The 144179-nt window shown below is 30.8% G+C and overlaps 12 protein-coding genes across 35 annotated transcripts in view; 5 read left to right on the top strand and 7 right to left on the bottom strand.

The window, feature by feature from the left end:
• The window catches only part of LOC410166 (myelin regulatory factor-like protein), a 48226-nt gene extending 15218 nt beyond the window's left edge, over positions 1-33008 (bottom strand). The window contains exon 1 of one of the 6 annotated variants that reach the window (XM_026444390.1): positions 32391-33008. In XM_026444390.1, the coding sequence (XP_026300175.1) occupies positions 32391-32439 (49 nt within the window). In that variant the 5' untranslated portion in view covers positions 32440-33008. Of the gene's footprint in view, positions 1-2046; positions 2318-32390 lie in introns of those variants that run through there. The other 5 variants (XM_026444389.1, XM_026444388.1, XM_026444387.1 and 2 more) reach the window with 5 other exon arrangements.
• A 2620-nt stretch (positions 33009-35628) lies between these two features.
• On the bottom strand, positions 35629-44928 carry LOC552694 (tyrosine-protein phosphatase non-receptor type 5). 5 transcript variants are annotated; one of them, XM_026444396.1, is made up of 9 exons: positions 44190-44928; positions 43049-43214; positions 37997-38189; positions 37705-37903; positions 37410-37622; positions 36913-37323; positions 36535-36830; positions 36246-36455; positions 35629-36172 (listed from the first exon to the last, which is right to left on the bottom strand). In XM_026444396.1, exons 3-9 carry the CDS (start codon positions 38017-38019, stop codon positions 36058-36060), a joined length of 1467 nt encoding a protein of 488 aa, XP_026300181.1. In that variant the 5' UTR covers positions 38020-38189; positions 43049-43214; positions 44190-44928; the 3' UTR covers positions 35629-36057. The 5 variants fall into 5 exon arrangements, with proteins under 5 accessions (XP_026300181.1, XP_006565277.1, XP_016770995.1 ...); XM_006565214.3 differs by lacking the exons at positions 43049-43214; positions 44190-44928 and adding exons at positions 39943-40623; positions 40706-40985; XM_016915506.2 differs by lacking the exons at positions 43049-43214; positions 44190-44928 and adding an exon at positions 39076-39252.
• An 18900-nt stretch (positions 44929-63828) lies between these two features.
• Positions 63829-70857, top strand: LOC410167 (sorbitol dehydrogenase). Its single transcript, XM_393651.6, has 6 exons — positions 63829-63877; positions 66846-67137; positions 69374-69631; positions 69713-69950; positions 70267-70445; positions 70595-70857. The coding sequence occupies exons 2-6, from the start codon at positions 67000-67002 to the stop codon at positions 70796-70798; spliced, it is 1017 nt and encodes a 338-aa protein (XP_393651.3). The 5' UTR covers positions 63829-63877; positions 66846-66999; the 3' UTR covers positions 70799-70857.
• Positions 70858-70916: 59 nt separating this feature from the next.
• On the bottom strand, positions 70917-74720 carry LOC414035 (lachesin). Of its 2 annotated transcripts, XM_397471.7 has the most exons (6): positions 74424-74720; positions 73871-74112; positions 73530-73786; positions 73042-73445; positions 72612-72732; positions 70917-72506 (listed from the first exon to the last, which is right to left on the bottom strand). In XM_397471.7, exons 1-6 carry the CDS (start codon positions 74467-74469, stop codon positions 72485-72487), a joined length of 1092 nt encoding a protein of 363 aa, XP_397471.3. In that variant the 5' UTR covers positions 74470-74720; the 3' UTR covers positions 70917-72484. The 2 variants fall into 2 exon arrangements, with proteins under 2 accessions (XP_397471.3, XP_006565274.1); XM_006565211.3 differs by lacking the exon at positions 72612-72732.
• A 2114-nt stretch (positions 74721-76834) lies between these two features.
• LOC552711 (anoctamin-4) lies at positions 76835-85428 on the top strand. Of its 4 annotated transcripts, none has more exons than XM_026444394.1 (11): positions 76835-77523; positions 77714-77884; positions 78398-78734; positions 79574-79706; positions 80709-80991; positions 81127-81272; positions 81330-81575; positions 81709-81908; positions 81982-82119; positions 82209-82426; positions 82502-83929. In XM_026444394.1, exons 2-11 carry the CDS (start codon positions 77846-77848, stop codon positions 83927-83929), a joined length of 3168 nt encoding a protein of 1055 aa, XP_026300179.1. In that variant the 5' UTR covers positions 76835-77523; positions 77714-77845. The 4 variants fall into 4 exon arrangements, with proteins under 4 accessions (XP_026300179.1, XP_026300177.1, XP_026300178.1 ...); XM_026444392.1 differs by having other exon boundaries at positions 79559-79706; XM_026444393.1 differs by lacking the exon at positions 76835-77523 and having other exon boundaries at positions 77846-77884; positions 79559-79706; positions 82502-85428.
• LOC552718 (protein son of sevenless) lies at positions 84690-93520 on the bottom strand. Of its 3 annotated transcripts, XM_026444384.1 has the most exons (21): positions 92914-93520; positions 92603-92821; positions 91533-91796; positions 91361-91444; positions 91147-91227; positions 90897-91046; positions 90620-90828; positions 90375-90558; positions 90044-90290; positions 89714-89938; positions 89261-89624; positions 88926-89118; positions 88599-88835; positions 88353-88508; positions 88091-88273; positions 87900-88017; positions 87533-87822; positions 87229-87454; positions 86777-87099; positions 86427-86682; positions 84690-86265 (listed from the first exon to the last, which is right to left on the bottom strand). In XM_026444384.1, exons 2-21 carry the CDS (start codon positions 92708-92710, stop codon positions 86174-86176), a joined length of 3990 nt encoding a protein of 1329 aa, XP_026300169.1. In that variant the 5' UTR covers positions 92711-92821; positions 92914-93520; the 3' UTR covers positions 84690-86173. The 3 variants fall into 3 exon arrangements, with proteins under 3 accessions (XP_026300169.1, XP_026300170.1, XP_026300171.1); XM_026444385.1 differs by lacking the exon at positions 92914-93520 and having other exon boundaries at positions 86777-87081; positions 92603-92900; XM_026444386.1 differs by lacking the exons at positions 91533-91796; positions 92603-92821; positions 92914-93520 and having other exon boundaries at positions 91147-91223; positions 91361-91429.
• A 2277-nt stretch (positions 93521-95797) lies between these two features.
• Positions 95798-132231, top strand: LOC100578814 (putative fatty acyl-CoA reductase CG5065). 6 transcript variants are annotated; one of them, XM_016915449.2, is made up of 10 exons: positions 127897-128063; positions 128149-128219; positions 128668-128920; positions 129382-129650; positions 129887-130203; positions 130300-130550; positions 130679-130862; positions 131045-131230; positions 131311-131568; positions 132127-132231. In XM_016915449.2, exons 4-10 carry the CDS (start codon positions 129411-129413, stop codon positions 132200-132202), a joined length of 1512 nt encoding a protein of 503 aa, XP_016770938.2. In that variant the 5' UTR covers positions 127897-128063; positions 128149-128219; positions 128668-128920; positions 129382-129410; the 3' UTR covers positions 132203-132231. The 6 variants fall into 6 exon arrangements, with proteins under 6 accessions (XP_026300077.1, XP_016770938.2, XP_026300076.1 ...); XM_026444292.1 differs by lacking the exons at positions 127897-128063; positions 128149-128219; positions 128668-128920 and adding exons at positions 95798-95814; positions 96458-96500; XM_026444291.1 differs by lacking the exon at positions 128668-128920.
• LOC102654936 lies at positions 98743-102056 on the bottom strand. The gene is made up of 5 exons (XM_006565205.3): positions 101815-102056; positions 101549-101668; positions 101171-101293; positions 100941-101069; positions 98743-98811 (listed from the first exon to the last, which is right to left on the bottom strand). Exons 1-5 carry the CDS (start codon positions 101928-101930, stop codon positions 98808-98810), a joined length of 492 nt encoding a protein of 163 aa, XP_006565268.1. The 5' UTR covers positions 101931-102056; the 3' UTR covers positions 98743-98807.
• On the bottom strand, positions 108162-117288 carry LOC102654968. Of its 2 annotated transcripts, none has more exons than XM_026444293.1 (4): positions 116922-117288; positions 114138-114257; positions 110363-110480; positions 108162-109682 (listed from the first exon to the last, which is right to left on the bottom strand). In XM_026444293.1, the coding sequence occupies exons 1-4, from the start codon at positions 117014-117016 to the stop codon at positions 109641-109643; spliced, it is 375 nt and encodes a 124-aa protein (XP_026300078.1). In that variant the 5' UTR covers positions 117017-117288; the 3' UTR covers positions 108162-109640. The 2 variants fall into 2 exon arrangements, with proteins under 2 accessions (XP_026300078.1, XP_006565269.1); XM_006565206.3 differs by having other exon boundaries at positions 114138-114260; positions 116922-117286.
• Positions 132232-132947: 716 nt separating the features above from the next.
• Positions 132948-136231, top strand: LOC552725 (N-acetylglucosamine-1-phosphotransferase subunits alpha/beta). 2 transcript variants are annotated; one of them, XM_006565204.3, is made up of 7 exons: positions 132948-133183; positions 133475-133896; positions 133988-134199; positions 134373-135165; positions 135280-135451; positions 135549-135740; positions 135802-135996. In XM_006565204.3, the coding sequence occupies exons 1-6, from the start codon at positions 133031-133033 to the stop codon at positions 135738-135740; spliced, it is 1944 nt and encodes a 647-aa protein (XP_006565267.1). In that variant the 5' UTR covers positions 132948-133030; the 3' UTR covers positions 135802-135996. The 2 variants fall into 2 exon arrangements, with proteins under 2 accessions (XP_006565267.1, XP_625103.3); XM_625100.6 differs by having other exon boundaries at positions 132949-133183; positions 135549-135736; positions 135802-136231.
• A 1106-nt stretch (positions 136232-137337) lies between these two features.
• On the bottom strand, positions 137338-139600 carry LOC725157. Of its 2 annotated transcripts, none has more exons than XM_016915452.2 (5): positions 139183-139600; positions 138689-138947; positions 138348-138568; positions 137940-138299; positions 137338-137767 (listed from the first exon to the last, which is right to left on the bottom strand). In XM_016915452.2, the coding sequence occupies exons 1-5, from the start codon at positions 139436-139438 to the stop codon at positions 137616-137618; spliced, it is 1248 nt and encodes a 415-aa protein (XP_016770941.1). In that variant the 5' UTR covers positions 139439-139600; the 3' UTR covers positions 137338-137615. The 2 variants fall into 2 exon arrangements, with proteins under 2 accessions (XP_016770941.1, XP_001121035.2); XM_001121035.5 differs by having other exon boundaries at positions 137940-138281; positions 139183-139597.
• A 509-nt stretch (positions 139601-140109) lies between these two features.
• Positions 140110-143958, top strand: LOC412742 (chromatin-remodeling complex ATPase chain Iswi). The gene has a single exon (XM_006565203.3). The coding sequence runs from the start codon at positions 140288-140290 to the stop codon at positions 143315-143317; it is 3030 nt and encodes a 1009-aa protein (XP_006565266.1). The 5' UTR covers positions 140110-140287; the 3' UTR covers positions 143318-143958.
• The last annotated feature ends 221 nt before the right edge of the window (positions 143959-144179 follow it).

Genomic DNA, 144179 nt, shown 5'->3' with positions numbered 1-144179 from the left:
CAGCTGACCAACCCGTATAAGACAACGATAGAACCGGAAGAACGTTTAAACGGAGGAAGTTAATCGAGGCGAATCGACGATTTCACCCCCCGTTTAATCGGCAGGGTGGGCGAGCACAGCTGGTGAACTGCCTAAATGATCGGGGAACGCCAAGTTTTTTTTTTTTCACGGGCAATTACAGGGGTCACGGAGGGATGGATCTGGCCACAGACAGGTGTCGAACCCCTCGAGGGCACGCAATCCGAGCGATTTTCACCGATAAACGCTCGATGCTCGAGGATTGGTGTCGAGAGGGGTTCACACAGGGTAATCCACGGAGACGTGGATGAATCTGGGCAAAAATATGGAACGAAAACTGTGTTGCGTAATTGTTAGAATTCGTGGAAACGATGTATAATTTTGTACGATTATTATATCCATTATTATTGGATGGATAATTGTTTGTAAATCGAGCTCGTCTATTTTTTTTTTCCAAAGGGGTTCACAGGGGATAATTCACGGAAATTTCGATAAATCTGAGCGTGATCGTGCAATAAACGATGCACAATTAAAAACTCGTGGAAATTTGTAAATAATTTGCAAATACAATAAAAGATTTTATTGTGAGAATTCTTTAGTTAGATAACTGTTTAATTAAACTCGTTAAGCTGATTTCCTATTGATATGTAAATAATGATAAATCTAAAAGAGTGGATGCGCAAAATAATATTTTATTTTCCTTTCTTCCTTATATACGCGCTTCTTCTTTTTCTATATAAGTGAAAAGGTTGTTAAATCTTATAAATTGAAGTGTTAATTTAGATTCTTATAACTGCGAAAGAACTTTAGAAGAAATTATCGCGATACGTTAGGAAGATAACATTAACCTTTCATCCCATGATGAAATGGCAGTTTCAATGTACACACGCTTTCTCTCTTACTATTTTTTTTTTTCTTTTTTCCTCTTTATATTTCGAATCTTAATGGAGTTTAAGTTAAAACGAAAAAAAAAAAAAATATATATATATACGTTTATATATATATATATATATTTATCATCCTTTTTGGTAAATAACTTAGAAAATCATACGAGTCGAAATATAATTTAACGATATCGTAAAAATTACTAGGTTCCGTATAGAGAGGAAAAAAAAAAAATTATTCTTCCGTCATTACCATTATTATTGCTTAGAAAATGACTATAGCATGTTACAATTCATTTTCAGATATTACTTCCCGGAAGTTTCGGCAAACGAAGATAGCCACGGATCACTATTACGATCAAAATAAAAAACATTTCATTAATAATCGGAGAAAGTCTTGGTCGCACGTTTCTCCATTGTTCAGCCATGGAATAATTGAATTCTATAGAAACGTCTTTAAATTACAGAAAACACAATTACATCTTTAAATAATAGAAAACACAATTATAGAAAACACAATACAATTATCATTATGCCATGATTCACCGTATTATACATTAAACACAACAAAATAATTTCTTTTTTTTTTCTTTTTCTTTTTCTTTCTTTTCTTTTCTTTCCTTTTTTTTTCTTTCCTCTTTTCAATTTACCTCCCATTTTAACCCGAATATCAATTATTTAAATTATTTCAACGTCTCTCTTGCTCGCAATATCCTCTCTATTTATTATTATTATTATTATTATTATTACACCACTTTCTCGCGACGAAAAAAAAAAAAAAAAAAAGAAAATGACGAACGACACGCAACGTGATGATTCAAGTTTTTACCATTCGATTTAGTGCAAAACTCGATGAGCCATTCGGCTCGCGGGTTACATAACGCGACACATATGCGAACAATACAACGATCTCGCGAAAGAATAATTTAACAGGAAGTTACAACGACGAACATTTTTTTATATATTATTACGAATCCAACTGGCTTGAAAGAAAAAAAAAAAAAAAAAAAAAAAGGAAAAACCAAATTATAATATTAACATATCAATGCGATGGAATTTCTCGCTTCTAAATATATCTCGACGTTCAATTTTTTTTTTCTTCTTTCTTTCTTTCAATTTAAATTAATTTCACGGGTTAATTTACCTGAAACGGGCAACAAACGACGAGTACCGGCCTGATTAATCCCAGAATCCTCGTGATGATCAGCCTGATGATGATGATGATGATGTTGTTGTTGATTCCGCGAGTTTTGAACAGGATCGGTTGGCTGGTGCTGCAGGGTCCACGGGAACTCCATGACGGAAGGAATATTTCGAGGGTGTTCCCGGGTGGAAAATGGGGGAGGGGAGGTCTCTCAGGAACACACGAAAACACACGGTCACTACATAATTACTTATCCAAAAAATCGCAATCCTTGGTTGGAAATCCGTGAAATCCACTCTGCCATTTCCATAACTAGCGAAACTAGTGTCCTCCTGACGGGAAAAAAACGGAAGGAGAGGGGAGGAAAGGGAAAATCTCTCTTCTACCTTCAGAAGAATCTAATCTCTCCCCGAATACGTGGACGTACGCATCGCGAGTTCAAATTTTCGTCGACTTATATTAATTCGAGAGAATTTTTTAACGAAATCTTCTTCTCACCGACATCTCGAAACATCTCGAGATTTGTTCGATCGCGAAGGATCCAGCGGAGATCGATAACGATAGATAAGAAGGACAAGCTCGTGAAGAAGAAGGAGGAGGAAGAGGAGGAGGAGGAGGAGGACGATGGCGGCCCTTGCTCTCTCGTGGCGATACGAAACGGCATTATCGCGGCCCTCCTAGTATCGACGAGGGTCGCTCGTGCCACCACCATGTTTCTGGCATTATAGTGGGGGGGTTTCGACTGGAGGGCGGCGCTTAAGCGGAAAGCGAGAAGGGTTGCTCTCGTGCTACCCCCTCGTTCGCATGGCCTACAATCTTTCTTTTCTCTTTCTTTTAATCTTGCCATTCTTTTCTACTTTTTTTTTTTTTCCAATACAAACAACGGAGTAGATTTCAATTCTTAGATTTTCGAAAATAATCGAATCGAAGAGTAATTCTTCGAGAAGAAGAGAGAAAGAGTTATTTCTCGTGTGTTGTAATTGACGCTCGAAGAGGGGAATTTTCCAGGGAAGAAATATTGTTTTAAGAGTCTTTTAGAACCTTCTTCTTTTTTTTTTTTCTGTACAAACTTTGAGCGTTATAAATTTACGATTGTTTACCTTATTATAATGACAATGATAAAGTAGGAGGGAGAGGAATAGTGAATATTTAATCATCTCTGGTGAAGAAAATCTTTTCAATTTATATTATAGAAATATGTAATAATAATAATAATAATAATAATAATAACAATAATGGGTGGGGAAGAAACGAACAATCGCGGTGACAAATAAAATAATGGAGGAAGAAGGGTTCCCGGTTGTGATTATATCGGGAAATCGTCGTATATCCTGTGGAATGAGATGCGGTTTGAAAGATGGCCGCGCGTTAAAAATCGATAAATCCTCGTAAACTCGATGACTTCGAAGAAATCAACGACATCTTCGACGGCCAATTTGCATTGCATTATATTCGCGACGGTTGGAAACCGTCGGTATTTACGATCTTCTTATTTCAATTAAAAAGGATGAATTTTTTTCGCGAAGGTAACGGATGGAAAAAAAAAAAAAATTTGTTTTTACGCGTTTTAATTTAACACACGATTCGTCTCTCGCTTCTTATTTTCTTATCGTATCGCACAATTTTTCGCAAAGTTTAATTTCACGTAATAAAATCTGCACGCGACCGCACACGCCTTCGTGTGCGTCCCATCGATTATTATCGTCCACTGCGATAATTACAAACCGACAATCTTTCGTATTAAAAATAACCGCAGCCTTGACGATTTTCCGCCTTAAGCCGCGAATAACGCGACGACGACGAAGAAGAAGAAGAAGAAGAAGGAGGAGAAGGAGGAGGAGGAGGAGAAGGGCTATCAATGCGTCGAGAGAAATATTTTAATTCAAGCGTAGCCAATATCCGTAAATCGACTGGGTGAATTCGAGGAAGATGGAGTAAGTAATAAGAAAGAGAAACTGGGAGAAGCGAGAAAGAGTAATGGAGCAGCACGAATAACCGTTGTAAAACCTTTGAACATTGTTTCCAGGATCGTTTAAAAAATTGTTCCGTAGCAATTACGTCTTACAATAGTGATAATTGTCACTATTCCATCGGTAAAATATGCGAGGTATGGGATGCGAGAAGAAGTTGTCAGTTTTATTATACCAATGATGCATTCATTTTAATTGCAAAGTTTCGCGGAATCGGATTAATTGGAATACCGTACATTTTCAATATTCAAAGCGGTATGAAGATCCTTTTACGTTTCTTACTTGAATTATTTTATTTAAAATAGTTTCAAAAATCTGAGATTTTATCTTTTCTTTTTTTAAAGATTTCCTTCGTATATAAACTTTCGAGTTTCGATTAAAAGATTGGATTACAATGGATTGGGATGCAAATTAAATTTTAAAAACGAGCAGATTTCGATTTTGATGAATAATTAATAATAAATTTTATTATTATTATTATTATTTGTGTCATGGAGACACAAATTGTTCGGAATTCTTAATTTCATTTTAAAAAAATGTATTTAGAAATGAAGATATTTCTAAAACGGGGGGGAAATAAATTGGAATAGAAATTGTTCTAATTATAGAGTTTTTATTCGCGTTTTCGAGGGAACATGTTGTTCCTTGACAGAAGTGAATTTCGAAACGGGACGAGCGACATCGATTACCAATTACGGTCGCTAATGGCCCAGCATTTAGAGGTATCCGCAGTGCACGAACAACTCGATGACACGAAATCCACAAATAAATTCGAAGCATCGTTCGTTCGTTCGTTAATTCGTAGACTCACGAATTCGATCGCGCAAGCGTAATTCTGAATCGTGAATAAATTGCGAGGACGCGCGTCATTATATGTTTACTGTAAATTACAGGATTTATATCCTATTATAAAACATATCCTATTATATCGAGTATAAAAATATGGCTGGTTCGTTTCGTAGAATCAATATCTATCTCGATCAGATGGAATTTCTCTTTCGGGAGAAATGATCATTTCGTGTGGATAACAAGTGGAACGAGAAAACTTTTTGCGACAGATCGTTAAAAATTTCGTCGAATCTCATCGAAGATTTTTGAAATCGTTTCGAAGTAAAAAGAATCTGTTACCTTATTGATGCAACCTTAAAAAGAAATCGTCAACGATTTTCTCTTACAGCTTCATTTCCAAATAATAATAATAATAAAATATTGAAACTGTCGACAATGTTTATTCAAATAAAAAAAACAAAACACGATCCATTACGTAAATCAAATAGATTAAATCGCAAACGTGTGAGAATTACAAATTATATAATAATCTGCAAAAGAAAAATTCGCTGTTTAATTGTTTAAAACGACAAAATGATGATAAGTAAAATAAATAATAATAATAATAATAATAACAACAAAAAAGGTGACGTGTCAGAAAGGATAAATTATCCACCCGCGAAATTCTTTTGGTAACCACCTGCTGTTGATGGAGTCGCGTGCGTGCAGCCACGGGTGCGTGTAATCGCACGCATTAAGTGGCCGCGTGTTGTTCCATCAACCCCTCCGCGTCTATTATCGCATACAGGCAAATATCACCGTATTCCGTTCCCAGGCCTGCCTCGAAATTCTTTCCACCCAGAAACGTGGACAACCCGATAATATGTAAATGTTTGCTCCTGGTTAAATGGCCCACCCACCCGTAGCGACTCCCCGATTACATTACACCATTCGTTTCCTTTCTGTCGTCGTAGACGTTTATTTAAAATTTCTCCTCCCTTGCAATTAAAAATGAAAAATGTATATAATAATGAAAATATATAATAAATATAATGAAAAAATTTTTCGTTCGTTCATTCGTGAAAAGAAGAAATATCATCGACGATATTTTATTTATTTTTTCCTGCAATTGTTTATAATTATTAAGACGTTTATTTAAAATTTCTCCTCCCTTGCAATTAAAAATGAAAAATGTATATAATGAAAATATATAATAAATATAATGAAAAAAATTTCTCGTTCGTTCATTCGTGAAAAGAAGAAATATCGTCGACGATATTTTATTTATTTTTTCCTGCAATTGTTTATAATTATTAAGACGTTTATTTAAAATTTCTCCTCCCTTGCAATTAAAAATGAAAAATGTATATGATGAAAATATATAATAAATATAATGAAAAAATTTTTCGTTCGTTCATTCGTGAAAAGAAGAAATATCATCGACGATATTTTATTTATTTTTTCCTGCAATTGTTTATAATTATTAAGACGTTTATTTAAAATTTCTCCTCCCTTGCAATTAAAAATGAAAAATGTATATAATGAAAATATATAATAAATATAATGAAAAAAATTTCTCGTTCGTTCATTCGTGAAAAGAAGAAATATCGTCGACGATATTTTATTTATTTTTTCCTGCAATTGTTTATAATTATTAAGACGTTTATTTAAAATTTCTCCTCCCTTGCAATTAAAAATGAAAAATGTATATAATGAAAATATATAATAAATATAATGAAAAAAATTTCTCGTTCGTTCATTCGTGAAAAGAAGAAATATCGTCGACGATATTTTATTTATTTTTTCCTGCAATTGTTTATAATTATTAAGACGTTTATTTAAAATTTCTCCTCCCTTGCAATTAAAAATGAAAAATGTATATAATGAAAATATATAATAAATATAATGAAAAAATTTCTCGTTCGTTCATTCGTGAAAAGAAGAAATATCATCGACGATATTATTTATTTATTTTTCCTGCAATTGTTTAATTATTATAATTGTTTAATTATTATATAATTAATAAATTACAAACGAATGGAAAATAGTAAATTTGTTGGAAAATATTTGTTAGAAATAATTTTCGAGAAATGTTGTTCGAAAGAAAAAAAAGAAATTATCTTTCGTTACCAACCGTCGGTCAAAAAAGATCGTTTGTTTTAAACGTTGCTCGAAGTATCATACGACTTCGCGAAGTCTCGACAAGGCATAAATCAACGGGCAAGATCAACGTCCACGTTAATTATAGATCGAAAGAAAGAAAAAAGAAAGGAGGAAAGAAAGAAAGAAAGAAAGAAAAGAAGAAGAAGAGAAGACAGACACAGAACACAGTTTTAATCATTGAAACAATCCCATTACCGCGGAATATATTTTTTTCTTTTCTCCTTTTCCCTCCAACGCAATTCGCTCGCAAATCGATACGCGGAGTCGCGGCTTACTAATCCGTGTTCACGTGCTTGAGTATTATGATAATAAACAGTGAGTAACCGTTGATCAGCCTTCCATTACGCATGCACACTGCGAAGCTACAACCGCTATGCAAGAAAGCAGAGGAGGAGAAAAAAAAAAAAGAAAAAAAAATGACAAGTTGTGTAAGAGGCGGCCATCTCTTTCGGTGATGGATAGATAATCGAATTGCTTTCGATGTTTTGGAGAAAATAATTAAATGTCCATTAAATCGGAAGTCGCGAAAAGAATATTGCAATTTTTTTAATTGTCCAATTATAATTTTTAAACGAAAATCTTTCTTTTTTTTTTTTTTACTTGATAAAAATCCATGTATCTTTGAATCAAATTTGTGGGATCGATGAGACAACAAAATTCGTATTTATTTATTTTGGAAGGTATAAAATGAAACTCTAATCTCAATTTGAAAAAAAAAAGAAACTTCGAAAAAAGGGAAGGGAAAAAAAGTGAAATATATATATATATAAAATTTCATTAATTTCATCGAGCCACCGCGTAATTGCAATTCACAGTTCAATTTGTTTTTCCCAAGTTTCCTCTCGGTGATCTCATTGTTTGAGCTTTTATTGACTCCTTATCAGGATTAGAAACAATCCCGCTGGCTCTGGTTTTGCTCGATTCGTTCTTGCACGGGGTAAAAATCTACGGCCACGGCTCTTTTATCGCCGATTGTAACGTAACACTTCGTCTTATCATTCGCGAATCGAGCGTTTCGACTTTTGTTTTTCGAACATACACACGGCAAGGTACGAAATTCTTATTTTTTCCCCTTTTTTTTTCTATTCAATTCAATCTTTTAACACCTACTATTTATCTTATAGATTATACGTTAATCGTAAATAATATCGATATTTATATACTTGATAAAAAGAACAATTTGTTCAAAACATTTATATAAAATGTTTCTTCTATAATAATTCTAAGATTGAATTATCTACGATAATTTCAAGAGTGAATTATTATACGAATTTGATTCTGAAAAGTAAGAAATTGGTTTTCGAAAATCAAATCGATATCGATAATTAAAAGCAACGATCCTATTACGACCGTTAGATCGAAGAAAAATGAGGTGCACGGGGCCTGGAGAGCATCCAAGCCGTGACCTTAACTAACTGGAATTAGTGTGGCAACGAGAAAATTATCACGGTCGTTTAGCAATCAACCTACACGATCGTTCGGGTTAATGCGAAAGCCGCGTACGCGAAAATTAAATTCTCAAATGAAATGCAGTTATCCCGGCCGATACGTCGCCTCATCTTTGTTTCTTCTTCCTTAGATTGAATGCAATTTCAAAAAAAAATTCTCTCTCTTTCTCTCTCTCTCTCTGTTTGATGAATCGCCAAGGACAACGAGAGAGAACGTCGTCCGTTTAATTCCGTGACAAAAATTTAGGAGCAATTAAGCGGCATTGTTGAAAATATTGTCGAAGATAAATGGCGAATAACGGTGGAAAATATTTGCTCGACAATTTTGCTCGAAAAAAATTGTTGTTACGCGTAAATACGCGTGGACGAATAAATTGAAGATAGTAGATATTACTTATTTATTCGTTGTTTGTATCATTATCCCATAGAAAGAAAAAATAATATCGAATTTGAAAATTTAGTTTATCCGATTTTTAATACTTTCGTAAATATCGTGATAAATATTTTCGTCGTAACAGAGGCTGCGGATGAATCGGACGGTATCCTTGCCTCAAACACGTCATATTGTGTAAGTACGTGTATAAAACAATAAAATGTTGTGCAAAACAATTTCAATGTTGTACTTGAAAAACTCAAGAAGATATTTAGTAACGTGATACCGGCCATCGAAGGTACACACTCGTGTCCACAAGTCACCGGACACTTGCTAATCTTAAATAAAATATTTGTTAAGATGGACGTATAACAAGAGTTTAGAAACATAGCGTAATCATCTATATTATTGCACAATATGATTCACGAAAAATAAATATATATAAATATATATATATATATATATATATTTATTTATTTATTTATTTATTTTTAGAAACAATCGCGATGTATTTGCATAAATAAATAAATAAAAAAAAAAAGAATCGAAAATGTGAGGGTACAAACACAAACTTGTATCAATCTGTGGATCGATTATACTATCTTAAGTACTTATGAACGAGGGTGTAAATTTTATCCTCGTCCCTGAGAATGCTAAACGGTCGTTTCTCGTTAAGATATACCTAAACTCGTTTGTGTCACAGAAATCATCTGTGATTGACAGTAGGCGTAGACTTATGGCATATTTCCATTCTCTCTCGAGTTTTCTCGGAATTTCTTTATCTTTTCTGTTATTATTATTGTTATTATTATTTTCCTTTTTTTTTGGTTACAAAAAAAAAAATCTATATTTACCGTTTCTCTTCACCGTCCATCACTTGGATCGCGGTAAACGGTATTTTAAATAAGATATTTAATTTATCGTTTCCCAGAGCGTCAGACAACGACGATGGCGTGTGGCGCCGTGGAACATGCGATTTTTCTTCTTTTTTGTTACAGAGAGAAAGAGACAAGCATTGAATTCCCCGTGGAGTAGAGCGATAACCAACCAATATTATCGTGTTCGAACGTTTGACGTCCACGTGCACGTGTCTATCATCGTTTCGTGTCTGAAACAAACTCTGTGATCGACGCTTGCAACGAAAAATATTCGGGAAAAAACGTATGCCTTTGCTTTCTTACGCGTGGAAAAAACGATACGTGAAACAGATATATATAAAGAATATCACGTTTCGCGAATAAACTCTACCGATCGAATGGATACCATCTTTATCAGTGGAACCTCGCGAAAAATAATTTTTCTCCATTGATAATTCTTTTTTACGAAAATGCGTAATAAATCGGGATAAAATCGAAAGAAATTGTACGTTTCGTATATTTTGATAAATAATCTCGTTGTAATGATTTCCATTCAATTGCATCGTCGAATAAATAATATTGATTTCGAGATCTCGTCATAACCTATAAAACGTAACGAAACATTAGAAATACGATAGGTACACAGAGGGTAAGGTCGATTCCATTCTTGAACAAGTGTGAATTTCCTAGAAGGATGCCGCGAACGAGAAAGAGAAAAACATCTCGTCTCGAGGATAATGATAATCGCAAATGATAAAGGTACACCGATTTTCTAGAATACTCGTCGTCACGAAACGTCGAAAACGTGAAAATCCCTGAATCAACATGTCCGTCGCAAGAATCGTAAAAAATCCCTAAAACAAATCCGATGAATTATCGGTATACTTAGAAAAACTATGTAACAACTCTTGTGATTAATTACATATGTTACGCGTATTATTATTATTATTATTATTTCTTTTTTCTTAAATACAATCAAGTTTACCAGGTTTATTTCGATAAAAAGAAAAATTTGCGCTGAAAGAAACGAGTTTCTCGGATAATGTATACGAATCAATTAAGAATCCATCGCTCGGTATAACCACGCAATAATCTCATTCTCACGGTGTAATAATTAGTCTCGTCGTATTTACCATTCAATATTCCCCAAGGTGTATCAGAGATCCTTGTTCTAGCCACGACTGCGATCCGGGCTCGTCGAGGTGAATTTCAAATGCGCAAGACTCACCACTCTTAAACATTGTATGCTCGTTAAGTATGCTCGTTAGCGTTGGGAAGAACAATGAGCTTGTTTCGTTCGTTCGAAATCACCGTTACCTTTGTTTAATTTTTCGTTATCGGTAACGAGGCGACGCTATACTATACGAGTATATTTTTTTTCTTTTTTCTTTTCTCTTTTTTCTTCTCGGTGTTTTGAAAATAGGCGATCGAACATCTCGTTTTACTTTAAGGATAAGTAGATTTCGAAGAAATTTGGGGACTTGAATATTTTCAATATTCTCTCTGGATTTTGAGTGTCAGCGCAAGTAATAAAATTTTGTAAAGTCTTGGAAATTTCGAAATTTTTTTTTTTGTATTTTCTTTTGAAAGTTTGGAATTTTTAAAACTTGGCAAAAGTTTGGAGTTTTTGGGAAATTTCGCCGTCTCGAGGTTTGGATAAAATTTTAAGGATTCTGGATTTTCCAACGTCTCATTTTCTTTGTACGTGAGAGTTCAAAACAGGATGCCAAGGATTTTCAATTTCCGGGAAAGAATTTTTCGAAAATCTTCTCGATAATTAAATTTTAATGAAATAAGGATCGCGTAGAGAAGAAAATTTGTGGAGAAGAAAGAGAGGTTTTCGGACAGATTTTCTTCCTCTCCCCCATCCTTTTACTTTCGAAGCAGTATAAAATATATTCAATTCCAATCGCGACTCACGTTTTAAAAACATCGTTAATATCGGCAACAGGAACGTGAAATGTGGGAGAGAAACGTCGTAGCAATGCGTTTTATCGCCGATAGAGGCGAAATTATGGTGAAAATATGCAGTCGACACGAGCACGATGAATTATCGTCGTCATTATCATTGTTGTTAATGCGATTGTCGAACGTATCTGCATCGGCAACACGAATCTATGGCTAATAATTCCCGAAGAATTACTCCATTCGCATTCTTCCTCGATTAATACCCGGAAGATGTTTGAAAAGTGAATTGCGAGGATTAATACCCGGTGTCCAGAAAATATGCGCCGAAAAAAAATTGTTTCTCGATCGAACATTTTCGAAATCTTTTCTTTCTCGAAAGATCTCGAAAATTGAAAACATTCTTTCTCGACGAAAAGATTCGTTCTCGAAGAATTGAAATGAAGAAAACTTCGAAGGAAAAAGAAATTTGAACTCTCCTCGATATTTCTTCAAATTTTCTCCTCTCTTCCAATTTTTTTTTTTTTTAAGACTTTTCCTAAAGCTTTCCAACACACTCGAAGATATAAATTTAAAGGAAACAAGTCGTCCACGAGTCGTTCACAAAACTGCCAACAATGCGTCATAAAAGTTAATCCGCTTCGTTCCATTTCTACGCTATTCATTTATTCGTTGATTATCACCGAGAACATCGGTTCGATCCGGCTAGAAAAATCGGTGAGCTAACTTTTAAACAGTTTCAAACTAGCGTGGTAAATAAACGGGCTGAATGGGAGCAACCACGAAGGAAATACTGTCAACAAAATTCTTTGATATCTTTATACATACATTCATTATTATTATTATTATTATCTTTTACACCATACATTCTGCAAACTTAATTTTCGAATAAAGGATAAAAACATTCAAGTTATAATAAGTGAAATTCTACATGTCCCTAATCCCACCTCGATAATTCTTTTTTTCTTCCTCACTTTACATATATATAAATATTCTTACTAATTCGCCCTAATTGAAACAAGCAACTGGGATGATACTCAATTTGAGGGAATAGAATTGAAATTAAAAATGAAACGAGCATCAAGAATGTCTCTGATTCTGTTCCATTTCCCATATATTCGCGTATAAATACAAAGAATATATAGACGAAAAATAAGAAGAGTTCTCGTTCTCGAAAAGGAGAAATATAAATCGTCCAATCTCAATCCAATATTCATTTACGATTCTCTCGACCTCATTTCTAATCGTCCACGGTGCACACGCGACCCGAAACACAGCGCACCGTGTCGAACGCCTCCATAAAATATCGAAACCACGAAATAAATCCCGCAGCAACAATCGACGATGAAAGAATGGTATATTTCGTTTTTCTTTTTTTTTTCTTTTTTCCTTTTTATCGGCCGAAGAAAGAAATCGAAATCGAACTCGCTCGCTCGCTCGCTCGCGCGGGGATTCTTTCTGGATTCTCTCGATCCATTCCATCCAAAACCCGATCTGGTTGAAAAAAAAATGAAATCTCCATCGCGCCGTTCATCCGTGACGTGTTTATCGTTATTCGTTAACGTGAAACGATAAATACGACGATAACGTGGGTGTGCTGCGTGCACGTAATAAACACGTGCGATAATTTGTTGCGTTTACTTGCTCGATTTATTTACTTGAAATGTTTTTATTATTATTAAAATATTATAGATGTTAAAATTTATGTTTGAAAATTTTTGTCCCTCGCGATTTGTCCTCCTTTGTGTTAATATTATTCCCTTGAAAATTTGAATTGAAAAATAAAATTTCGAAAGATTAAATAACAATTTCGCTTTTAATTTGTATTCATTTCAATTTTACATCGAGTATATATATATGTTTTCAGTGTGATATAGTTACTGCTTACGGGACTTAAACGCGTTACGTAAAAAAAAAAAAAGAAAAAAAAATGATCCCGTAACGAATGCTCGTGAAAATTATCAATACAACAGATGTAAAAATCTATATTGATTGTAATATGTTTTATTTTCTCCCCTCCAACGTTTCTTTTATCGAAAGAAATCGTTAAATTAATCAATTTTCGTTTGAAATCTAAGCTAAAGTTTTTTTTTTTTAATATTATAACTTCTTCTATTTTCTAATGTAGACAAAAATATACGATATATCTTGTATGACTGTGGAAAATTCTTTTTAGAAGAAATTCTAAGAGGAAATGATATTATATCGTTCGAAAGGCGATGATTGAAAATTGAATGGAATAGTAATTTACCAGAAATGCCGAAAAGAAACAAAGAAACAAGAATCCTTTCTTAACAAATATATATATATATAAAATACACTCGAAAATCTGTGTATTTGGAATGAATAATTGAAATGATTGAAAACGAGAAAAGTTGGATCGTGGACAGTTATCGTAATATATATAAAAGTATACTGGAGAATCTGGAAATGAATTTGGAAAAATCGAAAACGAGAAAGGTAGACAGTTATAATATATATAAAATACTCTCGAGAATCTGGAATGAATAATTGAAAACGATCGAAAACGAGAAAGATTAGATCATGTTATCGTAATATATATAAAAATGCACTGGAGAATCTGGAAATGAACGATACGTTGAAAACGATCGAAAACGAGAGAGGTTGGATCGTGGACAGTTATAATATATATAAAATACACTCGAGAATCTGGAGATAAATGATACGTTAAAAACGATCGAAAATGAGAAAGGTTGGATCATGAATAGTTATAATATATATATATAAATACAGTGGAAAATCTAGAAATGAACGATACGTTGAAAACGATAGAAAACGAAAAAGGTTCGATCATAAACAATTATCGTAATATATATAAAAATACATTGGAGAATCTGGAATAAATAATTGAAAATGATCGAAAACGAGAAAGATTGAATCATGTATAGTTATAATATATATAAAATATACTCGAAAATCTGGTATGAATAATTGAAAACGATCGAAAACGAGAGAGATTGGATCATGTTATCGTAATATATATAAAAGTACAGTGGAGAATCTAGAAATGAACGATATGTTGAAAACGAGAAAGGTTGTATCATATTATTGTAATATATATAAAAGTACACTTAGAATCTGGAAATGACCGTGAACAATTATAATATATATAAAATATACTGGAGAATCTAGAATAAATAAAATAATTGAAAACGATCGAAAACGAGAAAGATTGTATCATATTATCGTAATATAAAAGTACAATTTTAGTACAAAGAATCTGGAAATGAACGATACGTTGAGAACGATCGAAAACGAAGAAGATTGGATCGTGGACAGTTATCGTAATATATATAAAAATGCACTGGAGAATCTGGAATAAATAATTAAAAACGAGAGAAGTTGGATCATGTTATTATAAAATATATATAAAAAAATATACTCGAAAATCTGGAATGAATAATTGAAAACGATCGAAAACAAGAAAGGTTAGATCGTGGACAATTACCATAATATATATAAAAATACATTGAAGAATCTGAAAATGAACAACAATTGAAAACAATCTAAAACAAGAGAGATTAAATCGTGGATAGTTATCGTAATATATATAAAAATACATTCGAAAATCTGGAATGAAAACGATCGAAAACGAGAAAGATCGTGAACAGTTATAATATATATAAAAGTACATTCGAGAATCTGGAATGAATAATTGAAAACGATCGAAAACGAGAAAGATTGGATCACGTTATCGTAATATATATAAAAGTACACTGAAAAACCTGGAAATGAACGACAATTGAAAACGATAGAAAACGAGAGAGGTTGGACAGGAAGACAAACGGTCCCGACCGATTGTTTGCCTAGCCACGATTTAACGCGTATATTGAATAGGCCCGAGATGGAAAAGCGTGGAACATTACGGAAGAAACACGGCCTCGGTTGTTCCTCTTCGCGTTGCCGTGCCTTCTTCTGCCTGGGTCACGCTAAATCTCTCTCTCTCTCTCTCTCTCTCTCCCCCTCCGTTTTCCATACCTTCTTATTTCGCTCGTTCGATATACTCGATTTATAATACATTTACGCGTTACGTAATATTATATTACGCGCAGAAGAGAATTTGTATCGATATTTTTACATGGAATAAAAGAAGATCCTTGTGCGATATCTTTAATTCCTCGTTTACTCTCGTTTGTCACCTGCGGACAGTTTTATTAAATCTAATCAAATCACAGAGTTGTGGTCGAGTTGAAATCAAACCTATCTCCAACTCTTCAACTAAGACTGAAACCTATTCTCTTGAAATATATAAATGAATTTCTTTCCCTGATTTCTATATATAGCTCGTTGTGAATTACTGCGAATATTTTTTTTATTTCCTGATCAAACTACGCGATTTCTTTTTCGAAATGTCGTTTCTTAAAGGGGAAAATGTTGGAACTAAACTTGTTGACCTTCCTAAAAAAAAAGAAAAAAAAATTATCCCTCTGTTAAAGAATCAGAATCCTTTCGAGTTTAAAGGGAAAAATGTTGGAACTAAACTTGTTGACCTTCCTAAAAAAAAAGAAAAAAAAATTATCCCTCTGTTAAAGAATCAGAATCCTTTCGAGTTTAAACGTTAATTTCCGCGCGAAAATTTATTTTCCAATCGTGCCGTTCCTAGGACGGTTGGAACAATCGAGTGGAAACGTCGCATTCGATAGTCACCTTGCAACAAAGCGTAATGGAGACGAAGCGAATGATCGATGCGTTCCTCTCATAGCTGAAGCGTAGAAAAGTCGCTTGATTCCCACACTGATACCGCTCGGTGAACTTTACCTCGTGGAATCTGCCGGGTGCCTCGGCTTTCACCGAGTTGCGTCACTTTTACGATGATACGAATCCATTCGAACCGAAGCCGATACCCGGTGTGTATTATTTAACCACGAAACTGCAACGAATTTATCCGCTCGAGGAGGAGGAGGAGGAGGAGGAGAAGGAGGAGGAGGGCAAAGATCTTTGTGTTCGAGAAACGTACGCCTCCGCGTGCATGCAAACCTCTTTTCCTTCTCTCAAGGCTTTGCCCGGCTTCGCGAGAGCGCTTAAGGCCGATCCGTATACGCTTCGAGTATCCTTTTATCGCGGTTTGTAATTGGACCAGTTTGATTGGAAATTTTCATAAATAGAAGTGGAATAAAGATCGTTTTCTCCTTAGAGAATTTTTCTAATTTGAATCTTCCCTTATACAAGTATTTGAGAATAAGATTATGATGGAAAACTTGTCTTTCTTTCTTTTTTTCATTAAATGTTAAGGAAAAATCAATTTTTGGAAATTTTTATAAATAGAAGGATGGAATAAAGATCATTTTCTACTTAGAGAATTTTTCTAATTTTTTCCTTATACAAGTATTTGAGAATAAGATTATGATGGAAAACTTGTCTTTCTTTCTTTTTTTCATTAAATGTTAAGGAAAAATCAATTTTTGGAAATTTTCATAAATAGAAGTGGAATAAAGATCATTTTCTCCTTAGAGAATTTTTCTAATTTTTTCCCTTGTATAAATATTTGAAAATAAGATTATGATGGAAAACTTGTCTTTTTTTTTTTTTTCATTAAATGTTAAGGAAAAATCAATTTTTGGAAATTTTCAAATAAATAGAAGTAGAATAAAAATCGTTTTCTCCTTAGAGAATTTTTCTAATTTGAATTTTCCTTTATACAAATATTTGAGAATAAGATTATGATGGAAAACTTTTTTTTTTCATTAAATGTTAAGAAAAAAATCAATTTTTGGAATAACAAATAATCTGGCAACTTTGAATAGCATCCAATTTATTACAAATCTGTTTGTATTGCACGTAATTGTAGAAAAGAATGCAATGGTTAAAAATAAAAAAAAAAAAAATGACGAATCTTGTATTATCTGATATTTCTCTCGAGACAGAGAGGATTGTTTGAAATTAATTGTAAATCGGGCTTAAGCCGGTGGAACGATCTCGAGGAGAACGCGTCGTCACAACAAGAGAACGTTGCGCCCACGTGAAATACCAACGTGACACGTGAGCTAACGCGACAAACAATTGTAAGATCGATCCCGTGGAATCGATCGTCGAGAAATATACCGCGGCGATAATTGCTCGGAACCTAAACGCTTCCACTCTTTTCCCTTTCTAAATTTTTCCAACAAGCTACAATATATATAACATAACATTTCCCTTTTTTCAAAATTAAACGAGCTTTGAAAATTACGAGATGCTTCGATCTTTCGATCGAAATAAATACGAAGCAAGAATTATCGATCAAATTAAGTTAAATTGTAAGTTAATTTTTATTTTAAATTGGAAACAGATGTAACGGATGTTTGATATTGTACGTGTCCAGGGATCGATGACAAAAATAAGGGGACAATTAAATTGGCAGGTGTATCCATTATACCGTTCGTTAACGAACGCGTGAATTCTCCTCTCCGACGAATAATTAGCCGCAATTCGAACAATTAGAGATTATCTTTTTCTCAACCACGAATATTCTGCATTACCGTGGAAACGAAATAAAGATATAGGGAATGATTATTCGCAAGGTCTGATTCATCGTCGTAAAACGCACAAGCTTTTTATTATTATTGGTCCAACTTGGAACATCCATTTGCTCGACAATTCTCCTAGCCTCATCGCGTATAATAATTAGATTCGAGATAAATAATTCGTTTCGGAGAACAGAGAATGGTTTATGGCGTGCAGTGTATGCGTGTGTGTGTGTACATTTATATACACGTTGAAGAATTTGATCGAGATAACGAGGGATGCAAAGAGGTGTTGGTGCATCCTCTTTGAAGATAACGATCGACCAAAGGTGTTGGCTAACACCACCAGCTAGATAGAATGATTAACTTCGACACAATTTCTACCGTTATTCCTCGTGTTTTTTTCCTCTAACATTTTTTATTAATTTTTATCTCCCATTCGTAACGAGATAATAGAAAGCAAATCGGCTCTCTACGAACGAGAATATAATATGAAATCGTATGCTCGATGGATTTGAATCTTTATATTATTAGACATTTCTTCCACGATCTCCTCCTTTTTATTTTTATTTTTTACAATTCTCTACTTCAAATTACGAGAGGCCAGCGATCGAAATCATGGACGAAGGTTTTGCGCTCCTTCGAGTTTGTGAATTTATATAATAATAATAATATCATTATTTTGAATATTTCTTTCTCTCGAGAAGACACGCAGGAATATTCGGTTACCACGTGAACTCTACGAGAACCGACGGAAACTCGAGTTCCCAAGCCATCGCGCGTTTCCGATTCTTCAGCCGAGATATCCGAGTAATTACGCTATTAATATTTGTCTTCTTCGCGTTTACTCTTGCAAACTTTTATCGTAGCAAAATGGATTCGGATAAGAGACGTTTCGTGAGACGATAAAACGGGGATTCGACAACAATTTTTCCCAATTCTAATTCGTTACTCGCAAACGTTTTTTTTTTTATAATTATTTTCCTCGTGAAAAAAAAAAATGACGAATCGAAGAATTTATAATTTTTCTTCTTCTACGCGATTCTACGCGTTTCAAAAGAAGACAAATAAATTAATTTTCATACATCCTTGACTTTAATAAATTAATAAATTAATTTATTATTTATTTACTTATCGCTGCGAAGGATCTTTTAAATTCTTTTAAATCATCGGAATAATTAGGATTGATGCAGATGCAATTCTCATTATTAGCTTTATGAATTTAACATTTAGCGTTAAGGATTAAATTGTGAAGAATTGCGAAAAGTGAAATTAAATTTAGAATCGGAAAATAATAATAATAATAATAATAAAAGAAAAAGAAAAAGAAAAGAAAAAGAGGCGAGATTGTTCCGCTTTTTTAAATAACTTCGAAAACTATATACGATGATATATACAAATCACGTCTGACGCAGTCGTTACGCTAGAGTCGGTCCTTTTACGGTCGTCTTAACCTACTTAGTAACGTTATACACATAAGTATCGCGAACATCCAAATAATTTGTTCAAAGCAAATTTCGTAGTTACGATGTTTACACTACTATTATATTAACTGTATATACCATAGATTTAAAAGTATTCGTATATACATCTGCATACGATCCAACTTGCAATTTATAAAATTACGTATTGATAAAAAGATTCACGATTTTAAATCCTTTCTTATTATTATGCAAAGAATGAACATGTCATTTTTCTTCGCGCAATTATTAATTGATTTTTAATCAAATAAAAAAGTATATATTTAATAATTACTCGATACGTGTTAGTTTTTTCGTTCCGTTGGAGAAGAGCTCAAAACTGATTTATCGACCGACGATAATATTCTCCCGTGAAGAATATTCGAAGATTATTATCGTTTTTTAAAGTTAAAAAATTTATGGTGAGATTAATTCGAGATACGGAATTGATTATTGATAAATGTTGTCAAACATGGTTGTTGGATCGCATTCGACATTATTTCTCCACCGCATGTGGAACGTCCAAACGTTCCGCGATCGCGGCACAGACTTGCGGCTCGCAAAGTAGTCCACACATCCTCTCTCTTGCATTATAAACAATCTCCCATGAAAATCTAGAACGGCCGCAGTCGTAGTGGTATATACTCGCTATGGCACGTTTGCTCGCCGCCATATCGTGGATTGAATGTTGTTATGTAAAGAGCAATGCGTGCCTGTTGATGAACGAATCTGGCCGAAGTCGTCTCGAAAGGTACGGCAGGATAGAGAGAGAGAGAGAGAGAGAGAGAGTACCGAAACGAAGCTCTTATGATAAATTGACATTAAAAAAGAAAAAAAGAACCATATTATTTTCGATAGATATTTCAGGGGAATACAGTTATAGGGAAAAATTTAATGGGATAATTGCGCGTATTGTTTAAATTTTAATTCTTGCGTCGGTTTTTTCTATTATATTTTTCTTGGTTAAAATGCAGAAATTAGAGGTGATGCATATTAAGGATAATTGATACAACTGTTTAAGAAAACGATACGATAATTAACGATAATTATGGTAACAGACACTGGTTAAGATATCCGTAAATTATGGAAAATTCGTAATTTAGTTAAATAATCGCGGTGAAAAAAAAAGTACTACTAACTCGTAGATAAACAAATCAAAGCAATTAAGTGTATCTATTGAAAAACATTGAATAAACATATTTCCGTGTATTTTATTATTTTTTATTATCTTTTCCTTAAAATTCTTATTCCGTCTTAAAAATTACCGATGCTCGAGACTATCGTAAAATGTAATAAAATTCGCGAAAAACCACGCAAGAAAGACAATAATTGCTGTCACGACGACGAATGACTTTGACTTCTAACCCGGAAGTCGCGCGTACCGCCTCGCTTGACGTAATACAAAATTAGATATTCGTGCGTGGGTGTAATAAAGCCTCGAGGAGGCAGAAAACCTGGTGAGAAAACGCGAGGAGGAAAATCGTGCTCGTATCCCAGTTCTATTGGAATAAAAAGATCCCATTAAGAACCCCAATAATATCCTCCCCCGTATATACGAATATCGAGTGGAAAGTTTTCCTCCGCGAATAACCGATTAATTCGAGAGGGTTCGTCGACGATGTCCAACGTTACGTTCGTGGAATTTATCGCTCCAGCGTTTTTTATTATCTCCTCGCTCGCTATTCGATTTCATGGCCGATAAAAAAGTGGCTGAAAACTTTTTTAGTTAAACTCGAGATTTAACCAAACGACGAGTGCGAATGACCTTTATCCCTCTCCATATTATCGGGATTGATTGTCAGATAATTACGACTAATATATATCTGTAGATTGGGAAACTTTGAAATCTTTCGAATTTCGAAAGATTTTTTTTCTTTTTGTTCGAAACGTCGTAGTAATGATAATTCGTAGGTGATAAGTAAAAGGATTAGTAGAAGCAATTACGTTATAATTTCGATACGGATAGCCCGAACTTCCGCGTTTCAAGAATATTCATTGATGGCCTGCGTCTGATCGTCTTGATCTACTTTATACGGATTGATTTCTCCGGCTTCGAGTGAATAAGCGTATTAATGAGTTTGCTCGTACGGTCCTATCATTAAGATAAGGATTCTTGTTAAAATAAATAAAGGAATGTGAGATTGCTTTGACGAATACAATGATGGACCGTTTAACGTGAACATATATCCACTATTCTTCCGACTATTAGAAACCGAGAGAAGGAAAGATATATGGTTTTAAGCTGTAGCGAAAATATAATTTTCCGTACCTGTTCTTTGCCATTCTTTTTTTTTTTTTTTTTTTTTTCTCTCGACATCCGCGACGATTAACGAAAATTCTATAGTTTCCGTAAAATACCGTACCGTAATCGCACCGATTATCCTTCCGAATTATATCGATTACATACAATCTCATTCTTCAATGTGTAATCAACAATTCGTAATGTGCGAAATTAATCCTGCAAGAGATGCATGATTTTTCCATTCGGTCAAATTGTAGGTTAAGTTGATTCGTATTCGTAGTTTCAAACGTTCTGGACAGAATATCAAGTCATATACAATACGAAATATACGAAAATTCGTAGAAGATTTCCTCTAGGGATCCCTAGATATCTTTGGATATTTATTCAAAGTAGCAATCTTGCTTTAATTATTAAAAAGAATTATTGACACTCTAATGTCTTAAAATCTCGGGCAATTTTCAGTGATTGAATGTATCGATTTTTTTTTGTAAAAATTCGTAGAGAACTCTAGGGATCCCTAGATCCTTAGAAGTCCATTCGAATCGAATCTTCTACGGATTCGTTTTCACGAAACGCATGATACGCATATAATGGCATATGCTTGCTCCAGATTTTCAACGCTGAAAAATCTTTTGTAAATCGATCCGTCGGATGGCATTTCTAGCGTTATTACATCAATTGACGTATGAGGCAACGAGAACATTATCCGTCATAATGGTTAGTGACTTTCGTGTCTCGTTATACCGGCTCGTACTGCCTGAAAGTTGTGCAACGACAATTTGTTTGATACGAGTGCCGGGCAATAGAATCCTTTTGCGGAACGTTTATACAAAGACGAGGCAATACCCACCTACTCCGAAGACTACGTGACTTTGTCGAGGAATGTATAATTTAAAGTAGAAAATCGTAAAATTGTGAATACGCGAGGTAACCATGCGAGGAAATAAAAAAAAAAAGAAAAAAAAAAAAAGAAAAAAAGAAGAAAAAAAAAGGAAAAAAAAAAAGAAAAAAAAAAAGAAAAAGAAAAAAGAAAAAAAAGGAAAAAAAGAGAGAGAGAGAGAGAGAAAGAATTAGCAATGCAAAGATTGAAAATTGAAAAATTTTAAATTACGTCAGAATCCTGCAGAGACATGATTGTTCAAACAACATGTTGTAAGGCCGAGCATGCAATCGTATCGAGCGTACAGAGAGATTCAAAAATTGAGTGATAATAAAACTGTGTTAATCGTTTTACGTCACGTAATAGATGTAATGAAATTTTTACGAGGAGGAGATTCGAAAATTTAAAGAAAAGGATAGAAAGAAGATGAAAGAGTCGGCGTAGATAATTCATTCGTCCGTTGATAATTGTTAATAATAAAATTCAAAATCGAAATTTTGAAATTAGATTACTCGTTCGATTACTCGCCCCATTGCATTCGAGAGGCCATCAAGAGAGAGAGAGAGGACTTTCAATCGGCGAGAGCGTGTCCTTGAAAAATTTCTCGCTTCTCCATTTCAGAATTCCCGTCGATCTATGATCGAGACGATTTTTCTAATTCATGCATCGCGACTCTACACGTAGGTAGACGGTGATCTTGAGAATGAAACGAGAATTCCTCCTTCCGAAATCCGTCAGGGAGCGTGAAAGAAAGAATATGAAGAAAAAAAGAAAAAAAGGAAAACTATCTTTCAAATTAACTCTAAAGATCAATTAAGCAAAGAAACTTAAGATCGAAGATACAGGGATCCGAAGATAAAATTCCAACGTTGAAATTTAGATATTTTTACATTTCCGAATAATAATCAATAATGAAATGTTAATTAAAAAAAAAATTCACTCACGAATCGTGATAACTTTTAAATAATCCTAAAGAAGAGGATTCTTAAATATTGATTCAATTCAATTAAATAATGAGATATTCTTTTGTACCTCATTAAAAAAAGAAAGAAAAGACAATATAAGAAATTCAACTCCATCCGAGATTATTAAATAACCACGGAAGCGAATTTTTCGACGACCGAACGCAAGAATAGAATACGCTGTTTACTTTCACGAATCGGTGGCATGCAAAGGAAACAAAGGACGCGTTGTGGCCGATCCGCATGATTGTGCAAGCGTACACAACGGTTGTGGACACAACGGGATCAAAGAGTCGTGGCATCGATTAAACAAACCACCCCTTTGGTTCGTCCCCTTTTCTTCCGTCCAGAAAAGGAGTCTCACCGACACACTTCTTCACGAGTCGATACAACACATTGACGGAGTAGAACGTACAAATACGTGTTTAAGAGCGAGGGGGAAGGCAGCTTAGGGGGAAGGGTTCACGTAGGTGTGAACGGGGGGCTTTGTGGAGCCCGAACAGGTTCACCCACCCAGCCGCGTGAAAACTATTCGACAAATGAATGGGCATTTGTGTATTTTTTTTTTTTTTTGAAAGAGTTTTCCTTTTGACATTGCTGGCGATATGATTTATTTACGATTTAATACTTATGTGAAAATTTGAAGAAAAATAATGCGATGTTTTCAATAAATAGTCGGTTTGAATAAATGAATTGTGTGAAACGAGTATTTCTTATAAATAAGATTAAGTAAGTAGTACCCGCTAATTAGGTGGATTAATTATTTTTGATAAAAATCTGAGGAATTTACATTTAATAGGCTTGAAGAAGAGAAGAGAAAAATAGAAAGAAAAATTGATTTAAAAAGAAATAAATAGAGGAGGATAAAGGAGGGGAAAAAAAAAAAAAAAGAAAAGAAACTAGTACAAAGTGTATATAAATTAATCTAATAATAAAGAATAAAATTTGCATAAGTATTGCATTATTATCCTTCATTATCCTTCCACCAAATGCGCTTCCATCAAATCTGACGGAAAGTCTATTTTCAGAAGTGATAAAAATAGTTATTATATTTAATATCCTATTGACTCAACATAATCTACATGTACATCAAGTAATACATCAAGTATATAATAATGAGGATCGTTAATTTCAAATTCAATTCATATAAATTTAAATTCAATCGTTTGTTTATAAATTATGAATGAAATTAATGAATTTTTAACGAATTTAAACTTTTTTTTTTCTTCTTCTTCTTCTTTTCTGTCTAATTTAATTTCAAAAGAGAAGAAAAAAAGAAACGGAAAAAAGAAAAAATGTAAAAAAGATTGACACAAAAGGATATTATACGATTAATAAAATAATTATAAATAAGACAACATCAACAATAGAATTTTAACTTTATTATTTCACGCGAATCAAAAGTTTGTTTAACTTGTAAACCGCGTGCAAACATGATCAATGACCCTACGTACGTAAACAAAGATCAGGTGTCAAAATCTCCGTAATTACACTCCTGTCATCGAGGTGTATGTCACGCTACCCGTTCCCCTATTTGCATACGTATGCGAATAAAGTGCACGCGTCACGTGTATTGCAAAAAAAAATCTCGAGGATGTCATCAACAACGCCGTTCCACATTAATTCCGGCTAAATAACCGGAGAATTTTTCGCGGAGAATTGGATATTAAATCGGTTGAACGAGTAATAAATTTTCGTTCCTACTTTTTATCTCGAAAAATCTAATAAAAAAAAATATATATATATATACATCTAATTTCATTTAATCGAATTAATTTTTCTTCGAGGAAAAATAATCATCAAATAATTTCTCATTATTATACAAATTGTTATGGATGATAATTTAAATTTTCAAATCGTAAAATCCGTGGATCGAGAGATGGGAGATAAAATATTTATTAATTTCGTCGAATTAAAATAAAAATAGAAAAAGGTAGGAGCAATCGAGACCAGCTTCGAGTATTTATTAAATGAAAAAACAAACAATGAAATACTTGAAGATATCATTATTCTTCTTCACTACTGTTATCATACTGAATCATATATGAGTCATCGTCAAGAAAGCAATTATTGCATATATACCCTGATAAAATCACAATCTCACTAGCATAAAAGTAGCCGTAACCACTTGATAAAAAAAAGATACTTCAATGAACAGCTCTTCGTCATTATCTTTTTTTAATAATTCTACATTCTTCTTTTTTCTTAAATAATTCTTAACGAACGAAAAATCTACTTGTAACTTAATCATTACAAACGGGGTTTTCCTTTTCCAAGACAAAATACCATTCGTGTCTCATCGTGTTATTTATATCCATCGCGATTGTTCATGCACGACAAACAGAAAAGTTATATCATAGTTCGAGAAATAAAAAGAGAGAAAGAGAGAAGGGACAAACGTTGAAACGCAAAAGGCGATTGGACGGAGAGGTGGTGGGCGAAAAGGGTGAAACGGTCGGCGCATGCGCGAGCTTTTCGTCCCGAAAGGCGGAACCAATGAGCTTTTCACCGACCAATGTGCTGGCTTGTGGGTGGCTCGGCACGAACTCCAACTTGCGCCCTGCTTTCATCAAAGCGACGGCCATGTCGCTTTCAACCAGGCCCTCGTAAATCATCCTTCAAGTCCGCCGATCACCGATAAGCGGCCACGATCGAACGGTTTTATTGTCGTTGGCGTGCGTCCCTTGTCGAAAATAAACGTCCGCCACGGGCGATCGATATGGGGATTCGGGATGGGGCGGGTGGAGGAAATAAAATGGACGGAGGTAACGGTGGATCGGCATGAAATCGCGAGGAGAAGCTTACGGTTGAATCGTGTAGATATGTGGAGAGAAGTGTGTTGCGGTGGGGATAATGCGAGGGAGATAGAAGAAATAGCGGATGATTAATTCGGTTGGCAGAACCCTGTTCGTTTCGATCGAAAATTCGTCGAGTTATTACCGAGAGAAACTTTGATGACGAGAAATGGTATTTAATTTATTAGATATGATACTTTCGATATACGCTTTTGATTAATTTTTTTTTGTTCAATTTTGTCGGAAGAATCGGTTTGGAAATTTGGAGTCGCGACATTGAGACTTTAGAATGTAAATGTTTAATTAAAAATTTGATTTCTCGTTAGACAGAGTTATAAGAATGGTTGAAGAATGATACGACGGAAATAAAAGAAATACAACAGGCGATTAATTTTGTTGGGAGGAAATGAGGCTTCGTGAGTGTAATAAGTTGGGTCTTTTTAGAAGAAAAAAATTTTATCTCCGCGAACAATTCTCGGAAGGTTTGCTTATATTTGGGATTATATTGATTTTGGGAAGAGGAGATTTTTTTCAGGAAGAGGAAAGTCGCCGCGTTCGGAGAGAGAGAGAGACGCAACAAGGGCGCAAGTAGCAAGTAGTAAATTGGCTCTCGTGACGACACCGTTTGTTGCAATTTATGCCCGCCATTACTATATAGAGTATAATAAACTAGTGCTACCGGTACGGCTTACCTACCATTCGTCCCTATTTATAGACAAATTCGACGAAGGTGAAACTAGAGCGACAGATGCGCTCGTCCGCGGAAGAACGGAAGTGTATTCAACAGTCATAATCCTCTCGATATGCGCTTAATGCCATTTAAGCTCTGGTTTAGATTTACCTGATCCAATTTACCGAATACAATTATTGCTAAAATTAATATTACGATATATATTTATTAAATTCCAATCGAATGAATACTCGAATATTTAAAGTATTCTATTAATACTATTTCTGATATTAAAAGAAAAGAAAAAAAATAGAAAAAAGAGAAACGACATATTCTTTAAATAAGAAGAGAAAATTTTCAAAGAGTTGACGTCCACAATAGAATTTCTTCGTAAGGTTGGAATAGCCGTGAATCGAGTGAATCGAAGAGTGTTTGAAGAAAAGAGTTTTCCTATTTCTTCCTTCCTTTAAGGATTTTCGTTTAGAGGCAAACATCTTCGATGACTTAGCATCGGAGAGAAGCGTTACACAAAATCGGAAGAGACCGGTATTTATTCTCGCGTTTAGCAGCCAGTTTACAGTTATTGCTTGTGGTAAAGCGTTCTCGTGTAAGTAAGTGCGACGTGCGTCTCGAGATATTTTCTTGTAGAAAAACAAAAAAGAAAGAAAAAGAAATAAAAAAATCAATGCCTTGGAAGTTAAACTTTTTATTAGATCGATCTCATTGTAATTATGATTAATCAAACTAATATATAAAATTATAATACTTTGTATTATAATTTTTGTTCTCTCTCTATTCTTCGAACTATTCAAGAATATGTTATTCTCTATAACGTTCATATTTGTCTTTCAAGATAATTTTATTGTAAAACGTTGCAAGGTATAATATTACGTTGAACGGAAGATAAATTCCTGTTTTGAAGACATTGCAAGATATTTAACTTACATGTTCTAAAAATATCCCAAAGAAATTCTATTAGGCGTAGAAGAATCTCTTTGATGATGAAGATGAATTTTCATTATTTTGCAAAATGTAAACGACGAAATGTAAATTTGAATCTTTACACTTTAATTATTACACTTAGATTATTTTTTGAAATAATAAAATAATAAAAAATAATAAAATAGAATAATTATCAAAAATAATTTTGATTGCACACAAGTATTGCACAAATTCTATATCGCACAAACGTTTATAAAAAATAAAAAAAAAAAAATCGAAGCAAATACTACACTATAAAATAAGAAGTGATATAGAAAAGAACGAAATGATTTCAGATACTTCAGAGATGAATTAGAATTGACTTTGGCTTATCCACGATAAGCGTAAGTGTAGCACATACATATTGCAATAATCTTTCTAAACGAAAAGAAAGAAAAATAATGATAAAGAAAAATCATTTTAATAACCTATACTTCAAAACAAGATATGATTAGAAGTGGCTACACTTGAGAACCAGGATGTGTATAAATACTTAACTATCCAGCCAACTCGTTTCTACCTGAAGTCGAACGAACCCGATTATCTATTCAGCGCAGCAGAGTGAGAGACAATGTTTCATAACGGCACGTACCGCGTGTAACTTGAAAAATCGACCGTTTTGAAACGGCGGGAAACGGGATCGAGAGTCACACACCGACCGGTCGTATCTTTCTTTTCTATTCAATGACGCTAGGTGCATGCGTCCAACCGTGTGCACCCAGCTTGCTGCATCCACTTCACGACTGTGTGTATACGTGTGTGTGTGTGTGCATGGCTGCTTGTGCACACGTGAACGAGCACATTGCCATTAACGCTCATTTTGCGTCGTTGCGCCGTTCTGCACGGACTGGTGATAAGCACCGTACAAATCAGGAAAACTGCTTTTGATTTTATAATATATCGTCCGGGGGAAGGTTTCGTTGCCTTTTGCGAATAATGTTAGACGAGTATCGTGAAACACGTCACTTTTTACGAATATTAAAGATGAATTTTTAAATGCTTTATAAGTTATCAAGAAGTTATCCATGATAATTGCTAAATCATCAGTTTTAATTTTCTAGAAAAACGAAGAAACTATGACGTGATTTAAATTCATTGTCTTCAATTTTCCAAAAAAAAAAAATTAAAATCTATAATTGAATCACGAGCTAAGATTTAATAGATAAAATATACAATATTTTAAAAATTGAAAAAATTTGTAGATCGCAATTAATTCGTTATTTGCATGGATTAATTATACAAATTAATTCTACTAGACATCTCGTCTACGACCTTAAAGTGTCAAAGTAAATATACATATCATCAAGTTTTTATTTGATTATCAATACTAAGTGATAAAAAGTTAGAATAACAAAAGAAGGAATCATGGGATTTTATAAACGCGAAATCAATTCACTCGAGTCCCTAATTCGATCAATTATCTGTTCCAATACAAGAATCGAGCAAGAAGCTTGCATAATTTCACGCGGAAAGAATTAATTAGCGACGAGGAAAGTTTCATGCCGTTATGTTTAACGCAACTGTACTAATTTCGTTAGACGCTCCTGCTTCTCTTTCTCGGTAAGCTCTCGAAAGCTTTCGCGATTATCGTCGCAAAAAAGATCTTCTTGGTTCGAAATCTACACGTCGTTGAACCGTTAAATCGTGAAAATTCTTCAACTTATGTTGACAAAGTTCACAATCGAAAATCACATCGTCTTTGAATATGAAATTATTGAAGAAAAGATCACTTGATAATTGGAATAATATGTTGACTTTTCGAATATAATATTTGAGTCCAAACTTACGTAATTTTTAATTAGCAACTCGATTCAGTCGAAAATAACTTGGATATTGAACCGCAAGGATTAAATAATGATAACGATTGTTGAATTTTGAAAGAAAATTTTTTAGACTATTCTAGATTATTCATTTGAAAAATCTTCAATTTAGAAAAAAGATTAATAAATTAATAAATGTAAACTTGTTTCTTAACAAAAGTCTAATCGAGCAAAAAAAAAAAATACTAAATATTATTATTTGAAAAGAAACGTAGTTATAACTAACCTAACTTTTTCGAAGAATTCTTACCATGCGCAGAGTATGGAAAATGGTCTCGAGCGATTGAGGTTAGATTATTCGTCTTTGAAGATGAAGCGTTAACAATGATCGAAAAGTGAATGTAAAAGCTTGTTTCATAGCACAGAGCGCGTTGGTTATTGGCACAGGTTACGGCCAAGTATCGAGCCGTTAATTTCAAATAAACGGAAAAGCACGTTCACCGCGCGACTTTCACTGTCTACCTAGCCATGGTTAGAGAATACTGGAATTATTGGCAAAGACCAATGGAATTGCGGTAGTATTTGAGAGAGTACGATTCATCCAATGGATCACCGCGATCAAACATCAATTCTTTTTCTCTTTCTTCTTTTCTCACGATTTTTCGAGTCGAGTAGATCGTATGGATATTGTTAGGTTAGAGGAAATGTGAATCATTAAAATATGATGTGAATGAACTATGATTATACATAAATGTACTTTTTTCTTCTAGGAATAAATCTTTTGCATAAGCGATTGATATTCCGAACAATAAAATATATAATTCGTACAACATAAAACTTTCAAGTTATTTATATCTTATTATAAAAAATTGACATGCAAAATTATTTTAATCCGTCACTATTTTGAAATGAATTTAAATTAAGAAAATTGAGAATTATCTTCGTGAAAAAAAAAAGAAAACATCAGCGTAAAAAAAATAGTTTGTATTTTGAAACTAAACAATTTTAATACCATTCGGCTTAAGCTCAAGACACGAGATACTCTAATTACTCGATACATAATACATAATACAGTTTACGAATAGAGTGAAACCTACCAGTTATAACTATTAACTGTACTCCATGCGTCTAATCATATTTATCCACGAACGAATAATTCAATGTAATCGGATAAACGAGTTCTCCGCTTGTGCACTGAGAGCAAGCTTGAGAAAAGATCAAGTTAAACGGAGAGAAACGGGCATTACATTGCAACCTCCGACCCAGATAAAGAATGCTATGGTGCACTCGTTGCAGGTGAATGCACTCGGCATCCAGAAGACCAATATTGGTCGCGATTATTTGGAAAAAGTGAATACTCGCGGAAAAATATTTGAAACATATTCTATGATGATTATTATTAATGACACATTAGAATCTTTCATTATTCGATATTATTTAATTTTAATATCCAATTATCCGTACGTATAACCTAAAATTGTAAATTTCATTTTACATGACAGAATTTTGCATTACGTATAATGCATTTTATCAGAATTTTAATGAAACGATTAGTATGTGAGTATTAATATAGTCAATCCCGTTATTTTATAGGTATACAAATACGATTGCGTGAAATCTAATTGATCTCGTTTAAAATACCTGTTATTCAAGTAACTTGTATGCAATGTCTATTAATATGTTTATTTTATTTTCTAGCAATAATTGCCTAAACAAATGGATTAAACGAAATTAAAAGAATATTTATTTATATTGGTATATAATATTGATATTCATAATGGAAATGATCAAGAAATGATGCAGCAAGATACATTGAACTAAACGTGTAACAGGTATGCGAAGGCGGTTTTTCCGCGAGTATGGAGGGGAGAAGCACAGTCAAGGCAAAAGTAGGGTAAATGTATCCACGTAGGCAAACGACTCTCCTTTGAAGATCAATCAGAGCGGACTAAAAATTTTACAAATAGAATTCTTCAGATTCATGCAATTTAGAAAGGATTTGTGAATGATACTACACGTCAATAATGCATGAATAATTCAACTGTTTCATTTTGCGCGCACAAATATTATGCAGATAAATATAAATCGAATTCTAGTATAACAGTCTTTAAAAATATCTATATTTTTATAATTTTACAAAAAAATATCGTTAAATAATTAATTTTTCAATTGTTTGAAATAATTTTAAAAATAAAATCTTTATAAAAATTACTATTATTATTTTCATCCAATCAAAAGTGTCTACACTATAAAATATAGTATAATAAAAATCCCTAAAAGAGAAGAATTTAAAAATTCCCGCAATCGTTTAAATATGTCGGATCATAATTCAATTTGCTTATTAAACTCGAGAATATTCGAAATGGAAGAACGAATAAGATGAAAATATAGCAGAATAACGTTGTTTATCTCTCTGTTAAAAACTGAAACACGAAAATATACGATCAAACGTGTCCGGTCGTTTAAGGTCAACGCACGATGAACGCGATGCAACCGAACGTATTTGTACGACAAGGTATATGGCGAACGTTAGGGATTCGCGACATTCCCGTGGCTGTCACGCTTGTCAATCGTCGCGAACCGTTCTGCTAGCGGTTTCGATTATATTATAGCACAAAACGAATGTAATGAAACGCTTGTACTCACCGAGAATCGCCTGGAGGGTTTGCTCGTCCCCGTCCCCGATGACATCCATACCTCCGTTGATAATCGGACCCCTGAGATCTTCCGGGCCCGATCAACGGGCCCCATTTTGTCTCCAGGCTAGAATGTCACTCGACGCGACGTCCCACATAGTACGCGACGTTTAATGTAACTCTCTTCCGTTTCCCTCTCTCTCTCTTTCTCTTTCTGTCTCTTCACGATTTCACGGTGCACTTTCTGTCTTTTTTAACCGTGCTTTTCTTTTGAAATTCCACCGAATGAGATAAGTTCACAAACAATACTTTTTCCGTGTCGTCACTATATGTTTTCTTATACCTTCGAGTGCAGCGACACGATCTACGAACGATCACCGTCGAGAATCGGCACGATGAACGGCAACAATGAGAGCATCGCAAAGAAAAAAAGATTATCCGTTCCGTATCCAAAAGAAACAAACGCACCACTTAAACGAACTTGTATACCGTCTTTGTATGTTTTTCTTCTACTTGTTAAAACGATTTCTCCGTACGTTATTTCACTGTTGGCTCGTACACCCAGGAGCCGTGTCGAATCCCGAGGCGCGGACTAAACTTGAGTTCCGTCCGCCGACACTACACGCGCACGAATCGTAATACATGCAAACACGCCCCGTGTATGTCGCGCCGAGAACAAGTTGATCACGTGACGTACCTCAGTCTCCTTTGGGCGAAGTTTGAAAGAAGCGCGCATTGACAATCTCTCGTGAAAATATATTGTGATTTTATAAAGACACATTTGTGCAATTTTCCATTGTGATAATTGATGACTGTTTATAATATCATTACAGTTTGTGTTTATCAGAACGTTATGACGATTATGAAACTTTTAAAGCGTAAGTGAAATCTTGAATATCATCGTCGAAGAGATTTCAAGATGGCGACACCGAACTGCATTTTGCGCGGTAAAACGAAATACTGGATTGAAATTCTTATTTCGAAAATGATACGAACATTCTACATGAAATGGAAGCATTTTTCGTCTTCAGTTGTACGAATTTCAATGTAAGTTATTAATATTTCTTGATATTTTTCATATTTAGATATATTTAGATAAATAATTGATGTTTAAAATACATCATTTCTTCTTTAATACACACAATTATACTGGGATTACTAGAATGAAAAAAAAAAATTTCATTAATTATAAAAATAGAATTTTATTCTTAATAAATAATAACTAATACTATTTCTTAAATTGTAACATAGATCGTAACATATTCGTATATACATTTCGTATCTTATAATCTATGAAATATTAAGCAGATAATATGTAAGGAAGATTAATACAATTTTTTATGATACACATACACTATATAAATTTTTTTTATAGTACATAATGCATACGTTTGATAATATTTTCTATACGAATTTATGTTTGAAAGAATTGAATATTTTAATCAAAATGGCGGATTAAATCTATAATTCAAATTTAACGGTTAGTTTTTATTTCTAAAAATAAAAAAACAAATTTATAAAATATTTATAAAATTTTAATACAAATTTTAATAAATAAAAAACAAAATCATGTTTTACAAAATCATTATAAATAATAATTTTTCACAAAGAAAATTTAATAAACATAATCGCGATAGTACTCCACTTCCTAAAAAATTACACGTAAACATTGCATGGGTACTATAAACATTTATTACGTCACATAAGTACAATTGAACACCAAAGGGTTTCTAAATAATTATTATTGTTATTGTTACGTTATTAATACGTTTACAATTAAAGTTGCTTAAGGCTTTTATATACTCATAAATAATATACTCTCAATTTGCACTTACACAAATACATAATCTCTTAAATATATTTTGCTCTCTGTACAACATATATACAAGTATATATATTATATATTATATATGTATACATATCACAATCTTTCGCTCAAAAATACACGTTCACACTGTTCACTTACAAGAAGAATTGAAGAATTCTAAAACATTATATTAATAATTTGAATGGTGATGTTATAATACGTTCGATGAACAAATTGATTTGTTTTTAAAATAACATGATGCTAAATTTTCAATTACAATATATTCACAAATTATAAAAATTATTTAAAACAATTTAAAATTGAAATACATAACCTAATATATAATAATAATTCAAATTTGAATTCAGTGAGAATTATAAAAAAAAATAAATCAAACTTTTATAATTCCAACAATGATTAATCATAAATCTTATAAAGTCTGCAATATATCTCATTATAGTATATAATATTAATGAATATTAATAACTTTGGTATTATTATGTCAAAATTGAATTATAATAGTTCTATGCAGAGAATTGAACATTGCTGTTCAAACTATTGCCATTTTTGTTAATAAATTCATATCAAATTCTAAAAGCTCATAAATCACACTTATTGTCAACTATAGACTAATATTTAACCAAATAAATTGATCATTATCAAAAAAAAAAAACAATCAAAAATTTTTTTCATCATTAATTCAAAGCATTATATTGGAATTTTATTAAATATTAATTCGTACTCAAAATACAGTAAAAAAAATAAATAATCATAGCTTTGTATATACATAATACTTGAAAAGAATGCTATAACAACTTTACTTTTTCTATATAACGAATAGTTTGCTTTAAAGCTTAACAAACTCATTCTACAATTTATCTTTTTTCTTCTTTTTTTTCAAGTAAGACTATATTCTTTACAATCTTATAACATTATAAATTTTGCTTTGTATCAGAGAAGCATAATATTTCTAGTTAAATTTATAACTTATAATATATAATAAATGTATTGTACTACCTGCATTCAGTCTTTATTGATAAATTAATTAAAAATCATGGAAAAAATCATTGTGTGTACATTTTACTGTAAAATTAACTAGGAACTACAAATAGGATAAAAATTTTTTAATTAAACTGGGTCCCAATTTTATAATTATTTGCCCTTCTGTATATTTAAGATTTCATTTTGAAATAATTATAACTATTAATGTTATTATTTTTGTAATTGTATAGTAGACAGCAACATTAGTTTTGTAATAGTTTACTGTATTGGAAAGCTAAGTAAGAACTGCTCATAATGTAGAAAGAATAGGACTCTGAGAATATTATAGATGCAAATGTTTAATAACTAACAAATCTAATTTATAACACACAGAGAATGCATAAAAATCTGAATCAATACTTTGACAAACCCTGATATCTCGCGAGTCAAATTGAATTTATTTTTTTTTTCTTTTTTTTCTTTTTCTTTTTTTTTTTTTTTCCATTTGTCAAACAGTTTTAATTCCGTTTAAGAATAATGTAGAACTCTTTAGAACATGAGTCAATAACCATTTACCTTTATCTTGAGCTTTGTGTGACTGATATTAATTGTCAACGATTTGTCATGGCAGTATAGAAATGGCAGCTTATTTAGTGAGATAAAACTCATCTTGAATAGCTGAAGATCGAATAAGACATCCGTTGGTCTAGAATTGAAATCAAGATTCTTTTCATAGGATTTCCTCCATAGTACAAATATTCACGCCCGAACGTTACTAATATGTTGCAGACCATATTCATTTCGTAAATCTTTTCATAATAATTCTAAGACCAATTCTTTTTCTTCTACTGAACTTTTATCAATTCCCATAATCACTTTGTTTATAATTTCAATCACCTGAACTTGATGATTTACCACCTTCAAGTGTCTGTTCATACAGACAAAGTGCACGATGAACGAATTCGTATTGTTCTGCTGTCTGAACCATACCACCTCTGTCATATCTGGAAAAAAATTTCAAGACATTAAAATTTAAATAAGTTATAAATTCTATTTCATCAAATAAATATTTTATACCTCATTTGGCATAAAATACCCAATACATCTACATTCCCATCTCGTAATAACTGCGTCATTCCCGTAGCTAAAGCTATGAAACAACCAGTTCGTCCAATTCCAGCACTACAATGAACAACGACCGGACCTGGTAAAGAATTTACTTCTGCAGCTAAACTAACAAGGGTATCCGCCGTTTGAGGTACGGCATGGTCTGGCCATGAATCATACCTATATAATTGTTTATTAACCATATATTAAGTAATCCAATAATATGACTCAAACAGAATAAAGATTTTAATGTAACTACCAGTAATGCTGCACATGCTTTCTTTCGCCTTCATATCGAAGTTCCAAATCTCTGATCGTATATCCTTCTCTTGTATCAATAGAACTAACAATAATAGTAAACAGTCCAGCCTGTATGCGATTATTTTTATCCAATGGAAAATATGCTTCGCATTTTGTTTTGGCGGCTTCGTGTAATTTCGTCATCATAACTATCGCGGGTACTTTTTCTGCCCAGACCATTTTCCAAAAATCATCCACAGTGTGAGCTAATGGTCCCTGTGTTGCAATATAGCGTGCATCTTCTCCATCATATCCCTGTTAGATTAAAATATTTAGATAGGATAAAGATAATAAGGCGAAATTTTTAATTTCTTAATTCCTTTCCTCTTAAACGTACCCGAATATAATTGGCATTAATATAACTTGAAAGAGGATCGTCAGAAGGACCCGGTAAAATCACTCTTGATTGTGGATTTGGTAATACGGAACAATATCTATTCTTCACCCCAGATCCACATATATCTAATTTCTCTGGTAAATTAAGAGGAACTTCCCAAAATTCTTTATGTAACGACGCCGTGTCACTGATTGCCTTTCTAAGTTGTGCTCTTGATAAAACGTTTCCAGCGCTTAATAGAAATTCCTCTGCAGTACATTCACGAGTAGGTGTAACAATATGAGGTGGACTTTCTGGAGGTGGTGCCAATTCTATAGTCAAACTTGCACTTGATCCACGTCGTTCTAACAATCCTTTAGTCCTTATCCGTATCGGTTCCGGTCTGCGTTCTGGAGTCGCTACTGACATTACCTAATAAAAATAAATAAAAATTAATTAATTTTATAATCATTATTTCAATATTTAATTATATCGTTTTGATCAGTTAATAATCATACTTCTGGTAAACCAATGGCTTGCGTGAGAGATCGAGTAGGAACAGATTGAACTGATGATTTCGTTGCGGGTTGATGAACCCATTCAATCGATCCTTTTGAAGATTTTATAGATTTTTCCGGATGACCCACAGCACCTTCCTCTACCAAACCTCTCCTATCACCATCTTCGGTATCTTTTTCACGCGACATTTGTTTCCGCAGCCATAACAAAATCTATAAATAGAATTTGAAGTAAATATCTCATTCAGATATACATTGGATAGCGTAGAAATGAAATTTAAGAAAAAAATCTTACCAGAAATGTAAAGAGAATGACGCCACCGATGGCGCAAACTGCTACGAACAGGGACAATTGCCAATCTAGCCATGATAAGGTTGCAGTGGAACGTACCTCCTGTCCTGTGCGGGTACTGAGTTGAGCTGCTTGCAAATCCATTCCAGCATCATCCAGTCCCGTTATGGACTGTGGGATCCTATGTATAAAAAGTTGATATCTTAAATTGATATCAAATTCATTCCCATATAAATTAATGATATCTCTATAAATTGATAAATATATACATCAAATAAGAAGTGTAAACATTTACCTGTGATGAGATCGAGCAGACATTCCCTCTGTAGATGGCAATAAAGGAATAGGTAGCACAGTATCCGTATGCCACCTTTGTCCAGTAATTAAGTAAAATTTCTCCAAGGGATTTGAATTGTCATCATTGCTTGAGATTTCATAATAATTTGCATCATTTACATAATGATTAGTTAAAGGAGTACTTGTTCCTCCTGCAAAAAAAGGATCAAATTTTTTTTTTTAATCATTCAATATCACAACAATTATATTATCTTGAGTGTACTAAGATTTAATATCAATATAGTACTTTATATTATCTTAAATATATTTAAGATTTAACGTCAATAGATTAAAAATAATTTAACCAACTTATAAGAAATATTTTATATCTCACTTTCTATGTTAATGTTATCAAATCAGATATCCATCAATAAAATACTATATTCTATATATATTCACATAGTAATTTTCAGTTATCTTGACAATAACAAGCAATATCTTTAAAATGTCATAACATATATAATATTTATGCAATGTTATGCGTGGAAGCACACGCGATAAGTCAAACTTTTATCAAAAGAACAAACGTTCTATGTTTTTCTTTTATTAACGTAATATCGAACACTTTTCCATAATTTCGTACCACCTGTCAATTAGTAATGACACATTCCACTTAACGTTAATCTGAATTTTTTTAATCTTTATAAAGGAATGTTCGAAAATCATTCCTTCCGACTTTTGTGCCGTTATACAGGAAGTAAACATCGTGTTAATTTTATGAACGGAGCACCAAGTAGATTCTGAAGTAGGGAAGGGTGACAAGGCAACGAGGAGATAGACTATACACCAATGAGAGAACTGCATGTGACAAGTGGATGAATAGACATCGTTCCAGTCACTGACACAATCGTGCAACAGTCACCGTCCGTATGTACATGTACTTCCATTTATACACAAACACGAAACGTGGAGGAACACGAATAAACTACATCCTGTTTTCCAACTGTGTATACAGAACTAATACATACATATCGAGGAAGTCGCGATATTCGTATAAATTAAAAAAGAAATTTCCAAAAAAAAAAATTTGATCGATACCTGTTGTTAGAAACAAATACAGTAGGAACACGAGGGTGATACGATTTAAAGTAACGTATGAATCGCGATTTGAAAATAGCGGCTGCACGAACGTATAAACAGCCATGTTGATATCGTTAACAGAGACCAATGCGATCTCCACTGCGCAAGTTTCTCGTTCGAACTGTCGAAGACGTTGCTCGTGTACCCTGACCTGGGCTTCGGTTCCCTTCGGCCTTGCACTCGGTTACGTACGGGAGGAAATATCGGCCAATCGGTGGCGAGCCGCACGCAAACACCAGCCAATCACATGGACGGTTTAGTAGCGGTGCTGGGAATTTGGCGGGAGAAACTCAAGGTGAATGAAAGCGAAGCACGTGCATCTAATGATAGTAAAGTGCATTCGGAATCAAGTTTTACGTTTGCCTATCGAGATCGAACGAGAAGCATTGCGTTCCGTCTTGAACACGAATACGCGTCGTTTTGATCCGTTTTTTTTTCACGCGGTCGGTATCGATGTTCACTTTATATAGTATTTTTTTTTCCACGTATTAATAATAGAAAGACTTATAAACGAATTATCTTTTCGCAAAATTCATTTCTACAATTTATCTCGAAGAAAAAAATATGACTTATTTTTACTCGTTATATCATTAGATCAATAGAATCTCAATTTATGAGTAAATAACGGCAAAGAAAAACGTAAACATATCTCCCTAAGAGCATTTATGGGTCATGGATATTCGTCATGGTGGTTAACATCAAAAGAAATATTTTTCTGATACGCTGACGCATCCCGGGGATGAATCACTTTACAGTATATGCTGCAAAATTAAATTCTCTCACGAAGAAAATAAGAATAATGGAAAATATTCAGATTCGTATTACCGTGTACTAAAACTCCGTCGAAACACTGTCTCATGTTTGCATCGATATTATACTTTTCCATCCGTGAACGATAAAAAGTTTGTAAATAATCGCTTCTTTTTTTTTTTTTTACAAATACATCGATCGATTTGCAAACCAATGATGAAACCAATCTTCGTTTATCTCGTAGTGATGAGATTAAATGATGCAAAACAGTGGTTATTTTTCTCGATGTTAAAAGGCGAGTACAGCTCGATTTTATCAATTATCCATCAGTTAAGACAATATTGGATCGAGCAAACGTCTAGGCGTGCGTCTTACGCATTTCTCAAGAATATCTTGGTGAATCAGAAAACCGGATGTTGCCCATTCATCCCTGCCATACGGCCGACATCCAATATTCGAATCGCTCTGTTTATAATTTTATACCTTCGCACCTTGCGCAAGGAAGATTACAGCTCTATATAACGTTTCTTTTCTCTTTTGTCTTTTTTAAAATTTTATTCCAACTCGTTAAATATATATTCTTCCGGTCATCGATGTTTCATTCTTTTTTACAAAAGTTCGTTGAATACTCGAAGGCTTTTTTTTAAATAAATCTTCTTTTCTTACGTATGAGTCAAATGTTTCTCGTCATTGTCACTTCTTTCTCTTTTAAACACTTCTTTTCTCTTTTCTTTAATTGACTCGACCAATCACATGCTGCAACAATTACTCATATTACACAATACCCCGTATTCTCCGAAGCCAACGTTCAACCAACTCCCCCCCTTTCCCTGCCTACCGATGCCTGTCCCTCAACAATGCTGACCGACTGTCATTGTTGCAACAACCGGGTGAAAAATCAATAACCGATGGCCCACAGCTTTTCAACCGAATTTTTAATCCCAAAGTGTTTGTCCAATGGATTCGTTAAATTAACCGAGGGCCTCCGTTCGAAAGAAGCCAATTCTCACGATATCTGTGATTGATTGAGATATCTTGTCGTGTCCTCGCGCCACCACGATTCTTCGAGAGTGGTAGTTTTAACAGCATTGTTAAAAAAAAGAAGAAAGAATCTATTTTAGATACACACGTTACGTATGATCGCGCGTGTTGAATATTTGCAAATAATAAAACGAATACACTCGTTGATTGTAAAAATTTTTTAAATTTTGTATGTAATACTCATCTACTAGAAATCATCAAGATTTTTAATACGATGTATTATCCTCGTGGATTATTATTTTTTTTTTATATACTTAAACTAATTTTGGATTAAACTTCACGGTGTTCCATGTAACTGCAAGGTGTCGAGTATTGTTATTAAAACAATCGATAAACTGGAGTTCGAGTATCGGGTAAAATCACGAGAACGAGGCAAGGAATGTTAGGAGGGCGAGTTTAACTTTTCCAATTCCACGTGAACGAATCGATGGAGGCGAGAGGAAAGAAAATTGTCAAATTTTCGATTCAAAGGGATTCGAGCAAACCACTTTTACCGCACATTCCGTAGATCTCACTCCGATTCTAATTTAATTGATTGCAGGGAACGTATTATTTGAAAAAAAATTGAAAACTCGACGAGATCGAAGCACAAGAAAGGGGGAGGGGGGGGGAAAAAAAGAAAAGAAAAAAAAGTTGTCGACGAAAAAAAAAGACAAAGATTCGACGAGTGTACGGGAGCGTGGATTCGTACGAATCGTAGGGAGGTCGTGGCACCGACTAAATTAGAGGCTCCATTCACCCTTCGGAGGGGGCTTGCGAGCTTTCGCAGGGCGCACGCAGCCAGACACGCACTTGCGTGAAATTGTGTACCGTCGATTCGAACGAGGAACGCGTGGGTGGTATCGAGACACGTCTTTCGAGGGTTTCTTTTTGCTCTCTCTCCTTTTTTTTTCTTTTTTTTCGTCGAGTGTCCTGTCGAGAAAAATACTTGGAAATTTCGTATTTTTGAATAAAATCTTTCGAATCGTTTATATTAAATTTATTATAGAATTATCGTACGATTATTTTTTACTTTATTCGAATCGGAAAGAAAATATTAATAGTAGATTCGTGTTCTTGAAAAAATATTTTTACAACGATCTCACAAATATCTAATCTCATGAGAAAGAAATTAGTTGAATGGTAAATTTACACGAGACACGTAATTGAAAAGTTAGGACGATATGAAAAGAGAAAAAGGAAAAGTGATTTTCAATGTCTCTCTCTCTCTCTGTCAGAGACATCGAGAGAGGAAGAAAAAGAAAGAAATGAATCGTCCTATAATTATCGTAGCGCGACGAGGCACGATAAATCGTCAGTCAAAGGAATTTTATCCATCCACATGGATACGCGTATCGCTCAATGAAAACTCGTTTAACATTTACTATAAAGCCTTCGTTATTCATCGTGAGTCATTGGCCGCTTACGGTCCTCGCGGCCAACGCTGATAAAGCGCTTTTGAGAAAACTGTGCATCCAATCTTTCCATCGATCCTTTTTTTAAAAAAAAAATAATAAGCTTCTACGTTCCTTTTACAATTTTAATAATCGTCTTATGGATTTTTTATTTTTTTTTCTTTTTTTTTTCAGATTAAATTTTCAGGTAAATAAAAATGGTAAGAAATTATTATGATATTATTTGTGAAAAAATGGTTCGACCAAGAAGTAGATGTACGGAAGCTTTTTTCTCTCTCTTAAAATAAAATTACATCGTTTTAATTATAGCAATCGAGAAAAGTGTCGATCTATTTACGTCGAAAAATCATTAGTTTGGATATTATCCTTTAAACCAATGATCTTTTAAATATCTTTTAATAATTTTTTCTCGATCAAAAGTAATCAAACTGTACTTGATTTTATTGCATTTACAAAAAGAAAAAAATCTAATCATATCCTTTTTTGAAATTTCTCTCATTTTTCAATTTTCCACTAATTTTATTATTAACGACTCGTCAATTAATCAATCGGCAACAAATTCGAGTATCACTTTGAACGAGCGAGATTTAACAACGAGAGCGGGAAAAGAGAAAAAAAAAAAATCTGAGAGAAAATTGCGAAGAGTTTACCGAGGAGGAGAGAAGTTATTTTCGAAGGCGTGGGCGTGAAGGGAAGCCGTGGAGACGGTATCTAAGGGCGATAAACATAATCACTCTAACCAGTACCTTGATATATTCCCTATCCCGGTCAGTCGAAACCCTTCTTCTTCTTCTTCTTCTTCTTTCAAAAACCTTTGGAAACGCGAAAGAAGGGGATACACCCACGGAAATTTTCTCCCCGCTTAAATCCGGTTAAACACGTGCTCCTCGTCTCTCGCTTCCTTTCTCGCACCTGCAATTTTTCGAAAATGAAACGAACGTCTGAACAATAATTTTTTGCGAATAATTAAACGACGAGTGGACGGGTTGAAGTTAAAGATAAGTTAGTTAAAGTTTCGTAAAGATTCGAGCGTAATTTTTTTGGATCAATAATTTGATCGAAAAATGCAATTGCATTTTTAACGATGGGAGTTGAACTGCGTTGAAGTAGATTAAATTATGCCGAATCGATTTCTCGGCGTGGGTAGGTTTGGTTGTCTCATGATAGAATGACTCATAGGAAATCTACGTGACCGTACTCCTGATTCGGCTAATTAAAACGTTTCCCGCACGCGAACGTAAATTTCGATAATTTTGTTATTCTTAATCGCGATTACCAAGAGATTGATAACTAAGCGCAACAAAACTCTTAAAATTAAGCTTCGCACGAATATTAATCGATCGATTATTTTTTTCAAAAATTCGTAATAAAGAGTAAATTTTCAGTAATTTTGAATCAAAGAGATACGTATAAAAACTACAGTCAAACGAATATATTAATAAATCGATTATTTTCACGTACGAATTTTTCCACAATTCGAGAAGAAATAATAATAATAATAATAATAAACTCGAGTAAATTTCCAAGAAATAAATTTTCAATAATTTTGAATCAAAGAGATATGTATAAAAACTACAGTCAAACGAATATATTAATAAATCGATTGTTTTCACGTACGAATTTTTCCACAACTCAAAAAGAAATAATAATAATAATAATAATCTCGAGTAAATTTCCAAGAAATAAATTTTCAGTAATTTTGAATCAAAGAGATATGTATAAAAACAGTCACACGAATATTAATAAATCGATTGTTTTCACGTACGAATTTTTCCACAACTCGAAAAGAAATAATAATAATAATAATAATAAGCTCGAGTAAATTTCCAAAATGTTCATCCCCTCGAAAATCGTGAAAATCGTGTAGGAAAAACACCTTAAGCTCACCTTTAAGTGCACGTGAAGGAGTCGTCAGTACGTGTCTCGGTGGGAATCGCGTTACTCGTCTCGCGTCTCTCTTCGTCGCGGACCTCGATCCTTGAAAAATTCATCGTTCCGGTTCGTTTGAAGGAGCGACGAACACCACTCCAACGGTCCATTCAGAGATCTCGTCGTGTGTCGATTCACCCCTCGTCGTAGGCGTCTCGTTACGAGTAGCCGAGCATCGGCCCCACGCGTGCACACGCGTGAGACCCCTCTCAACTTCTACTCGATCTTCTCTCGCCTTCCTCTCTCATTCTATTCTTCCATTCCCTTTCCCTCTCTCGCCAAATTGTATATCTCCTCTCGTCGAACCTGTCACGATCACGTGCAGAGACTCTCTCTCAGTTTTCCTTACCAAAAGTGGTCGAATTATCGTCCCTTTCCACCGATCCGATCTCCTCTCGAACGAATCTATCACGATCACTCGCTCGTCTTATTCATCTCCCCTCGAACGACACTCGTATCACCAATGTCGATAATCTTATCGCGACAATACTTGGACAATGCAAATCTTTCTTTTCCTTTTTTTTTTTATTCTACGTATCCTACGATCGTTCCCTCCCAGAACGAAGGAGGAGGGGGAAGGATATCGAGAACTTCAATTTCGGAACGGAAGAGAGGAGAAAAAGCGAACGGAAGTGGCGCGGCACCGGCCACTCGCATTCGACGCATCTGAATGGCGTCTGAACGGGTTGCAAAATGACGGCCAACTGCATTCACCTCTTTCGGTGGCCGTGGAGGGTGGCGAGGTGGAGTGCAGACGCGCGCATTCGTGACACGGATACGAGGCGACCCACCTTCCCCTCTTTTACACTGCAACCGACCAGCCCTCCTCCCTCTTCATCCCCCTTTCCCAACAGGGTGCCGCGGCCACCGACCACCACCACCACCACCACCTCCATTACCACCACAACCAGAGGTGGCTGCCTCCTCTCTTTCTCCTCCAACTTTCAACTCCCTCTCTCCTCGCGCTTTTCCATTCGGCTTCTCCAACCCCCTTTCGCCGCATCGTTCGCCTTTATCGAGGGTGCGATGTCGCCTTTTTCCCCCTCATCCTTGGGAGGGGAGAGGGCTTGAATGGAGAAACGAACCACCAGCTTTCCTTCTCTTCTCTCGCGTTATTATTTTCGGATAGTTCAGGGACGGTTCGATCTCTCGCGTCGAGGGACTCGATGTGTCGCGCTCGACCTATTTTAACGGGGTTTAATTCGGTTTTCGAAGGCGTTCGACGAAAAATCACTTGGGCCGGAAGACAGAGAGAGAGAGAGAGAGAGGGGGGATCGATGAACGCGCGGCACGCTTTTAAAATAAATTCTATATCCGAAGGTGTCGGAACGCCCCTCGCCCCGTGCCGTTCGATACGCTCGTTCGAAACGCGATACGCGGTTGTTTATAATGAAAATTGAGTTTGGTTAGGTGATCCGGTTCGTGAAACGGGATATTGTCGGGCAGGGATTATTTATAAACAGATTATCGGGGGTATTAAAGCGGAGGAGGATCGAAGAGGTGATGAAAGTTTGTCCAGTTTGTTGTTCGTAAGAGTATATCGATTAAAGAAATCGAATCGATTTTATATCGAATTTGCGTTCGAAATTTTGCCTTCTTTCGTTGTATCAACGCGAAAGCCGAAATAATTCTAATTTAATTACCCTCGATCCCCCTAATTCGATCCTCGAAGAACCCTTTCGAAGAAAATCGATCGACAACCCCCCTATTTACCAAACCTTCGATCCAATCGGATTAAAGGGAACCTGAATTCGTTCCATTCGAGTTTGAAAAAAACAAAGGGGAGAAGTAACTGGCGACAACAATCGATCAACAACCCTTTGCCATCGATCCACCTTGTCCCAATTCGTTCTCCGAACCCCCTTCATTCAACCCGCCCATAAAAGAAGCTTATGTACTGCTTCTTCCAGTTTCATTCCATTCGTACATACACACGTACGTATACCTCTCGATTCTTTCGTTTCAACCCTTCTCCCCCTTTCCCTCCCCGGCAACGTCTGCGTCTGCCCCTCTCTTTTTCGTTCATCCGTGTCCGAGTAGCAATTGAAAGGCAGCAGAGAAAGGGACGAAGGGGCAGAAGGGAGGAAGAGGGAGGGAGGAGAGAGAGAGAGAGAGAGAAAGGATGGGAATGTTGAATGAGGACTCCGAGGTTGGGGCGTGGGGTGCGAAAGGGGAACCGGCTGCGGCACGGGGAGGGGGAAACGCAAGTTGGCCGAGAAGGGCGAAGGAAAAGGGGGGCTAGAATGTAGGCTAGTCTCCTGGGCGAACCGCGTCCCCAATCGATACACACGCGGCAAAACCACTTTTGCAACCCCCGACGATTTTCATTCCATTCTTTCGAGTCACGATCGAGAAATCGAAATTTTCCTCTTTCTTCTTTTTTTTTTTTCTCTCTCGATCGAATTTTTCCGTTTCTTTAAATCTTTAAGAAAAGGGATGAAATTTCTTATCTTCTTTTCTTATTCTTTCTTTTTCGAGAGGGAATAATTTTTTTCGAGACGTTCGAATGGAAAGTTATTTTTTTTTTTTTTTTCTCTCGATCGAATTTTTCCGTTTCTTCAAATCTTTAAGAAAAGGGATGGAATTTCTTATATCCTTTTCTTATTCTTTCTTTTTCGGGATAATTTTTTTCGAGACGAACTGATTGTTCGAATGGAAAGTTATTTTTCTTTTTTTTTTCTCTCGATCGAATTTTTACCTTTTTCCGTTTCTTCAAATCTTTAAGAAGAGGGATGGAATTTCTTATCTCCTTTTCTTATTCTTTCTTTTTCGGGATAATTTTTTTTGAGACGAACTGATTGTTCGAATGGAAAGTTATTTTTTTTTTTTTCTCTCGATCGAATTTTTCCGTTTCTTTAAATCTTTAAGAAAACGAAAGGGATGGAATTTCTTATCTCCTTTTCTTATCCTTCCTTTTTCGAGAGGGGATAATTTTTTTCGAGACGAACTGATTGTTCGAATGGAAAGTTATTTATTTTTCGATATTCTTTTTTTTCCTGGAAAGAGATCAAGGGAATTAATTTTACCTTTTTTCTTCTCTCCTCCTCTTCCTCTCCTGTCTTTTTGAATTCGATTTATGCGAGCGCACGATGACTCGGATTTTTCCATTCGAAGGAACGATCGCTTTACTTTCAATGAAACGTACGTAGCCTTCATTAATGAAGCTCCTTACCCGTATATACGTATATATACATTTTGTTTCCTCCATCGATGCAGGAATACACGCATTTTAAAGAACACCTACGGACTCGCAATACTCGTGGGATGCCGAGTTAATTTTATTTCTCTGCGGTGGATGAGTAGGAAAGCTACTCGTGTTACATCGAAAACTATCGTTAGGCTCTATTTCGTAGGAAACGAGATCTCTGCCACGTCATTGATATTATCCAATATTCTTCGTTAATTAAAAAAAAAAAGAAAATCATATTTATTATTCCTTTTCGTTATCTCTATTATCTCGCTATATTTATATTTTCCTTCCTACTTTCTAATTTCTGAATTTTATATTCCTTTTTTTATTCTACCGATTTCATTCCTTCGAAAGATTAATTTCTTCTGGCTGTGTGTCGTAAATTGATGAGACCTTCGTCCAAGTTCCAGCTTACGAACTACGCGTGCAACGGATAGGTGATTGACGAAGTGCTTTGACACAGAGGGGCAAGGGTTGAGGGGGGAAAGAGGCTGCGGCGAAAAACTGCAATTGTGCCGCTTGCCAAGTGCGACGCGCGAAAAGGGTAGACGGCCGATTCTCTCTCGGAGGAGAAATGGATGCGACGAGCACATCGATACATAGCGGATTTTCGACATCTCTCCCTATAAAATATTCCTTTGCCTTTTCGAAAATATATCGCAATATTCCCCCAGTATACTTCGTTTCTTTGTTTGTTGTTCGCCTGAAAAATAATATAAATATATCTTTCCTTTTTTTTCATTTTTTTCAAAATATCTTGGAAAAATATTTTTCCAAGCACGAAATTTCAATTTTCAATGAAAATAATAAGCGCGGAGAAAAATATCGAAATAGTTTCCGTTACAAGTCAAAGTCGAAAAGTAAATTCTCTTTTCATCCTCTCTCGAAGAAAAGAATCGCGTTTCAAATCGATTTTCAGTGGATAAAATCGTGTGGAAAAAAATCATCGTTCACGCTCGATCTCACGCAGCGCGTTATTATTACGAAGCTGTCGTTATTATTATTATTATTATTATTATTATTTCGAGGAAAAAAGGAGAGAAAAAAACATCCGGGATCCAAACGCTTGGATAGACCGTCGTTTTATTCGCCCGTTAGCCGATCTGACCGCGTCATTTCCTGTTCCGGCTGCCACTACGGGAGAGGATAAGAATACCGGCTATTCTTCTCTCCCAACTCGAGAACTCTCGGAAGAACGAATCAGCCTTATCAAATTTGTATCAACCGTGCGTCTGAAAATCGATATTTTCGGCGGAAACGAAAGTGAAGTAAAAATATATCCTCCTCGTCTAATTCAAATTTTAAACGAGAAAGACGAGTTTAAATTTTATTTATATATATATATATATTAATTATTATATATATAATACGATTTAACTCGAAGGAGGAATTAATTTTCGAGGAGAAGGAATCCGGAAAAAATTGGGATCGCGATCCAGAGACGAGATCCAGCCGTCGATTCGAGACGGCTTTGCCGTTATGTTTCTATTTTCACGCCCGAGAGGCCGAGTAGGTGGTGATAAACGCCCCATTATGCTCGCCGCCTCGCCAACCGAATCCCCCGTGTTTTCCTTTCCACGGTTACTTTAAACGATCCGCGATCACGTCACATCCGCTTCCGGCCGGCGGCAATGGTAATCGGCCCGACCTTCACGGTTCCGGCGAAACATCCGCTCGAAGGTCAAGGTTGGTCGAAGAATTGGAAAAAAAAGAAAAAATACTCCTTTATCCATTCGAGGAGAGTTGCACGGCTCGTGTGGTACTCCAATGCGGCCGCTTAATCGGCCGTTTAACGAATTACAAGCGACAATAGTGTCGTCGATAAACGAGTGGCTCGAGTTGTTTCCGCTCGAATTCCTTCCATCCTGTTGTCGTCCCGTCCCTCTTTTCGTATTCGAGCATCGGTTTACATAATCTTGCCGCGGAATTTTCGATATTTCGACAGCATGGGTGCTTTTTCTTTGTAAATACTTCGAATCGAAGGGAGGAATTTTTGGAGAAAATGTTTCGTCGCTCGTTCGAAATTATTTTGGACAAATTATTTATTATTTTTTATTATATTTTATATTATATTTATTTTATTTATTATTTATTATTTTTGTAATATCGCTTTCAGTTTATGATGGATATCGATCTCTCGGAGAATTTCGAGGATTAATAATATCGGATATTTTAATATTTTAATATTTGGTGGATTATTTGAAAAAACTCGACAATTGAAATAATTGATAAAGCTGTGTAACGTTATCGTTTTAATTTTGACCGATCATCGAATCTATTTATGAGAAGAAATTGAAGAAATTTGTTAATCGAGAATTTTTCGAGTATTGCGCGAGAATATTGGCTTATTTTTCGATCCGACGAACGGTAATTGCGAGCCTCCGAAAGCGGAGGCGCGTGAAAACCGAGCAGATGAATGAAGAATAGAACCGTTGATCCGTTCACTGAATAACATTCCTTCCTCGAAAATAGCCTTTACGTAACGAGCACATGGAAGCATACGCGATTTCCCTTGCTCGTGTCATGTAATAGTTAATTAATCCTAATACCTACGCAACGTCTACATTCAGAAACCGTAAATACGTATATGTTTACCAGCTCGTTGCTCGTTTAAAGAAAGACAACTTTCCTTTTTTTTTTCTTTTTTCAACGTCTGAAACAAAAATCTAACTGCAATACATATTATAAGACAATCCTCGTTTCGAAAAATTTACGACGATAAAAATAGACAGTCTCGTAAAATTGTTAATAGAAAATTCCTAGTAATTTAATAAACAAATATTCTCAACAAGAGGAATCTGTTCGAGACAAAAATCTAAATGAAATATATATTATAAGGCAATCCTCGTTTCGAAAAATTTTATTCGACGATAAAAATAGACAGTCTCGTAAAATTGTTAATAGAAAATTCCTAGTAATTTAATAAACAAATATTCTCAACAAGAGGAATCTGTTCGAGACAAAAATCTAACTGAAATATATATTATAAGGCAATCCTCGTTTCGAAAAATTTTATTCGACGATAAAAATAGACAGTCTCGTAAAATTGTTAATAGCAACCTAATTCCTAGTAATTTAATCCTATACATAAAATATTCTCAACAAGAGGAATCTGTTCGAGACAAAGTGGCCAAGTTTCTGAAACAAAAATCAATATATTTTAAAGCAATCCTCGTTGCCGGATTATATATTTCGAAAAATTATATTCTACGATAAAAATAGATAATCTCGTAAAATTGTTAATAGCAATTATTAATAGAAAATTCCTAGTAATTTAATCCTATACAAATATTCTCAACAAGAGGAATCTATTCGAGACAAAAATCTCGTAAAATTGTTAATAGCAACGAAAATTCCTAATAATTTAATCTGCTCAAGACAAAGTCGAGGCCAAGTTTCTGAAACAAAAATCAATATATTTTAAAGTAATCCTCGTTGCCGGATTGTATATTTCAAAAAATTTTATTCTACGATAAAAATAGACAATCTCGTCAAATTGTTAATAGAAAATTCCTAGTAATTTAATCCTATACAAATATTCTCAACAAGAAGAATCTATTCGAGACAAAAATCTCGTAAAATTGTTAATAGCAACAAAAATTCCTAATAATTTAATCTGCTCGAGACAAAGTGGCGAAGTTTCTGAAACAAAAATCTAACTGAAATATATATTATAAGGCAATCCTCGTTTCGAAAAATTGTCTTCTATGACAAAAATCTCGTAAAATTGTTAATAGAAAATTTCTAGTAATTTAATCGTATAAAAATATTCTGAACAAGGAGAAATCGAGCTTTTCGAGAGACGATCGCAACACGAGATGGAAGGTAGAAAAAATTGAAACATGGAAAATTTGATTATCTTTAAAGTATAAAATCCCTTTCCTCTCGTCTCTCTCTCCCTAATCCCTAAAATACACCAACCTTTTACCTTTTCACGGGGATTTGGTCCCTCCCTGAACCGTTTACAATTTTACGAGGGTGAAACGCGTTAAAACGGATTCGAGCAATTTCGTTCAAAAATAACGAATAACCGGCCTCTCCTCGGCGTGAACGATCGGCGACGTCACTTCCGGTTTCCGGGCGTCGAAACGGGAAACGCGTCCTTGGGCCAGCGACGATCGACCATTAATCGAGAACGCGTAATCGCGGAAACGAGATTTCGTTTCACCTTCGAGGAGAAATTCGAGCAAGTGTATCGCGTGTATTCGCAAGAATGGAAATCATTCTATTTCGAAGAAAAAAAAAGAACAGGTTCATTCGGAAAATTTTTTGATACGACATATTTCGATTTTTCACGCGAAGATTTCGAATTTTGAAAGTGATTCTATGGATGGATATGTTTATTGAAGATGGAATAGAGATTGATACTTTAAACTTTTTCGAATTTTTAAAACTCGAAATGTAATATAAGAATGGAAATCATTCTATTTCGAAGAAAAAAAAAGAAGGTTTCGTTCGTTTGGAAAATTTTTTGATACGATATATTCCCCATATATTTGTTCGATTTTTCATGCGAAATTGAAGATTTCGAATTTTGAAAGTGATTCTATGGATGGATATGTTTATCAAAGATGGAATAGAGATTGATATTTTAAATTTTTAAAACTCGAAATATAATTTAAGAAATGTAATAATTGTGACAAATAAATGGAAATCTGATTTTGTGTATTCGGAAGAATGGAAATCATTCTATTTCGAAGAAAAAAAAAGAAAGTTTCGTTCATTTGGAAAATTTTTTGATACGATATATTTCCCATGTTTGTTCGATTTTTCACGCGAAATTGAAGATTTCGAATTTTGAAAGTGATTCTATAGATGAATATGTTTATCGAAGATGGAATAGAGATTGATACTTAAACTTTTTTGAATTTTTAAAACTCGAAATATAATATAAGAAATGTAATAAATCTTTAGACTTGCTGGAAAATGAAGGTGAAGGGAAAATCGGTATAAAACAAAACGTGTTCGAGATGTTTAATCAACTTGCACAATGGCAAATGATCAAGATGACAATATATATATCTCTCTTTATCGAGAGTATTCCGAGATATCGGTTTTTCTTCCGGATGCACGATATCCAATTTCTTCGTTAATAATTGGCGTCAATGGAGATCGAGCAGGATAACCCGTCCATCATCATCGAATAAATCGATCTAAAATTTACCGCCGATCTAAAAATCTAAACAAATCCTTCCGAACAATCTTCCCCCCTTTCAAATAACCGGAAACAGCCTCTAATAGGAAATAAAAATTTCATCATTTCACACCGACGAGTTTCATCGATCGAAAACTTAGTTGAATAAAACTTTCATCGACGATCTTCCACGAAACGTAATGCAAAAAAAAAAAGAAAGAAAGAAAGAAAGAGGGATATAATTTTAACCAGCTTTCCACCAAGCCTTAAATAAAGAAAAGGTGCGGAACGGTTGATTTTCTATTGATGGGCGCGCATCAGGGGTAAAAGGTGAAAGCGACAAAGGACACGAATTCTGGGAAAACGGTCCAAGGATCCGTTTTCTTCGAATCGCCCTTTAAAGGTCCCATCCGGTTTCCCTCTTGTGCTAGAAACCCCTGCGTCCTTGCTTCCGCTACTTTACCTCCTATTGTCTCCTTATACCAGTTACGGGGCGGTCAACCAGAGGGAAGGAAACAATCTTCACGCTTCCTGCCCGGAAATGGAAATTTCACGTTCCCTTACACACCAACGAGAACGTCTATTTATGATAATCGTGGAACGCGTCATCCTCACTTTGTCGATAAGACAAGGGACGATCATTAATTTTGATACGGGAGAATTTGAAATCGTTTTCTAAGCTTTCTATGTCTTCAATTTCTGAAGATTACTTTGAATTTTTATACATTGGAATTCAAAGTTTGAAAATTAAAATTTGGAAACTTGTGAATGCAAACTTATTTTGAAAAGAATTTGGAAATTTAAAGTTTGAAAAATTTCAATTAAAATTTAGAAATTTGGAAGCTTGTTTTTAAAACAATAATACGCAAGTTGGAAGTTTAAACTTCGGAAAGATTAATTTGAAAATTTAGAATTGAGAAATTTTTAAATTGATAAAACAATTTTTCAAAGGTGATAAATTCAAGCGAGCAGCGGTTTCCAAATCAAAAATAAACGGAACGGAATAACTCCTCTGAAACCGGACGAACCGAATCTCTCTTCTTCCGCGTTTGCGTCACTCGTTTCTTCTCCGAGTGAAACAGAAACAGAAGCGTAACAACCCGACGAATAACTTGGCCGATACCGATCTCCGGTGAAAATGCAATTAACAAGCGTGAGAAGCGAGGATCGTCGTCGTGAGATTCACCCTCCCGTGAGAACCGTCGAAAAGCGGCTACTAACAACTCTTTCCTTCTCCTCCTTCTTTTTTTCTTATTTAGGAAGTCTGTAGAGACTGAGAGACAGGAATCACGGTTTGGCGAGCTGGTAAAAAGAAAAAGGCGGAACACGTGTTTCTGGAAGAAGAAACGCTTCTTCTGGCGGGAATCCCTCGTAACGACCGTTCGTTTCCTCTCGCGCATAAATCATCGACGGTTAAACGGGAGTACAGGGAAGAAGAAAAATGTTCCATTTATGATATTTATCAATACTGAGCATTGATTCCAAATGAGAGAAATTTTGCAACGTGTGATGCTATGATATTGTTGTATAATATTTAATATACAGAGTGTTTTGGGATCGAAATGGGAACGAAACAGTGAATATATATATATAACGTTAATACAATATTGATAGCATCTTTCAATATTGAAACGAGTGGAAATGAGGTAAACATCGATAATTAGCATTGTAACATCGTATGACGATGATAATAGTATCTTTTGAAAGTTGAACGAAGAAATAGGAAAATTTATATATATATATTTTTTTTTAATTTCCAACCAAATTTCACTTTTCGAACGTCGAATTCTCTAATCCGTTCTACAAGTTTGACTCTCGTTAATTAATAAAGGCCAGTTAATTTTAATTAAATCGATTAGGGTTCCTGATCGATGGTGTTAACATGGCGCAACGAAGCGTGAATATGATATAATATATTTTTAGTAAAAAAGAAGAAAAAGAATATATAAAACGATGTATTAAAAGATCCACGTGGATAATAAAATTATTATTTTCTCAATATGTATTTTTTATTATTATTATACAACGAAGATTCGTATTTATCCTCTCCTCGTTTTATTTATTTCCCGTGTAAAATTGTACGGTAATAATCGCGTAAAGATATTTTTAAGGAGGTGAATTTCGAGAATAATAAATACGAAAATAAATATTACTTTGTTTCTTTTTTTTTTCTTCTTTTTTCTATCTATTTATTTGTACATGTAGGATACGTGGATGTCACGTATAAGAACGCGGTCTCGCTTTTCAGGATGCGATGCTCGTATTGAAAATGACGTTTAAAAATATGTTTTTTCCACGCCGTGAAAGAAAATATCGCGATGATGGCACACACAATGTCGTGGAAAATGAAGAGGAAAATTCTATTAACGCGAGCTTTCATTGTTCCGCTATGCGACAATTGTTTCGCACCGATCGAGTTTATTCTTATTTACACGTAGATACACACGATTGCAAAATTGCAAATTTCTATTTCCATTCTTTATTTTATTCCAAACTGATGTTTGCCCGATGTGACAGTTATCAAATTGCGAATATCTCGTTGTTTTTTTTTAACCACTATTTTTTATATATAATGATATCGTTATGTAATTTAATAATATTTTATTAACAGAAATGTAATTCTGATAAATAATCCTGATGAAAATCAAAAAAGAATATAAAAAATTTCGTCGATCGATTAAACAAAATCGATCTTTCTCCTTCCATAAAATATATATATTTTTTTTAAATAAAAATCGTATTATTTGGAAAGCAGAATGTAATATATCGCTTTTATGAGATATTATTTTTAAGGGGATTTTAAAAATACTGTTACTTCTGTGAAAGAGAATTCATATTGCGTGAGTCGTTTTAATTTAAAGGGGGAAAAGATGGTAGATACGCTTAGTTATGCTCGTTATGTTCCTTTCGTCACTGCCTTACTTCTTATTATACAATTACTTAAAATCAATTTAGCAATCGATACTAAATTGTAAATTCATAAAATTGATAAAATTTCCAAAAGCTTCGCCACGTTTCGATTCATCAAAATTTATTTATTGATGAAAAAACATCGACATCTCTTTCCCAAAAATCAAAATATCGAAGTTCAACCCCAATTCCTCCCGATTTTATACCAAAAGATTATACTATTTATCTTATCACATTTATAAAAATTCCTACATCTCGTTACTTATCAAAATGTCTATTTCATTTTTGCTTTTCTCTTTCTTTTCAAAAATCAAAATTTCCTTAAAAATTCAAAATTCAAGATTTGATTTGAAATATCAAAGTTCACTCGATTCGATTCTCAAATTTATCTTCATCGATTTTAAATCCTTCGAATCAAAATATCTATCTCACTTTTTTCTTTCATTTTCTCTTTCTTTTTAAAAATCAAAATTTCCTTAAAAATTCAAAATTCAAGATTTGATTTAAATATCAAAGTTCACTCGATGCGATTCGATTCTCAAATTAATCTTCATCGATTTTAAATCCTTCGAATCAAAATGTTTATCTCAATTTTGCTTTTTTTTTCAAAAATCAAAATTTCCTTAAAAGTTCAAAATTCAAAATTTGATTTAAATATCAAGTTCACTCGATTTCAAATTAATCTTCATCAATTTTATATCCTTCAAATCAAAATATCTATCTCACTTTTTCCTTTCATTTTCTCTTTCTTTTCAAAAATCAAAATTCAAAATTTGATTTGAAATATCAAAGTTCACTCGATCTTCGAAATTAATCTTCATCGATTTTACGCGCGTTCGAAATCGAAATCGAATTCTCAATTCCTCCCGAATATACGCGTTCGAAAAGAAAGAAAAGGAAGAAAAGGAGCGAAGGATTGAAAATAGAGGCCGAGTCACCGTTCTATCTTCGTACCTTCGTAACTTTCCTACCTTATACGGTATCCACGATTTTCTTTCTTCCCGAAATCGAAACACCGCGCCACGCTCGCTCGCTCGCTCGCTCGCTCGCGTGAGCGTGATGACTCACAATTCGTAATTTTATTCCAAGCAATTACGCGTTTACCCCGGATACCGAGCGCGTACAGCACATACACCGAAGCGGAAGTACACCCACGTCCAGCGAAAGGCTTCGTTGATTAAGACCGGCCGCTTCCACAACGCATCATCGACGCACACACACACACGCGCGCGCATACCAATGTGTCGTAATTAGCGACTAATTAGCAGAAACGAGCGGCAACGATTATCCCGTAAACGAGCCGACTTCTCGTTCGGATACGCTTCATTCGACGATAATCGTTTTTCGAAATGAACGCCTGTGGTTTCCTTTTTTTTCTTCCTTTTCCTTTCGTTCCGCGCGAAATTCTCGTTCGATTAATACGTCGATGGAAAGTTAATGATTAAGAATGAAGATGGGAAAAATTCGTAAGATTTATTTACTTTCCGGAATTAAAAATTAAAAAATGAATTTCTTTGAAACAAATTATTAAACAAGATGATTAATGAAATTATGTATATCTTCTAAAAAGATATCAGTAATATCACTTGTACCATTTGAAACGATTTCGATGAATATTGATACGAGCTTAAGCAATCGTAAACAACAATTGGGAAAATTCATTTGAGAGAACGGAAAATTAAAGAATAAATAGAACTCGAATAAGGGATGAGAAAAGGATAGAAAAGGGGGTAGGAAGAGAGACAGAGTGCGAGTGAATCCGTCCGTCGAGTGAGGAAGGAAGGAAGCATGGAACGAAGGGGAGGTTGAGAGGAGAGGGTGAGAGAAGAGGAAGCGAAAGGAGGGAGAGAGAGATAAGCGAGACTGCTCGATAAAGAGAAACGTCAACCCTGCGCATACGCATTGCGAATATCCGAGGTATCTTCAATGGGTCGGTCGCCCATTCGCATCCGCTGCAGGGGTAGAGCCGTTTCATTGAGCGGCTCCGTCGCTTCCGCTTTTCGTTCATGCATCACCCTCTCTCTCTCTCTCCTCTTTCGCGAGTTTTTCACTTCCCCTCTCGGGAACCTTCCCCTCGACAACGGCGATCACGGCCTTCTTTGAAGCAGACGATTTTCTACCGATTTTCAACCGATCTGGTTTCGAGGAAAAGGAGAAGAAAAATTCGATTCGAGATATATTAACAGGGGATGGAAAATTATATAATTGAGGGAGGATTTACGAACTTCTCCAGGAAATTTGACTCCTCGAACGGTTATTAACGCACCGTCACGAATTAGTTGAAATCTAAATCTATCGAGGGAAGAGATAGAAAGTAATTAGTGCGGAAATTTCACTTCCAAAAAGTGTTAGACTAATGGAGGGATATAAATTAAAGTATCCTGGCCAGGTTTGGAGTTCGGGTGAAAGTAATCGGAAGGGAAATTAAATTGGACAATTTTTACACCTTAAAGATTCTACACTGAGCTCTTTATATTTATATTTATATTTATATTTTCGGATACTTTAGTTGCTGGACTAGTTTAGATTCTAGCATCCATCTCTTAATTTCAGTATATCATGGTATTCCATTTACAATTCTAGTCCTCTTCTTCTTTCGTTTCTCACGTATTCTCATTTTCTAATCGAAAATTTCCCGCATTCCCAAATTCTCTTCCCTCGTAAATAAATACATTCTCTTTCCCAATTCCACTTCTGTCCACCCTGTCGTTTTTTCCTCGATGCACAACATTGTTCGAAAAAAGACGACGAGGCCCGCTCCGCGTTTATTTCTCACCGTTGGGAATTTATCGTCGCCCTTTTTTTTTATTCCCGACTCGGCAGCGCTGTTGCGCCCCTAGCAACAACCCCGCCTGGTAATTACAAACTCGAGAAAGAACGATTCGGAACGGGGGGAGAAACGTTTCCACCGTCGTCCACCCCCTTAACCTCCCCTCTTCCAAGCAGATCGCGCGAGGCCTCGTCGATATCCACTTGGCAACGTAAAATTCTTCCCTTTCTTTTTTTTTTCCATAAATCAGAGATTCGAGGATTGAGAATTGTTGTTGGATCGATTCACATCGATTGTTCCAAAGAATAAATCCGAGATTCGAGAAGAATTGTTGTTGGATCGATTCACATCGATTGTTCCAAAGGATAAATCCGAGATTCAAGGAGAATTGTTGCTGGATCGATTGTATCGGATTCACATCGATTGTTCCAAAAGATAAATCCGAGATTCGAGGAAAATTGTTGTTGGATCGATTCACATCGATTGTTCCAAAGGATAAATCCGAGATTCGAGGAGAATTATTATTAGATCGATTGCATCGGATTCACATCGATTGTTCCAAAGAATAAATCCGAGATTCGAGGAGAATTATTATTAAATCGATTGCATCGGATTCATATCGATTGTTCCAAAGGATAAATCTGAGATTCGAGGAGAATTGTTGCTGGATCGATTGCATCGGATTCACATCGTCTGTTCACTCCCTTTGCAAAGCTAAGAGGGTGAGATTATAAATAATTTCATTCCACGTATCGTGGGATGCGTATTTTAGGCAAAAAATATTCGAAAGTTAATTTATAAGTTATAGTTTAATTATAATTATATAGTTTAATAATAGTTATAATTTATAGTTATTTTATAGTTAATAGTTAATAGTTAATTTGTAATAGTTAGAACGAAGGGAATAGATTTGCTTCTCCTTTCTCTTCATTTTCAGAAGACTGTCGAGCTTTGGCTTGGGTTTTTGTTTACGCGTGTGCTTCTCGAGAATCGATCCCCTGAATTAACATTTTTCAAGTTTTCAATGAAGCAGGGTTGTGACTGCGCCGGGGTTGGCGCGAGGGTAATGCAAGGTGAAATCCGTGGGGCTGACCCAGTTCGAAAGCAGTGACGTCGACCAGTCCATTCACCTTCCCGTTTCTTTCAGAACCCCGATGCTTCCTAGAAGCGAAAACTCGATAACGAGCGTCGCTGTGAATCGGATACGCCATTTTTCCCGCTTAATTCGTTCCGGGAATAAGAACAAGGAACGAGAAAAAAATATTTTCGAAACTTTCGTGGAAATTGAAAATTGCTTTCTCTCTGTTTCGATCGGTGTTGAATAATTAAGAAAGCGAATTATTTTCGAAAAGAAAAAAAGTCAGAGACGAGATTCGATCCTCCTTTTCTCTCCGACTTCTCTTATTTAAAATTATTAAAATTCTCGATAATTAAATGATTAATTATTCGATACTATTCAAAATAGAAAGGAAATATTTTATATATAAAAAAAGTTTCAATTATTAATTGGATCACACTCTTTTCCATTCTCTGAATCCTGGAAATTCTCTTCCAAATTTTTCTCAATGGAACGATTATCATTCCTCATTTATATACACAAAATAAATGAAAACTTGTTAGAGAAAACTTTCGAGAAAGATATCGTGGATTACAATGTTTCAATTTGAAGAAAGCGATATCCGTGATATGTGGAGGTCGAGGAACGAGCATGCGGTCTTTTTATCGCGTTTAGTCTATTTTTACGGGATCCAAGGATGCTGAAAGGGATGCATTATACGAGAATGACCCAGTTCCGTGACACGGTGTTCCTGGCTGGTTGAATGGTCTCCGACGTCACTATTCGCGAACTAGGTCGCCATAGAATTTCCGTGTAAGTTAATCGCGTAGCGATTCCTCCGCCAATGTCGCGAGAATCGAATTAATTAATCCATCTTGTTTATATCTTTGTCGAAAATTTAGTGTTTTTTTCAAAGATCGAACGAACAGGACATCTTTGACCTCGTCCTCAATCTTTGTTGGTCGTAATTTTCTTCGATTATTCAAGAATTTGTGTACGATTTCTTTTCTTTAAGGAATAAAATTCGACAATTTTAAAAATTTCTGTGCAACAAATTTTCATTATTTTCCTTAAACTTGTCGCGCAAAAAATAAAAGTAAAATTTTCTCGGATATATTTTTATCTGAACGACGATGAAGAAAAAAAAAAGAAAAAAAAAACGTATTGTTCTTCTATCACGCTCATGTGAGCTTTCCTTCGGAATTATCAGGGAAGGATGCGGGGACAAAAAGAGAGAGGATTCGATCCGTGTGCACTGAGTCCTTTTACAAGATCCGCTGTCGCGTTTCAAAGCGGCACGATGAAAAGAATCCGCTCCGGCATGAATGAATCCATCGACATTGGTGGCTCTCGAAATAGGTCACCGTAGTATCCGCGTTTTCGTTTCCATCGAACAAAGATTCATGGAATCAAATCTCGAGAGTAGACTTTTTTTTTCTAAAAGCCGAATTAATTAATTTCCGTCTCTTGATCAAATTTTTCAACCTAACTGGATATTCACTTTCACAAGTACGTTTAATAAAATCTTCAAAAGCATCGAAGAATAATGATTGTTATCCCTCTTTTATAATCGCAAGAAACCACTCCTGCCACTCCTTTCGAGTAAAATACCTAATTAAGAGTCTGCAAATTGGATCGATCGCATCTTCCATGTTGTCGTTCTATCATCCATATATATATAATTTTTCCAACATTTCCTTTCTTTTTCCCAAAATTAATGTTGCTGGAAAGAGGAATCATGCAGGGATGTGAAGTTTAAAAATATGATAAATAATGAAAAATTATCGTACGTTTAATAAAATCTTCAAAATGTTCAAGCATCGAAGAATAATGATTGTTATCCCTCTTTTATAATTGCAAGCCAAGAAACTCTTTTCGATATCTAATAATAAATATCTAATTTAGAGTTTGTAAATTGAATCGATCGCATTTTCCATGTTGTCGCTCTACCATCCATATGATATATAATTTTTCTAACATTTTCTAAAATTCCTTTTTCCCAAAATTAATGTTGCTGGAAAAAGAAATCACGCAGGGATATGAAGATTAAAAATATAATAAATATTCAAGCATCGAAGAATAATTATTGTTATCCCTCTTTTATAATTGCAAGCCAAGAAACCACTCCTTTCGAGTAAAATACTTAATTAAGAGTCTGTAAATTGGATCGATCGCATCTTCCATGTCGCTCTACCATCCATATATAATAATTTTTCTAACATTTCCTTCTTCCTACTATCCATATATATAATTTTTCCAATATTTCCTTCCTTTTTCCCAAAATTAATGTTGCTGGAAAGAAAAATCACGCAGGGATATGAAGATTAAAAATGTAATAAATATTCAAGCATCGAAGAATAATAATTGTTATCCCTCTTTTATAATCGCAAGCCAAGAAACCATTCCTTTCGACTAAAATACCTAATTAAGAGTCCACTATCCATATATAATTTTTCCAACATTTTCCTAAAATTAACGTTGCGAGAAAGAGAAATCACGCAGAGATGTGAAGATTAAAAATATAATAAATAATAAAAAATTATTGTACATAATATTTAATAAAATCTTCAAAATCTTCAAGCATCGAAGAATAATTATTGTTATCCCTCTTTTATAATCGCAAACCAAGAAACCATTCCTTTGCCGAGTAAAATACTTAATTAAGAATCTACTATCCATACGATATATAATTTTTCCAACATTTTCCTAAAATTAACATTGCTAGAAAGAGAAATCACGCAAAGATATGAAGTTTAAAAATACGATGAAAACAATGAAAAATAATAATAATAAAATAATAAAATATATACAATGATAAAATTGGATGGAGAACGAAAAATTTCCACCGCAGTCCGAACGAGGAAGCTCGTTCCACGAAGGAAGAGTCGAACGACATCCGGAAACGGGAGCCGACACCTGCCCCCCTCCCCGATTAATTCGCAGCCAAACCGCCCACGCCTTCCCGCCACTTCCTCCGCGTCTTCCACCGCTTCCGTCTGGCCAACATCTGTCCGATTCTTTCCATTCTACTCGCCGTCGTTTACAGATATACATCCGTCCACGATATTCTCCCCACTCTCCCCTATTTCTGCCGCTCGTCGCCCCGCGGAATAAAAAGAAATAAAATCCGTCGTCGAACGTCGGACAGAGAAATCAGAGAAAATAAAGGTTGCGCAAGTCTTGTTGTCGACAAGTTGAGAAACTTTATTATTAGCGGGTAATTTTCCGTTACGATTATTCTCACAGTTTGTTTACGTGTAAAAAAAAAAGAGCATCGATATCGTGGCATCAATTTATTAATCTGAGTTATTCTCTTACGTGTGATTTTTAGCTTTGGATCCATTCTTTTTTCTCTTTTAATTTCGTTGCGAGTTTTTTTTTTTAGGTATTTTTAAATACGATAAAACGACGAGAAAAGCTTGGCTCTTCTTTAATTTCGGCAGTTTATTTTTTTTTCTTTTAGGTATTTTTAAATAAAATGCACGAGAAAAGCTTGGCTCAATCGTCAAGATTTTTTACAACCAGTGTTTTATTGGTTTTGGAAATTTTCTGTGCAAGCGAATTAAAAGTTTCTCGATTCTTTTATATAAATTTTAATCCGGTAAATTGAAGGATCAATTTCCATCTAGGTAGATAAAAGCATGCGTCTAAATAACGGTGGTGAAAAATTCAAGCTGTACATCCGCGAGTTTTATTCACGCACACGTGCGCCACGTGCGCCACGTGTAAGAGGGCGGAACACACCGTTCCTTTGAAAATTTTCTCGAGCAAGCCGGAAACGGGCAACCTCTTTCCTTTCCTCCGGAAAAGGGGTTCGAGGAACGAGGGTTACGAGAATAGAAGCTGGTTCGTTTCGTCGTTTCGCCTCGGCTAAAAGCTACCGCTTTTCGATATATCGATGTAAAATGATTTTCTCCGTAACAGATCTGTCGTATTAAATCGAATTCGATGGATTTTTTTTTTTTTTTTACTGATACAAACAACGGATGGAAATAAATTTGAGAGGTAAAAATATCGAGAGTTATCGATGAATATTGATAAGAGAAGAGAACTCTCAAATTTATTTGCACTCCGTATAAACAAATGAAATTTGTTACGAGTAATTTAAATAATCCAAGCTTTCGACAAATAACAAATTTCCCATTTTTCTTTGGAATCTACGTTTCTAAAATTTAATTTCGATCCTCGTCAACAAGATCTGTTTGCATAGTCGAGAATCAATTCTCGTATGAATAACACTTCTTTTCATATTGGTTGAATATTGTAATTTTAACGCAGAAAACTGAACGTTAATCGATGGCCATTGATTTTAAAATTATTTCAAAAATTCTAAAAAAAAATTCTAAAATTTTTCCAATATGGGATTGATCAATCGACGCGATTTTTCTCAACGCCGCGTTCAAAATAAACAAACAACATTCTATCAAAGTTGATTACAAGTAGATTGGATCATTTTTGCCGCTCGATATAATTATCGTTGACTCTCCGTGACGAAATTCGACATCGAAATTGTTTGCTTTCGTAACGATTCAGTTTACGCAGTTTATTCTTGGAGGAATAACGTATCGTGTCTACGGGTCAGAATGTGAGTATTTTTTTTTCCATTCAAAATCTTTTTTTTCTTTTTTTCAATATTAACATTCCCCCACCTCCGTTATCGAACGATAAAAGCGAAACAATTAGATGATTGAAGAAAGAGAAGTAAATATAAATTTTCCAAGGAAATAAGTATTTATATACACATTTGTTCGTGTATATAATTTCGCACGATCTTCCAGCATCGTTTGCAACGTTGTCATAGCTATTATAGAGACAAGAACAACAGGTGGAATGTGCATGGTATTCCATATCATCACCAAGCATCCCTTCCCGTCATCTCAATCATCCTTATTAAAAAGTTACTAAAAAGTGAAAGCAAGAAACGAGCAATAATAAAAAATAAAATAAAATTCTATCGTTTCGTGGACATTAATGTAAAGAGATATCATTTAAAATATTTTAAAGATGAAGATTAATAAAATTCAATATAAAAAAAAAAAAAAGATTGAAGTGATTGAACAAATGATTTTCAAGTTGATCAATTATAAAATGTAAAATGTAAAATTCATCTAGTGTATTTTTTATGCAGAAAATACTTTCTTATCTTCATTCTGTTCCACAGTCTCATTTCAACAAATGATTTTCAAGTTGATCAATTATAAAATGTAAAATGTAAAATTCATCTATTTTTTATGCAGAAAATACTTTCTTATCTTCATTCTGTTTCACAGTCTCATTTCAACAAATGATTTTCAAGTTGATCAATTATAAAATGTAAAATGTAAAATTCATCATCAGTGTATTTTTTATGCAGAAAATACTTTCTTATCTTCATTCTGTCCCACAGTCTCATTTCTCGCGATCCATCAATAAATTAAACGGAATTCAATTAATTTAATTAATCCACATTTACTACGTTATAACATAGTTATAACGGTTGCTTACCTAACACACATTGTGAATACGCGATAAACTTGGCCTGATCTTTTTATATCGGGCGTATAATCTATAATTAGATAATAAATTGACGCAAGAATAGCGATTTATTGAAATGTTTACTGAAATAAAGTGTAGGATAAAAAAGATGTAAAATCGACAACATTCCTCGTTATGCTTTGTTACCTTTAATCATCGTGGCGAGTTGTTTAAAAATAACTCTTCCAAGAGTTACTTTCATCAATTCTTTCTCGTATCGATAATTTTAACCACTGATAAAAATCTAAAATAAATGTAATAAAGGACACGCTCTTATCTTATCTTTGAAAAAACAATCAAATCAAATCTCAAATTGTATACAAATATATAAGCCTCGATTTAAAAAAATCATATTCAAATTACAATAATCCAATAAAAATATTCTACCATTATTATATTATGAAAAAAAGATGACAGATATTTCAAACAATATTTTTGATTCAAGTTTAATTAATAATTATCATCCAAAGTGCAGATCAAATGTCCAAACGATTCCCAAATAAAATATATTTTTTTAATTAAGATAAATTCTATCCAAATTCCTAACACAGGATCTACGTACATTTCTATGTAAAAGAATAACGATAGATCCATATTTCGAATAATGCATCGTTCAAACAAAATGGAGATACGAGATATTTTTCTTTTTTTCTTTTTTTCGAAGAGAATTCCATTCAAAGACAAAGATATATTTTGCAAAATGTTTGGGGATATTCTCCAAATCCAACGTTTTCTCGAACCGTTCATCGAGGGCGGGAAAAATCGCTCGATGGATATTTTTCGTGGGGCAGGAAAACGCGTATGCGGAAAATTCATTCATAGCCGGTAGAATGGCTCGGGATGAACGAGCGTCCTTCGATTCACGAGAAATTTCGGGTCAACGGGACGGAGCTGGGATAGCTGGCTGCACCGGGGACCGGAAATGAGGTCGAGAATGACGTCATCGCGTTCAGTGCCGTTCATTCAACCCCCGGGGACAAACTGGGTCACCGGGCCAACCCATTCGAAATGATACTCGGCTCGAGGAAAACTCACGCAACTGACTCTAACTTCTAACCTCTTCCTCCGCATCTCCTCCACGAGATCCTCTTCTTTTTCCTTTTCTCTCTCCTTCTTTTCCCGGGAAAATCGAAAAGATTCATCATCATGTAAATCGTTCGGTTTAAAAATTGCTTTTGAAGAATTGTTTTGTAAATTTTCGTGAAAGTGTGAAATATCAATTAAAGATCAATTTTCGAATGAAAGTTTGTATATAAGAGGAAGATTTTAAATTATTCTGAATTTAATAATTCCTATTTGTTAAGAAAAGTTCTAGAGAATCATTGTTTAAATAGAATTCGTTACTTTTTTCGAAATTTATATTCTTTTTTCTATTATCCATTTTTCTTCCTCTTCTCTGCAATCTATTTCACTTTTACTCTTCAGAGATCCGAGTATTCGTATAAAATTTATTAGCCTAAGTGGAAAGTTGTACTATGCAAAATATACCTCCTTTCCTCTGGTAAAATGGTAATCTATTTCCATAAGAAATCGAAATAAATAGACGTATTAAACAGATTTCTAATGGATCGAGGAAAGGAAAGGCAATTTTTCCATCCAGACTTTCAAAAGCGATCGCGCAACCTTAATAAATAAATCCGTCTCTTTATTACACTCTTCGAGTTTCTTTGTTATAAAACAATTATATTCTCACATAGTGAAACGCTGTCCAATTATTTATTAACGAACCGTAATTACCTACACCATTTATCGTCATGTTTAATCGTTTTCTCGAAACAATTCTTCGATCCGTGGAACGAATTATCCCAGAAAAATCTCTTCATCGATTCGTCTCTCTTCGAGAAACAATTTCGAATAAAACCTTTTATCATCAGATTACAGTCAGATTATTATCATTTTCAAATTATCAAAAACATTCCTTTTTTCGTCTGGATCGAATCGAGTTAATCATTCGTATTTCAAAAAAACGAAATACGTTTCCTAAATCTTTCAACGTCCAATTCTTTTTCTTATCTCTTTGTCGTTTCTCCGTGTTACAGCGCGCCTTCCACGCGACGTTACGCGCCACCAGCGTATTTGGCGATTAACCGTCGGCACACGGCACCAATATATAAACATAAACACGTGGCAAAACAGATATATAAATGTTGGACAGAGATGCCGAGTTAGTTATCATCCGTGCATAACTGGAAGATGGAATTCCTCAGCTTCGACGTGAAGAATCACACTCTTGCGTTGCGGAGGGCGGATGTGCCGAATCCGGGGCCGAACGATGTTCGGATCAGGGTTGCTTATTCCGGCATCTGCGGGACCGATCTTCATATATTGGAAGTACGTCGTCGTTCTTCTGGTTTCTTTAATCCGTTAATCGCGTTCCGTAGCGAGAAGCTTTTTTCGTTTCGACGGTTTTCAATTGTTGACCGGATGATGTTTGGAATAACGTGAAATTTCCTCCAAGCAGTATAATTCATGATAACGAGAAAATTTCCTTTTTTTTTTTAATTAATGCGTTGATGATTAATGCGTGCGAAGATCTCTGGAATGTGCATTGCATTTTGAGCTGTATGTCTTTTATTATGAATAATGAGCATGATGATACAAAGTAACAAAGCTTGAATGTGAATTTGTCCTTTTTAAAAAAAAATCTTAGAATAGAAAGTTTTCTTTTTCTTTAATCATGCGGAGATCTCTGGAATGTGTATTGCATTTTGAGCTGTATGTCTTTTATTATGAATAATGAGCATGATGATATAAAGTAACAAAGCTTGAATGTGAATTTGTCCTTTTTTAAAAAAAATCTTGGAATAGAAAGTTTTCTTTTTCTTTAATCATGCGGAGATCTCTGGAATGTGTATTGAATTTTGAGCTGTATGTCTTTTATTATGAGTAATAACAAGTAACAAAGTTTGAATGTGAATTTGTCCTTTTTTAAAAAAAATCTTGGAATAGAAAGAGTTTCCTTTTTCTTTAATCATGCGGAGATCTCTGGAATGTGCATTGTATTTTGAACTGTATGTCTTTTATTATGAGTAATGAGCATAATGACAAATAACAAAGCTTGAATGTGAATTTGTCCTTTTTTAAAAAAATCTTGGAATAGAAAGAGTTTCCTTTTTCTTTAATCATGCATTGATGTGCAGAGATCTTTGGAATGTGCATTGCATTTTGAGTTGTATGTCTTTTATTATGAGTAATAACAAGTAACAAAGTTTGAATGTGAATTTGTCCTTTTTTAAAAAAAATCTTGGAATAGAAAGAGTTTCCTTTTTCTTTAATCATGCGATCTCAGATCTCTGGAATGTGCATTGCATGCTGTATGTCTTTTATTATGAGCAATGAGCATGATGATAAAAAAGTAAAGAACAAAGTTTGAATGTTTTTTTAAAGAAATATAGTGTAGAAAATCTTCTTACAATAGGAAAAATACCAGGCATTCGTATGTCTATTTGTGATATTAGATGATTAAGATAGATAAGGAGGATATAAATTGTCTCAAATTGGCGTTATTCAGGAAATTGTTACATAAAGATAAGAAGGAATTTTTTACTACATTGGAAAGAAAAATATCGTTGAAGGACAATTAGAATTAGCTATTGTTATTTATTAACAATAAAGAATTCAGTTCACTTCCTTTTTTTTTTTTTTGATTCAAACTTTAGATTGAAATTTCATTTATATCTGATAAGAACGAATATATGTATTTCTTGTTCTTTTTTTATTTTATATACAAAATAATCTCGTCCTACTAACATTTAAATATTTCACAGCAAACACAATCTACTTGTTTTGAAATTTTATACGATCGCGTGTATTCCTTTCCTTCCTTTTGAAACACGATCGCAATTTTTCGTTTATTTTTCCTATCTGTAATGTGCGTGTAAAAACGAAATGCAGCATCATATGTGGAAAAAAGATGAATAATTAAATATCTTTTTTCGCGTGAGCATTACGTTTTTTTTTTCTCTTTCTTTTTCCTCCTCTTTCTTCTCCTTTTATTCTTCTGACCTCACGAGACTTTACTACGCCGTTACGACCGTACCGCAAAAAAAATTGCATAATTCCTTGTAACACATACACAACAAGTATTTCCAGAGATAGACATTATGACCGCGTGATATAAGCGTTAGCTTTTTGATAAATATTCACGAAACACGATATCAACCGTATACACAGTGCGCTTTATCGTTCCCGTGCATGTAACCGCATTATACCGATTGGAATATTACCATGGGTATGACAATAATTCCCGCTTTTTTTTTTTCCCCTTTCCAAACGATGCGAAATAAATCTCGCGATACCGGGCCGAGACACGACAATGGAAATGGTTTCGTGATAAGGAAAAGTTCAATATAAAAATAAAAGCTCGAAGTAGATGGAATAAGTTGATAGTTGTATCGTAATTGTCATCAGTCGTGAAAAGTATTCTAAACGTTTCTAAAAAAAATTAATTAATTTCGATTATTCTTACATTCACGTATATTCCGTTTCTCTAAAATTTATAATCATTCAATATTCTGTATAGTAATTTTAATTACAAAAAACTAACGAAAAAAATTGTATTTCATAGGGATCGTTTCCATGCAAGAAAGATGGCTTCCTCACTCTTGGCCACGAATTCGCAGGCACGGTAGACGCGATTGGCTCCTCGGTGAAGAACTTCAAAGTCGGGCAAAGAGTGGCTGTCGATCCTAACAGTGGATGTAATACGTGCAACTACTGTCACGATGGTTCTTATCAGCACTGTAGCGCCGGTGGTATAAACAGCACGATAGGGATTTATAAAGACGGTGGATTTTCCACTCACGCTATCGTACCCGAAAGTCAGGTTCGTTTCTATCAATTTCACAGATCGAACGATATATTAAACTTTGTTAACTTTTTTTCCTCTCATTTTTAATCCATTCAGGTGTATTTAATACCAGACGACGTCGAATTGCATCAAGCCGTCCTCGTCGAGCCTCTGTCGTGTTTGGCTCACGGATGGAAGAAACTTAATAGCGTCAACGTTGGTAGCAACGTGCTCGTAATTGGCGCCGGAATCATTGGTCTTTTGTGGGCTTGTATGTTACATTTGCACGGGCTTAGGAAATCCGTGACGATCAGCGAGCCTCAGGAAAAACGGCGGAAACTGGTGACGAAACTTGGTAGGGATGAATCTCGTCGAGTATTTTTATTTTTAATTTGCAAACGAATTGCGTTGAATTGAAAAAAATAAAAAAAGATAAAAAGTTTTTGTTCTGCATTGTTCAGTAAAGCTAAGTATATGTGCTTTAAACGTTGCAATATAAATAATGAAAAGGATATCCGAACGAATAATGTATGAATTATGTATTTGATGTGTAATTCTCTTGATGATTGGCATTATTTCTTTTCGATAATACTGCTTTTTTTAATTAAATAATTAATCGAATTACAAAGTTATTATTGATAAAAGAAAATTGCGATGACTATATTTTTCAGATCTGGATTTTGAGGCAAAGAGTCCAGAACAATTAAAGAATTCGTATGACGTGGTCGTGGATTGTAGTGGTTCCGCACCCGCTATAGAAGCAAGCATTCCTTTATTAGCACCAGGTGGTCGTTTATGTATATTCGGAGTCGCCAATCCCAAAGCTAAATTCAGCATCGAACCATTCCAGGTAAATTAATCATAATTGTATGTCATTCCATTCCCACGCATCTGAGTCATCATTTTTTTACTCGTTTTTTAATCATCTCTTCATATTAAAGCAATCGATGGATAATCGGATATAAATTAATTATTAATTTAACTTTTACTCTGCAACAGGTATATTTAAAGGAATTGACGATATTAGGTGTAAACATAAATCCTTTCTCATTCCCCAGAGGATTGGGTTTATTACGTGCAATGGCTGATAGATATCTGAATTATGATAAGTTAGGTATTAAAGTATTCTCGTTGTCGCAGTATCGTGAAGCTTTGGAAGCTCTGAAACGAGGTGAAATCAGTAAAGCAGTTTTCAAATTGTAAAAAGGAAAATTAAATATGAAATTAAATAATAAAATAAACATTTTTTAACAATAATTGAACATGTTTCATTATTTTGTTCTTAACATATGAAACAACAGGTAATAATGTAAGAAAAAAATTTTTTACGCAATTTTCGTTTATTAAAATTCATATTAGCCTAGAAGTAAATATAAAATTGCAAACTCGTAAAAAGGTCATAAAAAATCTTACTTATTCGAGATTCTACGTTTCTCAGCACTTATTATATGTGAAAGCTAAGAGAAAAAACAAGAAATATTCATTTATATTAATATTATGGTATACATAGTGCAATTAGAATTACAAAATTACTTATTTTCTTAACGCATAATTAGAAATAAAAAACTTCCTATTATATTCAAATATTTGTATAATTAAATTTATTCAATATTGTTTCTTTATTAATGAAAGAAAATATTAAAAATTAATTTTTTTAATGAAGCTATTTTATAACATTTCTTGTTATTTCTCGTTACCTTTCATATTACGTCCCGGACGTATAAAGTAATTTGTCGCGGTATCGATATAAGTCTTTCCTACAGTCATTACAAATATTCTTTTAAGTTTGTTCCAAAAATGATCCCTGTTATGAGTATGCGCTCTTTTTATGCATTTGTTAATATAATAAAAAATATTCTGGTCATAATTGTTATAAATAATTTCATCTACAATATACAATCTTTGATCTAATTCTAAAACAAATTTTACATGCTTTATCACGATCAAGATACAGTAACATGTATATTAATTTTTCTCTTTTTGCCAAACATTATATAACAAGGCAACTATAGAGTATTGTTATTTCGAATTCCTCTAAACAGGACATTAACAAATATTTAACACATTCAAGATCAAAGATCTATAATATCATTTAGTTAAAAAATTTTTTAATTATCACTTAAAGTTATTGACTTACAAAATAAAATATAAATAGGCATATAAATATATATTTAAATGTAACTAAAAAAAAAAAATAAAAATGAAAAAAAAAGTATATATGATTTAGATCGAGTAAAGAATTATATAAAAATTATTGCAATGATTGTGAAAATAGCAGAGCTTTATAAATGATGAGCTTTTAAGAAATATAAATCTTACTTATCTTACTTTGAAATATGTTTCATCTTAATATTATAATATTTAATTTTTTTTCCTTATTAGAAAAAAATTATTCATAAGAAGTTTTATCAAAATATATCAATCTCGAATGTGTTAAATTGTATGAACGTATTTTTGAATTCCTACTATAAACTATGTTAAAGGCTGATATATTCATAACATTATTATCAATCACTTCTTTGTGTTTATCAGTTGTACTGACATATGAAAAAGGACTAATATATCTATAAATTTTAAACTATTAATAATATCATTACTTTTTTTTCACTATGTATCACTATATATTTTTCTGGAATGTTAGTTTGTACCTTGCCAACATTTATTATATTGTTGGCCCCTAAAACTTGTATTATATTCGCTAATAATGATTCAATTTCATTTGTAAATAACTACAAAAATAATCATCTAATAAAAGTTAAAAACAAATTAGGCTCCTAAAGATATTAGTAATATTTCTAATGTATATTAAGTATAGTGAACCATAGTACTATCAGCAACCATTTTGATAAGTTGCATTGACTTGCTGCTGCCCATTGAAGTCCAGGATAATTAATATTTGGCGTGGAAATTTCTGTAAATTTATATTCATAAATAATAACAAAATAAATTTATATTATATTATATTATACTGGAACAGCAAAAATTTCTATACAAAGCAGAACAAAAAACAACATACCTTAGAATAATTGTAATAAATAAAACTAACACTACCAAAGATCCTGAAGAAACTTGTGTTACTCCAGTCCCATAATAAAGAGCTTGGCCACATGCTGGTGGACACACAGGGACAGTAGTTTCTGCGCAAAAAAAAAAAAAAAAAGAAAAATCTAGAACATGCTAACTACTAAACTCAATAAATGAATGCACTGAAAATAAAACTATTTATTATTATGCAAAATAAATAAATAAAACTTATATTAATAATAGGAATAAATATTATTATTACATTAACATGCACAATCTATAACATATATATATATATTTATGGATTCTACAATTTCATATATAGCTATAATTAAAATTAGGAAAATTAATACTTTATTAAAAATAAATAATTATTATAATTTATATATAAACAGAAAGAAAAAAAAGAACGTATTACATACCAAATAATTCAACTTTCGTTTCTGCAGTTCCTAATTTATTAGCAGCTCTGCATACATATTCTCCATACTGTCTCTTTTCAATTGTGATCACTCTAATTGTTGTATCTGTATATTGATCTGCAGTTGCAAAATGTGATATGCTATAATGTTGATTATTTGATAATTGAATATCATCTTTCAACCAAACAATAGCTGGTGGAGGATAAGCTTCTACATGACATTCTAAATCCATGTCATATTGTAAAGCTTGACCAAGTCTTGGTCTAGGTGCAGTGATCACAGGTGCAAATTCAACTTCTACATTAATATTTCTTCTAGCTCCACGTCCTACTCCATTTTCAGCTACACAATAATATGTTCCACGATCTTCTTTACGAATTGTAGAAATTTTCAATGTATTGCCACTATAATATTTTGATTTATTTAGAAGAAATTTATACAAAGATAAAAGAAACAAATAAAAAATATTTATAAAAATAATTATCTACCGGTAAATTGATCCTCCAGTTGGTAAAATTGCATTATTTTCTCTTCGCCATGAAATTCTAGGTGTGGGAAAACCACCAGCATAACATTCAAGTTGCACTGGTTGTCCCTCAGTAACAACCAAAGACCTAGTTGAATTATCACTTATAATAGGTGGTCTACGAACTTGCAGTTCCACATTTGCAGATACATAATTATTCAAAGATATTAAAATTTTGCATTGATAAAATCCAGCATCAGTCTCTTGTATATCTTTTATCTGAAATATGTATTATATTATTTAAATTTTACAATTAGTTATAATTAAAAATATTATATGTATTAAAATTTAATATTAAATTACTTGTAATATAAAAGTAGATAGAGCATCATCATATCTAAGAGCAAATCTAGTATCTCTTATAATTAAAGAACTACCATGTGAAAGAGGTAATTGATCATTAGCTATATTTTTATTAATTTTTGTCCATACAACTGGAAATTCAGGGGCATATTGAACTGAACAACGAAATTCAACTGTATCGCCAATATCTTTAATTTGCTCTTGTGAAATATATGATATTGTTGGTGTACGTTGACTATTAACTGAAAAATATAATAATAATGTTTCTGTTCAAAAACATTAATTATATCATTAAGCAATATTGTATATTATATATAATATTATTACATTATAATTTCAAAAAAAATTATATAAACAAATATAATTGCATAAATATTACATTATGTTGGTTATGTACAAAAAAATATTCTGTAAACATTCATAGATTTCATATAAAGATTATTAATATTTCATTCGATTAAATAGTTTATAATGAACAAATTTAAGAATATAATATTTATTTTATATTCTTATTTTATATTCAAAATAATATATGCAAATAAATATCTTTTACCTGTATGTAAAAGGGCCAATACGAAAAAAGTATGAAGAGTCTTCATTGTGACACACCCCTGATGTGCTATGATGTTCTTATAATTCGAATAATCTTTTAGATTATTCTTTAACTTTCTGATTATTAATTAATTTTTTTGTCAATATTATATCCACGTCTTAATTTATATTAACAATGTTGACAACATTATATATCGTTCTTATTATTATTAAACGACGCTACTAAATAGTAATCAAAAGGAAAAGGTACTCACAGGACAGGTGTCTTTTGACCGAAAATAAATATGGCGAATGACGCTACATTTCTAATCAAATGAAATACCACAAGTCAAAATATAAGATATGTGATATAAATAAAAATATTAATTTTTCTATATTTTAAATAATTATTTCAATATTTTATTTTGTCTTTTTATGTATAATTTTTTTATCTTTGAGTTAATAATTTTAATGAGGTTAATAAATATGCAATTGATTTACTATGTTCATTCAAAAATTTCCAACGTAGTTATATAAAAAATATACAAAAAATGTAAAATAATAAATTCAATAACAAATTCAATAAATTGCACTTATTATTTTTATTAAAAAAATAATACTATAAACAATTTTATTAAAAAAATTGTTAAATGAAAATTGTGAAAAAAAGATTTTATTCTCATTTATATTAAAAATAATATAATAAAAAATATTTAATCATGATTATTGATCGCCCAAAAAAATAAATTTTAACAATAATTAATGTAAATATGTATATATAAATATACTCTAAATATACTTCTTTTATTACTATTATTATTGTAAAGGTGAATAGGTATGTCAAACAAATTACGTAACAATTACAGTAAAATGTCAAAGTAATGTACAGTTAACAGACATTTCCTATTGATTACTTTTTACTAAGGTTTTAGCTAGATATAAAGGCTACATTATTTAAGGTCTATTTTTATATTATTTCAGAAATATATATATATACATATAAAACTTCAGCATATTCAACATATTAGGATAATGATATTTTGGTAATAAAGAAATTGAATTAATTCGAAAAAAAATATATCTTTTAATTATTAGTCTAACATTTTATAAATTTTATATTTTATAATTATTTTTACATGAAAAATATATAATATAAAGATAGTAGATATTCTACATTAAAAAATAAAAAATAAAAAACTTCTAATTATTAGAAAAAAGCACAATTAAGCATAATAATAAGAAAAAGCATTATTAACAAAGTTCGTTATTCTTAAGTGTCGATGTTGCGTGTGAACTTACGCTGATCCTTCTGTTGGTATTTCAAGTTCATAAAAGAACCACTTCGTAATACGTAACATATGTTGTGCTTATTCGGTAACCATAGAGATTCGAAAACCTCATTGTTCCGTGTATCTCTATTGCATACCTACACAAGGGTTAAAATCCTTGATGATTTTTTATGTGTGACATGCCAGTGTCGTTACGTTCATACGTAAACGCAACTAATGTGTATGTCATGCAATATATAGAATGTAAGTTGAATATTATATGTTAATATGTGTGTGTGAACATTTATATTTGTACTTACATAATATAAATAGTATATCATATGAACGGAAAGATATTCAATCTAAAACGATTTAAAAAATTACATCTTTTAAAAGTTTAGATATTAAAAAACATAACACATCAATGTGATTATAAATCTGTGAGAAATACTCGTTGTCATTCGTTACATTTGTAAATAAAATTACGTATACTAAATTATATGATAGATATATATATGTATATATAGTTTAAACGTAAAAGAATATTGAAATACGAACCATGTTTGCGATATATGTCCTGTTCATGCAAAGGCATGTATATAGTTAGTATTCGTAAATAACATACGCATGATCATGTGTGCAACATATAAGTATCATTCTACCACGAGGAGGTCAGTATGTGTCACAGTATTGCAGTGGAAGCTACCGGCATCATCTGACTAATACAAACATCATTTGAAAGTTAAGAATATCTTACAGAATTTTGAAAAAAGTGATAAAAATATAAAAATTGTTATGTTAAGAATTAAAAATAAAAAAAAACACGATTGATTACAATTATTATTTAGTGATTGTGGGCAATATTAATAGTTTTTAACATTTCTAGCTATGAAGAAATAGTTTGTATACATAAAAGTGATTTATTTTTAAAGAAATTACAAATAAATAATAATCGAAAGAAAAAAGCCAAAGATTAAAAAATGTGATATGTGATCATGTTAATTAATTTAGAGATATTTAGAGATTTATATTTTGTCGATTTTCATACTGTGAATTGATGTCAATTTTTTTTCTTAATTATTATCAATTATTTATTAAGAATTATTGTTCTCCATGAGATATATATTGTGCAAATACATAAGATATCAACGATTAAAATTATAAATTATTAATGATTGAAATTATTAATCAAGACAGAATTACAAAAAACAATGAAATTATATAAATAATTAGCAATTAAATTGACAATAAAACAAAAATTAAACAAAGAAGAAATATGTAATAAAATGTTCTGATTAAAAACATACGACAAAAAAAGTACCTACATAGATACAAAATATATGCATTTTGAAATATCATAGAGGTCGTGATTATCTGAAAATATCATGTCGCGCAACGAATTTATGGATCTACCTTGAAGATCAAATATGAAAAACTGGAATATTTATATTTTTTCTGATGGACCAAAAACATTTAAATCTTTTCAAATTGGAAAAAGTGATAATCATAAAATAGCTACTATTTCATAATTGAAAAAGAGAGGCTAAATAACAGCCTCAAACTAAGATCGATTCTCATTTATTCGATGATTAATCAGATGTGATTATCATGAGTTGTACATATAAATGTCGATCGAATCGGAATCTAACTTTTCATCGATTTATCGTTTTCTATCGATACATTATCGATCGATCAGCAAGTGAAATAAAATTATAAGTTAAAAACATTTTTTGATCAATATTTATTGATCAATATGGTTGCATTTAATTTCATAATAGTTAATCTTTCTAAGAAAGATCGTTACTAAGAAAAAATTTCCGGTTCTGATATTGTAATATTACATATAACAATTCAGTAAGTTTCTTCTCTCTGTTTATTCTTCAATCTATAATTTGCATAATAGCTAATGAAAACATTTATAAAATTATTATTATTCAATATTAATAATATGATTGTATAAAAAGTTGTGATATTTTGATATTTTCATGATTAACGTATTGCAAATTAATATCATTAAAATGAAAAAATTGAACTTGTTCTTTAGTTAAAAAAGACAGTATTCTATCATTTGGATGTACAGAATGACAACATTGATCAAGATTATCGCGAAATGTGCATTTTTTTTAAATATCATCGGTGACTTTTTGGCATTATTTATTAAACTTAATTAAACGCAATGGATAGTAGTGAGCTTCAAGTCGAAGATGAAACACAGGTATCATATTTTTATATTCTTTTTGTTTATCTTTTTCTTTTTATTTTCTCGTTAATAAATTTTTATGATCTATTTTACGATTATACATAAAAGATCTATATGAACTTTTAATGATACTATTATGAATAAAAACAATGAATATTTTAAAAATTGCATCGTTATTTTATCTTGATCTAATCAATGAATCTTTCGAATAAAATGTACGTAAATAATCGATCACTAAACTAGTCACGCATTATTTATTCTATAATATGCTATACAATACAAATGAAAGATATTTACGTGATAAATGTTTCTTTGAATAAATATTTCATATCATTAAGTCATTAGTAGTACATAATAATAATAAGTTAGATGATATGAACAACATATTAATATACATAATTAATTAAAGACTTTACTAACAAAATAATAAAACATTATTAATTCTAATTTTTTTTATTAAAAAACAAACGAATAATTTAATAAAATATATATTGGATAAAATATAATTAATAAAAATTATTTGTTTAGAATAATCACAGTAGACGGCAAAGTTTGTCTACTAGCAATACAATTATTACCGAATCAAGCTCGAATGAATCTCAAACGAATGTGAATGGAACGGAAATGAGAAATTCGCCATCGAAAGCATCATCAACCAGTTCTTCACCCCAAAAAACGGCAGCCTCAGTTATATCAAATTCTCCTACTATGAACAAAAGCGTAAAAATTGGAAATAACAAAGAAATAATATACGAAATGAATAAAAATGGTATTCAATCAAATGAATCGCCAAAAATTAACAAGAAATTATCCAGAACCAATATTTATCCATCGGGAACAAATTTGACTGCTCGGGACGCTTTTGGTAGGATTCAAATAAATTTTTTGATTCTTTTCTTTTTTTTTTCTGTTTTATTTCTTTTTTTCATTAATTTTTTTTATTTATATTTATTTATATATATATATTATTTATATTATTTATATTGAGATGTAAAAGTTTTTTTAATTTTTTTGTTTTCTATTTATATTTAAAAAAAAATGTAATAAAGAACATTCGAATTAATTAAGAAGAAGTTGAAAAGAATTCGATACATATATATTCGGAATATGTATTTGCAATTACATGTTGGCCTTATAGTTGAAATAGGCCTAAGTCAATAAACTACGATCAATATATATATGAATGTCAGTGTGTCACGAATAATAGATATGAATAATGTATCCGTAACTTCATCGCAACCGTAAAGACTTTATGACTATCGGACCATCGTCAAACCAACACGTGTCTCCTATTATTATCTTCCTTTTTGATTTTATATAACATGAAACTTTTGATGATGATTACTATACCCTTTATATTATTTTAAAATTTATACATGACATACATGACGATATTGAGCGTACATTTTTTACGCGATCTTCTGGATTTTCAAGGTCAAAGGATGTTGATTAGTTTTATTTAATTTAAATAAGATATAATAACAGATTGAAATTTCATGCAACAGATGCTGACAATTTCATTTATACGTTCAAAAGTTATTTTGGAAAAATAATATTTTTACAAAGTTTGTTTATTTTATACATAGCAATTATTTAAAGAATGATTACTTTAGTTACAGATAGTTACATATTAATATATTGAATTTTGAAGTTTTAAAGTTAGTTTGAAAATGTTTTTATCCTTAATAGGTCCTAAACTTACAGTACCAACGACTCCAGAAGATACACCACCATTACCAGGAACACCAATATTTTCTAATGATGTACCAAGAGATTCTTTGTTACAAAAGGATTCATCTTCAGAAACGGAAATAGATCCTGAAACACTTTATTTCCGGTCTGTAATGACATTAATTTGTAATCAATTAATTTTTTCTAACTAATTTTCTTTGACTTATTCTGATTAATTTGATTTTATTTTTTTTTCTTATAAAAAAATAAATTTAAAATTAAATTAATTAATTTTATTCATAATTAGAATTTTAATTCTAATATTTTATTGTTGTGTTGTAATTTTAATATTTTAATTAGTAGTTTAAAAAAAAAAATAACAGTATGTATAACAGGCAAAAATAATATAGCTAGTCAAGAATATTCTTATCAAGGATATTATTATTAGAAAATAATATATGTACATGATATTACAAAACCCACGATGTATAAAAAAAGTTTATATAATTAATTTTCTTATTGCGTGACTAGCGAATTAGATTATTGCAATTTTATGTCTTAATGTGTTTACCTGATTCCTTTCGTTCGTGTCTAATTTAATTTAAGATTTAACGATATTATGTGCTATCTATTTTCTTTATTATTAGATTATTTTAAAAGAATTCTAATATGTATATATAATAATCTCATTTCTTTCCCAAAGAAATTATTTGTTCCACTTAATAATTTTAAAATAAAATAAACAACATTTAAGTAATTATTATTTAAATTATATAGAAATGATATTTGAAAGTCTTTAACAATTTTAAAAAAATCTAATTTGACATAAATAATCTTAAAATGATCTTAAATCGAAAAAATAAAAAATAAAATAATTTTTATACAATTTTAAAATTCTCGAAAAGCTTAAAACGACTTGGGAATGAAATGATTGAAGTAATTTTATGATAAATAAATATGAAATAAATTTATAAAATTAACATTAAATAATTTTAAATTAATTTTAAATAATTTTAAATAATTTACATTAGTTTATAAATAATATAATTTTTAATAATTTTTTAGGATTAATCTAATATGAAATATTTGATTAATAACAATTAACAATAAATTTTAATTATTATAATTTATTAGATAATAATACATTATATATATATATTACTTGCAGAGACGGTCGTAGACGCATTGATATGGTTTTGGTATATCATGAAGAAAATAGTGGAGTAATGACTGAATTAGAAGCACGTCGAAAGGAGCAAAGACGTGTTTTTCAACAAAATTTATTAAAAGAAGGTTTGCAATTAGAATTAGAACCAAAAGAAAATTCTTTTGACGGAAAAACTTATTTCTTAAAGTTACACATTCCATGGAAAATTAAAGTTCAATATGCTGAAGTAATGAATTTGAAATTGCCCACCAAAAGATTTATCACTATATCTGTTAAAGCTTGGGTAAGTTTATGAAATTTTTCAAAATTTAATTATTTATATTTATATCAATGTAATTTTTTAATTTATAATGTCCTTTAAAGAAAATTCTTATCTTTTAATTTTAATATTTATTTATATTATTTATATTATTATTAGCAAAGCAATGAGGATGTGAAAGAAAGTCCGAAATTTTGGGAAAGATGGATACAATGGGTAAAAGAGATACATACTTGGGATACAAAGAAATATCCGGAAGAACCTAGTTTTTATGATAGTATTGATTCTGGTGATCGAGAAGAAAGGTAAAAATATAAAATAAATTAAATATTTATTTACTTATATATATTATACTTTTATAGATTTGTAGTAAAAGATAGAGATACAGCTTATACTCCTGCTCAAAGATCTTTAATAGTAATGCAAATTTTATTAAGAGCACGATATGATGAAAATCACGAAAAGGCAGGTATCCGAAGACTTTTAGCAGATGGCACTTATCTTGATTGTTATTCTTTGCACGAGGGTCCGTATAACAAACCTGGTTTAAATGGTGAAAATTTAGATAGACATTTATTATATTTAATATGGGCCAGACCTTCGCAATGGTAATTTTATTATCACTCATTTTTTTAGTTTATTTAATTATATTATGAATATTATGAAATATAAGTGATTATATTTTATTAAATAATTTTTATTTTATCTTTATTATATTTCTATCTCTATTATTTCTTTTAGGTACAAAAGACAACCTTTATGGTTAATCAGACGATATTTTGGAGAAAAAGTAGCTCTTTATTTTGCATGGCTAGGATTTTACACAAAATGTTTATACGCACCAGCGATTGTTGGCCTTTTGTGTTTTATGTATGGCGTAGGAAGTATGGATGGACCTGACAATGTACCGAGTAGAGAAATATGTGATTATAATATAGCAGGTATTTTTATTTTATACAATCTTAATCTTATTTCATAATTTTTCATTTTACTAACAAAAATCATTTCTCTTAGGAAATATTACATTATGTCCTATCTGCGATAAAGCATGTAGCTATCAAAGACTCGGCGAATCCTGCTTATTTTCAAAATTAACTTATTTATTCGATAATCCTGCTACTGTCTTCTTTGCTATTTTTATGTCATTTTGGGGTATGCTACATATTTATTTTTTTTTGGGGTATAATACATAATTTAATAATGTCATAAAGAATATTTTTTATTTTTTTTCAATATTTTAGCCACGACATTTCTTGAACTATGGAAACGAAGACAAGCTGTGATAATTTGGGAATGGGATCTTCAAAATGTTGAAAGCGAAGAAGAGCCTCGACCTGAATTTGAAACTACAGTAAAAACATTTCGAATAAATCCTGTAACCAGAGAAAGAGAACCTTATTTACCAGTATGGTCTAAGGCTTTACGTTCTTGTACTACAGGTTCTATAGTATTTTTTATGGTAATTATACATCTCATAACATTTATTGCAATAAATTTTATTGTAATAAATTTTAAATAATAAATTTATGTTTAGATATGCGTTGTTTTGGGTGCTGTACTGGGAACTATTATTTCTCGAATATCGTTAGTATCCGTATTTTATGAAGGTGGAGGTCCATTTTTACAGAAACACGCAAAGATTTTCACCTCTATGACTGCAGCCCTTATTAATTTAGTGATTATTATGATCCTTACACGAGTGTATCATCGTTTAGCACGATGGATGGTGAACATGGAAAATCCTAGAACACAAACTGAATACGAATCTAGTTTTACATTCAAGATATTTTTATTCGAATTTGTCAATTTCTATTCGTCCCTTATTTATATAGCCTTCTTTAAAGGAAGGTTTTATGTTCATCCTGGAGATGCCGATGCAAGAGCTACAGAATTTTCTCGTATAAAAACAGACGTGTGCGATCCAGCTGGATGTTTGTCGGAACTTTGTATACAACTTGCTATTATAATGGTAGGCAAGCAATGTTTCAATAATTTTGTAGAAATATTATCACCAAAAATGTGGAATTGGTGGCGTAAAAGAAATCATATTGCTGCTACGAAAGATCATGGCAGACCGTATACTTATTGGGAGAAAGATTATCAATTGCAAGATCCTGGAAGACTCGCGCTCTTTGATGAATATTTGGAAATGATTTTACAATATGGATTTGTGACTTTGTTCGTCGCTGCATTTCCATTAGCGCCATTGTTTGCGTTATTGAACAATATAGCTGAAATACGATTAGATGCATATAAAATGGTAAAAGAAGCGAGAAGACCATTAGCAGAAAGAGTGCAAGATATAGGAGCTTGGTACGGCATATTACGTGGAGTAACTTACGTTGCTGTAGTATCGAATGCATTCGTTATTGCATACACATCAGATTTCATCCCTCGTAGCGTATATGCTATCGTTTACTCACCCACAGAAGATTTAGTGGGTTATATTGATAGTTCTTTATCAGAATTTAATACATCAGATTATCGAGATGATATGAAAAGCGATATGGATACTCATCATCCGGAAACGTGTCAATATAGAGGCTATAGAAATGGACCGGATCATGCTAACGATCCATATGGACTAAGCCCGCAATATTGGCATGTTTTCGCAGCTCGTTTAGCCTTCGTTGTTGTTTTTGAACACATTGTTTTCGCTTTAACTGGCATAATGAGTTATGTGATACCAGCCGTACCTCGTTCTTTGGCAACTCAACTTCAACGAGAACGTTTACTTGCTCAAGAAGCTAAGTATGAAAAAGGTATTAAAAGTAGAGAAGACGATGATGATATTTTATCAATGCTTAGAGAAGCAGGTAGCATTGGAAGAGCTGCAGGTGGTGGTAGAGGTAGTTGGGCAAGACGCTTTAGTAAATTAAGTGATGGTTTAGATGCCCATGTTGATGTAGCTTCCAGACACAATAGAAACAGTGATGGTTCGACTGTATGGGAGGTAACATGATTTTAAAATAGATTCATAGATATATAGATTGTATTTCTTGAGATACTTAAAAAATATTTTTTGAATGCCTCGCTTATTTGTACAAAAACTATTTACTTGTATCGTTATGTAAATAATATTTATGATGGTAAAATCCTATATAAATATCGGAATAACAAGTACAAATAAATAGAACATTAATTGTGATATTTTAAAAAAATTGCATAAAATATGTGAACAAGAAACAAAAAACAATCAAATTAACATGTGATGTTGTAATAAATGCCAAATGTATATCAATACTTTTCAAAGATATACCGAAAATCATTTTAAAAATTTTTAACATTTGATCATACGACTAAATATATGTGTGACTTATATAATACTTTCAGTATTAATATATACGTAATTAAAAAAAAAACTTCTTTTATAATACATTGAATATGGTACTCTATTTTCTATAAAATTATTAATTCTATAAAATTATTAATAAAATTTCTATAAAATAATTTTTAAATCATAATATTACATAATAGAAATACGAAAGTACCGATTAATAAAAAATATAAATAATAGCCAAATTGTGTTTCTATTGCTTGTTATCATTCATTATCAGCTGTTAAATATTTATTAATGTGAAGGACAAAAGATTTTCTCAAAATTTACACAATATACTCTTTATTGTACATAATTTCAATATTTCATTCTCCATTTTATGCTTGACATTATTACAATAATTACTATAGAATATATTTATAATAATATACATGTACATATTTACTTTTTTTTTTGCTATTGATTTCACGATTTATATGTATAATTTTATATGCATATTGGCATATAATTCATTCCATACTGCACTTTCTTGCGTCTTCTGCTTCCTTTTTAAAATCTAAAAGTGTATCACAGTTGTGTTGAGGGATAGATAGAGATCTTTTTTTTTTACTTTTTTCTTGTTTTAAAGAAAAGGAGACCATTCGGATGACTGAAATCGATACATAGTCCATTCAGTCAGATCTCCTGGATCTGATGGACACCTGAACTTAAAATTTGTTAGCCATAATTCTAGTAAACGAATGCGATGAAATGTATCCTACATTCCTCAATCTGTTTATATAATATGCAATATTTATCCTATTTATACAATCATCTATACCTTTTTCAAAAATATATCGTTATAGGCGTTTAAATGGCAAATCATAAAAATGTAATTCATCATTTCATGTGCAATTTTAAAAATGAGAAAGAATTTTCATGTTTTTTTATTTGCTTCTTTTTATTCTAAATTTTCTACGAATAAAATCATTTGTAGCGATCCATCTTATAATAACATATATTTTTGTAATATTATTGCTTTTGTGCTAAATTTACATTTTTTTGGGCATTTTGTAGAAAAAAGTGTATATATATATATATACACATACACGTGTATACGCATGCATACGTGTGATAAAGTTATTTATTAGGTAAAATGTTTTTTGTAAATAAATGTTTTCGCCCCTATATTATTGCAGAAATAATTTTGGTTTTTCTTTGCTTATTTTTATCAGTATGTGTATTAGAACTAACATGCATTATATTGCGATATATGATTCAGATATGCAAAATTATCAAAGCAATTCTCTTCTGTTAATTTATAAAAATATTTTGTAGATTTGAACAACAGAGATTGATATATATATATATATATATTTTTTTTTTAGTTAGGCAAACTGTACAAATTTCATTTTTAGATATCTTTCAAAGATGAATGGCTTCAACTTAGTTTATTCAATCGAACAGGATATAAAGCCTTATATTTACTATATAGTCACTATATAGTCACTATATATTTGATAAAAAAACCTCTAAAAATATACTATATGCGATAAAACATTCTATATCCTTTCGAAAAATAAACTTTCAATAAAAATATGTCACATATATTAAAAAGACAAATTGTAAAAAGGAATGTAACAGCATCTCATCACGTATAAGCTATATCACGATAAAATTTCGTTGGATTATTCTCTCGCATCAATGCATTTACCAATTATGCTTCAAATATTTGGCTAAAAAATTGTGGTAAATACATTAACATGGAATTTTGAATGCATTCCTATGAAATTTTTTTGTAAAAATGTTACGTAAACAGTATGAATTTGTAAAATATACTGTACAAGCAAAATATTCGACTCGACTAATCCTTCTGAGTGGACTAAATCTCGATTTCTAAATTCCAAAAGATGCGATTTAATTTAGGTAAGAGGTAGGAAGATGTAACACTTAACTAGATCCAGGAGGAGCATTGAAATTAAACATGGTAGTTGGTGGACGTCCCGGCAATGGTTTTGGCGGTAGTCTTGGTGTTACCGATCCTGAAATTTATCATAAATATTGTAAAAAAATTATAATGAAACAATTATATGCAAGATGAACTTGGAAAATTTAATATTAAAATGTAAAATTTAAAATATAAATCGTATAAAGATTTTTAATTTTATATAAGAAAATTCTTGATATAATCTAATATTTTTACCATTAGGTTGCGTAGGTGGAAGTTTTGTAGGACTGGGCCCATTGAAAGACATATGTCTTCGTGGATGAACAGTACTCGAACACGTGTTCTCCAACGTCGAATTCCGCCTAGCGAGTAACGCTGAACAACTTGGATTTAACGTTGTAGGAAGGCGAGGTGGTAACATCACCGAAGGTAAATCTTTTCGTGGCGGTAATGGTGGTGGAGACGTACCATCTCGTGGAGGAAGTATTGGTGCATTTGGAGCTTGTCTCGCCTATATATCCAAAAATAAATGATACAAAATATATTATAATATAAAATACGTAATTTGAATAAAAAATAAATTAAATGAATTTTTTTTAATTTACCTGTTGTGGTGACTCACTAATAGAACTTTCTCGTTTTCTATGAGATCTTGGTGGCAAAGGAGGTGGAGGTTGAATAGGAGGTATGTGGCTAGGAGAAGGAGGAGGTGGCATAGCAGCACTAGGACTTCCACTTGATGATGGCATACCAGTTAAGGCTCCCATTACACCTATTGTACCAGAATTAAAGCCAAAATGATTCTGTGGTTGATGATGCGGAACTGGCAAATGACCAGGTGATCCTAACTGTGGACTGCTACCTGGCGAGCTGATCGAAAGTCCCGACATACTGAGAGGACCTGGTGAACCTGGAGGTTGAGCTGTACCTATATTAATAGTAACATACATCTACTATCTATCTAAGCATACTACATAACAAAATAAAAATAATTTTATTTAGAAGAAATAAAATTTGTAAAAAGCGCATGCTAAATTCAATATTATGGTATACAAACCTCCTAGTAGTACAGGTGCAAAGACTGTGTGGTCCCCTACATGAGAAACTATAATATGTGAAGTATGTGGAGGAGTTTCTGGTAATTCTGGTGGTGGTGCTTCCGGAGGAGGATCATGTAATCTTACACTTGAAGCTACAGCTTGCAATGGAGCTGGCAATTTACCGCTTAAACTTCTAGCTTTAATGCCTGGTGATTTTAAGTTTAAGTCCGGCCATTTACGAGACTACAAAAAAAAACAATAATTAGTAAAAATGATATTATTATATGCATGCTGTACTGTAACAATTTAAAAAAAACTTACAACTCTAGGAGGTTGTCTACAACCTCTGGGTTCTACTTCTAAACTTTTATTATACAAATAATTGCTTATATCGGCTTCTTTCATATTTGGATCAAAAGGTGACAAATTCTCAATAAAATGTCTTATTCTAGGCTCCACTAAAAGACAGTACGGTTGATTTTGATACTGTTGAATCTCTCCAGTTATTTCTGCCACTTTTCGCCGTTTACTAAAATTTATAAGTTCTGGACTTCCTCGTAGATAATCTGGATTACCTTCTTCAATGTGTAAGATATTGGTCAGGTACATGCCTACAAAAATTTATTTGTAAAAATTTAATCAAATTAAAAAATTTAACAATTAGAATGTTTTATTCCTTATTATTTACCAAAAAATGGTACACAAGGTGGATTAATAGATCGTAATTTTTCTTGATATTTTCGAAAATGACCATTATTTAGTTCTCGAGCTTCTTCGAGAGCTTTTTCCAATCGTGCTGGTATTTGCTGTAAATATAATAAAATTTATTTGTTTTTTATGTATTAAAATTATTTAAAAATTTTAATAATTTTAACATACTTGAAATGTAAATTTTAACCTAAAAACGGATGCAGATCCCATTGCGCTAACAATTGCTAATACACCATTAAAGTTATTAAGATCTTGAAGCACCATCATAATTTCAATTGCTCGCGATACAATTGCGACTCTTTCTTCTAAATTTTCAGTTTCTACTATTGTTTTTTCTAGCCACCGTGTAAACTATAAAAATTAAAAATTAAAAATTATTTAAAATTTTTTTAAAATATATAAGATGAAATATAAAAAAAATATTACTTACATTTGTTGTATGTTTTATCATTTTTAGTAAATTAGGTGATGTTTTTTCTTTATCTTTCTTAGTCCATACTGATCCAACTAATTCTGAAGGTTTTACAGTTCTATATAATTCAAACTCTAATAAAGTTAATTGTCTTGCTAATTCAATTGGATGTAACTATAATAATTAAAAAGTGATTTATTTTTCTATATAGTATAAATAATATTAATTATATTAATTATATTTATTATATTTATAATATATTACCGTTAATATTCCCCATTCTTCTTCAGGAACTTTTAAATGCCATTCAATAGGTGGTGGAGATCGTTCAAAACTAAATGTAATAGGTCGTTGTTCTGAAGGTTCACATTTTCTTTGCACAATTTTTATTACTGAATCTACCCATTTTCTCATCGATTTTCCACTTACTGTGTCTAGAAACGATTGTAATCTTTCTAAAAGATTTCTATCGCGTTCGAAATCATAAAAATGATGATCAACCTGATATAAAAAATATTTAAGTAAGTATTATAAAATTATTATATTATTATTATTATTATAATTTAAAATAACTATATTAAAATTACAAACCCAATGTCTTAAAACATTTAAAACTCTGAATTGAACAGGTTGACAAAATTCTTTTCTATATCTTTTCCAATCTTCTCTAACAGTTGTTTTACAACCAGAAGATTTTTCTTCCTCACCATAAACTAATGATGGATCCGGTATGTCGAATCTTTCTATTAATAAAGTCAATAGTTCCTGTGGTGAGCAAAAACTCCTACAAAAAGAGAATAAAAATTTATTTTAAAAAAATTATTTTAATAATAAAATTTAATAAAATGTTATATTATTTTATATAATTTATATAATTATAATTATAAATAATATATATTTTATATAATTTTAAAATATTTATGTACCTATAAGTAGTAAGGAATGTTCGTACAAAAGCTGGATCAGCATATATATGATAAGTTAATCTTTCTACCAATTTAACCAAAGTTGCGCCTTTAATTAATAGTACACCTCCATTTTCTCTCGCTTCTAAAACAATATTTTCTGGGCTATCCTGTTCGGCAAATTTGTATAAATGTGGTGGAGGTAACTTTAAAGGATGTTTCCTTTCTTCATCTAAAAGGATACTGTCCAAAGTTCTTTCTAACATACTCTTTGTATTCAACATTACAAGATCCGCCATCCAACTATTTTTATCTTCGACGGATTTGGCAACAAGAATAACATTAGGGTGGTCCCTTGGTGCAATTTCAAAGGCATTTTTTAATTCTAAAAAATAATTATATATATTTCATTATTAAATATAAAATTAAAATTTTAAAAATATTAAGATTATAATTTTTTTTTGATTTATTTACCTTCAGTATCCTCTCTATCAATAATATCCACTTTTCTAATAAAAAATCTTTCTTTTAAGCGCAGCTCACCTTGGTGAGCTGGATGACCCACTACACCAACTGCTGCAACGGTAACGCTAACCCTTTTACCACCACTTGGTTTACAAAGAACTAATAAACCATCGAAAAGAAGCGCTCTTCGTTCTGTTAGTCTTCTTCCATTACTTACCTTTCCCAACATATCCTCTATATAAAAAATTAAAATATACCAAATAATGAAAATATACTATTACTAATTTATATGAAACAATAAATAAGAAAAAATAAGAATTATGTCTATATTTTTCATACCACGTATAAATTCGTTACAAGATTGTCCAACATCTCTTTGATCCCAACCATCAACAGTTTTTTGTAATTCACTAGTTTTTTCTAATGCTGCTTGCCTTCTTGCTCTACTCTGCATTCGTAAACCTGTATCTTTTTTTGGAAGACTCGCCGTAGATTGTAATAATTCCATTTGAAGTGGACTTAAAAGACCTTGTACTTGTTCCAATGTTTCACCATCTTCTATATTTGGTGTACGTTTTTGTAATACCTAAATAATATAAAATATTATTCAATTATTAGAATAATGTACATAATAATATATAACTATAAAATTATTCTTTATAAGATATACCTTTATATAATGAAAATACAAAAAACAGTGCCATACTGGTTGTAATAAAAGTTTTGGCAAATAATATTTGACAGCTTCTTTAAAACCATGTCCTGCTGCTCTTAATGCAGCATTAGCTTCAGGTCTCGATAATAAATTCGTTAAAACTTCTCGACAAGCTGGACTATTAATATCTTTTGCATATCTAATATTAAAATTTGCATTAGTAATTTTAAACCAATTATATTATTAATTCTTTTACATACTTTATATAAACATCAAATTCTGCTGCTTCTGCTAATTCTTCAAAACATGAGCCAACTGTAGGTGTTTGTTTTTCTTCTGTAATTTCCATTATATCTTCTAAACTACCAAGTAATGTTACAGTAACTTCATAAATATCCATAATATTACTAAAAAGTATTTCAATTTCAGATTTATCTTGTGCTAATTTTGCAATTTCTTCTCGAAATACCTATTTAAAAAAGAAAAAATATTATTTTTCATTTAATTAAAATTTTTTCAGTAAATAAACTATTTTACCTTAATTATCATATGAAGTTCACGTAAATAGTGACGTTCATCATGTATAAGATCCCGAACAGATTCTTCATAAGTTTGAGAAACAACTGCACCTAAACCACTTTGTGGACCTTCTGCATAATCATCTTGATAAAATAAGTCCATTAATACCTATTAAAAAATAATTAATTATTTATCAATTATAATATAATTATTGATACATTTAATATAAAAATATGACATAAATATGCTTTTTAAAAATTAATATTACCATATCAGCACACATTGCAACCCTTATATCTTCACAAGATATCTCCACATGACGTATGTTCTTGACATAATTTCCAGCTAACTGAAGAGAAAATAGTCTTAAAGATTTTCAGGAATTAATGTTAATAAATAATATATAAAAAAAAATATAATAAGAGCTTGAGATATTATTTAACAGAGATTAAAAAAAATAATTAATAATGGCCTTTACCAACCTTCAAAATATCTGCAGAAATATATTCCAAAACTCCTACCACAAAAAGACTAACTTGTAAATCAATTTTTTGTTGTAATACTTCCTGTTAATAAAAATAAAAAATTATATTTGTGTAATTATATTTATATACATAAAAATATGCATAAGATAAATTTAGTTTATTTTATTACTTTTTGTAATAATTGATGGATTTTGTCAACTGGAAGAACTAATGGTGATTTCTTTTTTCCCTTTTCCAAGGCATCTCTTGCATCTCTGAGTGCCCATCTGTCAATAGGTGTGGGAAATGTACGTCTTACTCTTTCTTCTACATCTTGAGGTGTATGCGGTGGAGGATGACCACACAGCATTCCCAACAGCCTTAAGATTAAACTCTCAACATAGTCTAAGGCATCTTGTCGTGCTTCAAGACTAGGATGTACTTGCTCTAATACCTATTTTATATTAATTATCTATTATTATAATAGCTATCATTTAGAAGAAAAAGATTATTTAAAAAAAACAAACATATTATCCATGATTTAAAATTGTTACCTTTTTAGTCATACTTATTTACTATAATATATTGACATAAAGGATATTGTGTATGCAAAATTGTTTATAATTAAATCATATTCATTTAATAATTAATTTTAATATACATGAATTATTGTTATTCAATTATTTAAAATAAAATATTTAATAATTATATCTATATTTAATCATTATCATTTTTTAATAATTAAACAATATTGTAATTATCAATTATACTTTTAAAAATATATGTGGAAGAATAATCATTGAGAAAATAATTAAAATAGACACAAAATATTTAATATGATAATTAATGATTTAAAAAAAATCTTCTTTTTCAAATAAACTTTTCATTAATAACTTATTTTCATATTATTAAAAAAAAAATAATTAGTACATTAAATAACAGTATCCTTTATTCAAGATACAGATACAAACTGTTTTTAACAAAGTTGTATTACAAGAACATGCAGTGGTTAATTTCCAAAATATTTATTTCGTATGACGTATATGAAACATAACATTTAGATGAATCCCAGGATCGAATATTATTGTTACGCTCTTGGGACACAACAAGCTTGGTGGAACCTGAAAGGGCATAAAATACTCGCATGCATATCGCGCAACAATGACAATAGAACGAATCGACGAAAGCTTATCGAGGGCATCAAAGCATAGTGAGACAAAATCATTATAAATTTCGTATTGTAAGATTCGAAGAGAATACCTTGCGTAGGGAGTTGACAAATACTCCCTTCCACTTGGCGATGTTCTCTTCTTTCTGAAAGTCGTAGCCTGACGGCTCGCCTACCACTGACGCCGGCGACGAAAACATCTCCACTGTCACGTCCCCGGACGTGTGTGGATCCAGCGACCGGCGGTAATTCGGCCCGCCACCGCCAGATGTCTACAATTTTCTCGCAAGTGGTTACTCCAATACACGTTTCTACAAATACAAGATCCAAGCCTAACCTCATATTTCAAGCATATAAGGCAGGGATCAACAACTGTGCTCAACCAATAGAACTAAAACAATACCTTTCTTTCTTTTTTTTTTTTTTTTCTAAGAATTCCGATTTTATTTCTTGATTTTAAAATTACTCCATGTTTTCTAATGCCATTAATCCGACCTTTTTAGGGCGTGGTTGGCAAAAGTTTTTAGAAGTAAAGAAAATTCCAACTTCGTTTTCGGGACCCTAGGATTTTCCAGGATCTTTGACAACACCACCACGTTTTTATATATTCGTTTCTTTTCTTAAAAACAATCACGCACCCGATAGAATGTTAGCACTATAAAAAATAAAATACATTCCGGAGAGTTCCCGAATTTTACAAACAGCAACATTTTGTCGGGAATCACAAAAACTTGACAGAGACGTCTGTCTGTCCGTCAGTCCGTTTCTCAAGGCACAGACATCTCTGAATAATGCGACAACTAAGCTACTCGATAAAACTTCTCTAAGATTCGTACAGTTATATCACTTATTAAATGCATCTCCGAGGTTAGCCCGAGAAATTCCGAGTTATGCCGTTTGTACATTTTATGCGATATTTTCACTTGAATTTTTGTCAGAACTTAGTACGAATACCACTACTACTAAAAAATACCATTGCGCGACTCGCATCGATCGATAACTGCGATAATACTGTCTCCAACGAGATTTGCGATTTCGAGATATTTCACTATTATAATATCGATTTTGACAATGAAAAATATTTGAAATCTATATAGCAGACTTTTCCAAAAAATCTATTTAATTTGTATAATAATCTAAATCTATATTTTCAATTTTTATAATTATTCTGAAAATAAATTTATATAATTTTTAAAATTATAATTATTTTAAAAAATGAATTGTAAAAGTTGTTAATATTGATGAAATATTAATCTAATAATGCATATTACAATACTATGAAAATTATAAAATTTAAAATATAAATTATAAATTTAAAATAAAAAAGATATTTAAATAACAATAATATTTTAATTATTTTTAAAATTATTGTTTAATTATTTTTTAGCTACATCAATTATTAATAATATTATATATAACAAAAGTTTGTACTAAGTTTGTAATAAGAATATTGTATATATTTCAAGTAATTCTCACTAGATGGCAGTAATGAAATCATTTTATAAAAATTGATGTGAAAAATATTATTTCATGTAATTTTAATTTCGTCAAATCTCATAAATCATTATAATAATTATTAATAAATTTATTATTAATTTAATATAATAATTAAATTATCTTTTTATTTTTATAAAATAAAATTTATAAAATTAATAATAAAATTTTTTAATATTAATACTTTTTTATTTTTTAATATTAATAAATTATTAATAAATATTGATTATTATATTAAATATATTATTATTACAATTAAATTACCATTAAATTTATCATTAAATTTTGAATTTTTCTAATTTGTTTAATTTTTATAAAATTAAATGTTAAATTACTTTCAATAATATATTTTTTATATATTACTTTCAATATATTTTTAGTAATATATATTCAATATATTTAAATAATATATTTTCAATATAATATAATAAAAATATATTATTAATTAGTTTTTATGTTATAAAAAAACATTAAATTTTTAAGAGACATTAAAACTTTATGTTACAAAAACTTATAGTTAATAATATATACTTTAATTTTCGCGCGAATTTGAATGTTTAAGGATTCGTACAGCTTCAGCCAATTAAAATTGCTTATAAAATTTATGTACATGGTGTCAGTCTAGTATTGAAAATTATGAGGAAAGGATGTATTACTAGTGATAGAAGTAATTACATAGAATTCCTATTGATAGGCTATTATATTACGATTTATAGATTATTAGTAGCCTATATGTGATTAAAATATTCTATTAAAATTATATTTGGAATCTTTCTTATCGTATTATATTGCTTATTTATTTGATATTTAAAATTGCCGGTAGTTTTTATTATAAATGTATTTGAATCACGATTTAAGTTAAGTTATTATTTTATTTTAATAATTTTATACACTTATTTTATTTTATAGTTATAATTTTTATTTGTACAGATTATTGTTTAATTTAAAATGATTTTGAAGGTATAATAATTCATATACACGCCATAATAATTGGTAAGTTTTTATTTATTTTAAAATAAAAATATACAAATGCTGTAACTTTTTTTTATCTTTTTATATAAAATGAAATAAATCATTATAATCAATTTTTTTTATATCTTTTTCTTCATTCATATCTTTCTCCTATTTTTACAAATATTTCCCAAATGTGTGTATCTATAGATCAAGTATATTTGTATATTATATATTATTCTTATATTTATTTGTTTTGATATAATACTCAAGGTAAAGAAATATTTTTTATAATAACTTTTTAAAGAAATTGGCATCATACTACTCTCGATATATTTCGACTTGCTACTGACGAATATTTAAATTGACGAACAGATTCTCTCCAATTTGTAATTCGATATATCGAAATCATTATGCGTGATGTTCATTCTGTTAACGAAAATTGTGACGTTCGGACGCTTTTCTTCAGGTGAGTGATTTATCTCTATAATAATATTCATTTCCATAATTATTTCTTTATTTTTCGTATTTTATTATTTTATTAACATGTATTTATTCAATAATTTATTGAATATTTCTATAATTGACTTATTATTTCATTTTGTTTTTTATTCATTTATATAGCAATTATATAACTAAGTAGTAGTTAGAGTTAGTACTTTTTGTTTTAAATTTCTAAAATGAACATGGTTTTATTTAATGTAATATATTCATTTTTGTTTCATATATCTTATATAATATATTTTATACATTTTATTTTAAAAATATGATTATATTATGTGCAGATTAATAATTGAATACTGAGACAATTTTTATGGCGGGAAAAAAGGATTTCAATATGGATGCCAAAATGATCGATGTAATTATCTTTTGCTTTTCACAATCTTTCTTAAAGAATAATAGTTTGATATTTTTTTAATCAAAAACAGATAAATTTTTAATTTCTTTTTATTGTATTATTGATTAATGATGTAAATTTATTAAATAGTTTAATATAAATATATTAATTATTGAGAATTCTAAGATAAAATTTCAGAAAAATAACAATAATTTTTTCAAACGCTCGCAAAAAGAAAAGGAAAATGTCAAAATAATATTTTTTTTTATCTTTCTAATATAGTTTTAACTTATCTTTATTTTCAGAGAATTTTTATAATCGTGTGCAATGCGATCTATAAAGTTAGTGCTTATTCGTAACAGTATTTTCAATATTTTTTGAAACAATTTAATTTAATTTAATTGTATATACGTTCTTTAATTTAATTTAATTATAATATATAGTTATATATAATATATATATATAATATAATTCGTGAAATTAAAACCAGTGTTTGATTATAATTTAAATAAACATGTTAATAATTTTCTTTTTTCATTTTTAAATATTCATTTTGAATATTTAGTGCTAGTATAAATATATTAACTATTATAATGTTTAAATTAAATTAAATTATTATGTTTTTTTTTTTATAGTTTTCATTTTTTTCTATTATTTTTTATAGGTTACTCACTATGGATAACACTATAAATTCTTCGTATTTAATGGTGAGTTGCATTTTGATTTCTTGAAAAAATCATTTTTAATTTCATTTTTTTTTATTTGATTTTCAAAATAAAAAATAAAATTCTGTTTTTTTTTTTTTTTTTTTTTATTAGAAATAAATATATTTTACGCGTAAGAAAATATTTTGCGACAAACAAATCTCAGAATTAAAACAATAATTTTTGAACACTATTTTATAAGTTTATAAGTATATGACAATTCCTCAGTGATTGATGATGCTTTAATGCACGCTATATTTTCCATATTATATATGTGATTAGGTTATGAAATTGCATCAATACAATTGTTATTTTATTCACTATTATTCAATTTTATTACAATTAACAATCGTATAAATTACATCGTCTTTAACATTCTTTCTTTACAAATTACACAAATTCTTTCAAGCGTGAATGTACATAATTACAATTGAAATACATTTTTATTGCATAAAATCTAACCCTCATCATTCAGATTTCAAGAAAAATGATATAAAGCTTAGAACAAATAATGTTAAATTCAGATATCTGAAGTGTCTTAGAACTAGATGTCTTTTGTTAAGAGCATTTGTTACTAAAAATATTCTTAAAAAATATTTCTTTTTTTTATTATTGAATATTTTTTACTTATAATTAAAATAAGCATTTTAATAATTTAATTTTTTTCAAATATATTTTTCAATTATTAATCTAATAATTGAATTTATTATAGATATAAAGTGAAAAAGACAAATAAAATAAAAGAGACATAGAATTATCAGATAATTATTATAGAATTATCAGATATTTACTTATTAGAGAATTATTTATTATTTAAATTTAGCTTATTTCAGAAACTAATGGAATAGAAAGAATCTCATTTTTTTTTTTCATTAGATAAATCTTTCAATTTTTGTGATATATAAATAAAATTAAAAAAATGTTTAGTTTTTTAAATGATAAAGTGCACAAATAAATTATTTAATTTTTATGTTAAAAATATTTTTAATTTTAAGCATATTAAACTGCACAATTCAATTATTATATGATTTCCTCCATTTTGAAAAATCCTTGTGATAAATATTATTTTGTTTTTCATATTTTTATTAAATCTTTCAAATACAAATCTAAATCTCTTATTTTTCATCAATATCTATAAGTTTTATTAATCCTAAATTTTTTTATTCTAGAAAATTAAATCCTTAATAAATATTTGATTTAAAATCATTAGTTATAAGAATATATGTGCATATTTCCTCATATTTCCTCTAATCTTGTATAAGTTAAATCATATATATTATAAGTTATTAGAAATTATGATATATGATAATATAAATATAGTTAAGTTATAAATAAAATCTTCTAGATTTGTAATAGGATAGGATTTATAAAGAAATTATTTAATTCTTACTTTTAGGTGGATTTATAAAAAATAATTTTAAAATTTTTAATAGATAGGATTTTAAAAAAATTGAGTTTGTTTCAGAATCTTTAAGAGCAGAGGAATATATTGAATATATTTTCAAATAGATCATTATTGTGCTAAAATAAAATGATAAAATAGTGCAATATAGCTTAATGGATAAAATATTGCAATTTTTAAAATAATTTTTTTTAACTATCAATCATTTTCATGACAAAAAAAATGTAGAATATTAATAAGAGGATAATGTAAATTTTGTTCAATTCATTTTACATTTCTTTTTTTGTTTGCTTTGAATAACAATAAAGAATTTTTTAACATTGAATTTATTTAAAAATGAATTAATTTTTGTATAAAAAATTGAGATATTGTAGTTAAATAATTAAGTAATCTTTATAAGATAATTGTTTAAAATATTTTAGCTTTTCAAATAAATTTATAAAATTTTCAACTTTTAATTGAGTAATTTGAAAATTTTTATTGGAAATTTAATTTGGATTATAATTAAAAAGAAAAATGAGGAAATATTCATTTCATGTATAGTTTTAGAAATAATAATTTATATAATTAAAAATCAAATATGAATTAAAATTTTAAAAGTCGTAAACAAATTTGATTTGTATTATAAATATTTATTATTAGTAAAAAAATATTAAAAAATATCTTACAAAAAAATTGATATTCGATTTGTCATTAAATAAATAAATATTCGATATTTTCATAGAATATATAAAATATGATGATGATTTTTAATGAAATTTATTCATGATTTACCGATAATTTTTCACAACGAGACGATACATCGAATTTCTTTGTTTTTGTGCCAGGGTCATCCTTTTTTTGACTCGATGTATCTTTTTAGACAAATAATAAATTCATTCCAATATTATTTGTAATTTTCCATAATCTCAACTGCAAACAAAAAAAAAGAGATGTTAAAAAATATTTTAATTCAAAATGAATAATCTCTAAATATTTAAATTATAAAACTAGAATTATAGGAATTATTTACAAAAAATAATTATAAAGAATTAAGAATACAAAGGAAGTTATGTTTTCATCATTCCAACAATGAATGTAAACAGTTGAAGTAGTTCTCGAAGGACGCAAAATAATATTGTTAGTATCTCTTGTTTTTATACTGAACCTCCCTGATCCACATTGGAGAAAACAACACATTTATTATTTTAATTATGCAATGTTATCGAGAATATAAAATATCAATGAAAAGGCAAATCAATCATTGCAAGTAGGTCTCTACTATTTTGACTATATCTCATTACTACAAAGATCATCGAGTTTATCTAGTGCTACAATTTACAAATTAACAATTTTCTCAATGAATGTTATAGCATTCATTCGAGATTCAAAATATTTTCACTTGATGCAAATGTTTTGAATCGAGGATGCAATTACATATTGCATTTTAAAACATGTGTATTATCATTGATAGCAATGAATTTAAATTTTGTTTAATTATTTCCATTGAACTGTGGATATCTTTATAATTATTACAAAATTTTATTATACTTATTGTTACATTATCATCGAATGAAATATTGATTTATAAATTTTCCAATAAAAATATTCTTGTTTTGAAAATATATAATAAAAGCATATTTATAAAATAATATATACATTCACGTAAAATTTTAACAAAAAATTCGATAAAAACAATTATTACAGATATTAAATATTTCTTTTTTAATAACAACTTTTAAAAATGAAAAAAAATTAAATTTCTTCGCCTATATATTTACATATTGGATTATATGAAATTAGTATACAGAGCTTCCAAAATATTTCTCGCTCGTTTATTCCCAATTTCGGCAATATTTGAAATCATTTCTCTATTATATATAATATATCTCTATATAATATCTCTCTTATCTCAATTTCGACAAGTTCTTATCGCGAATATGAAAAGTACTCGTAAAGTACTTCAAACAGAATCAATTAGATCCGCATTCCTCGAGTTTCGCACAGTAGGCATTAACTAATAATTCCATTTACGATAACACATATCATTGCAAGATATCTGCGTATCGATCAAACCGATCCAAGTCAATTCTCACCTCTCACATATGCAATATGCTTTGTATAAGCTTATTATATTAATTTAAAAAATAAAATTAACACTATTAATTTCACGATACATATTTACTATGTAACGTATCGTCACAAGAATCGTGATAAAAATTTTTTTCGTGATCTGACATCTTTGAAAGCGAAAAAAAAAAAAAGGAAAAAGGATCAAGATGGAAACGCGTGCCCGTAAAAATAATCTCCAATTATTAAACGTGGTATCGAATTATTTCTGATGCAAATTGGAACGATTACGAAACGGTTGTGAATGATAAAAGTTCGTTTCGGTTCAAATATATATATATACATATATATATATATATATATTTATATGTATATATATATATATATATATATATATATATATATGGGATAACATTACGCTTTTCTTACATCACGTTTACGATCCTCATGCACACGTTCTCATCGCGAATTTCGAATACGTGAATGTGATCTTATCGCGAGCAAAGAAGATAGAGAGAAAAGGAAAAAGGATAGAGAGGGGGAAAAAAAAAGGAAATCAGTTTCGCGTGGCGTAGTTGATTTTTTTTCAGATTTCTTTCTTTTCTTTTTTTTTTTTTTTTTTTTTCGTTTTTTCAAAGATGGAACTTCGAAACACTTTCGATTCAGCAGTTTTACAATTTTACGCGAAATAGTAAATATCGGAATGCGTCACAGAGGACGACGCATGTTGATTACTACGACAAATTTCACGATTAATTTTACTCTATCTTCTCGCGTTAATTAAAAGTTTAAAGTTTGTTTTTCTTTTTCTTTTTTTTAATGTCGAGCGATAAAAATTTTTTTAAGATTAAAATAGAATTTAATTTCCAAATTAAAAGTTTTCTATATTCTCGGTTTCGCTTCTTCCTTTACGTTTGAATTTTATAATATTTAACGATCAACGAGTGAAAAAAATTATAATTAAATGATAATTATTATGTAGTTTAATTTACCTGATAACTGGATACGCAGCGTTTCCTTTGTATCCCAATTTGCCCGATAATCTGAAGAGTTTTTGCAGATTCTTCATATTTATATCGAAGATCGATCTTTTCGCGATCGAAGATTTTTTGCGTCCGTTTCTGTAAAATAAAATCAAAAGTAAAGATCAAAAAAGATTAGAAAGATATCGGAAGATAAAGATAATCTTTTTATCTTTTTCTACTTTTTTATTTTTACTCACGTCTTGCTTGACTGCGATTCACGCCCTTCCCTGATCGCGTTCACCAATTTCCCCGTCATTTTCGAAAGCGCCATCAAGGTCTCTAGTTCTGCTCGCCTTTGGTCCGATAATCGTTTGTATCGTCTGCATACACGATAAAAAAATTTATTTAAAAAAAAAAAGTAAATAATAAACTTGAATAGGCCAATCTTTTTTTTTTTCGCGAACGTTTCTTTATCTCGTCGAAGGCGAGATTTTTTTTTTTAATCAAAATTGCGCGTTGGCTTACTATGATGAATGTTAATTAAAAGATAGCGAAAGGAATATACTTTTTTTAATTCGAGTAGAAATTGGGATAGAATATTTATTGAAAAAATAATTGTTGAAAAAATAACTCACTCTTTACTCGTTTCTGATATCTCTCGATTCAATTCTTCCGCTGCACCGATCTCTCCCATCTTCGAAAAATTTAACAACGTGTCGTAGATGCTCATCGTGTTTTCACTTTCACGCGTAATTCTACATACATAGTTAAATGCAATAAGATTAATTTTTTAAAAAATAATCTCCTTAAAAATTAAAAATCAATAGATAGATCTGATAGAAACTGATAGATTTCTTCCTAAATAAATAAACGAAATAGAAGAAAAGAAATATATTTCTACCTTTCGTACACAGGCTGTGCAGACACGATTCCATTCGCGCAAAGCACCCCGAACATCGCCACGATTCCTATCCAGCTTTTCAGATCCTTTATTCTCTCCTCTGTGTACCCTCTCATTCTTTTCGAATTCGAAAGAAATTCCAAGAGAAAAAGATGGAGAAATTTCCCGCACAAAATCTTCTACTCGAATCGAGCGAGTACGTCGTTCGATTCGTCTTGTTTGAAACTGTAACGCTACGAGGCTCTGACTGCGCGTATATATGTATTCTTGCCTCGAGCCAATCCCCACCTCCTTCCTTCCGCGATTCCTACACCCCCTTTCGTCATTATCTTTCCAATGTGTCTTTTAAATGTTCCTTTCGATACATCGACTTTCCATCGATTTTCTATCCATTTCTCTCCTCTTCCTTCCATCCTGTTCATCAGGATTTATTATATTCGAATTGATTCTGAGGAGATGGAAATAATTTTCGTGGAATGAGATGCAGATAAAATAATCGTGTAACGAAGATAGAACCGTTATAACTGAATCTATGAATTTTAAAATTATTTATTCGATTAATTAACGAACGATATTTTTGTATATCATATTTTTTTTTAGAATCGATCTTTTTAAACAACTGTTCCTACAAATGTGTAACATTCTTTATTATATGTGTTGCACAGTGTGACGAAGATAGAACTATTATAACTGAATCTATGAATTTTCAAATTATTTTATTCGATTAATTAACGAACGATATTTTTGTATATCATATTCGTTTTTTTTTAGAATCGATCTTTCTAAAAAGCTGTTCCTATAAACGTGTAACATTCTTTATTATACGTGTTGCACAGTGTGACGAAGATAGAACTATTATAACTGAATCTATGAATTTTCAAATTATTTATTCGATTAATTAACGAACGATATTTTTGTATATCATATTTTTTTTTTTAGAATCGATCTTTTTAAACAACTGTTCCTATAAACGTGTAACATTCTTTATTATACGTGTTGCACAGTGTGACGAAGATAGAACTATTATAACTGAATCTATGAATTTTAAAATTATTTATTCGATTAATTAACGAACGATATTTTTGTATATCATATTTTTAGTTTTTTTAGAATCGATCTTTTTAAAAAGCTGTTCCTATAAATATATAACATTCTTTATTATATGTGTTGCACAGTGTGACGAAGATAGAACTATTATAACTGAATCTATGAATTTTAAAATTATTTTATTCGATTAATTAACGAACGATATTTTTGTATATTTTTTTTTAGAATCGATCTTTTTAAACAACTGTTCCTATAAATATATAACATTCTTTATTATATGTGTTGCACAGTGTGACGAAGATAGAACTATTATAACTGAATCTATGAATTTTCAAATTATTTTATTCGATTAATTAACAAACGATATTTTTGTATTTGTTTTTTTTTTTAGAATCGATCTTTTTAAATAACTGTTCCTACAAACATGTAACATTCTTTATTATACGTGTTGCACAGTGTGACGAAGATAGAACTATTATAATTGAATCTATGAATTTTTAAATTATTTCTTCGATTAATTAACGAACGATATTTTTGTATATTCGTTTTTTTTTAGAATCGATCTTTTTAAAAAGCTGTTCCTATAAATATATAATATTCTTTATTATATATGTTGCACAATGTGACGAAGATAGAACTATTATAACTGAATCTATGAATTTTCAAGTTATTTATTCGATTAATTAACGAACGATATTTTTGTATATCATATTCGTTTTTTTTAGAATCTTAGATCTTTTTTAGAATCTAGATCTTTTTAAAAAGTTGTTCCTACAAACGTGTAACATTCTTTATTATACGTGTTGCACAGTGATTACACATTGGCGATCCCGTTTCATTTCTCTAATTGTACATTGGTACGAAATATAGGGAACGAGAAAGTGTAGAGAGGATGGGAAATCTGTAGGTGGTTTTGCAAACGTGGTTCGTCGTGCAATTGCACAGATGGAAGAAAATTTTCTTTCTGCGTAGTATCATTTCTATAGTAATATTCCGCGTTATTACAGCACACACAATCGTGACGATAGTTTACACGATAATTTCACAAAAATTCTTAGATTATCTACGAACTTGCGTTATTTTATGGAAGGACGACCTTAGCCAATTGGATCTTAGCCGCGTATCGGAATTTGATTCGAAGATTCGATTTCATCCATATGCGAAATTGATAATCACAATCTTGTATTTTTCTCGATGGAGTGAACAGAATGAAAAAATTAGAATTGAAATTTTTCTTTATCTCTTTTTCTCTCGTTTAATCGGAATAATTGGAAGGAAGCACTCGTTAAAATAGTTGGAATCATTCTTTTTCTTCAGAGTTCTTTCATCGATCGAGAGGAGGGTTGAGGATCCCAATTGTACGAATCTAATGAAATTTTTAGAGAGAATTGAATTATCGAGCAGCGTGGTATAATACTTCGAACTTGGAAAAATTAAAATTTTATACACATTCGATGAGCTACATTTTCATCGAGTAATTTCGAGTCGTTGAAACGTGGATTTTATCGTTCGATTCGAAGAAAATTTTTCGTTTCGATCTTTGTTCTTTCCTTTTTTAACGAGCGGCGACACTCGAGAAAAGTTAATATCAGACACGCGACAGGAAGGAAAACGCTTACTTATCTCGACCTTTTTTTTCTCTTTCTTTTCCTTTTGCTTTCTTTCTTTCTTCTTTTTTTTCTTCGCGCATTTTTCGACGCGAACGCCAAGCTCTTTCTATCGAACGCGGGTGGAAGTGGAAGAGGACGAACACATGAATGAAACATTTCAATAATTAGTCGATTCGTCATACTTGATTCATACGATATATACGTAGTTTTCTCTATCACTATCGGAAAAATCATGCATGCTTCTCGTGCAAAACATTTCACTCGAGAAATTAGAATCTCATTTCTCAAGAAACTGGAGAAAAACTTTTCGTTACGATCGATCAACTTGAATTTAATTTGAGATCAATCGAAACGACTCGAATCGTATATCTGCAAGAATTAGTTGTAATTTCGAATTTCATCCCCGAAACAAAGTGGACGATAATCAAAGTCGATGAGAATTAAAAATTGGAAATTTGATGAAATATTGTAATCAATAAATTTTTGTTATATTAAAACGAGAATGAAACGTTTTGACAAATTATGGTTTAATTAGAAGTTCAATCACTCAAATTTTGCATAATCTATCTTAAGGAAATATTTTAAGCGGATTTTCTTTTTTGATATAAAAATTAAATTAATCGATGATATCGATCGTGGATTAAAGCGTGGATAACCGGTGGTCAATGAACGTGAAACGCCAATCTTGTTGAATGTGAATCGTAAAAGTGTGTATACGAAACGAAGATAGAAGAATACGTGTTTCATTTTTTCTGCCAACGATTCGAGATTAAAATTCGCGAGGCGAGCAATAAGAGAAATAATTCGGTGTAAATATTATTTGTATTATCGTCGTTGTTTTTCTTCTTTTCGAATTATTCGCTTTACTTTTTTAAAGCTTGTTACACGATTCTAATCGGTGATCAATTAAATATTCCTTTCCATTTTTCTTAGAATTGACTTCTGATAATTTTTCATTCTGTTTTTAGAATATCTCAATAACCCAACTTTATTTTCTCGCTATGTTTGTATACAATACGACGAGGAGAGGGGGGGAGGGGGGGAACAAGATAAAAAATTCCGATTTCTTTCGAATCGAAGTTAAATCGTTCTTTCTCGATTGTTCACAAATTTTTCTTTTTCTCAATTAATTTGAGAAACGAAAAATTAATTTTCAAATTGGGATTATTCACTTCATATCCCACAAAAAAAAAAAAGAATTAATAACGAAAGAAAAATAATTATAATTCAATGCCTCTGAAAAAAAAATTAAATTTTTCGAGTTAATATTCCTATAAAATAAAAAATTCATATCAGTTCCAAAATTAATTGTTCTAATATTACAAGTGTCGAAGTGACTTTGACTTTTTTTATTGAAAAAAAACAAAAATCTATCTGTATTATTGCAAAAGATCCATATGTTTAATTCATTTTTAATTTTCTTCTCCTATCAATCATCGAAATTGCCTTTACACTCCTTCCTTACTTTTTTTCTTTCTAAAAAAAAAAAGAAGAAAAAATCATCGCAAAAAGCATATTCGACGCGTTGCTAATCTCACCAGAGTGAAGAAAAAAAAAAAAAAGAAATAGAGAGAGATCAACGAACCACTGATCTACCTCATTATTACGAGACTTGTAATAAAAATAAAAAGAGAGGGAAGAGGAGGAAAGCAAAAAGTTTCGAGGCAAAACACGCACACGGTACGTCGTCGAGCGATAGCTCCGCGGAGAGCTTTTTCGCAATCGGTCGCAGAGCGGTTTTTAAAGGCAGGAGCGAAATATGTTTTTTTTTTATTTACGTAGCGAGAAACCGATAAACCAAACCATGCTAATCGGAAATTGAAAGGATTGTGCAACTTTGGAGGCCCGTTCCATTCGATATGACACGAACGCGCTCTAACACAACTATCGTCTAACTGCGCAGTTAATAAAACTTGCGAAATCGTCCACCCACGCGATCTGTGTGTGCGTATTTATGAAATAATTTTATATCTGTCGGTCACGCTCGCCACGGATGAAACGTCGCACCAGAAGAGTCGTACAAAAGTCAAGCATGGAGGAAGCATGCAATTTGCATCGCGCCGTTTCGCTTTCCTTCCCCGCTTTTCTTCCAACTTCCGCCTCTTGCAGCGCGACGAGTCGGTCTTCCGGTCCACGCGGGGAAAGGAAACGGCCCTCGCCCGTGACGAATCGAATTTCTCTTTTCTTTTGTAATAATTATCCTCCGTTTGCTGATCTTCTTCTCTACGGTTGTGAAACAGTGTCGTATTTGTATTCTTGTAAAGATTTGTTTTTTCGTGACACATGTGAAAATTATAAACGTAATAATTTTAGATATTTTTATTTTTCATTTTTATCAGCGTTATGTGGGTGGATGGTGTATCTCGAAACTCGAGATAAAATATTATTGAAATTTTGCAATTTTCTCGTGATTTTTTTTTTTTTAATGGAAAGTATTAAGTAGAAAATTGTATTATAAGTTGAAGTTACGAGGGATGATTTTATGGTAAAAGAAAATTGGGGGATGGAGACGGAAGAAAAATTAAGGGGAAAGGAGAGTGTTCGAGTCTGTTTAAAATAGAGGGGAACTTATTCCGCTAGCTTTTTCACTGATAGTAGTACGAGTCGTGTTTAGTCCGACCAGGGAACAATTCTCAAAATGAGGTTATGCGTGAATAATTTTTTCCACGATAAAATTTCGAATATTAAGATTAACGAATGTACACTGTAATAATAATTTTGAAGTTATTTAAAGTTTTATAACAAAATTTTTACGTTATTTTTTCATTATATTATTATTACCTACGAATGTTAATTTCGAATTAATTTTATTATCAATTTGGAGGATCTTTTTATAGACATTTTATTGATATTTCTGTTTAGATTTCATAGATTTCATTTTCGATCTAAAGTAAAAAATTTATTCGAATTTTTGATGATTTAAATCGTTCGAAAATCGACATCAAGATAAACATCATATTTACCATCAGTATGTAATAATTCGCTTAAAATTTCTCCAGAGGGAGCCTCAGATGCGTATATTTAATTTATCAGGACAAAATGAGACGATACGTAATTTTAAAGTAATTTCATCTCGCGATGGAAATGTAATATTTGGAGAAAGGAGGAAGAGGAGAAAGAAAGGAAAAATAATATTTTTTTTTTCTCGTACAGCTGATTATTATTTTTATTTCTTTGAAATAATCAAGAATAATTAAGTAGAATCGCAGAAAAATAATATATATAAAATTGTTTCGAATCGATTATGATTTCGAGACGAATTACGATAATACGATTGTATTGGCGAGTTATAACAAATAAAATAAAATAATAATAGTCTTTAATACTTTTCTCGGTTTCTACGATAAATAAATAAATAAATAAATAATTTAAGGTAAATAAAGAGATATAGAAAATAAAAAGGTTGGACGATGAACGCGCACATACATACATACACACACAGACACACACATTATTATATATATACATAGATAATATTACATAGAATTTGAAATACGAAGATATTTTCTTCGTGAGAAGTTTAATTAATGTTAACGACTTGAAAAATCGTTGATATTAATTAATATTGCAATTTTTTTTCTCGCTCTGTCTTTCTCGAATTCATTAATATAAATTAATACAACGTAATCTATACGAAAAATGAGAATCCAACAACGGTTCTTAAATTCTTTTAAATCTTTATCTTTTCCTTTTTTTTTCCAAATTTAATTGTTAAAACATTTCAATGTTATTCTGTCGTTTTGCGATTAATTTTTATCTCCTCTTCTTCGACAATAAAGCAAAATAACATGTTTAATGAAGACGATGAAAGAATCAATTTACAATTAATCACGAAAAAACGAACAATTCTTTCCCTCCCTAATAACAATCTTTTTCATTTTTCTCGAAAAAACTTTACTTTGAAAAATTTGAAGAACCGTCGCGTTGTGAAAACGATCGAGAAAAAAAATATGGAACAGAGATGTAATAGCCTCGTAAACATTTGAAACGAATCTTCTTAAAAAATTTTTGTAAAAAAAAGAAAAAAGATCTCTTCTTGTAGAAAAAAAAGAAAGAGAATCATTATTCGAGCTCTACGATCGTTAAAAATCCATCCGTTTCGGAGAGATACGTAAAACGGAGCCTAAGATTATATTCATTAAATAATCATTAATTAATAATCGTGAAGAAAGTAGGCCAGTAATTCTCCATTCATCGCTAATAAATATCACTCGTCCTTCGTCACACCACGAATTATTCTTAAAAAAAATAAAAATGCAATTACACAAGATAAATTATTAAATCAAAAGAGAGAAGAATGTACACAGTAGAACGTCGATTATCCAAATCGAGGTTATACAAATAATTATAACACAGGATGAATCATTTGTCTAATCTAACTGCTTGGACTAACAATATTTACTTTCTTCGTCGTTACTTATTACTCGTAACGTAACATCGATTGTAAAATTTTAATCATTTTTTTTTCTTTTTCTTAAATTTTGCAATAAACGTTCCTAAATTTAAAAAAATTGCCCGATTTTTAATTTCTTTTTCACACATTTGTATCGACATGTTTGTATTGCATTGTTTATAAATTTACATTTGGATCAATTATTTAAAAAAATTCCCCTCCAATTAATTCTACTGTATACAACATTATACGTTTCTCTCTTCGAGAAGAATCGAAATCTAAGAATAATATAATAGCCTAAGATCGATAAATAATAAATAAATTATACGCTACGCCAAAGTAAAATAAATTATAAATAAATAAATAACGAAAATGGCAGATGTTCAGGAACGAATAAAAAGTCGAATAAAACCACGATCGGCATCGAAATCGATAAACACTTATCGAAATACGATATTCAATAGGAATTTCTTTCTTCTCCTCTTATATATATATTATCGTGATTAATTACTTAGTTATCCTAATAGGTTTTTTTTAATTTCGGACGGAGGACAGTCCGTAATACTGTTTGTAGGTGGTTTTTTAGGGTCGAGAGATCGCGTATAATATTTTTCTTTTTTTTTTTTCCTTCTTGCTCTTCTCTCAAACCTTTTCTTTCTGCCCTTCTTTGTTTTTTCTTCGTTTATTTTTTTTATCTTCTTCTTCTTCATTATTCCTCGTTCTCTCGACCCTGTTACTTGCCCTGTGATCCAGCGCGATTTTCGTGTTTCGTGAAATTAAATAAGCGAATATTCGTCGCTTTGATTCTCCTTTAATTTCTGAAATGAAAGAAAAAGAAATGTTTCCTGATTAAAAATTAATCAGAGAAATTAAATTTTTTAAATAAGTTAATTTTACGTGGAATTATTGTTATTATTTCAAATAAAATGTATTTATAACGTCTCGTTCTGGATTAATCTCCCGATTAATAAACGATTTCTAACATCGTGATAAAATATATTAAAGAGATAGATTCGTGTTACAGAGTGTTAATAAGAAAATTGTAAGTGTGGGGGGAAAAAAAAATGGATTTATCATGAGAAAACGGTGCCCTCCTTGCATTAAAGTTCACGTCTGGATCTGGCGAGGCGCGTGCCATCGATTCATTTTATTTCTCTTTCCTCGTCCAATTATCGCTGCGATTGTACGCGATACAGAAAGAGAATTACGCGAGCGCATGATCATATCTCGGGTTATATAATAATAATTCTAATTCGAGAATTGTAATTAATTCTTCTTTCAAGAAATTATTTTGCGCCGTCGATCTTATTCGTAGACGATTTTTCCATCGTAACATATTTTTTTTTTTTACTAAAATTTTAATCGTTACACTCAAAATCGTATCTTTAATTAAGATAAGTAAAATGGAAAAAATTAATAAAGATTTCTTTCTCCATATCAAGTGTAGAGTATCACGTGATTAAAGATTAAACGATATATAATTTTTTAATAAACTCACCACTTGTGGCGAAAGAACGTTATCCTCGTCGAGCAATTCAGGATTGTCATTAATGATTTGCATGATACGTTTCAAAGTTTCAAGTTTGTTGTTAATCGTGGATCTTCTTCTGCGACCTCTGTAACGAAAAATGCGACATCGATTAAGAAAAAAACGGATTGATTAGATTTTCTTTTCTTTATCTCTCTTATTAAATTGTAGGATCGAGAGGAAAAGGTAATACGATGTCGAAAGATGAATTGTAATTCGAAACAAGGTATGAATGGAAATATTCATACGAATAATTTCTTTTCTTCTATTCAAAGAGATATAAAAAAATTAAATTCTCTACGATTTCAAAAGTATCGAAAGTAATTCAAGAATTTAATAAAGATTCACTTCCACATGGCAATTAAAAAAAAGAAATAATTTCTAATTAACGATCTTAATTACAAAGCAGCATCGAATTCTCGCGAGAAACGATACAAAATTAATTCGCATAATATATCTACGTTTAATTAAATTTAATTCTCGTATCAATATAAATATCCCATAAATAGATATTCATAATTCTGAAATAAAATAAAAGTCTACGTGGAATATTTTAATAAGAGAGAGAAATTTTTAATTGATTAAGATCTCTCGATTCTATAAGTCTCTTAAATATTGGGTAGCCATTTCGTCCACCCACTCGAAAATTTTCCAAGAGAATCACGAATTTATTTCTCCCCGATCCATTAAATCGAAAATTCGACTCGTCATTGGTGGATCGATCGATATTCGCATCGTAAATTTTCGCTCCAATCGCGCGGTACAAAGTTTATAAATAATAGAGCGCTTTCCCCCTTCGATCGTTCGCGACGCGACGAACTCGGCAGTACGAGGACGAACGTCGACACGAAAGGAACGTATGCCGCGATTCTCTTAAAATTTTATATTTTGAATATAAATCTATTTATTCATGCGCGAAAAATATATTTATTTTTATATTTTTTATATATATATATATATTTTTTGTATATTCGAAACAATGAAATATTTATTTAATTATATTTTTCATCTATTGTTTACATTCCGAATTGAATCATTATTCATGCACGAAAAATATTTTTTAAAAATATTTTATATTTTAGTTTAGTTTTATATTTATATATATATATATATTTTTTTTTTTGTATATTCGAAACAATGAAATATTTATTTAATTATATTTTTCATTTATTATTTACATTCCAAATTGGATCATTATTTATGCGCCAAAAATACATTTATATATATATATTTTTTTATATAAAGTTTTGTATATGAAATATTTATTTAATTATATTTTTCATCTATTATTTACATTCCGAATTTTACATTTTTTTGCGTAGATCTATATGCTACAAAATTTTATTTATGTCCTGCAAAAGTCAATTAACAATTAAAAATATAAATTTTCACTTTAACGAATCTATAATCGTAACACGTATATATAGTTTATCAGCGAAATTTGAATGAAAAGTTAAGAGTAAAGGGAAATAGAGAGAAAGAAAGAGAGTGAAAAATAGACTATCTTCCCAGTGAAAATAAATTCAATTCGATGATGCAAACAATACTTGAACTTTCATCTTTCACGTTCCCACAGTATGAATCATCCTTGTTGCACATTTAAACCGGATAAAGAATTCGCCTTTACCCTTTCTTCCTCTTCCTCCTCCCGAATAGAAAGGATGGAAGCATCTTTTTCATTTGAATAAACGAAGAGGGAGCGAAATAAGATTGTCGATTCGATTCCATCTTCTTTATTACACACGTAACGCGGATGAGGAATAGAACGATGCAGGGAATAGACGAGCATCCCCCTTCGTTCTGTCCGCAGGCATCGATGAGATAGAAAAAATAGAATTGCTCGTTTTATCTCGGCAAATTCAAAGCAAATTTTCGCGAGTTAAATTTCGTCGAGGCAACGGTTGAATAGAAATTTCATTCGGATGGTATTTTATGTATATATTTTCCTCTTTTATTCGCCTGTTATTCCATCCGCATAACGACGATAAATGGTTTTGTTTCGATATTTTCGTAAACAAAATATTGATGATAATCAATGAATCGATAATTTCAATTCTCTTCGCTTTGCGTTATTTAGATGAAAGAAATTGCAATGGAATTATTCAGAGCTCGTAAAGAAATGTAAAATTGCAAAAGAGTATATATTCTTTCTTCTAGTTTTTTTATAGATTTATATCGGTATTTAAATAGTGGATTAATCAAGATTAAATTATTGAAGATGAAGTTTTTAATAATAATTTAATAAATATTATTGAGAAATGGATTAAAATTAGGATGGAAATATTTTATTCCATTTTTTGATAAATATTTTACAGATTATTATATATTTTATATATATATATATATATATATATATATATATATATATATATATATATATATATATATATATATATAGCTTATAGAAATATTCTAGAAAAATGTTAATCCAAAAGAGAATAAGAAAGAACATCCATCTTGCATTTCTGTTAATACAACTTTCGGCATTTGCGCTATTGTTTTTAACTGTATAGCTTATAAATAGATAAACGTTTATTTTCCAATTCTATTTCTGTAAAATACCACAGTCCAATCTTTAAACAATAACAAACTCGTTGAATCGATACAAATATATACAGAAGAAAAAAATTTCTTCAAATTATTCGATTACAATTCTTTCTTTCAATATTATTATCACAAATATTCTATTCCTCGCTTATTAAAAATTAAAAATCATTAGCAAAATATTTTCCACAAAAATTAAACTAAAATTACTCAACTATATCAATTTCAATTTTGCCAGGCCAAATTACAGAAAGAGAAAGAAACTTCTTTTTACCCATAAAAGGGGGTAGTAAAGGGTTAAATAAAATCAACGAGCGAGCTCAAAAGTGTCCTTTGAAACCTATATAGAAACCCACGACTTCCACCCTCCATCCGTGATGATTTCCACCCTCGCGGAGCAACAAGTTGAATTTCAATTCAGCACTCGACGTGCCGCGCATACTTTACCCCCCTTCTCCGTTCCTCACCGTTACGCGAACGAATTATCCGTTACGGAAATTCGTCGGGTTAAAAGAAGCACACCGGTCTAAAAATAGAAGACGTTGGAGAAAAATGTTCTCTCCTCCCGAGAGATTCCTGAACCCGGGAGTCATACACGCGGTTGCATCACAACGCGTTTTATCTTTTTCGCTCCCTCTTCTTCTTCTTCTCCTTTTAAAATAAAGATTAGTTATTTCCACCTTGTGTACTCTATGCCGCAATATACGGTCGATTCTTTATCTCTGTTTCGCTTGGTAAGAAACCTAGGCTACTAGTCTCTCTCTCTCTCTCTCTTCGACGAGAGACGGGAAAATTGCACGAGTCATGGTCATCGTTTTGACGTAACACGAGATAAAAAAAGAGGTTTGTTTCGTGGAATCTTGTCTACGTTGAAAACGTTGACCCCGTTCTCGATGAATAAAATATTTTCTTTCAAGTAAATTTAACGTAAATAATTTTTGCAAGCGTAATAATTGGAATAATAATTTAATTCAATATAATAATTTATTTAACGAGGATTCCCTTTTTTCTTTTTTTTATCTCATAACGAAGAGAATCGCAATGAAGTTCAATACGATAATTTCGCAGACGTAGCGGGAAAGGAGGTGGCGCTAATAACGCATATAAGATAATTTCTTGCCGATAAGAAGAAGAAGGAAAATAAATCGGCGAAGATAGAGGGGGGGTTAAATTAATTACGATAGGTTAAGTAATTACTCACATCTGCTCCAGATTAAACACACCGAATCCAACCGGGACCGTCTTCACCATCCCCTTCACGTTGCTCAATCCGCTACGTGTGTCCGCCTCGGCCAGCATTTGATCCGATATCCGCTTTTGCCTGCTGCGAAATAAATAACCGATTATCGTCTTTGACGAAATAATCTCGATCGTGAAGGAATTTATGAAGTGGAATGGAAAAAATGTAACAGATGATTTATTCGTATAATCTATTAATATTGTCGTATAAAGTTTGATCAAGTTGAAATCTTTAATTGAGATGTAATGGAAGAGTTAAGAAGTTGAGGAAGAGTGGTTGTTGGTTTGAATTTGATTTGAATGAAAATAAAAAAAGAAGAAAAGAAGAAGGAATGTTATGATATAATAATTAATAATTAGTTGGATAATCGTTTTCAATTACAAAATTTGATCTGAGAGATGAAAAAAATGATAAGAGGAAGAATAAAGTGAAGGAACGATTAGAATTAGATTCTGGTGATTTTTTCTCGATACGGGCGAGATAAATGGGTTAAGAATAGAATCATTATTTCATCTTTATCGATAGTATGTGGTATATTTTTTACGATGAATTTGATAAATATATAATAATCGACATTGTGAAAAAATTCTATTATATTTTTCAAGTTTATTAATTTGAATGGATAAAAAAAAATCGATTGCAATTCTAATTGACGAAAGGAAAAGTTTGTTAAATTAGATCTGTTAGATCTGGTAAATATGTAAATAATATTCACGTAAATATAAATAATGACTCATTGCATAAATTCTCAAAACATGTATAAAATAAAGTGGATTGTACGATTAAATCTCTGTTACATTACATTATGTAACGTTTAACATTCGAATTATATCGAAAGTTAAAATTAACACTTGTGCAAAATTCGATCATGGAAATTTGCACGAAGAGTGCGCAAAAGGGGATTAACCTCTGCCTAAATTCCATCTCTTTGCAACTTTGAATGAGAAATTATACGAAATGTATCGTGAATTTGATTATTTTACAAAGATAAAGAGGATAAAAGAGGCTGGTGATTTCTAACGAGAATCAATTATAGAATTGAAAGGCAAGGTAAAATCATTGTTAACCAATCATTGTTTTCTTTCTTTCTCTTTCATTTCTCAACGTTAATAATTTCTTCAACCTTATACTCTTGCACAATGAGAGGTAACAAACTGGATGATAAAATAAGCAAACTATTACTCGTAAATAAATTTTATATTAATATCACATGTCATTCGATTATATCATTTTACGGGAACTGGTGCAATCGTGATGCACAAGTTGCAATTTGCAATATTATCAATCGACTAATATTATCGCGCGATAAATCGTTGCGCAAAGAAAGAGTCCGTTCATAGATGTACATAAAAGATGTCAGATTTATAAATATATACATAATAGGAGAAAAAGCAAGTAAAAAAGTAAATAAACAAAATCGAAAATATTTTCCATAATTCTACTTGAAATAACGATAATAAATTTCCACTTGAAATAAATAATAAATTTCACACCGTTCTCGTAAAAATTAACCAACTCGAAACGTATCGCGATTATCATTTGCCGTTGGTGAGATCGTGACTTGCGAATAATAGGAAGTTACGTCACTCAGTGTAAACTTTGGCGCGTATAACAGATGCGAGGAGGATCGGGGCACGGCATCCACGTCTAGTAGAACCGATTAATTCGATCGATTTGGCGAAACGCCCATCGTGTCTCGGTCCCAAATTTAAATTTCCAACCTGTTGCGAATTCCTCTCGTCTCCCCTTTGGAGGTTGCACGTTTATCCTCGTTCGCGTATCCTCGTTTCATCTCTCACCTTCCCCGAATCATTAATATTTAATCGCTCCCTTCGCTTATCCCCTCTCCACGATTGTACGTGACACGATTTTTATTATTTATTTTTATTCGAGATTAAACGAAGATCGAACGAAACGATAAATCGAGGAATCTCTGCTTCGTGAAAAATTTATTACATACTTGTGAAAAAAAAAAAGAGGTAATTAAAGTTAATTTAAAACGATAAAAAGATCTCTAGAAATAGAAATATCGTATATTTTCAATTTTAAAATATTTGGAAAAATCAATCATACGAGATAAGAGAGGTAACTATGTTAAAAAGGAAAAAAATCCCTTTGATCCCACCCTTATTCTTAATCCTCGTCCCTTTCCGATTATACGCTTAAGCTTGTACGCAATTCATATATCGACGGCCAATAAAAAAGGGAGAAGAAGAAAAAAATCACGGCGATATTAGAAGCTATGTATATAATGATACCATAAGCCGCGTTTATCCTCAATTTTGCCTCGTTAATCGCTATGCTAATCCCTCTTGACGCGTACGGACAAAGCGCCGGTTACCGGTGTTCGCAAAGGTGAATCTCCTCTCGATGGAATTCGATTCGAATAGAAATCCTCGATATACTTGCGAGTAGTATTTTTTTTATACTTGTAACGCGATCTCGAAGAGAGATAGGATAAAACTCGTCGAAAATAATAATCGATGAAGATAAACTTGGCTCGATAATGATCGCGTCTCGAGTTTGACGTCGAAACGGGATTTCCCATTCCGAGAAAGGAGAGGATTTTATTTCGTGCAAAATGCATCTAATCTTTGACCTTAGACTCGAAAGATTAAAATCCTGATATTAAAAAAAAACGATCCTTTGGAAGTTTTGAATTAGATTCGATAAGATAATTATATTCGAAAGAAATATGGAAAGAGGAGGAAAGAAAAGGAAATAAAAAATCGAACTGACACTTACCTAAGCAAGGGGAATGATCTAGCGTAAATCGTATCCGGGATCAGGATCACGTTTAGAGCGCACAACACGAGCAACGTGGTGAACAAACCCGCCATTCTCTTTCCCTCGTCGAAGACGTAAAAGTAATAACCAAATATAATCTCTTTAGTTCCAGAAAAAAAAAAAAGAAAAATTTCTCTCTGTCTCGAGCACGCGCACTATCCTCCTCTCACTTGTTCACAAACTCGTTCAATTTGAGAAAGATCGACACGTTATAGGAAACTCTTCAGACCATTCAACTTTCTCTCTCTCTATCTCTATCTTCCTTTCTCTCTCTCTCTCCTTATCGATACGATCAGGCCCTATTCCAATGTCTTTGTGAACTGTAACGTAAGCTTCGCCCGCATATATACGCGAAGAACAGTACCGGCCTCGCCCCTCCACCGTATACCCCCTCTCGATCCCAATCCTCCCTCGCGTTTCTTTCCCGGAATCGCGACCCTTTTCCCTCGATTCCCTCTTTTTCCTTTTTTTCCCTCCTCTTCTTCTTCTTTTTTTTTTCCTTCCTTTTCTTTCCTTTGGTCGAAACGAGACGAAGCGTGGAAAGAAGGGAATTAAAAGGGAGGGGGAAAAATGGAGAGGACTTTGAAATCAACCTTTTTTCTTTTTTTTTGAGACAGCGGATTCGCGAGTCAGGCTTCGATCACGGTGCAACCACGTGACCCAAGTCTGCTCCGAATTTTTTCGGGGATCGCCGCGATTTTTTCGATACTTTAGGAACGCGTGATTTATCGGGTCTAGAGGTGTTGAAATTTTTCTATCCCGTTCCGTGCTTCGTAGTTAAGTTTCGGTATTTCTACGAAGTATTCTCGTTTAGGTATATTATAAATTAAAGGTGTTTATTTGAATGTGGATGGATTTGGATCTATAATTTGGATCTATCTATAATAATTTGGATATATATATTTGGATCTACGATGGAATTTTTCTCTTCGATTAGAAGAAAAGTTGGAATACGTTTCTTTTCATTCTTGCTGTGTAAATCTTTTTTTCCTCGAGTGGAGGAGGACATTGTATATTTGGATTTCGAAATTCGTATTCTATAGTGTCCAAAAAAAGTCTTCTTCTATTTATTTATTTATTTTTTATAAGAAATCGACAAAATCCTGTAGAAATAATTATATTTCTCGAAATATTTTAAATCGAAGATGTTTATTTGAATGTGGATGCGTATACGGATTTGGATCTATAATTTGGATCTATGAATTTTTCTCTTCAATTAGAAGAAAAGCGAAGAAGAATACGCTTCTCTTGCTGTATAAATCTTTTTTTCCTCGAGTGGAGGAGGACGTTATATATTTGGATGAGATTTCGAATCTTTGAAACTCGTATTCTATAATATCCAAAAAAAATCTTCTTCTCTTCTATTTATTTATTTATTTTTTATAACGAAAGAAATCGACAAGATCCCATAGAAATAATTATATTTCTCGAAATATTTTAAATCGAAGGTGTTTATTTGAATGTGGATACGGATTTGGATCTATAATTTGGATCTACGATGGAATTTTTCTCTTCGATTAGAAGAAAAGTTAGAATACGCTTCTCTTCATTCTTACTGTATAAATCTTTTTTTCCTCGAGTGGAGGAGGACGTTGTATATTTGGATTTCGAAATTCGTATTCTATAGTGTCCAAAAAAAGTCTTCTTCCTTTCTATTTATTTATTTATTTATTTATAACCAAAGAAATCGACAAGATCCCGTAGAAATAATTATATATTTCTCGAAAGAAATCCTCTTCTTATATCGGAAGAATTTGAGATTTAATACCAGCCCAGTAATTGTGCAATAGGATCTTTATTCCTGGTCTAAGGAAATATAAGACTGGTTTAAGATTTCTATTGGATGAATCATCGAATAGATTTAGTTTTAAATCTGTTTGTTGGTCCAGAGAAGGGCCTAAAATCGGCGATACCCGGAACATAGAAAGTTTGGTCGGTGACGTGCATTCGAGGAAAGAGAGGGTCGCGTAGGAATTTTTTGATCGCGCTCGAAACGTAAATTAATTTCCTCTTTCTTGAAACAAACTCCTCCTTCATCATTTAACCGATATATATAATACGTTAAAAATTGTTGGATACGATTTAAACAAGAAATATTTATTAAAAATTATATATTTCAGACCGAGACAAAATTTTTAATCAAATATAATAATTCTATTATCTGTATGTTTAATTTCGACAATTTGTCGTCTCTTGTTTAATCTATGTATTAAAATAATTTTCTATCGATATATCAAATTGGACGAAAAGGAAAAGAAATTAAATAAATTCACTCAATCTTGATAGTTGATATGTAGAGACAAAATTTTCGAATATAATAATTTTACGTACGTTTAATTTCGACAATTTTTTGTCTCTTGTTTATTCTGTGTATTAAAATAATTTTCTATCGATATATCAAATTGGACGAAAAGAAAAAGAAATTAAATAAATTCACTCGATCTTGATAGTTGATAGTAGAGACAAAATTTTTAATCGAATATAATAATTTTACGTACGTTTAATTTCGACAATTTGTCGTCTCTTGTTTATTCTATGTATTAAAATAATTTTCTATCGATATATCAAATTGGATGGCACGAAGAGAAGGAAAAGAAATTAAATAAATTCACTCGATTTTGATAGTTGATAGTAGAGACAAAATTTTTAATCGAATATAATAATTTTACGTACGTTTAATTTCGACAATTTCTCGTCTCTTATTTATTCTATGTATTAAAATAATTTTCTATCGATATATTGGATGAAATTGGATGAAAAGGAAAAAAAATTAAATAAATTTACTCGATCTTGATAGTTGATACGCAGAGACAAAATTTTTAATTGAATATAATAATTTTATGTATATTTAATTTCGACAATCTATCATGTCTTGTTTAATCTATATATTAAAATAATTTTCTATCGATATATCAAATTGGAAAAGAAAAGGAAGAGAAATTAAATAAATTCACTCGATCTTGATAGTTGATACGCAGAGACAAAATTTTTAATCGAATATAATAATTGTATATATGTTTAATTTCGACAATTTGTCGTCTCTTGTTTAATCTATGCATTAAAATAATTTTCTATCGATATATCAAATTGGACGAAAAGAAATTAAATAAATTCACTCGATAGTTGATACGTAATGAAACGATAAAGTTATTCATTTATTTATCTTGGCGGCTTCACCGCACTTCAACGTGTTTTTCGATCGTGTAATAATCGTGAAACAGCGTTACCGATCTGATTGCAATCGGAGTTTTCCGTTCCAAAGGTAAATTCAATTATCTGATGAAATTCTTGGTAGAAAAAGAGAGAAAGAACAAAAAAGAAGAAGTGGAGGAGGAGGAGGAAGAACACAATTGGTTACGCCGCAATATCTGTATATTTCCCTTTGCGTATATTTTCCACTTGATAAATCAAATTTACACAATTGAAGAATCCGTTGAATGATTTATAAATTAGTTCGAAATCCATCATAATATGTCGGAATGCGGAGTTGCGAGTAGAATGAAAACGTTGTCCCCGAACTCGTTCTCCTCGATTGTAATAAATAACACGATTGAACGTGATGCAATCCCTAGGTTAAGCTCTATCATTTATAGTCACGTTTCTTTTGCCGTTGCAGCAAATATTTCCGATTCTGGATTATGTCGACTGTGAATTTTGTAATCTATATTTTATACATATATGTATATCGAAACATTTATTTTTGTGTGCCTGAGCAGTGATAAGTAGTTGAATAAAATGATCCAAATTTACTTGCTCCTCAGGTATCGAGAAATTATTTATCTTTGTACGATATTAATAGCTGTGAGAATAATATTTTATTTCATATATATGTATAGAAGAAAATTTGAAGGATCGAATAGGAAAGAAATTAGAAGGAAAGATCGTTTCTATTTCAATCTTTCCATCTTTAATGCGCTGGATTGTTTCCCCTCCAAGTTGAAACTGACTACACGGGGATTCCTCGATAATTCTTTCTTATTTTATATGAATCACGTTTCTTACGTTCTAACAGATGTGTTCATTCCTTGCGATCAATTGAATCTGGAATAGCGATCGATTAATATATACAATGGTGCAAGAATAACTCGTGTGAATCAGAGACAAGTCTTTATCCGATGATTAATTCATTCATCGATGCACCGTATTCGTTCGGGTTCAACTTTTATCATTTTTCCAAAAACAGATTTGTTTATAATCTCTTTAAATTTCTTTTCTTCGCTTATCTTATCATCCTTTTATTTTCATCCTTTTATTTTTGTGTATTTTTTTTTATTTCCTTCCCCCTTTTATTCTCTTCTTTAAATATTTTATTTATGGAACGAACATTTCATTCGAGGATTCATACGAAGCTGTATACAGATTTTTATTACGCGTTGTTCGTAATTTTCTTTTTCTTTTTCTTTTCTTTTTTTTTTTGTTCTTCATCTTTATTTCTTCAGTGCGAATGAAAATGAAAATTTTGATATATTATTAAAATGAAGCGAATTTTAAATAATCCGACAATGGCTTGTGCGTTCCATTTCTATTTTTTCTTTCCCTTTTCGTCGAAGAGGTGGTAAGTAAAGAAACAACTCGAAGAGATTCATGCGAGCGAGACACGGTAAACAGGACGACTTATCCAAAAATTTCTGGAAATATCCGTCTGAATTTAAAACAAAATCCCCGAAGAAAAAGTACGCTTTGTGCTGGCCACATGACTAAAAATTGATCAACAGAACAGAAATACAGGGACGATGAACATAGTTGAAAAATCTCTTAAAATTTAAATTTAATCGATAAATTTTCCAAAAGAGGTAAATCGGCTTAAAAATTAATCATTTCGATGTAAAATTAATTTTCACTAAATTTACGAGATATTGTGCAGAATCAAATTAAAAAATAGAAAAAATTTAATTTTTTCTTCCTTTAGATCGATCAATCAATCCAAAAGAAAAATGCTAAATCAAAATTCTAGAAATAAATTCTTTTGTTTTTTTTTTTTAAATAAAAAGATTGTTCTCTATAGAAGACACGTACGAAAGATGACGTAATTTTACGTCATCCGCGAAAATCGATCGAATTCGACTCGTCACTGTTATTACGTAGATAGAGTGATTCATTCATCGTGTAAACGCTGTTCAAATCTTGGCTTTTTTCTCTCGATTATATTGCATAGAACACGTTGGTTCGAGTGCATCACTGTTACAGAGAGAAAAAAAGAAAAAGAAATATATAATCACATCTGACGTGATCCAATAAAATATTGAGCGGGTTTCCACGATTAGATTCGATTTTCAATTCCAATTGGTGGAATTCCAATGGTGGAATATTTTTTAATAATTTTACAAAATTCCCGCGGGGACAAACTTTACAGGAGATAAAGATTTAATCGCGATGATTGCATTTAGTAACGAATTATGTGTTTCGTGATTCACTTTAGATTAGATAAATATACGCGTTAAGTAATTGAATTAAAATTATAAAAGAAGAATACATCATCTTTCGATAAATATTTCACGCGATTAAATTATTTAATAAAAAAAAACTGCAATAAAAATAAATAACTTTACGAATGGATATGTAAATATTCTCCGTTTATTATATTGATTATACCAATAAAAACGCGAATATTTAACGATAATTGAAATACGAATTCGAACGAAGATTATAAGATACGATTATTTTTACCAACTTTTTTCTCGCAATCCCATTTCTTCTTCAATTTTTAAGATATTTGCAAAAAGTGACCGCTATTGTCGCAGTTTAAAATTTTAAAATTTTATTCCTACGTGATAACATCTGTGATAATGTTTGTGTGCACAAGACGTCACGCTTATTACGCGATGCTTCAATTATTTTTCATCGATATATGACGTGTATCGCGTTACGCGTTCAATTTTTAAGGCAAATGCATTATATCGTTTATTTTCATAGAAATATGCTACGCGTAATTTTCGATCGTTTTAATAATTATCAAAAATTGTATCAAATAAATAAATAAATTTTAAATTTGGACGGGGTAGGAATCGTGTTTTGGATAAAATATTTTTATTAGATTGTTGAATTATATAGAAAAAGAATTTTATAGATGGACACGTTAGCCAAATTTTAAGAATCAATTACCACGAGACTTGCATTCGAGGCGACAAATATAACATATTTCCTTTGGTTCTTCTTAATGCCACAAGAGATACAACACTTTTCTGGCAAAATACATTAATTTAAATTTTCATTAAATTCCTTGGGAATTGAAAATTGGTTGGAAGTTTAGAATATTTTGCAAGCTTGTTGGACTCGAAATGGATTCGAAAGAAACTGAGAATATAAATTTAAGAGAATAAAAATTTTACACGATTTTGCGCGATGTCTTTTTTCTTTTTTTTTTTTCTTTTTCTTTTTTTTTTCTTACCGAACAATCTAATAACTTTATGTATAATTTAGAATATTTAAAATTAAAATTTATGATTTACGACAAAATTATTATAATGACGCATTAGAATAAAAATGAAAATAGTTGAGTAATTATAAAAAGAATCACGCGATGAGGTCTTTTAAAACTTTTCAAAGATCGTGCAAATATCCGTTTGATTATTTAAAAATTTTTCTTTTCCTTATCCTATCTTAATAAATTTGCGGATATTGTTTAATTTTACCATAATTTGACATAAGGGGAATTTTATAGGAAAGATACGAAATGATAAAACGCGTGTGTCATTCAACATTTTCAGATCGTCTTATGTGACATTTGCAATTTTATCAAATATATCTATCCGCACTCGTTTCTGAGAAGTGCATAATTGAATAAAATGCGTTACTACGTTGAATAAAATGAAACGTAATATAATTTCCCCCGTTGATCGAAAAACGATGAAAACTAAAACTTCGACGCTGTGCAAATAAATTCAACGCTTCCAACAATTCGCGCAATACTTTTTCTTGTACTTTCGTGTAATATAGAATAATGTGATAAGATAGTGGAAGGGGGAAATAATAATATTAAATTCTCGAACATGTTCAATGTAACGTAACCATTTGATGTAATCCATATTTTGGATAATCTATTCATGATCTTTAACATCAATTAAAGTATTACTTATTTAAATTTTTGAAATAAAAAAAATTACTCGCGCGTACATACAACATCGGGTAAATATTGTGATAATTTTTCAATTTGAAATTCTGAACGGGAATTTTTTTCCTATCCTCGCTGTTAAGTGATTCAATAATATTAATGAGATATTGGAGCTTGCACAACAATTTTTTCCACTTATTAACAAATTTTCCATGTGTAATAATGGTTATAATGAAAAAAAATAATATAAAATATAAAAATATATATAATAAACGCGTGAGAAAGGGAAAAATTTTTATTAAAAATGAGGTCATAATAAATAAATAATGATAATTTTCGCATCCATATTTTATATGGATTCGACACCTTATGTCTCCACGTTATTTTCCTTTTTTTATTCTCCCTATCTCCACGTCACAAAGATGAACAGATCTGATAATTGAATTACGTGCGTAGATAACATATTCTATACGTGAGTGAAATCAAAAATTATTTAATCACGTATCTGTTAATGATAATATCGAAAAGAAAAGGAAAAATCGATAAATGATCGAATTCCAAGCACAACTCGTTCGAATTTCGCGTTAAGCTAAAGTCGTGGAATAATTCATTTAACGAGGGATGTAAGATACATACGAATGTAAAAAGAAACAATATTGAATAGAGATTTTCTTCACAAATCTGGATCATAGTCGGATTACGTCGGATACTTTTTTGCATTGGATTGGCTAGACTGTTGCATCACAAGACGGTTTAAAAATAAAAGAAAAAGAAATCGTGACATCCAATTTACATGTGAAACGTACAAGATATGAATATCTTTGTATGCATACAAATTGGAAGGGAAACCTTACGGGATGAAATTCTCGACGATTAATTTCCATGACACGATCCAGATCTGGTGTAAGATTTCATATTTAATCTCGTTTCCTTTATTTTTCTTGGATGAACTATGCGAGCTCGAGGTTTTATTTTTGTACAATTTGCGAATAATTTTGGATTAAATGATTAAAAATATCTTATAACGTATTCGTATGTATGCGTTTACACGCATAATATTACATAAGTTTTTCTCGTTTTTTTCGAAGTAAAAATAGATAATGCTCGTGATGGGTGATAATTTTATCGTCACGACTCTCGTGCATCGTTTATTCCTTCGTTAAGTTGGAATAAATTTATATATATTAGAGAATTACATGTAATAGTTGATAGATGAAATTAATTGAAAAATATATTGGAATAATTTATAAATCAAACGGTGTAATAAAATTTCCAATTGTTCAAAAGCAACGCTAATCTAATTCTTGTTAAATTAAACCGAGGAGATACAAGAGAGATAAATTACGTGCCTTCGAAACGAGATTCCATTGATCCAACTCTATTGAGCCATCGAATTCGGCACTCTTAAGCGTTTTGATGAAATTTGAAGTCGAATCAAGTTGGAACAATGAGCAAATGATGCTCATCGTCGAAACTGTTTCATTTCCTTCCAACATTTTATCTTCTACAAAATTAAGACTCAATTGCGTCCTGTGTACATCCTAGAAACAATTGGAGAGATGTAAAAATAGTAAGATTGAATCATTAATAATATTTGAGGTTAGGATTATATGAAAATATCTACTAAGATAGCTAAATAAATTTTTATTCAAACAATTTTTACAAATAATTAAACGAAGTAACTTTATTCGAAATTTTTAATTTAGTTACTTTATCAAAGAATTAATTCTGGTTAAGAGTGTTGCACTTGTATATATATCATTCTCGAAGGTTCACTCAAGAGAATTAAGTGCTCTTCAAGAATCCTGATAAATTTTACGCTATCTTATGTCCTATTGAGGAGCAATTATCTTCTTCTGATCGATTGGCTCCTCCTTTTTCCAGTTTTTGTCCTTTAAATAACACTTTGTATCCTTTTCATGGTGATTCATAGTTGAGAGGAAATAAAGGTGAATGGTAGATGATCGTGAAATAATTGTGGATAATCGCCTTAAATCTATTAGACTTTTACAGAAAATTCTGCAAAAATAAAAGATTATATATTAATATTGTGTAGATTTGTTTAGAAATTCGAAAATTTGAAAATTTTTAAGTAGAATCATTGAAGAATGATGATAAAATGTTTGTTTGCTGATAAAATTGATAAAGTTATAAATAATATTAATATTATTAATATAATACATTGAGATTTCTATCTACAGAAGATTCCAGATTACCTCTTTTTTTCTATATTATTTTTATTTTTATTTTCTTTTTACAAACAAATATTTATATTTCAAATATTTGTTATTTGTCACGTTATGTATATTGAAAGGACTTAAAGAATTCCAGATAATGAAACATTAAAATTAAAATTTAAGAAAGTACATATATTTGAAATATTTTTCCATTAATTTAATTTTAAATTATCAATAATAATCGATAATAATCAAATCAGTCGTATAATATTTTATTATTTGTACAATATTTTGATTTGTTTGATGAAAGATTAAGGAGAAATAAAAAATACATACACGATACACGATAGACAAATCGATAAAATAAGTCGTACGTATATGAATAATCGGGTAAATAGTAATAAACCATTATAAGAACAGTTTAAACAAATAAATGCTCCCGTTCGACGACATTTAATATTTAATCGCGAATTAACGTATCTTACCTCGCGTGATATATTTCATATATCAAGATCTATGCGCAATATGTGCAATATTGTAAGTTTTCGAGATAATCACAATCAATATTGAAAGAGGATAAATAAACGTTGACCGAAAGGAAGGAAGATAAATATAGATGGAACAATTTTTTTTCTTTTAAATTCGCGAAAATTTGCGTGGCCAACACAACGAAATTAAAGAACTTTCGACAAAAATATAAAACGAAGGGATAAGAAATCATCAGAAGAAAAATTTACAAATTTACTTTTGAATTTTATCGATTTTTTTTGAAGACGTTGATTTTCGAACAAGAAGTAAAATCCATTTTACTCGTTAAAATAAAGAAATTAAACGTTAGCAAGAAGTTGTTCTTAGATCGAGACATTAAAGAGTCTTTCTAATTCAATTGCAATTAAGAGAGGAAATTTCAATCAGGAATTAATTTTCAAAGTTTCTCGATGAAAGGAGAATAAATAAACTCGTTTCAACATATTCTTCCAATTTGGAGGAGATAAAAGACAAATCGAAACTCGTTTTAAATTATTTCGTAAAACATCGTTTTAATTATCGTATAAATTAATTGCTTTCTATGAAAAAGCTATAAAAATGTAATAATAAAATATCGTTTTCTAATATTATTGAACGATTTATTTTATTAATGGATTGATAAGTGATTAGTATATTTATCTAAATTGTACACAAAACGAAGAGAACTTTTCCAAAAAAAAAAAAAAAAAGAAAAAGATATATAGAAATGAAACCACTTTTAAAACGATATATAAAAAGATAAATCTTCTAAATCTTGAATTGATTGAAAAATCCACCCTCTGCGCGTATATGAAATAATTCGTTCGAAGGATAATCTTAATCAAAGTCAGATTTACGCATAGTAGGCTTAAATTTCACTTTCAAAAATGGATCTAAGTCGACCAAAATATCGATTAAACGAGTGACAAATCGCTCACGTGTCCGTACACACACACACACGCAACATTTTTATCACTCGACATTTTATTAACGAGCTTTCAATAATATTTTTATTTATTACACGCGTATGCAAATTTTTCTTTTTACACTATTCTTCTGCTTTTTGTACCCTATCCCCTCCCCTAATAACGAGATGAACGCTTGAACAACTACTTAAATCGATTCGGATCGTTGGACAAATCAGTCTCGACCGATTCTTCCAACATGAGGCAACCAGCGCGGGATTGTTAAAAAAAAAAAAAAAAAAAAATTCTACAATACAATTCGATTCGATGAAGAACATCATATGAAAATTATTGCGCATCCTTCGTGATCGAAAAAAATGTATCCGTACAGTTAAGTAATAAGGATGATGAAAATTTTTTGGAATCTCGAGTAAGACAACGATACGAAAAAAAAAAAAAGGTTAAATCAAAATAAAATATTTTATTTTTCGTAAAATAATTTTTTACATTCTGCATGCAGAGTAGATTAAATTTTTTTAATACAGATACACGCACACACGTTTGGCTAATCGTAGCTCTCCCGAATTAAGTAGCATCTCCATCGCTTTTCTCTTTTGTAAGTATTTTTTTTTTTAAGCTTTTTAAGTAGAGAAAATAACGAAGAAAAATATAATCCTCTTTGCTCTTCTCATTCAAGGGTAGTTTTTTTCGATAGCTTTAATCGTTTCCAGCGATTTTCGTCTCTTTGATTTTTTATTAATCAATTTATCGATCAATTATCAATTCATCGAATTTATCTCGACTCTATTCACTTCTTATTTCCTCATTTTATAATTAATTAATAACAATTTGTAAATGGAATGTGAAGACGAATTATTGCAATTCGTTTAATTTCTTCCAATCATTATTCATCGTCTAAATTTTTCGAATATCGATCTTAGGTGTAGATGTTGTAATTCGTTTAAATGAAAATACAATTTTGAAAACGAAATGGCAGAAAGAAAAGAAAAGAAAAGAAAAGAAAATGGCATTCATACACGCCTTGACACGAGACTCTTTTCTAGAACACGGCCAATCGATGAACTATAGCATCGAGGGTTTCGTACTTACGGTATAAATTATTCGTGGTTATATAAAATAATAAAGTGCCTTTACACACTTGTATCCTGGATTAACAGTTAGAACGAAATGTTCCAAAGTTAAGTTAAACCCGGCCTGTGAGATGGAGTGAAATTTTTTCACGTGGAAAAGTGGAAGAGAAAAAATTCAAAATCCGTTCGGCAATCTGAAAAGTTGAATAGGTGATAAAATAATCCTGTGAGTTCGATGTAATTGTGATAGAAATTAACGATGAGATTAACTGAAAACTTGGTCTTATGCAACCTTGTGTGAAGTATCGATGTCGCTAAAGATCGATGTCGCTAAAGATCGAAATATCGGTTCTGAAGTCAAAAAGAAAAAATTGGTGTACGAAAGTATCGAATTTTGTTTGTTATTTGTTAATAAAAAATTAAAGATATTAAAGCGAAGCGTGACATCACCATTTCCATCTCGTTTCATTTCGATACAAACTTATTGCTTGTGAATTGAAATTTCTCTGTGCCAATTTCTATGATTATTTTGATCTTTAGATTTTGGTGTCAATTAGCTTGATAAAATTATTCCGAGAGATTTTAGTCATAATTTCCAAGTCAATTAAAATAAAAAATAAATTAAATTTATCCTTCGATAAAAGAATAATTGGACGAGATTTAAATTAATTATTTTTATTATTTCAGTACAACACGTTGAGATCAGAGAGGAGAAGATGGAAAGGATGAACGCATCGATTAACTCAGGAAACGATGAAAAGGGCGAAGAACGATCCATCGAAGGATTTCTGGCGGACTCTGTGATATTCGTGACCGGGGCAACCGGTTATTTAGGGAAAGCTATCGTGGAAAAGTTGCTGCACTCTTGTTCCCGTATCTCGACAATCTACATCCTCATCCGATCCAAGAACAACGTATCCATCGAACAACGGTTCAAACACCTTTTGGAAAATTGCGTAAATATCGTGTCGAATGTTAAATTAAATTTGTAATATCGAAATGAAACAAGAGATAAGATTCAATAGTAAAAATTGCATTCGAGTATGTTTTTCGAATCTCGCGAGAAAAAAACTGGAAATCGTAGAATAAAATTTATGGAGATACGAAACAAGTATTGTAAAGAGAGTAAATAAAAAATTATATATTTTCGTGTAAAATAATCAATTTCCAGTAACGCTGATATGCTTTTCAGTTGTTCGATGAAATACGAAAAAAGAATCCAGAAATTTTAAACAAGATCCATCTGATAAAAGGGGACATAACTCTGCCAGACTTAGGCCTATCCTCGAGCGATAAAAATTTATTAATAGAAAGAGTGAACATAGTTTTCCACGTAGCGGCTACAGTGAAATTCAACGAACCGTTAAAAAAGGCCATCCAAACGAATACGGAGAGCCCTTTGTACATTTTAGAATTATGCAAATCTATGAAAAATCTAATAAGTTGTGTTTACATTAGCACAGCTTACAGTAATCCAAATATATCGATAATCGATGAAACGATATACGAGTAAGTGTAAATATTCCGATGTTATTCTAAATAATTTGTTGATTAAATACATCTTTTTGTTTTTAATCATATTAATATATGGATAATATATTTCAGCATAAATATAAAACCTTCTACGATCATAGATATGTGCAATGGGCTAAACGATGAGCTATTGAGTGTACTGGAATCTAAGATTTTAGAGACTTTTCCAAACACGTATACGTTTACGAAAAATCTGGCGGAAAAGATTATAATGATCAATGGTACAGGTTTACCGATCGCGATAGTTAGGCCAAGTATAATTTTTTCTGCGGTTAAACATCCGTTTCCTGGCTGGATAGACGATTCGATTCAAGGAATTACAGGTAGTTTGATAAGATAGATTTTTGACTTATTGTAATATTATTTTATCTTTATTCATCCCATTAAGATATTTTTAATAAAATCTCTTGGAATTATGAGTATATGTTTGAATTGATTTGATATTACTTAGATTTGACTATTGGTGCGTGCAGAGGTATCATTAGAGTGATCAATGGGAATAAGAATAATAAGGCAAACATAGTGCCTATTGATTATGTGACCGATACAATAATATGCGTTGCGTGGTATACAACGATCCAATGTGATAATACTATTAAAATTTATAATTGCACGAATAATGGGAATTTTCTTACGTAAATATTTTCATTATACTTGTAGATAAATATTGGAATATTTCATAAAATGTTAGAACATTTAACTTATTGAAACGATACATAATATTTTGCGAGATATTTCATAATGCTGTATAAAATCTATTTTTAATTTTATTTATATTCAAAATTCTATAAATATAAATATTTTTCGAATTTTTTAGATGGGATAAATATACTACAAGTATAATAAAATTTTCGAGAAAATTATTATTCAAAACTATGATATGGTATCCCAATCTTATAGTAGTTAATAACAGATATATTTTCAAGATCTTAATATTCTTTTTGCATACACTTCCTGCATTTGTCTATGATATTTTTGCAAAACTTTTAGGTAATAAAATCAGGTAAGTATTCAATTGCTTTTGAAACAATGAATAATTGAATAATTTTTGTATAATAATCTATTGTAAAAATTATATTTTAGAATAATGAAATACGTAATGCACATGAATAGTAAACTACATGTGTTAAAATATTTCCTTCTCACTGACTTGAAATTTCAAAATGATAATATGATTGAACTTCAGAAAAATGTAAAAACATTGAAAGACTGTGATAATTTCATCATTGATATACAAAATTTAGATTGGGATAAATATATAGAAAAATGTATATTAATATTAAACACGCATAAATATATGTCTGTATCTAAAAATTCTTTAACTCGAAGTCGATTAGTGACGTAAGTAAAATAATATTGATATATTTATTTCGTTTATATCATAAATATCATAAATATAAATAAATATTTTTTAAAATCTTTGTTACATATATTGATGCAAAATTTTTTTTTGAATAAAATTATTTGTTTTATGTTTAATTGTTTTATAACGATAAATTTCTTCTCAATTTTTAAAGTCATCGATAATTTTTCATATTAATATTTATTTTTTATAATATTAAATTGGAGTAAATATCAAAAAAAAATTCAACGATTTATAATATTTTTTAAATAATCTTGAATCATTTTTTTAAAAAAAAAAGAGTTTAAAAATTTGAAAATTGAATATGCATTCCTTTTTCTGCAAAATCTTTTTATTTTATGATAAATGTTCAATTTATAATTAAACGTTCAATATCATAATTTTAATTAATTTTAAATTATTTTCGAATAAAATTTGATAAAATAAAGAAAAGCTTTTTGTATTAGTAAAAGTAACGAAAATATTAAAAAATGTATGATAAATAAAATAGATTCTATATTTCAAAATAATAAAAATTATATTTTCATTTATTTCAGATTATACTGGATAAAACAAATAACGGAATTATCACTTATAACTCTTTTATTCATATTTGTATTATATATTTCATAATTTTAACATTAAAGTTTTTCAATTAAAAATTTAAATTAAAAACAAAAAATAAAAATGAAATTTTATGGAAAGGAAAATTGTTAACTACATATATATTATAATGTTGTATATAGATATTATTAAATTATAATTATCAGATATTATTAATTATATAAGATTTGTAAAATATTAATATTATATTTGTTAACATTATATATTAACCTTATAAAAAAAGATTTATCATATTTTATTCTAAATATAATTTTTTTACCAATTATATTTTAAAGATATTTTTTAATTAAATGCAAATATATTTCTTATATAACATAAAAAAAACATTTTTATCACCATTTGATAACTTTGATAACTGTAAAACGAATGATAATAATGATTGTAGATTGCAAAAAATCTAATTTATATAATCCGATGTTTAGAAAAAACAAAAATTGGATGAATAAATCATATTTGATTCAGTTTTTTTTTGTTTATAATGATTGTAATATAATGACAAGTACAAAAAATTATTGTCTCAGATTCAAATTTCCCGGTATTATATATGCTGTAGACGTATATTTTTTTGCAAATACGAATATTTTTAAATTATAAAAATCTTTATAAGAATTTTTAATTTTATTAATATAAAAAATATATAGATTAAAATATTCAAATAATAAGTATATAAATAATAAATTAATAAAAATAATAAATATATAATCTTTTCACTATTAGATACTTATATATTAAATCTATATTTTATCTTGTCTATGGTTATTTACTATACATCGAAGTTTTTACCGGTTAAAATCAGCTGTAAACAGTGTTACATGAATTCTTACAGCAGTTTTAGCAATGTTAATCGCATGCAGAATCTTTATCAATATAATGAGCACATGGAAATTACTCCAGCGTCGATGTTACGATCTTCTATCATATAAATATTCTTTACTGGTGATATTAACGGCATTCACTTGTATATTTATTGGTATTGTTCATTTCGGAGAGGTTAGAGAACGTATTATCATCTCTATTGTTTTTATGCTAAATCTACTTTATTAATTGTTATTATTCAATATATATTTTGTTAAATGGTTAATCCTTTTAAAAGAATTTGAATTTTAAAATTTATCTTCAAAATTATTAAGTTAGTATTTAGTTTTTAGTGTTTAGTATTTAATATTTAGTATTTTAAATTTTAATTTAAATTTTAAACTTTCATTATAAATTATAATTTTTAATATTTTAATTTTTCAAATTTCAAATTTTTATTTTAATTAATAAATACAAATATTTCAGATGTGGATAACTTGGAGCAAAGAAAAATACGAAGCAGTATTTTATTCTTTTAATGATAATATATTAGGTATCTCTTTTCAAAAAAAACTATGTCAACATGTTCCAATAGATGTTGTGTATACATGGGTCAATGGCTCTGATCCAGTTTTTTTAAAAAGTTTGAAAGAACATGTTCCTATTACTGATATTAATACAGCTGCTTCCAGATTTAATGATAAAGATGAATTAAGATATTCATTACGTTCATTGGAAAAATATGCACCTTGGGTAAGACATGTGTATATTGTTACAAATGGTCAAATACCAAGTTGGTTAGATATGGATAATCCTAAAGTTACACTTGTTACTCATGAAGATATATTTATAAATAAAAGTGATCTTCCAACATTTTCTAGTCCAGCTATTGAAAGTAATATTCATAGGTAATAATCAAATTCATCTATTTTATAATAAATAATGATTTATTATTATGAATTGGTTATAATGTGTTTAATATGATTTTTATTTTCACAGAATTCCTGGTATTTCAGATAAATTTTTATATTTTAATGATGATGTTATGTTAGGGGCAGAAGTGTGGCCAGAAGATTTTATTACCCAAGCAAATGGTCAAAAAATATATCTTGCATGGTGGGTTCCTGATTGTTCGGATGTTTGTCCTTGGGCTTGGGTGGGTGATGGATCATGTGATCCTGCTTGTAATACAACATTATGTGAATTTGATGGTAGCATTCATTGTTTACATTTGTTTTTAAATAATAATTATATCAGTTATTAATCTAAAAAATTAGTCTAAAAAATAGAATAGTATAAATATATATGTATATATACACATATATATTTACACATTCATATTTGTATATATATCTAATTCAATTTTTTAAATTTTTTTTTAAAGGAGGAGATTGTGATAGCACACCAGTTCCTACTGACAGTGAAACTCTTGAAGAAGAAGGAGATTATTCGCACAAACTTTTACAAGATTCATTAGATGATAATAACTATGGTTTTAAATTCCTAAATTTATTAAGAAACAAAAATATAAGTACTATGTGGAATGATACAGAAACATTTATTCAACAGCCATCATCATTAAATATGACTACAAATTTAAAGTTAAATATAAATAAATCTCATAATTTTAAAAATAATTATATAAATTCCATTGAGAAATATTTTAATGAACAATTGATTCAAAATGATCAAATTATATCTACTCAGAAATCAATGCTATCAAAAATTATTAATAAAGTAAAATTTCAAACATCAAATATAACTAAAAGACATTTACTACTGAAGCATTATTTAAATGATGATATCATAAATTTGCCACAAGTTAATAGTACCATAAAAATCAATCATAAATTACATCATTCTGATCAATGGAAACTTAGAACGAGACAACTTGATACATATGCTGAATCTTTGCTATATGTGAATAGAATATATAATATGGCATATGGATTCGAACGTAGAAGAGTACCCGCTCATATGCCTCATCTGATAGATAAATGGATTGTTGCTGATATGCAAAAGAAATTCAAACACGAATTTAAAAGAACATCTAACCATAAAGTTAGAAGCTCGGAGGACATGCAATTTGCTTTTTCCTATTTTTATTTTTTAATGAGTGAAAAACGGAATGTACCAATTGAAGAAATATTTGATACGTTTGACACCGATAAATCAGGGTAGTTATACTATTATAAAATAGTAATAATAGAGAGAGAAAGAGAGCAAAAAAATAATAAAAATATTATTCAAAATAGTAATTTTGTGCGGTTTTCGTGATTTATTATTTTCAGCACTTGGTCAGACAGAGAAATTAGGACTCTTCTATCTAGACTTTATCCACTCCCTCTTGATTATAGTTTAGTTATTGATTTTGAAAATGCAATAACAAATTGTTCAAATCATATGAAAATTACTAAAATACTAAATGTACCACCAGGAGAAAGATATTTGGATTCATCACTTGTAAATAAATTTTTTTGTTAATTATAAATTAATTATGATATTTAAAATATAAAGAAAAATTATTTATTTATAATAATATTTTATAATGTTTTTATAGCCAATTGTAACTAAGGAATTGATAGCAAAATGCGAATTAGTTTCAAGAAAAGTTAAAGCCAAATTTGGCGAGGAAAAACTTTATCAACATGAGATAATTAAAGCAGGAAAAAATGAAATATTTGAAATGTTAACGAGCAACGTATCTTTAACAGTACAACTTTTGGACGAGATACGTAGGGATCCCAAGTAAGTAATTTCATTAATTACAGATTTAATAATAGATATTATCAAATAATATTATTAAATTTTAGAAAATTTATTTGTCTAAATGATGATATGGATCCTCTTCGACATGCTGAAAATGAAATAGTTCGAGCATTATTGAACGATTTTTATCGCTCTCTTTATCCATTACGTAGTACTTTTGAATTACCGTTACAATATCGAAATCTTTTTACTCATCGACATAAACTCCTTGAATGGAGAGCTAATCGAACAAGGACTAGAAATTTATTGTTATGTCTTATTCTTTTATTGCTTATTACGACGTTCTATCACTTTTTTTATCATCAAGTACGAAGATTATTCAGAATACGAGCTCTGCCCATTTTACTCGTTTAAAATTAAGACAAATTCAAAAATGAGAAAAACGATTTAAAAATCATATCAATATATCAATATCTTCTAAATTTTTTTATTGAACATGGAATTGTGCATATTTATATAGGTAATTTTTTCATAAAATTTATACTATTTTAACAAATAATTTTTATATTTTATTACGTATTTTATTCATCAATCCATCCACAATTTAAAATATTTAACATGACAAAATGGAAATTGTTTATTTTAGAAAATTTATTTAAAAAATATAATTGATTAAGAATTTATATATTATATATTTTATAAGATAAAATGATATATGAACAAATAAATATTTAAATATCATTTTTAAATTAAATAATTTCTGTGTATATATGTGTGTGTGTGTGTGTGTATATATATATATATATATACATACATATAAAATATTAGACAAAAGAGTACTATGTATATATTATATTTTGCTCTTTTCTTTTAACTTTCATACAATAAGCTTTATAATTCAAACTAATTATTAATTATTAATTATAAATATTTGTTGAAAATAAATTAATTAATATTTTTTTGTATAAAATAAAGAATTGCATCGATTACATTAAAATGCATTAAAATTAATAATATCAAATTATGCATATGCAAATTTTGTATGAAATATTTTTTTTAAAAAAGTAATTCTCGAATTACTTTATATCTTATCGTATACTACATATCGATGAAATAATGAATATTATCATTTTCAAAATTTGTATTTATTTTATTTTTAAAATAAAATCTGTAAATAACATAATTTAAATAAAATTTTATTTTGTATTGCTTAAACATTATTTACATGCATTTTTAGAAAAATTATTCGTTAATTTTTCTAAAATACAATTTTTCTATAATTGCAATATTTTTTATCTTGTGATACGAAAAATTTGTTCAAAATATATCATATCAATTCAATTGTATTTTAATAATTAATTTAAAACTAAAAAAATTCGTGAAAAAATATAAAATTTCGAATTATATTTATCATTTTAATATTAATATCATCAATGCTAAAGAAAATATAAAATTTAAATGAGCAATATTATAATAAAAAAAATATTATACAATTGCATATTTGTTCTATATATATGTAAAATTAAATGATTTTTACATAAGTACATTTTGTATTATTAATGGTTGTTAATATTATAATTGTAAAAACTGAAATTATGTTTCAATATAATGATAAATTAAACAAAATAATATAAAAAATGTAAAATAGACATATTTCTTATTTTTCTATATTTTTCTACTTATAATTACTTTTCTAACATTCAATATTTATTGATAAAAAAATGAATATATAACAATACTCATTTAAAATAAAATATCTTTTAATCCAATAATTATTAAAATTAAAATATAAACTAATTTTTATTTTAAGTAAAGTTGCTTTTAAAATAAGATGTGTGTATAATTATTAGATTGTGCTCTATGTTTAATATTTAAAAACTTCTGCAAATTCATATTAATTATATCATATTGCATTTTGTTACGAGTCCGACGTCTGTTGCCTATCTAAAGGAGGACAATTCATATGCCGAAGATTTCGCGGGCCAACCATACCTTCCTGTACTTTTGCGCATTCACTCAACCATATTGCAACGCTAGCTACTTCTTCAGCTGATAACCGAGGTCCAATACCTGATATTAAATTATAATAGGTATCTTATAAAAATTTATAATAACAATTATAATTGTGTAAAAAATGTTTTAATTTATAAACAATCATAAAGTATCATAAATTATTTCAATTATTTTATAATTAAAAAAAATAACGATTCCATTTATAATTAATGATTTTTAATTGTCTCACCAGGAACATTAGGGTAATACTTGAGTATTTTTGGATCTAAAGCCTTGTTTTTTTTCCTTTTTTCGCTTGCATTTCTATCTTCTGTATTTCGTATACTATGTTTCTTACTATAACTCTCTTCTGATGTACTGCTATTAGTCGCGTTCTTCGCTGATATATTTTCATATTTATTTAATTTCTGTTCATCATTAAAATCTACTTTTTTGCTTGATTCAGTATCATTAACAAAAGTCTCAGATTCCATTTTCAATAGTTTCTTACTATATAAATCTTGTTTCACTTCATCTTCAATTGTTTTTTTGTAATTAATATAATTGTCGCTCAATTGTGGTGTTATGTCCGCTGTAAAAAAAATTTTTTCTAAATTAAGTGAAAAATATAAAAAATAAGATTATTAGAAAAATTTACTTCTTGAAGAATCAATATCTTCTCTTGATACTAATTCCAAATCTAAATTCACATCAGCTTCAGTATCTTGGCTCGTAACTGAACAAGCACGATCTAAAAAAAATTTTTCCTTGTTTTTTTCTTGAATTCCAAAATATTCAGAATCCCATATAATAAATTCTGTTGGATCTTCATCGGCAGGATCTCTTTCAGTTCCATCACAACGAAGTCCCGCTAGATATCTAGAAAATGTATAAGTATTAATATTATTAATTATAAATTTATGTAATAAAATATATATGAAATAATATTAAATATTATAAATATTAACATGTTATATATTGTATAAATTTATTATGTACCCATATATTTCCAAAAAAAATGTAACGGGAACCATAGCAGATCCACCTTCAGGTTCATGAGTGAACAGTTCACAAATCATAAGCATTGTTTCAAAGAGACTTGAACTTAAAAGTCCAACGGCGATTGCCAAAAATTTTTTTACTTGGCATTTTCGTCGAAATTTTCCTATCATCAAAATCAAATTTAAATCTCGACGATCCAAGCATAAGCAGTCCCATCGTCTTAAAATCGTTTCCACGGGTAAAAATTTATTATAATCTGTTCGAAAAATATTATTTTGAAAATACAATTTTTTAAAAAAAAAAAAAAGATATTTATTCGCATAATTTAAAAATGTTTCATTCATTTACATTTTATTTCTATTTATTAAAAATTATTTAAATATTTAATGTACAGCATAGAATGTCTTCGAATATTATTACGAAAATAATCGATAAAAAGTAATATATGTCGCTATAATGTAATGTAATATTTATATTCAAATGATTATTACCTCCAAATTGTCGAAGTAAAATTCTCAGGAAACCGAGAGTCAAACCGGAAGCTGTATTCGGTGGTGGATATTCCAATCTCAATTTTGTAGGTGGTTCTTCTCCATCGGCCAATGCTCGAAAATACGAACTGGACCATAAAAGTAAATCGTACGGTTGAGTTCGAATAGCCGCCTTACAAAATTCCTTTAAAATTAGTGGCAAATTAGGTGGTACAATAACTTCATGTTCTGAAATTGATTGTTCTGCAAGGGACATTTCTCAAGTTTTAACAAATATCGATCTATTAAGAACAAAAACTTTGAAAAGAAACAAATTGAAGTTCTCAAAATATTACAGTACGAAGCGAGCCTAAGACTAACTTGGATAACGTAGTAGTATACAGTAGTACACCGTGTCAACTATACTGTTTGTTACCTGTTCGCGAATTTGTCGTCTAGGAAACAATATCGATGGAAAATGATCAATTTCTAATAAAAATAATATTTCTTTCTTTCATCGATATTCATTCTATTTTAAAGTATAAATATATTATTGTTATTCTTTTTATAATTTAAAAATTTATAAATGTAATTTAGAAATATTATAACAAATTATTATAATTATATTTTTTTTTTAATAATTACATTAATATTATTTAATTTCATGCAAAATATTAAAAATATAAAAATAAAAAATGAATAAAAATATTTACAAATATACATTTTAAAATATATTATTAAAAAAAAATTATCATTTCAAATATACGAATTTTATTTCGAAACTTTTCATTAAGTAAAAAAAGCATAATATATATCATTAATATAATTTCTATCAATAAATATGTTTGAAAATACGCAATATTTGTTTAAAATATATTTGAATATTCCCTCTCATAATATAACGTATTCGACAAATACTTATAGATGGCGTTATTTATAGCGTAGTTTTGGAGGGATAACACGATCCACTATGGCGGTGATTGATGTTATGCGTTTGTGATCATCACGGTAAAGATCGGATTTAATACACGAATACTCAATTAAATCAAGCACATATTTAAATATATGTCAAATTATATAAAACTTTACTTGTACACGTAAAAAGTACGTCACAAAAATAATCAAAATGTCAAAACCTGACGAAAATGCAGACACAGGAGATACGGGAGACAATTCAAATGGATCTTCGGCCGAAACCACGTCGTCTCGAGGTGGTGATTTTGAAACAAAACTAGAAACTGATCGAAGTAAACGATTTGATTATTTACTAAAACAGACTGAAATATTTTCCCATTTTATGACAAATAATCAGAAAGATAAGGCTGGGAGTCCATTAAAAGTTAAAGCTGGCAGACCTAGAAAACAGCCAGAAAATCAAGCGAAAACTGATTCCGGTGATCATAGACACCGTAAGACAGAACAAGAAGAAGATGAAGAATTATTGGCTGAAAGTAATGCTAGTGTTGCGCCAACGACGCGTTTCGAATCTTCGCCACATTACATCAAATCCGGTGAGTTACGAGATTATCAAATAAGAGGTTTGAATTGGATGATATCATTATACGAGCATGGTATCAATGGAATTTTGGCTGATGAAATGGGTCTTGGTAAGACTCTCCAAACTATTTCACTGCTAGGATACATGAAACATTTTAGAAATATTCCTGGCCCACATATAGTCATTGTTCCTAAATCTACTTTGGCAAATTGGATGAATGAATTTAAAAAATGGTGTCCAAGTTTAAGAGCAGTGTGTCTTATTGGAGATGCAGAGACTCGAAATACTTTCATTAGAGAAGTTATGATGCCTGGAGAATGGGATGTTTGTGTAACATCTTATGAAATGGTTATAAAAGAAAAATCAGTGTTCAAGAAGTTCAATTGGCGTTATATGGTAATTGATGAAGCTCATAGAATAAAAAATGAAAAATCAAAATTATCAGAAATCTTAAGAGAGTTTAAAACAGCCAATCGTCTTCTATTAACAGGAACACCTTTACAAAATAATCTTCATGAACTATGGTCCTTGCTCAATTTTTTATTACCAGATGTATTTAATAGTTCAGATGATTTTGATTCGTGGTTTAATACTAATAGCTTCTTAGGTGATAATTCTTTAGTTGAGAGATTACATGCTGTTCTTCGACCATTCCTTTTAAGACGTTTGAAATCTGAAGTAGAGAAAGGACTCAAACCTAAAAAAGAAATTAAAGTATACATTGGTCTTAGTAAAATGCAAAGAGAATGGTATACTAAGGTACTTATGAAAGATATAGATATAGTGAATGGTGCAGGGAAGATTGAAAAAATGAGATTACAGAATATTTTAATGCAGCTACGCAAATGTTGTAATCATCCATATTTATTTGATGGTGCAGAACCTGGACCTCCTTATACAACTGATGAACATCTCGTTTATAATTGTGGTAAAATGGTAATCTTGGATAAATTATTGCCAAAATTACAACAACAAGAATCACGAGTTCTCATATTTAGTCAAATGACCAGAATGTTAGATATTTTAGAAGATTATTGTCACTGGAGAGGTTTTCAATATTGTCGTTTAGATGGTAATACAGCACATGAAGATAGACAACGTCAAATTAACGAATATAACGCACCGGGAAGCGAGAAATTCATTTTTATGCTATCAACTCGTGCCGGTGGTTTAGGTATTAATTTAGCAACGGCAGATGTAGTTATTATTTATGATTCTGATTGGAATCCACAAATGGATCTACAAGCGATGGATCGAGCTCATCGCATAGGTCAACAAAAACAAGTTCGTGTATTTAGGTTTATTACAGAAAACACTGTAGAAGAAAAGATAGTGGAACGTGCGGAAGTTAAATTACGTTTAGATAAGTTAGTTATTCAACAAGGACGATTAGTGGATGCGAAGCAAACAGCGTTGAATAAAGATGAAATGTTAAATATGATCAGGCATGGCGCAAACGAAGTATTTGCATCTAAAGACAGTGCTATTACAGACGAAGATATAGATACCATTCTTCAAAAAGGTGAAGCTAGAACCGAGGAGATGAAACAGAAATTAGAAAGTTTGGGTGAATCTTCTTTACGTAACTTTACTGTAGATGCACCCACGGATTCTGTCTATCAATTTGAAGGTGAGGATTATCGTGAAAAACAAAAAATTCTTGGTATAGGGAATTGGATAGAACCGCCGAAACGTGAGCGTAAAGCCAATTACGCAGTTGATGCATATTTCAGAGAAGCTCTTAGAGTTTCAGAACCAAAAGCTCCAAAAGCACCTAGACCCCCAAAACAACCAATTGTTCAAGATTTCCAGTTTTTCCCGCCACGATTATTCGAATTACTTGATCAGGAGATATATTACTTTCGACAAACAGTTGGATATAAAGTTCCAAAGAATCCAGAACTTGGATCGGATGCTGCCAGAATTCAAAAGGAAGAGCAACGTAAAATAGACGAAGCTCAACCTTTAACCGACGATGAAGTTGCAGAAAAAGAAAAATTATTGACTCAAGGATTTACGAATTGGACAAAAAGAGACTTTAATCAATTCATAAAAGCCAATGAAAAATATGGTCGAGATGATATCGAGAATATAGCTAAAGAAGTAGAAGGAAAAACTCCCGAAGAAGTCATGGAATACTCAGCTGTTTTTTGGGAACGTTGTCATGAATTACAAGATATAGACAGAGTAATGGCTCAAATTGAAAGAGGAGAAGCAAAAATACAGAGACGAGCCGGAATCAAAAAAGCTTTGGATGCCAAAATGGCAAGGTACCGTGCTCCTTTTCATCAATTGAGGATAGCATATGGAACAAACAAAGGTAAGAATTATACCGAGGAAGAAGATCGATTTCTCGTGTGTATGTTACACAAGCTCGGCTTTGACAAAGAGAACGTATACGAGGAGCTTCGTGCCACAGTCAGATCGGCGCCACAATTTCGTTTTGATTGGTTTGTGAAATCGCGCACAGCTTTAGAACTACAACGGCGATGCAATACATTGATCACGTTGATCGAACGTGAAAATCAAGAATTGGAGGAACGAGAGAGACAAGAAAGGAGGAAAAAAGGTGGCAATATTGGAGCAAAACCTGCGTCGAAACGAAAACAGGAAAATTTGCCAGCACCACAAGATAAACCACGGAAAAAGAAAAAATAAAAAGAAGAAATACGCTTCATTTTAAAGAGCACGAACTTGACCTGTAATAATTTTTCCATCGTTCAGTCTTCTTCAAGATATTAACGATTTATCATCGTTTTAAATTCAAAGGAACTTGTAAAAGCAATTTCATTCTTGTTCATCCTGCAATCTACATTTCAATATAGTTTGGCATACTTTTTTTTTTAAATGATAAAAATTATAAAGAATCATCTTTAAAAATCATGAAGAAAACTAGTTAACAATAGAACAATGTATCTAATATTAACAAACAGGTTGACAGCAATATTCGAAATGGTTTTGCATGTGTAACCTTGGCACGATAACTTTTTATATTTATACGTATCAAGTGATTTCAATTCACCTCATGAATATTAAAGTCAAGTTATAGTTATTTGACATTGATGAAGAAAAGTGAGACTTTTTTTTATACATATATATATATACTTAATTATCACGAAAACGTTACACACACCACCATCTATGTATTACACAAAACCACATACGTACCTTGATTTAATTTTACATAAATAATTGTAATGCAATATTACGTGAACGATTTTATTTATTTGCTATGATTTTAAAAGGCATTGTAATTCGTTTTACGAATAAAATATATGCCGCATCATATAAACGTTCAATGTGTTTGATCAATTATTAATTATTACCTTATTATATGAAATTAACAAATTAAAAAATATCTGAAGAGAGTGAATAATATAAGAAGAAAATTTCAATTGTATTTATATATATGATTATATTTATTAATTTCAGAATTCATAGCAATAAGGAAAAGAAATATAACTCAAATTACTTATTTCTAAATTAAATTTTATAGAAAATAAAATAGTAAAATTTTATA

Source organism: Apis mellifera, linkage group LG12, assembly GCF_003254395.2.
Source record: "Apis mellifera strain DH4 linkage group LG12, Amel_HAv3.1, whole genome shotgun sequence".
Classification (NCBI taxonomy): Eukaryota; Metazoa; Arthropoda; class Insecta; order Hymenoptera; family Apidae; genus Apis; species Apis mellifera.
Note: the sequence above shows the minus strand (reverse complement) of the source record. Positions and strands in the feature narration are given on the sequence as shown.

Excerpts from the sequence above, each read along its gene's own strand:
- LOC552711 (XM_026444393.1), top strand. The coding sequence starts at position 77,846 with ATGGATAGTAGTGAGCTTCAAGTCGAAGATGAAACACAG. Across the intron at positions 77,885-78,397 it reads AAGTCGAAGATGAAACACAG|AATAATCACAGTAGACGGCA; the intron begins GTATCATATTTT and ends TTATTTGTTTAG. Across the intron at positions 81,273-81,329 it reads TCTGGTGATCGAGAAGAAAG|ATTTGTAGTAAAAGATAGAG; the intron begins GTAAAAATATAA and ends ATACTTTTATAG.
- LOC552718 (XM_026444384.1), bottom strand. The coding sequence starts at position 92,710 with ATGTTTTCGTCGCCGGCGTCAGTGGTAGGCGAGCCGTCAGGCTACGAC. Across the intron at positions 90,291-90,374 it reads TGTATTTTCATTATATAAAG|GTATTACAAAAACGTACACC; the intron begins GTATATCTTATA and ends TATATTATTTAG. Across the intron at positions 88,018-88,090 it reads GGTTAAAATTTACATTTCAA|CAAATACCAGCACGATTGGA; the intron begins GTATGTTAAAAT and ends TTATATTTACAG.
- LOC410167 (XM_393651.6), top strand. The coding sequence starts at position 67,000 with ATGGAATTCCTCAGCTTCGACGTGAAGAATCACACTCTTGCGTTGCGG. Across the intron at positions 69,951-70,266 it reads GAAACTGGTGACGAAACTTG|ATCTGGATTTTGAGGCAAAG; the intron begins GTAGGGATGAAT and ends TATATTTTTCAG. Across the intron at positions 70,446-70,594 it reads TCAGCATCGAACCATTCCAG|GTATATTTAAAGGAATTGAC; the intron begins GTAAATTAATCA and ends ACTCTGCAACAG.
- LOC552725 (XM_625100.6), top strand. The coding sequence starts at position 133,031 with ATGTTAATCGCATGCAGAATCTTTATCAATATAATGAGCACATGGAAA. Across the intron at positions 133,897-133,987 it reads ATTGAAAGTAATATTCATAG|AATTCCTGGTATTTCAGATA; the intron begins GTAATAATCAAA and ends TTATTTTCACAG. Across the intron at positions 134,200-134,372 it reads AACATTATGTGAATTTGATG|GAGGAGATTGTGATAGCACA; the intron begins GTAGCATTCATT and ends TTTTTTTTAAAG.
- LOC100578814 (XM_026444292.1), top strand. The coding sequence starts at position 129,411 with ATGGAAAGGATGAACGCATCGATTAACTCAGGAAACGATGAAAAGGGC. Across the intron at positions 130,204-130,299 it reads ATCGATGAAACGATATACGA|CATAAATATAAAACCTTCTA; the intron begins GTAAGTGTAAAT and ends AATATATTTCAG. Across the intron at positions 131,569-132,126 it reads ACTCGAAGTCGATTAGTGAC|ATTATACTGGATAAAACAAA; the intron begins GTAAGTAAAATA and ends CATTTATTTCAG.
- LOC102654968 (XM_006565206.3), bottom strand. The coding sequence starts at position 117,016 with ATGGCGGGTTTGTTCACCACGTTGCTCGTGTTGTGCGCTCTAAACGTG. Across the intron at positions 114,261-116,921 it reads AGATCATTCCCCTTGCTTAG|CAGGCAAAAGCGGATATCGG; the intron begins GTAAGTGTCAGT and ends TTTATTTCGCAG. Across the intron at positions 109,683-110,362 it reads ACGTTCTTTCGCCACAAGTG|AAATTAAAGGAGAATCAAAG; the intron begins GTGAGTTTATTA and ends CTTTCATTTCAG.
- LOC412742 (XM_006565203.3), top strand. The coding sequence starts at position 140,288 with ATGTCAAAACCTGACGAAAATGCAGACACAGGAGATACGGGAGACAAT.
- LOC725157 (XM_016915452.2), bottom strand. The coding sequence starts at position 139,438 with ATGTCCCTTGCAGAACAATCAATTTCAGAACATGAAGTTATTGTACCA. Across the intron at positions 138,948-139,182 it reads TTTACTTCGACAATTTGGAG|ATTATAATAAATTTTTACCC; the intron begins GTAATAATCATT and ends TTTTTCGAACAG. Across the intron at positions 138,300-138,347 it reads AGATATTGATTCTTCAAGAA|AAAAAATTTTTTTTACAGCG; the intron begins GTAAATTTTTCT and ends CACTTAATTTAG.
- LOC552694 (XM_016915506.2), bottom strand. The coding sequence starts at position 39,181 with ATGGCTGTTTATACGTTCGTGCAGCCGCTATTTTCAAATCGCGATTCA. Across the intron at positions 38,190-39,075 it reads GTATTTGTTTCTAACAACAG|GAGGAACAAGTACTCCTTTA; the intron begins GTATCGATCAAA and ends CTTTTTTTGCAG. Across the intron at positions 37,324-37,409 it reads AAGCCATTGGTTTACCAGAA|GTAATGTCAGTAGCGACTCC; the intron begins GTATGATTATTA and ends TATTTTTATTAG.
- LOC102654936 (XM_006565205.3), bottom strand. The coding sequence starts at position 101,930 with ATGAGAGGGTACACAGAGGAGAGAATAAAGGATCTGAAAAGCTGGATA. Across the intron at positions 101,669-101,814 it reads GCACAGCCTGTGTACGAAAG|AATTACGCGTGAAAGTGAAA; the intron begins GTAGAAATATAT and ends CTATGTATGTAG. Across the intron at positions 101,070-101,170 it reads GAATCGCAGTCAAGCAAGAC|AAACGGACGCAAAAAATCTT; the intron begins GTGAGTAAAAAT and ends TTTATTTTACAG.
- LOC414035 (XM_397471.7), bottom strand. The coding sequence starts at position 74,469 with ATGAAGACTCTTCATACTTTTTTCGTATTGGCCCTTTTACATACAG. Across the intron at positions 74,113-74,423 it reads ATTGGCCCTTTTACATACAG|TTAATAGTCAACGTACACCA; the intron begins GTAAAAGATATT and ends TATATTTTTCAG. Across the intron at positions 72,507-72,611 it reads TTTATTACAATTATTCTAAG|AAATTTCCACGCCAAATATT; the intron begins GTATGTTGTTTT and ends ATAAATTTACAG.